Genomic DNA, 144,179 nt, shown 5'->3' with positions numbered 1-144,179 from the left:
TCACAAACTGTGTTTTCATGAACTTTTAGGGTCTGTTGGATAATCAATACCAGATTTGAGAGGCGTAGGTACAGAGTTTTTTAATCTCAACCTGTAGCTACTAATCTGCACTATGCACCTAAAAAAGTGTTAAATGTGTCTTAATCGAAGTTTCACAAATACATGAAAGGTTTCACAAATCACAAACTGTATTTTCATGAACTTCCAGGGTCTGTTCGATAATCTATACCAGATTTGAGAGGTGTAGGTTTGGCCCTTTAACTGCCGCACCTACCGTTTGGCACAGTAACTTTAGCATTTTCTAAATATTAATATTTTGCCTAGAAATGGACTTCAACTCATTCAACCTTCTGCTACACTCCATGTACATATGTTATGAACAAAAAGAACACATTGAGCTTATATTTATTTTCGGATTATGCACTTTAAGTACGGCTCCCAGCAAGATGCTATTTTTTGTAAAACCAATCCTTTGGCTAGCTTTTCAAAGGTTGGATTTTTTTTTTGTCATATTGTGGTGTTTTGATGACTACTTAACACAACCAACTTGTTGATATAACTTGTTGAGGAAAAAAAAATAATAATGGTAACAAATAATTTTTCAAAAATGACTGTGTCAAACGGATACAATGGCAGTTCTTAGGCATTTTGGCTTATTGCATGGCAATAACCCAATTGTTACAGGACCCAAATGTTCCATGATTTTGTAAACATTCTGTGCATGGTGAACTAGGTCAATTGTGCAATTTGCATTGAAAAGGTAGCTTTCCTATTCATAGGCTGGGTTTTCATGATTCAACGACTCAAACATCATGTGATTGTGCAGCCATTCAAATGCAAGCCTTTGACAAATTGATGGATGTTGAACCTAACTGACCACAGCCAAACTTACTCCATTTTTTGAGTAAGTTGTAGTTGCTGAGGAATTAGATATTAGATATTGCTAAGTTAGATATTACAGTTATATGTTACGAAATAATATTACTGTCCAACAATGTTGATTGCAATGGCAGACATTTCACTGGCATTTTAGGCTACAGACATTAGGGAATTGAAACAGTATAATTTTCCATCCTTATTATTTGATCACTACTAAACATAGCTTCATTCGTACAGGAATCCCTTTCAGTGATAGTCATTATAAGTAATGTGAAAAGTTTTACCAAAACAAATAATTTTGTATTCCACCCCTTGACATGTGTTTCAATGTCAGTGCAGCATTCATGCAAATCATCAAACATAAAGTCTTATTCTGGTGACAAAGTAACCCAAAGTAACTCCAAATTATTTGAAAAAGTAACTAATATTATTACTGTTTTTGACATTGGAACTAGTTACTTTACTAGTTACTGAGACAATTATATATATGTTATATTTTACAGTGTAATTACTAAGTAAATAATATTATTTCCACACACTGACTACTGACTACATGGGCATTTCCAAACGTTTTTGGTCACCTGCTGTTCAGTTTTCCCTCAGAGGTCAGCTTTACAATTGTTAGGTTTACGGTGTTTACATGCGCTGTGAGAACTAGCGTATGCTGTTTCCATGTGAAGTAGTGGTCATACTTTTTAGATTACATTATGGCTTCAGTGCGCGTGTGTTAGCGCCTAGGGTTAGTATTTGGCTTGTTCTAAATGGTTTTACTTTTGCTAGCAAGTTGGCTAACGTCTGCCAAACTTACCGGGGTCGTCGTCGACAACGTGGCCCCCCTCGAAGCCGACATCCACTCCGCTTGACTCCTCTGCTGCCAAGGTGAGCGGTCTATTCCCCAATAATTCATCCCTTATAGGTCGTAATGAACAAAACCTGCAGGATTCCAGCCGCTGGTGTTGTTCTTTTTTTTAGCCTTATAGTATGCCGTCTTGAGCGTCTTCCAACGATACTTAACCTGCTCGGTTGTCCGAACATATCATATTGCGCATTCTTCACACACTTTTTTATAAATGTCACCGTTCCTGTGCTTTCTTCCATCTATACGCACCATAATATAAGTTCTTTCAGAATGCTAAGGCAGACCGTAGTCTCCTCGTCACACCAGTAATGCTGACTTTTGCTCGCCATGCTGTTTGTTTGTATTTCTCCTTCTTTTTCATTCTCAAATCTCTCCTGCCCCGCTTTTGAAGTGTCTCTCGACGTAACACCGTAAACGTGATGACGTTCCGTCCGACGTCAGAGTAAATAGGTCTCGGGCGTATACATGCGTGATTAAACGGTTGTGGACAGGCGTACCCCAGCAGTCCAAAACGGTTCATCCGCACATAGGTTGGGGCCCGGAACGGTTGATTTCACGCGTTTACATGTGCAGTGCAAACCTTTTTCCCGATGAAAAACTGAACAACAGGGGACCAAAAACGTTTGGAAATGTGCATGTAACCAGGCTCACTGTTGATACTGTTGATTGCAATGGGCTATTCATAGGCTGAGTTTTCATGACTCAACGACTCAATCATCATGGGACTGTGCAGCTATTCAAACACAAACCTTGGAGCACACATCGATGAAGTATCTAGTCGTTGACATTATTGCCCATGTCATGTCATGTCATGTCAGGAGTCAATCAAATGCTACTTTAGGAGTGACCTCTGTTCAGTTGCTTGATATAAAGGCTAGATCAATCCCATATCTCCAACATATGCTCTGTGCCTTGAGAGATTCAACATGAATACCTACACATTCTACGGAAGGCGGCCGAGACCTGCTGTTGTTGCAGTAATTCCGGAAGATGCAGAGGAATCGGAAGCCAAGGGCCTATCTGACGGCGATGATGAGATCACTGACCCAGACTGTAGCGCCAGCCAGAATGAACTTTCTCTGGATGAGCTAGCTAGCTCTCCAGCGCCTCCTGCTAAAAGTAGGAGAGGAAAGAATACCCTCATTCCAGTTGACGGCGAGCTGGCTGGCCCAAGCTCATCTTCCACACCTCCTGCAGGAGGGAGAGGTAGAAGGAGAGGACGCTCAACCGCAACACCTCCTTCGAAGAGAAGGAGAGGAGCTACAGGCCAGTCTGAAATCGAGCATGATGAGATCACTGACCCAGACCGGAGTGCCGGCCAGAATGAACTTTCTCTGGATGAGCTAGCTAGCTCTCCAGCACCTCCTGCTAAAGGCAGTAGGAGATGAAAGGAAATAATTTCAGTTGATGAGGAGCTGGCTGGCCGAAGCTCATCTTCCACACCTCCTGCCAGAGGGAGAGGTAGAGGGAGAGGGAGAGGATGCTCAACCGCAACACCTCCTTCGAAGGGAAGGAGAGGAGCTACAAGCCAGCCTTTAATCGAGCCTAGGGTCTGGGAACAGACTTACATTGAGCCATTCTAAGTCCCAGAGGAAATATTTGACCTTCCTGAAGAAGTGAAAACACCTTTCACCTACTTCAAAGAGATCTTCACGGATGAGATGGTGAAACACATTGTCTACCACACCAATTTCTATTCTGCCCAAGCATTGGGAGCACAAATCAAGACCAATGTCGCAGAGATGGAGCAGTTCCTGGCTTTTTTTGGGGGGGGATTAGAGGGGATATCCAAAATGGCGCATGCTCTGCTGCGACAGCACTGACCGTACCCTGTGTCTAGTGTCTTATGTATGTTTTATGTCCGTGCTTTACGTGTAACTGTCACATTGTATGTAGGCAAAAGTCAGACAGATCAGCTATGACAAGTTACAAGGTGATCGCCGCCTTTCTCACAATCTTATCGCTGATTTGTGATAGCCTAGCACTACAGCCCGACACCAACGACCGGCTACTCACCTACAGCCGAGATGAACTCCTGCTACATCGAGCCCCGCTGTGGAGTAACAGCAAGTCAGCCGTGGTCCTACCTTCGGAGCTTCGGCCGAGGAAAAGGGGAAGGCGTGGAGGCATCCGGAGCTGGGTAAGAAGACGTCCCTTTAAACCTCCTCTGCCCACCATCATCATGTCCAACGTACGATCACTCCGTAACAAGATGGATCTACTACATGCAAGGTGCCGTTTTGAAAGGGCCTTCAGAGACATCTGTATCATCGCTCTCAGTGAGACCTGGCTGGACGAGTCGGTTCCCGACTCTGAGGTGAGCCTGGACAATTTCACCATCGTCAGGTCCGACAGGACAAAGCACTCGGGGGAAGACGCGAGACGGTGGGGTCTGCCTTTACATCAACGACAGGTGGTGTAACAACATCAAAGTGTAAACCGTAAAGTGTGCACACCCAACCTGGAGTTGTTGACCCTGTCCCTCCGTCCCTTCTATCTCCCCCAGGAATTCCCCACTGTTGTGGTCAGCTGTATTTATGTAGACTCCAGTGCTAACATCAACACAGCAGCGGAGCTGATAGCCGAGGATGCTAATGCTATATTAGCTAAGTATCCGGGTGCTCCGCTGCTTTATATGGGGGACTTTAGTGGATGCAGACTGGACAATGTTTTACCATCTTTCGAAGAGTATGTGGACATTCCAACAAGAAGGGGAAACATATTGGACTTATGCTACGGGAACATCACCGATGCCTTCCGTGCCCGTTCACACCCTCCGCTCGGAGCTGCTGATCACAACGCCATCTGTTTACTTCCGTCATACAAACAGAAACTAAAGCGCCACAAACCACACTGCAGCAGTGGACGGAGGACGCCACCACTCAACTCCAAGGCTCCCTAGCTTGTACTGACTGGGCCATTTTTTATGGTAGTCTGAATGACAGGGTCTCTGTCATTATAGACTACATCAAATTCTGCATCAGCTCCACAATACCAACCAACACAATAAATATATATCCCAACTCCAAACCATGGATTACCCCACAATTAAAAAAGAGCCTGAGGGAAAAACATAAATCCTTCAGGCAACAGGACTGGGCCAGCCTCAAGGCAAAAAATAGGAATTTAAAAAACGAGGTATTTAAAGCAAAACTGGAGTACAAAAACAAACTGGAAACCGAATTCAGCAACATGAACACCAAGCAGGCCTTTCAGAAGGTGAAAACCCTGACAGGATGCCAACCAAAAACATCATGCACTGTCAGTGACCCGGAAATCCTCTCTAAAGACCTGAACACATTTTTTTACCCGTTTTGATCATTTGGACTTCTCACCAGAGTGTCAGGACCTACTGAGAGCCCTCCCACCACTACCCACACAGCAGAAGACTGCTATACGGATCCGCCTTCAAGTCGCCCAACCCGCGTTACTGTCACATTCGTTTTGGCTCCGCCTAGAGGATACAGCTCCGCCTCTGAAAATTGTACGGTCAGACAGCTGATCCTGAGCAGACCCGTGTCTGATTCGCGTACGCGGACGCGCAAACTAACCCGTTTGAGTTATAGGCTCCGCCTACGCGCGCTGAGCCGACCAATGTCTGCACCCGCAGACGTGGACGCACCTACTAGCGTGTACGCGCATGAGCCAATCGATCATTTCTGGACTTTCTTTGCTGGAACACAAACGTAAGTATAGATTTATTGCTACATTCGCAGTAAAGATCGGCCTTTGTGTTTCCATCATCATTTATGTATGATTGTAATGACCTTGTTTGATATTAGGACTAGCAGTAAAACTTTATATTCTGTAAAAAAAGGCTATTTTATTTAAAATGGAATAGCAATTTCGGCAGAATATGTTATGGTAGTTAAGTAAAGTTTCTTTGCTGTGTATTTTTCTTGATGCGACGCAAGTTTCCATTCACTCCCAGCGCCGCCTCCCAGAATGCTTTGCATGGGGACGTGCGTCTGACGTCACGTATCCAGAAAATTCAAAATGGCTGCACGCGGGAGGTGAGGCGGGACCGAAGAAAAGTGGAAAAGAGTGTTATTCGTCAAAAAACCCACACAACGACGGTCATTTTTTCGCCGTGCTATTGTAAAATTGTCTTTTATCTGTGTTTTGTGTTCCGGGGGACCCCGACTCCAGAATTTGAAAGTTTCCAGTGTGAAGCCGGTGAGTAGTAGTAGTAGTAAATGAACGTTTCAAAAGTTCAATACAGTTAACTTAGGCTATCTTTTGTTAGACGCTGTGAATGTGTGTAAGTTACATGCTACCAGTGGCGTGCGGTGAGGTTAATGTCTGGTGAGGCACGACTGCATCATCACAGTCAGATTTACAAACATATGAACCTGCAGTGCAGGTGTACCTAATGTTGTGTCCCTGCGGTCGTTCGCGGCTCCTGCAGCGCGAGCATTGTTGTTTTTGCACTTTTTGGCTTCTTGTTAAGTGACTTTTTTTGGGTGGATTCGGTCTTGCACGTGGAGGGTTTGGGTGTGGGCTTTGGTTGGTGTGGCCGCGGCGCTCCCGTCGGGGGTGTATTCTGCGGCGGAGGTGCTTGGCACCAGGAGGCGGGGTTATGAGACGAGCCTCCACTTTTATGATCGCTCAGCACAAGAAATATGTTACACACATACAGATGTTGACAAAATACACTGTACATTATATACCTCAGCTAACTAAACTATGGAAATGTATAATATAATTAATATAGGAATACGGTCTCACTGCACAGCAGGCCAGCAGTTAGCCGAGTCATTGCGCACAATCCATGTTGAGGCACGACGCAGTGACGTGCCTCAACTGGCTGCTGATCACCGCACCGTCTCTTCTCAGTATTTGAACGGCAAATGTGAAAATAAAAATAATCTAAAACTGGTGAAGTTAAATGGAAAATAACTTCAGTATTATCACTGGATACATATAACAATTTAATTTTTTTTTTTTTCTTTTCACTTTTTTTTCTTTCCATCATGGCAGGTGAGGCCGTGCCTCCCCTGCCTCTAGTGACGGCACGCCACTGCATGCTAGGATATTCCACATATTTCCAACTAGTTGAAACGAAAGCGAATTACTTTATTGTCAGTGTTGTTTAGGCCCAGGTCGCTAACGTTACTGCGTTAGTCAACAACGTAACGTTAACGGAGTGGAAACAGCCGTTCTTTGCTATTAATATGAGTGTATATTATTTATTTCTTTATTCTTTAGTGGAGCTCGAGATCCTGTTTACTGTGGACTAGCTGTGTGTGACGCCCTGTTGTTTTTGTTTCCATTCAAAAAAAAAAAAAAAGGTATGTCTATTATGTGTTAATTGTAGAAAAAAATATAAAATGAGGTGATGTGGGTGGGAAAAATTGCTGCACATATTTAGGATCCTTTTTCTTGATCTATATTTTTGTTATTTGCTGATGTATATATTTTATATACTGTTTTTTATTTAAAAAATTTATTAGAGACTATTGTATGCTTTATTTACCTTTTTTATGATTATTATTTTATTTACTCTTATTATTATTATTTCCACATGTAAGCATAAATAATTGATCATATTAGTACATTGTTTGATTGCTTTGCTTAATCCATTCCATAATTTAATTCCACATACTGATATACTGAAGGTCTTAAGTGTTGTACGTGCGTACACATGTTTTAAAATACATTTCTCTCTAAGATTATATTTGTACTTTTTTTTTTTAGAAGAATTGTTGTATATTCTTGGGTAGCAGGTTATAGTTTGCTTTGTTTATAATTTTAGCTGTTTGAAAATTCACTGTCGTGGAATTTCAGTATCTTTGATCCAATAAATAAAGGATTTGTATGTTCTCTATATCCAACATTATATATTATTCTAACTGATCTTTTTTGTAACACTGTTAATGAATGAAGTGTACTTTTGTAATTATTTCCCCATATTTCTACACAATAACTCCGATATGTAACACTAGTGAGCAGTAGAGAATATGAAGTGATTTTTTGTCTAGAACATATTTTGCTTTATTCATTATTGACGTGTTTCTTGCTACTTTATGTTGTATATTTTTTACTTGAGATTTCCAGTTCAATTTATCATCAATCATTATACCTAGAAATTTGGTTTCATTTACTCTTTAAATTTCCGTCTATTTGTATTTGTGTTTGACTTTCTCTTCTACTGTTACCATATAGCATTATTTTAGTTTTACTGAGATTCAACGATAGTCTGTTTTTGTCAAACCATCTTTTTAATTTGTTAATTTCTTCTGTTATTATTTCTATTATCTTCTGTGTGTTCTCTCCTGAACAAAACGCTGTTGTATCATCCGCAAATAATACTAACTTTAAATCTTTTGTAACTTTACAAATGTCATTTATATAGACATTGAATAATTTAGGTCCTAATATTGATCCCTGACCCTGAGGTACACCACAGGATATATTTAGCGTTGTAGACGTGTGTTCGCCTAGCTTCACGTATTGTTTCCTGTTCGTTAGATAACTTCTTATCCAATTTAAGACTAACCCTCTGATGCCATATCGTTCTAGTTTTTAGATTAAAATATTATGATTAATTGTGTCAAATGCTTTAGTTGGATCCATAAAAACTGCTGTCGCACATTTTTTACTATCTATTGCATTGGTAATTTCTTCTGTAATTTCAATTAAAGCAAATGAAGCTGAAACATTAGCTCTGTATCCATATTGGTTCTCTTCGAGTATTCTATTTTTATTTATGAAACTCTCTAATCTGTTATTGAACAGTTTTTAAATGATTTTAGAAAATTGTGGAAGTAAAGAAACAGGTCTATAATTTGTAAATTGATGTTTGTCTCCAGTCTTATAAATTGGTGCAACTTTAGCTATTTTCATTTTGTTTGGAAATTTACCTATTTGAAATTATAGGTTACTAATATACATCAATGGTCCTGAGATCTCTTCAATAACCTTTTTTATCGTTTCCATATCAATTCCGTTACAATCAGTTGAAGTCTTAGATTTAAACATTTTTCACGATTGTAACTATTTCCTTCTGTGTCACATTACTGAGGAACATGGAGTTGGGATTTGCAATCTGAGGCAGAGAATGAGGAGCTGCCAGAAAAAAGGAACAGGAAGCCAGTGTAAGTGTGTTCAGTCTTGTTTTTGTCATGTTTCTACAGTAATAGGAAGGTTATTTCCGGTAGCATTCAAAAATAGACCAAATATGCTTGTACTATATGTATATTTGGCAATTTTGGGATTGCAATAATCCTAATGATATGGTTACCCAACAGCCATCGTCTCGGGCACTCGGATGATAGCGAAGAAGACCCGGGAAATGGTGACCTCGCATCTCTGGGGTTGGCAAGCCAATTGCACAGGCATTGTAAGGAATAATCTCTTAACATCGAAAAAAAACGAACCAACCATATTAATATTAAAGATATGGTTAACATTCTTAGTGCTAAAGATGTTCCCCTCTCCTTGTGTCCCTTCTCCCAGCTCCACCGTCTCGCCGAGTGCCAGCAAGAGTCATGAGTACTTGTCAACTCGACTCCTCAACTGGAGATAACTTTCTAGGTAAAGACTGATCTCTGAAATAATATCTCAGCATCCAGTAACCATGGTTAACAGATCACAACCATTTAATACCAATTTATCTCCCTTAGCACCTCACCATGGGGAAGGACGTATTCATATGCCTTCACCAGCACCTGCATTAAACATGCAGAGAGTTACACAAGGTAGGGAGTGATCTCTGTATACACTACACCCATAATTTCAAACCCTACTTTACGATTGAGCTGAAGTTCTGACTATTATGACCTGTACTTTTAACTTTTTTATAGTTCTTACCACCTTGGGGCACCATTCAGGTAAAATCTCAACTCATCTTACTTGCTTATTTGTATACACTAACACTTGTGCATGCTTTTGTCCACGTTGTTCCTTTGACGATGAATAAATACCCCTTTTCTTTCTTTCTACATTAAAGATGCCTTTTCATCTGATTAAATTTATAATGAACAGGGACATTGCGGTTGTCCCAAGTGGATGGTATGATGATGGGATGGTTTTCTGGCCCAGCTATAAAAACACCGACGGAATTAAAAGGGCCGCTTTAAATGAGGAGCAGCATTAGCCAAACTGGCCAAGATTTGACGTTTCTGTTGTCCGAACTTGTGGTATGCAAATCCATAAATTTCTTGTTTAAAAATAACGTCATAATTGCTTCTCTTTATGCTTGGAATAACCTATTGTGTCTGTTCTGACCAGGTCTCTTGTAAGAGAGAGACCTGATTTATTTTTTATTTATATTTAGTGCTAAAGATATTCCCCTCTCCTTGTATCCCTTCTCCCAGCTCCACCGTCTCGCCGAGTGCCAGCAAGAGTCATGAGTACTTGTCAACTCGACTCCTCAACTGGAGATGACTTTCTAGGTAAAGACTGATCTCCGAAATAATATCTCAGCATCCAGTAACCATGGTTAACAGATCACAACCATTTAATACCAATTTTACCTTCACCAGCACCTGCATTAAACATGCAGAGAGTTACACAAGGAAGGGACTGATCTCTGAAATATTACTGTATAGATAGGCCCCTTGGGTATTATCAGTCATGGTTAACTGATGACTCTCTCACAATGCCCACCTCACTAGGAACGGCAGTCCCTCCTCGACTCCCTCCAACCCCCTCACCAGCAGCCCTCAAAATGTGGCAGACAGAGGAGCCTGGATCCAGCCTGGCCTACAGGCCAACATGGCGAGGGGGAAGAATGGCCGACAACAATTCCTGCTCTGGTGAGCAATAACTGACAAATACCGGATGGTCATTCTGTGCCACAAATTTTGGAAAAAATTCAAATTCACAAGCAATCACATATTTTGTTCAAACTGTGTCAATAACTTTTGTCATTAACTAAGGTCAATAGCTAATGTCAGGATTATGAGTAATGAGGGTAAACACTGAAACATGTTAATTTTATACTGCTGTTTGTCAACAGCGCCTGAGGTAATCCAGATCATTAGCCTGCTGGAACATATGAAGCACAACCAAGACTAGCTGATTGCGAAGGTAAACTTCTTAAGCCTTGAATAGGTCAATAATTCATAATGACATTGATTTTGATTCATTATTATTTTTTAAAGAAAGAAACAGCCTACATGGCAGCTTTGTGTGATTAGAGTAAACATTGCTACATTTTCTTGTTACATTTCACCTGTTTGTGTCACGTGGAGGGGTCGCAGCTGGCTGCCGGGTTGTTCTTCCAATGCAAAAACGGCTCCGGACGACAGCTTGAAGGTGAGCTTGGATTTATTAAACATAAATCACTCACACTATCACAAACGCAAACAATAAACAAAAAAGGCAAGCGTGCCTAAAATACAAAAGAAGCTGCTAGTTAGCAGAAGCTAGGACATGGACTATGAAAACTTACTTGGTCAACAAGGGACATGAACCGGTGTGACAAAGACAATGAACGCAGAACGAGTGAACAGAAAGAAAGACTTAAATAACCCAGACATGATTAACAACAGGTGCGTGACTCAAAACGTGAAACAGGTGCGTGACATGACAGGTGAAAACTAATGGGTGACCATGGAAACCAAACAAAACAAAGTGCAACCAGGAACTAAAGAGAGTCCAAAAACCAAGCAAAACATGGCCAAACAAAAAAATGATTAACACATGACAGTTTGCTCTTTAAATACCACTTTTAATGTTTTTTATTTATTTCAATTGTATTTTTTAAAAATGTGCCCTGGGGCCGTTAAAAAATGACCTGCAGGCCGCAAATGGCCCCCGGGCCGCACTTTGGATACCCCTGGCCTACAAATATAATAAGAAAACAATGTCAACCTCCCAAAGTTGGGTTATGGATATTTATTTATGCCCCCCCAACCCCCCGCCGCCGTCATCCAACAGAGCCAAACAAGTACTCTGATCAAGGAACCAAATAACGATATTGTTTGAACATTTTGGATGTCTTGCACACCTATACCCTGATCACAAATTCATAGTTCACGCACCTTATTTTAACCACCTCCAGTAACTTTAAGTCATGTTTTTTTTTTCAAATGTAATCTCCTTAATACCTATCACATATTTTGTATTGTGTAAGCATACTTGGCTTTGGATGCTACATACCATAAACAAACGTATCTGTCTTGTAATCTTGTTTGATTACAGGTGCTGTGAGAAAAAATGTGTTGACAAGGTCAGCCACGGACGCTGAGGTTACCAAACACGCCATCAGGTGGTTCAACTTGGCGGGGGATCGGGCAACGAGGAGACGAGTCCCGCTTCCACCTCCTCAGGAGGAATAGAGATGTATATGTATAAATAAACAACCTTTTATTAGACTTCTTGTCATTCACCAGTTATTCATTTTCTGATATGTTAGCTGTGCATGGAGCAGCGTTTCCTTGAAGTTGTAGCCTAATAGATTAAATATGTATATTTACTTTTTATATATATATATTATATATTTACTTTATAGAGTGAATTGACCATTTTCTGTTTCTGCCTATTGACAATATTGTTAGTTTAAAAATACAAGGCAATGCATATGTAAGCCTATATTGCTGTAGTAGGGCCTAGTGAATTTTTTTGTTTCCTATTTTATCCTACAGCAAGAACAGAAGGGATTTTGAAAATAAGATAAAGGGGTCCAAAACGGCCAGATGAGCCAGGGTTTTTATGAGTCCGTTGCTGGCCCGCGGCGGGAGGTTAGGATTTGATCATGGGTGCGGAGTGGATACAGCGCGCCGCCACGGCGCACCCGCCGCAGAAATTAGGTTTTGATCACGGATGCGGAGCGGAAGCAGCGCGCCGCCACGGCGGATTCGCGACCCGCCTCCGTGGCGGATACGTTCCTGAGAGCAAGTGGACGCCGATACGGGTCCGTTTCGCGGTTCCGTTCCGGAAAGCGCGATACCTCCGCGGAGTGTTTTTGCTGTGTGGGTAGACCCTGAGGAACCGGCCCCATTCACAGAGGAGGAAGTACGGCGCCAGTTGAGCCGCTGCAAGCCAGGCAAGGCACCAGGGCCTGATGGCATTCCAACCAGGGTGATCAGGGACTGTGCCATAGAGCTCTCCCCTATCCTACACTCACTCTTCTGTCAATGCTACCGGACTGCAACAATACCTACACTGTGGAAAACTGCAACCATCATCCCAGTACCGAAGAAATCCAGACCCACAGAACTCAACCATTACCGCCCCATAGCCCTCACATCCATAATTATGAAGTGTCTGGAGAAACTGCTGCTCTACATCATCAATCAATCAATGTTTATTTATATAGCCCTAAATCACAAGTGTCTCAAAGGGCTGTACAAGCCACAACGACATCCTCGGTACAGAGCCCACATACGGGCAAGGAAAAACTCACCCCAGTGGGACGTCGGTGAATGACTATGAGAAACCTTGGAGAGGACCGCATATGTGGGTAACCCCCCCCCCCCTCTAGGGGAGACCGAAAGCAATGGATGTCGAGTGGGTCTGACATAACATTGTGAAAGTCCAGTCCACAGTGGATCCAACACATCAGCGGGAGTCCAGTCCACAGCGGGGCCAACAGGAAACCATCCCGAGCGGAGACGGGTCAGCAGCGCAGAGATGTCCCCAACCGATGCACAGGCTAGTGGTCCACCCGGGGTCCCGACTCTGGACAGCCAGCACTTCATCCATGGCCACCGGACCTATGCAACTCCCCCTCGCAAGGGACAGGGGAGAAGAGGAGAGAAGAAAAGAAACGGCAGATCAACTGGTCTAAAAAAGGGGGGTATATTTAAAGGCTAGATTATACAAATGAGTTTTAAGATGGGACTTAAATGCTTCTACTGAGGTAGCATCTCTAACTGTTACCGGGAGGGCATTCCAGAGTACTGGAGCCCGAATAGAAAACGCTCTATAGCCCGCAGACTTTTTTTTGGCTCTGGGAATCACTAATAAGCCGGAGTTCTTTGAACGCAGATTTCTTGTCAGGACATATGGTACAATACAATCGGCGAGATAGGCTGGAGCTAAACCGTGTAGTATTTTATACGTAAGTAGTAAAACCTTAAAGTCGCATCTTAAGTGCACAGGAAGCCAGTGCAGGTGAGCCAGTATAGGCGTAATATGATCAAACTTTCTTGTTTTTGTCAAAAGCCTTGCAGCCGCATTTTGTACCAACTGCAATCTTTTAATGCTAGACATAGGGAGACCCGAAAATAATACGTTACAGTAATCGAGACGAGAAGTAACGAACGCATGAATAATGATCTCAGCGTCGCTAGTGGACAAGATGGAACAAATTTTAGCGATATTACGGAGATGAAAGAAGGCCGTTTTAGTAACACTCTTAATGTGTGACTCAAACGAGAGAGTTGGGTCGAAGATAATACCCAGATTCTTTACCGAGTCGCCTTGTGTAATTGTTTGGTTGTCAAATGTTAAGGTGGTATTATTAAATAGATGTTGGTGTCTAGCAGGACCGATAATCAGCATTTCCGTTTTCTTAGCGTTGAGTTGCAAAAAGTTAGCGGACATCCATTGTTTAATTTCATTAAGACACGCCTCCAGCTGACTACAATCCGGCGTGTTGGTCAGCTTTAGGGGCATGTAGAGTTGAGTGTCATCAGCATAACAGTGAAAGCTAACACCGTACTTGCGTATGATGTCACCCAGCGGCAGCATGTAAATACTAAAGAGTGCAGGGCCAAGAACCGAACCCTGGGGAACTCCGCACGTTACCTTGACATAGTCCGAGGTCACATTGTTATGGGAGACGCACTGCATCCTGTCAGTAAGAATTGAGTTAAACCAAGACAAGGCTAAGTCTGACATACCAATACGTGTTTTGATACGCTCTAATAAAATATTATGATCGACGGTATCGAAAGCGGCGCTAAGATCAAGAAGCAGCAACATAGATGACGCATCAGAATCCATCGTTAGCAATAGATCATTTTTGCGAGGGCTGTCTCCGTAGAGTGATTTGCCCTGAAACCGGATTGAAAAGGTTCACAGAGATTGTTAGTCACTAAGTGTTCATTTAGCTGCTGTGCAACAATTTTTTCGAGAATTTTGGAAATAAACGGAAGGTGGGAGACCGGTCGGTAGTTTACCATGAGGTCAGGATCGAGGTTAGGTCTTTTGAGCAGAGGATGAATAACCGCTTTTTTGAATGCTAGGGGAACAGTGCCGGAGGAAAGTGATAAGTTTATAATATTTAACACTGATGGACCTAATAATACAAACAGTTCCTTGATAAGTTTCCCAGGAAGTGGGTCAAGTAAACATGTTGTTTGTTTTATCCCACTTACACGCTGTAATAATTCCTCTAATGTTATTTCATCAAAAATAGAGAGACTATTTTGGAGGGCAGTGTCCGTCGTATATACAGTCGTATTTGTGTTAATAGAACCCAGTTGTAGCTGGGATGCGTTGTCTTTAATCTCCTTTCTAATGAGTTCAATTTTCTTATTAAAGAAATTCATAAAATCATCTGCCGAGTGGGTGGAGCTACTGGGAGGAGTCCCTTGTTGGGTTAGCGATGCTACTGTACTAAACAGAAATTTAGGATCGTTTTTGTTGAGGCGGATGAGATTTGAGTAGTATTTAGCTTTAGCTAAGGTAAGCATGCGTTTATAAGTTATTAAACTATCACTCCATGCTTGATGGAAAACCTCAAGTTTAGTCGCGCGCCATTTGCGTTCCAGTTTTCTACATGATAATTTATGAGCTCTAATTTCTTCTGTAAACCATGGGGTGCGCCTTTTAGGGGCCCTTTTTTGCTTTAGCGGTGCTATACTATCAATAATTTCGCGCAAGGCATCGTCAAAGTTGTTAGTGAGGTTATCAATAGAGCCGACATAATTTGGGAATGGTGCCATTACCGAAGGCAGTAGGTCAGCAAGAGTCATCGTTGTGGCAGCATTAATGTTGCGGCCGCTATAGCAGTTATTATTATTATTAGGTTGTTGACAATGAGTCAAAACTTCAAATTTTATAAGGTAATGATCGGACATTACTTTAGTATATGGAAGTATCATAACTTTGGAGGTGGTGACACCCCTGACAAGCACTAGATCTATTGTATTACCGTTGCGATGCGTGGGTTCATGTATTATTTGTGTAAGACCACAGCTATCAGTTATGGTTTGGAGCGCCACGCACTGAGGGTCCGATGGGGTATTCATATGGATATTAAAGTCCCCCATTATGATTATATTGTCGGCGTGCGTCACTAGATCAGCAACGAACTCTGAGAATTCACTGATAAAGTCCGAATAGGGCCCAGGGGGGCGGTAGATAACAGCCAGGTCGAGAGGTAGCGGTGTGACAGACCTCATAGTAAGCACCTCAAACGATTTATATTTATTATTTAGGTTAGGGGTAAGGTTGAAATTTTCATTGTGTATTAGTGCGACACCCCCTCCCCTTTTAAGAGGACGGGCAATATGCGCATTCGTATAGTTAGGAGGAGATGCCTCATTGAGCGCAAAAAATTCGTCTGGTTTGAGCCAGGTTTCGCTAAGACCAATGACGTTAAGATTGTTGTCTCTAATGACCTCATTAACTAATAACGCCTTGGGAGACAATGATCTTATGTTTAAAAAGCCCATATTATAGGTATTGGGCTGTTTTGACGAGTTTTTGTTAAGATTATCCGTAGTGGCAATATTAACAATGTTGCGTTTATTATGGGTAGTGCACTTTAAATACTTTCGACCATATCTAGGAATTGATATGACGTTAATTTTCCGATTGTTTGCTTGGTGCTGCAATAGACTGGACATATCATAATTTGCCACCTCAGTAGAATGCATGTCCACCTCTGACACAGACACAACAGAAAAAACATTATGTGAATTGTGTATTATTCTAAGAGAATTGCTATGCGTACATGGATTATCCAGCCTGGCGCTGGCTAGTTCTAGCTTAATTGACTCCTCACCCGGACTAACAGACATTGTAATTGCCTGTGACCGGGCTTGCTCTAGTGTAGTCAGTCAAGTGAGACTTAAATAGTAGTCTATGTTTCTAGACAGGATGATGGCGCCTTCCTGGTTAGGGTGAAGGCCGTCTCTCATCAGCAAGCCTGGTTTGCCCCAGAAAGAGGGCCAGTTATCAATAAACGTTAGTCCCTGTTGCCTACAGTGGCTAGCCAGCCACTTGTTAAGCGAGACTAATCTGCTATATCTCTCATCATTGCCTCTCGCAGGCAGGGGGCCAGAGACAATTACTCGATGCCTGGACATCTTTCTGGCGAGATCACAAGTCCTGGCTATGTTTCTCTTTGTAATCTCTGACTGTCTCATTCTAGTGTCATTGGAGCCAACGTGTACAACTATATTCGCATAATTAGTGGTGCGATTAGCCTGTCGTACGTGTTTACTAGGCCTGTTGCGAGTTAGCTCCCTAAGATTAGCTTCAATGTCAGGTGCTCTGGCCCCGGGGATACACTTTACTGTGGCTGGTTTGCTAAGCTTTATGTTTCGGGTGATGGAGTCCCCTATGACTAAGGTGTGGTGCCCGGTAGACTGGGGTGTAGGACTAGCTAAGGAGCTAAATATATTATGCGTCTCAACCGGTACACCGTAGCTTGTAGGCCGCTTAGGACTGCTACAAGCTGGGCTAGTTAGCTCGCTACAGCTAACGCTAGCAGATGTGTCCGCAACATCTAAAGTTACGACATTACTCTGCTCTAACTGGCGGACACGGCCCTCTAGCAGAGCCAACCTCTCCGTGAGTATGGTGCAAGACGCGCAGGAAGCCATTACTCACAGTGTTTTCTGTCACCGAGTGAAGTTCCTGCTGTCCTCAGGGAAGTGGTCGCGGTCTGCGGGAGTAGCTTCCTACTTACCTTCTGACCGGCGCTGCCTTTCTCCGCGCTAGCTTAGCAGCTAGCTAGCTGAGGAAAGGATGGTGGGACAGAGATCGGGTGATTTGCTAGTTAAATAGTACCACTAAATATGTTTGAGAAGTGATAAAGAAAGCTGTAGAACAATTAAAAGCACACAGATAGAGCGATACTTAGCCTTTTTCGCAACAGCGAACAGACGGCGAGCAGTCACGCACGGTGAACCGGAACCGTCACTTGTCGCTGTGCACCTACATCATCCTTCCAGTTGTCACCCCACACCTGGACCCCCTCCAATTTGCCTACAGGGCCAGGAGGGGCACAGAGGATGCTGTAGCCTGCCTGCTGCATCTCCTTTTCCAGCATCTGGACTCCCCAGGCAACTTTGCCAGGATCCTCTTTGTGGACTTCAGCTCCGCCTTCAACTCGCTAGAGAAGCATCTACTGATCCGGAAACTACACCATCTCAACATCCCCCCTCAGCTGATCCACCTCACCCACAACTTCCTCACCGACCGACTGCAAGCAGTAAGGGTGGGCTCAAGCCCATCCCCGACCATCAACACCGGGGTCCCACAGGGATGTGTGTTGAGCCCTTTCCTGTACACACTCTACACCAGGGGTGGGCAATTAATTTTTACCGGGGGCCGCATGAGCAACCTGAGCACTGCTGGAGGGCCACATCGACAATATTTCAATTAAATTTTGCTCAATATTATTTTTGATATATACCGTAAAATAATTAATAATAATAATAATAATTAATAATAATAGTAATACTTCAACATAGTGTGTGTAACAGCATTCCATGACTAATATAAATAAATTAACATTAATAATAAATTACAGTAGAATAAGCACACGTATGACTGAGGAGTCATAGTGTAACTTTGTGTGGTGTTTGAGTTGTCCGACTTTTTGTGTGGCCATAAACGCACCAGTGGTTTAGTGGTATGCGTGTTGGTGACAGATGACAAGTTGGTTTTGGCCTGGTTTGTACGGCAGAAAATGACTAGTTTTTCGAGATAGAAGTGTTTTACTCATGTTTTTGGTGTGGTTATGTCCGAATATAAACAGTTTTGCTCAATAAAGTGATCGATATAATTCCTGTCCTCGAAGCATCTCGATAGACGTTACAATAATTGAACGGTGTTCAATTGAACGGTGTTGACGAAAACCTTTAGGGCCACTTGTTGTCACTGTCACTCAAAGTTGCATTGCAAAATTACATAGAATAAATATGTTTATTTTGTTTAGAATTCAGATGGGATTTGATTTGGTGCGCGGCATATATTTGCTGTGTGTGTGCAGCGGACGCTTGAGCAGTGCGCAATTGCGCAGGCGCGCACCTTAGAGGGAACGTTGCTTGGCAGTCCATGTCTTGTTGAAAACATGCCATTCGTCATCAACTTTTCTCTTTTTAGCGTCTCGGGTGTAAACTGTGCATCACTTGTCGCTGCATGTGCACCTTCACTCGCAGGTTACACACGGACATACGCCCATAAATAATACTTTTCAAAATAAAAGCAGCACAGTTGTATTGCGCGCACGACATAGATGTTTTTTCAACTTTATTTTGTAATTTGTGATTGCAGCTGTTCACATTCACTCACAATCACGCACACGCATACGTCCACACGGAAGTAATACAAATAACGATTTTCAAAACAAAATCAGCACCGTTGTATTGCACACTCGACATAGATACTTTTTAAAATGTATTTTGTAATTTATAATTGGCCTCACGCGGGCCGGGCAGGGACGCACAAAGGGCCGGATGCGGCCCACGGGCCGCAGAATGCCCAGGTCTGCTCTACACCAATGACTGCCGTAACATCTCACCCACCACAACATACTTAAAATACTCAGATGACACAGCCATTCTTGCACTCCTCTCCAACAGTCAATCCATCCTGGACTATCATAACACAGTCAAACATTTCACAGAGTCATGCACAGCCAGTTATCTGGAAATCAATGTAAATAAAACAGAAGAAATATGGTTCAACCCCCCCTCACCTCAGCACCCCATCATCATAAACACACAAACAGTTAAAACAGTTGACACTTTTAAATACCTGGGCGTAACCTTAGACAATAAACTCACCTTTGACCAGCACACCACAGACATTCAAAAAAGAAGTCAACAAAGACTGTCAACCATACGTAAACTTAAAGGACTATACGTTGCACCTCACCTGATGTTATTACTTTACCAGAGCATTGTTCAACCCATCCTTATGTACTGTTCCACATGTTTTTTCACTATGCTTTCTGTAACCAACCGGACCAAACTCACACGAATTACAAACATAGCAGCTAAAATCATCGGCCTACCCACACCCAACATTTCAGATACAAACCACAGGTCCATCATTCGACTGGCAAACACGATAGTCCAGGATATCAGTCACCCACTACACCAATACATCACCTCACTACCATCAGGGCGCACGTACAGAACCATAAAATTCTGGAGGGCCCGCCTCGGGAAAAGCCTTATCCCTGCAGCTATAGCCGCCCTAAACAGCAGGCCTGACCGACCTGTCTGACAAGCCTGTAAATGCGTTGGTCATGTATGATGTCTTTTTTTTTGGGGGGGTATTTTTGTTCGTGATGTGTAATGTCTATTGTTTAAATGTACGGCAGTGAAAATTAATTTTCCCAACGGGGACCAATAAATCTAAATCTAAATCTACATCTGTAAATTTCCTTCCCTTGACCACTACTGGGACATGGGACTATGTTTGCCATTGGTCGCAGATGTCATGTCACAAAATCGTTTTCGGCTGCTGCAGCGTTACATCCACTTCAATGACAACCAGAAAGTGGCATGGAAACCAGATCGTTTCTACAAGATCCGCCCACTATTTGACATGTTGCGTAAGCAGTGCGTCAAAATCCCATCTTCTGTTAAGCAGTCAGTGGATGAAGTGATGGTTCCGTACAAGGGCACTTCATTTGGAACAAACCTCATCGATTTGGCTTCAAGATCTACAGTCGGGCCAGTAGCTGTGGGATCATCCATGACATGCTCCTCTACCAAGGAGCCTCCACATTCTTCAATGTTGCTCTTAGTGAGGAAGAACAGGGTCTACTGCTGGGAGCTAAAGTGGTTAGGACCCTCTGCAAGACCCTCCCTCAGCCAAGGCTGTCTGTTGTCTGCTGTGACAACTTTTTCACCAGTTACAGCTTGCTCCAGGATCTGGAATCAAGTCTTGGCTTGCGATGCACCGGCACAGTTCGTGAAAACCGCAACGGTGGAGCTCCGTTGATGGACGACAAGTTGCTGACGAAGAAAGGTTGCGGTGCATTTGACAACAGATCTTCAGAAGGAATTGTCGCAGTCAAGTGGAACGACAATAAGCGTGTGACCCTGCTTAGCAACGCAGTGGCAGTTAAACCGACAACCACTGTGAAGCGATGGAACAAGGAGGCCAAAGTGCAGCTGGACGTCCCATGTCCAGCTGTGATTTCATCCTACAACAAGCACATGGGTGGTGTTGACGATTCAGACATGCTCGTACACCTCTACAAGACCCCCGCCAAGTCAAAAAGGTGGTACTGGCCACTCTTTGGCTATATCCTCGACCTCTCCATCTGAAACGCCTGGCTGGTGTACAAAAGAGACTGTAGTTTGCTGAAAGAGAAGCCAGCTAAACTGAAGGATTTCCGTACCCAGGTTGCGCATTGTTTGCTCCTGGTTGGACGACCTTCCCTTTCCCCAGCACCACTGAAGAGAAAAAGTCTCAATGCTGTTGTTCGCCCACAGATGGATGTCCGTTATGACAACATGGGCCATCTCCCACGCTACTCTGAGGCAAGGGGTCAGTGTGATTACTGTGGAAAGGGTCAGAGCAGGTGGAAGTGTAAGAAATGCAAGGTCTCCCTTTGCATGACGGCCAACAAGCCCTGCTTTGAAGCGTACCATGAGAAGGCCTGATGTTGCGCACCGAGGGGATGAAGAAATTATGGACACACATTGGTGCGCCAAACCGAATGACTTTCTCTGGACGAGAATAGCTCTCCAGCACCTTCTAGTATAGGAGCGGAAAGAACACCCTCATTTTAGTTGAGGAGCCGGGAATCTATGACACAGTGTTTATATATTTAATGACACATTTATTTTCCTCTTTATTGTGGCTGAACAATTGATCATGCTTGATGTGAAAATTTGTTTTGCAATTGCCAATAAATGGTCAAAAAACAAGATGCTACATGACTCTGATTTTTTTTAACCCGAAACACAGTTTGCCTAAGTCTTGCCAGTGATGCCGTTTGGCACAGTGTTCAATATGCCTTAAGACAGCCAGTGATGCCGTTTGACACAGTGTTTTAAAATTTACAAGTTGGGGTATTTTTTTTTTTTTAAATCAACTTTTTTTTTTTTCTTTTTTGTGTCCCTACTTACCAAGAAAGGCTAAAACAATTTTTTTTCGATGAGAATTCTTGGTGCGGCAGTCAAAGTAGTACTAATACTAATAATCTAGTAGTAATCTGCACTATGCGCCTAAAAAAGGGTTAAATGTGTCTTTATTACGTTTTCCTAAATAAATGAAATGTTTCACAACCCATACACTTTGTTATAATGACTCTTTAAACAACATTTATTTATACTTGTGTTTATTTGGTTGTTTGTTTTGTCGTTATCTTGCAGTCGTGACAAAAATATTCAACGATTGTGACATTTGAAGTAAAAAGTATCAATCTGGTATCGGCTATCAGAATTGCCCACCATTTCAATCGGAGGCTGGCAAATAGCAAGCCAACTTCATCTGATTGCATTTTATTTTTTAAACTATTAATGCACGGAATTGAAATCCACCAAAAATACTTTTATCACTGAAACAAAACTGCCGAAAAAAACATTTGGCAATGATATCGGCAAGAAACACGCGCTTCTATGGAGTGGAGGAAACATGCCTGCGGTGTGGATGAATTTAGGGCCCTATTATTTCCACGTTAGTAGAAACGTGGACATAATCCCGGAATTGGCCAATAATAACGGAATCTACTATTATTATCTACTATTGAGCCGAAATTGACGTACAGTAATGTGCATTAAGTTTTTGTTTACGTAGACCTGTGCACTTCCTTCACAAACTGCTGCCTCCATATATGAACTTTTGACTTCTCTCCACACTCAAAAAAATGACTCCTTGGATGAACTAAATTAAAATGAGGGCAGGATTTCCATCCAACAAATATATGTTGGCCCAACTCAAAATTAGTACATTCTCGGAATACAATAAAAATTAGTTAGTCCAACTAATTTTTAGCAAATAAAGCCAAAATGAAATTTTTGCAATAACCAGGGGCGTCACTAGCTTTTAAGGACGGGGGGCTTAGCCCCCAGGAGATGCACAGGATGCGAGCGAACGTAGTGCAAGAGCACAAAACTTCACAAACGGCTAACAAAGACTTAGAAATTATTCATTGTTATTATTATTATTTCAGTCGGTTTATTTTCAATCTGTGTTCAGTACAACAACAAACATGGGTTTGCACAGTGACATTTTGTTTACAGCATCAACAAGAAACAATTACTTGCACTATACTTCAAGATACCAACAGACCAAGCGTTTTGCGGCTTCAGATGTCGCAGAGGCAAAAACTCGGACATGGGAAGAGTTCGGGGAAGCCATGGAAAACGACTTCCGTACGGCTTCGAAGCGATTCTGGACCACCATCCGCCGCCTCAGGAAGGTGAAGCAGTGCACTGTCAACACCGTGTATGGTGCGGATGGTGTTCTGCTGACCTCGACTGCGGATGTTGTGGATCGGTGGAGGGAATACTTCGAAGACCTCCTCAATCCCACCAACACGTCTTCCTATGAGGAAGCAGTGCCTTGGGAATCTGTGGTGGGCTCTCCCATTTCTGGGGCTGAGGTTGCTGAGGTAGTTAAAAAGCTCCTCGGTGGCAAGGCCCCGGGGGTGGATGAGACCCGCTCGGAGTTCCTTAAGGCTCTGGATGCTGTGGGGCTGTCTTGGTTGACAAGACTCTGCAGCATCGCGTGGACATCGGGGGCGGTACCTCTGGATTGGCAGACCGGGGTGGTGGTTCCTCTCTTTAAGAAGGGAAACCGGAGGGTGTGTTCCAACTATCGTGGGATCACACTCCTCAGCCTTCCCGGTAAGGTATATTCAGGTGTACTGGAGAGGAGGCTACGCCGGATAGTCGAACCTCGGATTCAGGAGAAACAGTGTGGTTTTCACCCTGGTCGTGGAACTGTGGACCAGCTCTGTACTCTCGGCAGGGTCCTTGAGGGTGCATGGGAGTTTGCCCAAACAGTCTACATGTGCTATGTGGACTTGGAAAAGGCATTCGACCGTGTCCCTCGGGAAGTCCTGTGGAGAGTGCTCAGAGAGTATGTGGTATCGGACTGTCTGGTTGTGGCGGTCCGCTCCCTGTACGATCAGTGTCAGAGCTTGGTCCGCATTGCCGGCAGTAAGTCGGACACGTTTCCATTGAGGGTTGGACTCCGCCAAAGCTGCCCTTTGTCACCGATTCTGTTCATAACTTTATGGACAGAATTTCTAGGCGCAGTCAAGGCGTTGAGGGGATCCGGTTTGGTGGCTGCAGGATTAGGTCTCTGCTTTTTGCAGATGATGTGGTCCTGATGGCTTCATCTGGCCAGGATCTTCAGCTCTCACTGGATCGGTTCGCAGCCGAGTGTGAAGCGACTGGGATGAGAATCAGCACCTCCAAGTCAGAGTCCATGGTTCTCGCCCGGAAAAGGGTGGAATGCCATCTCCGGATTGGGGAGGAGACCTGCCCCAAGTGGAGGAGTTCAAGTACCTAGGAGTTCACGAGTGAGGGAAGAGTGGATCGTGAGATCGACAGGCGGATCGGTGCGGCGTCTTCAGTAATGCGGACGCTGTATCGATCCGTTGTGATGAAGAAGGAGCTGAGTCGGAAGGCAAAGCTATCAATTTACCGGTCGATCTACGTTCCCATCCTCACCTATGGTCATGAGCTTTGGGTTATGACCGAAAGGACAGGATCACGGGTACAAGCGGCCGAAATGAGTTTCCTCCGCCGGGTGGTGGGGTTCTCCCTTAAGGATAGGGTGAGAAGCTCTGCCATCCGGGGGGAGCTCAAATTAAAGCCGCTGCTCCTCCACATAGAGAGGAGCCAGATGAGGTGGTTCGGGCATCTGGTCAGAATGCCACCCGAACGCCTCCCTAGGGTGGTGTTTAGGGCACATCCAACTGGTAGGAGGCCACGGGGAATACCCAGGACACGTTGGGAAGACTATGTCTCCCAGCTGGCCTGGGAACGCCTCGGGATCCCCCGGGAGGAGCTGGACGATGTGGCTGGGGAGGGGAAAGTCTGGGCTTCCCTGCTTAGGCTGCTGCCCTCGCGACCCGACCTCGGATAAGCGGAAGAAGATGGATGGTGGATGGATATACTTCAAGATACCCTGAAACACAATGAAAGTCATGGCATTAGCCTCTATGTTATTAATTCACAACATAGAGGCGAATGCCACGACTTTCGCTCACAATACAATAATTGTTTGTTCCCAAATATTTTGAAGTTGCACAGATTACATTTTGGGCACATATGTGACTAAAATGGTTGTAAATTTAAGCCCTGGAAATGTTACTTAATTACTTGAATTAAAGTAATATCTAGATCGGGATAATCTGGCTTATATATAATATATTTATATATATATATGTATATTATGGCAAGCCGTTAAGGAAATTAAATATATATGGAAGTCTGAATAGAAATGAGAAACGTTTATATATACTGTAAATAAGAAAGATCTGCTGATCTGAAAAAGAGCCAAAGCTGTCAAAGAGCTGACGGACCATCTTCAAAGTGCAATGCTGAAACAAATAATGCAAACAATAAAATGTAACTTCCAGGGATTGAGATTAACGTAGTCCCGTCGTCCAGGGGACGGTAAATTAAATGCACGGGACGAAATGAAATGCTCCCCGGGACGATGGCTTTCAACCATTTTTTTTCTTTTTCTTTTTATGTATTTATTCATTTTACATTTTATATTAAATGTCTTGGTTTTTCCTCCCTCTGAAAATCCTATGAAATGTTTAACAAGCCATCCTACAATAATACAACATCTTATAATGTAACAATACAATAAAACAAATATATTTAATGATGTTTTTTTCATTATTTTAACAATAGGCTAATGTATATTACTTTATATAGATTCTATAAGAAACACAAAACTTAAAAACTAAATTATTTACAATTGCAGACACAAGGTTTCGTGCAGCTTCACTCATTGTAAAGGAAGACGGATGTTATGATCCGCTGCCCGGATCATATTTCTGTTTATGTTTTCTAGTCATTTGTGTTTTTCTGCTAGTCTTGGACTCCTTCTTAGTATCTGTTTAAGCTCTGAGTTTGGTTACCATAGTAACTAATTACGTTCACCTGCCGCTGGGGTTCCCGACACGCACCTGTTGGTCATCATTGACATTATTATTTAAAGCCTGCCTTCTCAGTCAGTCGTTCTGGCTTCTTTGTTTTGCATCCCGCGACTGCCATGTAGGTTTGTTCTAGTTTCCTAGCTCCTGCTAGTAGTCACAATCTGTGCTAAGTGTTAGCCTTAGCTTCCGGTGCGCTCGGCACCTCGTCCTGTCGGTTTGTTTTCTGTTTTGTACCAGTTTTGTGTTATTTGATAATTAAATCATGTCGTTACCTGCAAGTCCTGTCCGGTTTTCGTCCTTTGCATCTTGGGAGAACAAAAATCCTGCAGCACCATGCGTCCCGAACGTGACCGAAAAGAAGCCAGCAAGTCGTTCTCCCGCATTGGACAGCACAAAGTCTTCGCCTCGCCGTCAAGACGCGTCGCTCCCGAAGACTCCTCCTCCGGACAGCAGCACGCCAAAAGCAGCCCAGTCTTCCCATCTGATGTTTGTTAAACCCATTCATGTTGGTACCAAACAATTTTCCAACTGGGCTGGGAGCTAGAGGGAGACCCGCGCTGTTGACAGTACGCTGCTTACTTGCGATGACGTCATCCCGCCCACTAGTGATGACGTCATAGACCAAGATTTGTTTTTAGATTCTGTTTACTCCCTTTGTCAGCCACCCTCTAAAGATTTTTGTTCTAGAATTAATCCTTATGAGAAGATTTTTTCTAAATTTAGATTTTTTCAGTCCCAGCCTTCTGTTCTTCTGGCCCCGCCCCCCGTGACTATTGCTCCCACCCAGTCTAAAGTGTGGGGGGGGGGGGGGGTGAATAGACTTTTTGGACAATCGAGAGGGGAGGAGTCTACCCCCCTCCTGACCTCCCTCCACCCGCCCCTAAAGAAGATTCCAGAACACAGGGAGCGCGTCTGGTATCCGCTTCTTGAGGGGGGGGCTAGTGCTGGGAGCTGTGCTACGGAGGTAGCACAGCTGCGCCCTGCCAAGCCGCAACCCCCAGCCAGACAACAGGAGGAACGTTTTGGCGTTCTTAGGGCTGGCATCAACGCCATGGTGGAACGCCAAGACGCCCGCCTTGAGGCTTTGGAGAGACAGCTGGGAAGTATTCTCACCGCGCTGCAGGTGATGATTCCCCCTGCGGCCGACCCAGCAGTCCAGCTGAGACATCCTCTGCCCACGGCGACAGACGAGCCGCCTGCTCCGCCCACGCCGACAGACGAGCCGCCTGCTCCGCCTCTGGTTTACGCACCAGCACCTGACCCCAGACTGGTTCACGCACCAGCACCTGACCCCAGACTGGTTATATATATATATATATATATATATATATATATATATATATATATATATATATATATATATATATATATATATATATATATATATATATATATATATATATATATATATGTATATACATATATATATATATATATATATATATATATATATATATATATATATATATATATACATATTAAGTCTTTCATACATACATACATATATACATACATCTTTCATATATATATATATATATATATATATATATATATATATATATATATATATATATATATATATATATATATATATATGAAAGACTTAAAGGTATACTAGAGGATGTTGTGGATCATGTTGACTATTGGTCCTCCAAATTGTCAATCATTCTGGTGATGTTACGTAAAGACATATATATATATATATATATATATATATATATATATATATATATATATATATATATATATATATATATAAAATAAAACAAATGGCTTATCGATAAGCCATTTTTTATTTATTTATTTATTACAACGCCAAAATAGGCCTAACAACGCCAATGGTTGTAATTCTGTAGCACTTTGAGATTTGGAATCAAATGTAAAGTAGATTATAAATACAATCTATTATATAAATAATATATATATATATATATATATATATATATATATATATATATATATATATATATATATATATATATATATATATATATGTCCTTACGTATCATCACCAGAATGATTGACAATTAGGAGGACCAATAGTCAACATGATCCACCCATAAATAAATAAAACAAATGGCTTATTGATAAGTCATTTTCAAAAAAAAATTGGTTTTAATATTTATTTATATGTAACATTATTCTCCTACTCACCTTTCCAGTAGAGGCCTCTCCCCTCTCACTTTCTGTGCTCCTCTGCCCTGACTCCTACAGGTCAATAGGGGTTGTGGAGTTATTATTATTATTATCTACTGATGATAGTCATACGTGAATGAGCTCAGCTCTTGTTCTCCTCCATATGTAAAGTGAGAAACACAGCTGATGCTCCAGAAGGAAGTAACCCCAAAGATAGCAAATGGTAAAAAAGACTGCACATTTAACTTTATAGATAACCAGGACCTTCATGATGCATTTCAGGCTAACTAGCTAACTAAGTAGCAGCATTATTTTAGAACGGGAATGTAACTTTTTGTCAAACACAGACCTGGTGTAAAGTGGAGCTAATACATTTTACTACAATCAGTGATGAATACTTACTTTCTTGAAAAAGTTTCTTATGTCCATTTTGCATCCGTTCACATTCTTGTTTTGCAGTGCTGTGTGCTAATGTGCTTCATACACCTGCAGGACCGCAAGCAAGGTCGCAGAGAAAATGCGGACTGGATTTTGAGTGATGTGGGCATTTTCTATATGAACAAGTCCAAGGACCGCAAGCAAGGTCGCAGAGAAAATGCGGACTGGATTTTGAGTGATGTGGGCATTTTCTATAAGAACAAGTGGAATGGATTGGATACCAATGCCGTAAAGGGGCTCTCTACCTTACGCTATGAAGTGAGGGGAAACTGAGTGAATAATGACAGATTATATGATTATTTATTTAAACTCATATTCGGGCCACTTTATATTGAATATGTCGGCATGTATTTGTAAAAAAAATAAAATAAATAAATAATAACACCAAATTATTTAGGGGGGCTTAAGAATATTTTAAGGGGGCTTGAGCCCCCCTAAAATAGGCCTAACAATGCCAATGGCAATAACTAAGTGAAATTGATTTACATTTGTCAGACTAATTTTTAACAAATACAGCTAAAATGAAATTATTTTGGTTACTAAGCGAAATTGATTTATATGTGCCCAACTCAAAATTTATTGGAAATTAAGAAAGCTAAAAATCACCCTTGATCCCATAAAAACACATCAGACAAAACCTGGTTGGTATTTTTAATGTAAAATAATCCTTAATTCAACAATTTTGAATATAACACCAAAGGATGTCAAAATTACTTGCAAACACAAACCAAAATGTTATAAGTCAATTTTACATAAAGACCAAGATGTCAGATTTGCGTACCAACACAGACCAAGAAGTCTGTTTAGTTTTATATTAACAAAGATGTCAAATTGATGCAGTACTTGGTATCAATGTAGCTTGTGACTTTTACATCATCTCAATGTTACCCACACCAAGAACACAGACCACACCAAGTATTAATATGGACATGTTACAGAAGATCCTCCAACATCAACAAAAAGAACTGGACATGTGTGAGTATCAAGAGCACACCACAACAGAGACTGATATGGACATAGACCCTGATAATATTTTTTTCTCTGCGATTGTTAAAAACTGTAATTAGTTTACCCGTGAACAATATAAAAACAGTGTAAAATCAGAAGATAGTCTATCTATAATACATTTCAATAGTCGAAGCATGTACACAAACTTTGAGGCTATCAAGGATTACTTGAAATAATTTAGTCATCCATTTACCATTGTTGCAATCACTGAAACCTGGTTCAACAGTGATAAAGGTATTGATTTTAGTCTGAATGACTATGAATTAACATACATAAACAGAATAAATAAAATAGGAGGAGGGGTCGCATTGTACATTCATAAATCTGTTACATTTAAAGTTTTAACAAACATGACCATAGCAGTCGATGGATTATTTGAATGTTTAGCAGTGGAAATCCTAAATGACAAAAAGACAAATATCTTCATGAGCTGTGTATACCGGGCACCTGGTTCAAGCATAGAAACTTTCAATGAGTGGATGGGTAAACTATTTTCCTCTGTGAACCAAAAAACCATATTTATCTGTGGTGATTTTAACATTGATTTGTTAAATTTAACCAAGCAAAAACATGTTGATGACTTCATTGACACTATGTACAGCCTGTCTCTATATCCAACCATAACCAAACCAAGCAGAATAACAACACATAGTGCCACAATCATTGACAACATTTTTACAAACATTATGGGAAATCAAGTCACCAGTGGCCTATTTATATGTGATATCACTGACCATTTACCTGTTTTTACTTTATATGACTGTCATCTCAAGAAAACCAAAGACACTATGGCAAAAATCTCTAAACGAATAACAACTGAGGAAACAATCTGTGCCCTAAACAATAGTTTAGCAGTTCAGGATTGGACTTCAGTATACAAAGAACCTAATGTGGACAGTGCTTATTGTAATTTTTTAGACATCTTTACTTCCCTGCATAATAAACATTGCCCCGTAAAAGAATATTTTATAAAAGGAAAAAATAAAAATAGCCCTTGGATCACAAAAGTGATAATTAATGCCTGTAAAAAGAAAAACAATCTCTACAAACTTTTCATCAAAATAAAAACAAAAGAAGTCGAACAACGATACAAGAAGTACAAAAATAAATTAACTGATAGTATAAGAACAAGCAAACGGTTATATTATCAAAAAAAACTATATGAAAACAAAAATAATATAAAAGGAACTTGGGATGTTTTGAATAGTCTAATAAAACAAGGATATTCCAAGTTGACATATCCTGATTACTTTATTGATGAAAACGGTGAAGATTAGAATATGAGTAATGTAGTAAACAAGTTCAATAGTTTTTTTGTATATATTGGTCCTAAATTGGCTGTTGATATCCCAGACAATGGAGTTACAAAATCAACTATTGAACAGAATTCTTCGTCATTCTTCCTCTCAGCTACAAATGAGCTGGAAGTGACAAACATTGTGCGGAAGTGTAAAAGTAAGTGCTCCACTGACTGCCATGATATCAACATGATATTGGTTCAAAAGGTTATCCTGAATATTGTAAAACCATTAACTTATATATGTAATTTATCATTCCAGACTGGCTGCTTTCCAAGTCAAATGAAAATCGCTAAAGTAACTCCGCTCTTCAAAAGTGACAGCAAACACGCTTTCACCAATTACAGACCAATCTCTCTTTTGCCTCAGTTCTCAAAAATCTTAGAGAAACTATTTAACTCTCGACTTGAATCTTTTCTTGAGAAGCATCATATAATCAATGACGGTCAGTATGGCTTTAGGTCCAAAAGAACAACTTCAATGGCAATAACTGAAGCTATTGAGGAAATTACTAATGCACTGGAGCATAAAAGATATGCAGTTGGTATTTTTATTGACCTAAAGAAAGCATTTGATACCATTAATCATTCAATTCTACTAGATAAAATGGGAAGATATGGAATTAGGGGGTTGGCTGGTGACTGGTAAAAAAGTTATTTAACAGGGAGGGTACAGTTTGTTAAAATGGGTACATTTTTATCTGATACTCTTGGCATTGCTTGTGGTGTCCCCCAAGGGTCCGTGTTGGGGCCAAAACTGTTTAATGTATATATTAATGATATGTTTAATACATCCAAAATACTGAAATTTATACCTTTTGCAGACGACACAAATTTATTCTACAGTAGTGATGACTATAATGAGCTCATAAATACAGTAAACACAGAACTAAACATAGTAAAAAAAAATGGATGGACACAAATAAATTATCTTTGAATATAAATAAAACTAAGATAGTAATGTTTGGAAATCGCAACATAACGTCTGAACAGAAAATAAGTATTGATGGTACCCAAATTGAAATCGTAAATGAGAATACATTTTTGGGAGTAATAATTGATAGTAAACTATCATGGAAACCTCATGTCAGACACATTAAAACAAAAATCTCCAAAAGCCTCTCAATTATAAACAAAGCAAAACTATACCTCAATGAAAATGCACTCCGTACTCTATACTGCACCTTGGTACTGCCATACCTTACATACTGTGTTGAAGTATGGGGGAATACTTACCAAAACACAATTCATCCTCTGATCATATTACAGAAAAGAGCAGTGCGGATCATTCACAATGTTGGTTATTTAGAACATACTCATAATCTGTTTATGCAATCAAAGTTGGTCAAATTTGATGACCTTGTTAAATATAATACATTAATAATCTTATATAAAGCTTTTAACAAATTATTGCCACCTAATCTACAACGTTTTTTTATAAGACGAGTGCAAGCTCATAACTTGAGAGGCTTTGGATATTTCTTATTGCCGAGAGCTCAAACCACTCGTAAACGTTTTTGTGTGTCTGTATGCGGAGTAAAACTATGGAACCAACTGGACTTACAACACAAGCAATGCCAAACTATTAATCGATTTAAACTATTATACAAACATGGGGTCTGGTTCAAATATAGAGATGAGGGTCTTTAAGTTGACCTGCTGCTATACTCTGTCTCAAAGTGTTAACATGTGCTCAATGTTTCCTTACCATTATTGCTATGTTGTCTATTACCATTATTGCTATGATGTCCATTACCATTGTTGGTATATTTATTATTCCTACATTGTTGATACAAATGATTGTTACAGTGTAATAATTATTGTTACCTGTGGTAATGCCACTATGATACAACATCTGTATTATAATCCTTGAACAAAGTGAGAGTGAAACTCATGTGAATAATCACTGAATGGAGAACTGGGGGTGGGATTAAATAAGTTATCTTCTTCCCACTTCCTTTCAGGCAAAACTGGACAATAATGCACTATATTAATTTATATTATTATGTTTTGTCAACTTGTACGTCTTTGTCATTGCCTGAAATAAATAAATAAATGAAAATGAATGAAATGAAATGTACTTGATACAAAGCACAGAGAACTCAGTCTTAGTTATAAAACACCAAGAAACAGTTTTACCTTTTCTTTAATAACTCGAGGCAAACTTTTCGAGAAATGGTTCTCCAAAATAGCTTAAAGTGGTGTAAAATTAACACTCAGCGCAACAAAGGAAACTGCAAAAACACATTTGAGTCCTGCGCAAGTGTGCTAATGTAGCCATTACCTTTAATGTACTAGAGTTCCATCCATCCATTTTCTACCGCTTGTCCCTTTTGGGGTTGCGGGGGGTGCTGGAGCCTATCTCAGCTGCATTCGGTAAAGAAAAGAAAAGAAGGCAAATACAAAATTCCCATTGATCAAATGGGCAACAAAGAAAAATAAATAACAAAAACTTAACATTCACAATCCAGGAATCTGATATTAATGGAATGTTAGTAGCAAATAGCCTTGAATGTAAGTAAGTAAAAACAAAACATGAGACAGTACTAGCTATTCAAAAAATATACTGTATATATAAAAATCCAAAATCTTGAATCAAACTCAATCCATTTATCCTGATTTGAGTCATGAAACGGAGGAGAGAAATGGATGCGAGAAGTGTGGAGGGTAGTCACACTCAGAGATAAAATGGGGAGGTAAAGTGAGCAAACTGTTCATCCAGTCTAAACCCCCGTAATCTCTCTCCACTCCCCATGACTGCATTTCATATGTTGATTGTGTACTTGTGTACAGTTCAGTAAACAGCCTCTTCTTCCCTGTAACTTAGTCAATTCTGAGTCCAATTCTCAAGTTCAAAATGTTGTAAGTCATATTGTCTTAAGTGGGTGAAAATGAAGGCAAAAACAATACAACCAAAAATAAAGATCCGATGATGAACTTTGTCAACAAGTGTTCACCTCTCATGCAAGCAACTTGATTTTCAGTTGCTGTATCTTTGTGCCCATCCAGGTTCATTAGGATCTTCTGGAAAAACTCAAATGTGTACTTGGACGGCGTGGCGAAGTTGGTAGAGTGGCCGTGCCAGCAATCGGAGGGTTGCTGGTTACTGGGGTTCAATCCCCACCTTCTACCATCCTAGTCACGTCCGTTGTGTCCTTGGGCAAGACACTTCACCCTTGCTCCTGATGGCTGCTGGTTAGCGCCTTGCATGGCAGCTCCCGCCATCAGTGTGTGAATGTGTGTGTGAATGGGTGAATGTGGAAATACTGTCAAAGCGCTTTGAGTACCTTGAAGGTAGAAAAGCGCTATACAAGTATAACCCATTTATCATTTATCATTTACTTGAAGTTGTCTGGAAAGTTTAGATCAAGGGCATAAATGAGCCCAAATATCATTATGACCCCCATGATGACGTTGTCCACGTTGCTCAGGACCTTAAAGCCTTCGATAACAACTCCCACATCCTCTGGCTGCCTATCGCCATCTCCACAGATTATGTATATCCCATGACTGTGAGGGCAATGTCCCTTTCTGCATCCTCAATGGCGGAGGCCTGAACAACAACACAAAAACAGAACACTTGTGTTAGGTAAAATGCTGAACACCACTAGCAGAAATGAATTGTTTTGTGGCATGCATATGTAATGTGTTATATACGAATTTGCATTTTTTTTTAAAGTGCCCATTGCTTGTCAATTCAATCATTTGTGTATCATGAGTATGTAAATGTATCACGTGATTGGAAAGTTAACCATATATATATATATATATATATATATATATATATATATATATATATATATATATATATATATATATATATATATATATATATATATATATATATTGATGGAAGCAGATCAGAATCATATCCATATTTAAGTGTTACTTCTTTCTAAAACTCCTATAGTCATATTTACATCAGCTAATGTCTCGTGTGGTACAAAGTGCTTGGATTCGAGTGTCCTTGAGTAGACAGGCAGAGCGCTGTTGAGACTGCCATAACATTCCTTAGATAAGGAGCACAGGGCAGTGCTGAGCTTGGGGGGACAGGAGGTGGAGGGAAGACCGATCTGGACCGGGCTGGGGAACGCTGGTGTGCTGGATTGCCTCAGTTTGTCCTCTAAGCTTGGAGAATAAACCACAAAATACCAACTATTGCCTGGAGATTGAATATAAACATCAGCGTATTGCCATAAAAAGAATCTGGGAGAGACTAGCAATTTGAATTCCCCATTGGAGGAATGCTGGTCAACGCAACAATTTATATATATATATATATATATATATATATATATATATATATATATATATATATATATATCAATCAATCAATCAATCAATGTTTATTTATATAGCCCTAAATCACAAGTGTCTCAAAGGGCTGTACAAGCCACAACGACATCCTCGGTACAGAGCCCACATACGGGCAAGGAAAAACTCACCCCAGTGGGACGTCGGTGAATGACTATGAGAAACCTTGGAGAGGACCGCATATGTGGGTAAATATAACTTCAGCAAGCAGCCATGAGCATAATGCAATGGCTGCAACATTATCGTTTAGGTAACCACATCCCTATAGAGATTGATCTGTGGGACAGAAATAGCTGTTTTACTCCACAGGGCCTCCGCCCGTTTGCCACTACCAGGTTAGGAGACTCTGACTATGTCTTTTCTTGCACCTACCAGTGATTTCAAACAAAAATTAAAATTCAAAGAGCCCCATTGTTTACAAAATGCCAGTTATTAAAAAAGTTGTAATGTGTTGAGCTCAAAGGACCACAATATATGTAAATAAAAATGGGTAACACTATTTCATGCTACTGTGTAACACAAAATATTAATTTACCAGATATTCCTTGAAGAAAGTGTCTGGATTGTCATTGAGGTAGATAACAAGGCTTTTCAGGATGCACTCCCTCCTGATGTCAATGTCGTCACACTAAAGCAGGGTGAAAAATCAAAACAGAATTCAGCTAAATATTGGTGCAACAGTGGCACAGGGAGGGGGGCAAGTTGACTAGAGGGTGTAAAGAAAACTAGATAAACGAATACAGCTTCTGAAGACTAGAGTATAACATCTTTAACACATTTCTGAGCAGTATATATATATACTATATATATATATACTATATATATATATACTATATATATATATATATATATACTATATATATATATATATATATATATATATATATATATATATATATATATATATATATATATATATATATACATATATATATATATATATATATATATATATATATATATATATATATATATATACTGTATATATATATATATATATATATATATATATATATATATATATATATATATATATATATATATATATATATATATATATATATATACTGTATATATATATATATATATATATATATATATATATATATATATATATATTAAGGGTGTGGGGGAAAATCGATTCGAATTCGAATCGCGATTCTCACGTTGTGCGGTTCAGAATCGATTCTCATTTTTAAAAAATCTATTTAATTTTATTATTTTATGACTTTTTTTTTCTTTTTTTTTTTCTTTTTTTTAATCAATCCAACAAAACAATACACAGCAATACCATAACAATGCAATCCAATTCCAAACCCAACCCAGCAACACTCAGAACAGCAATAAACAGAGAAATTGAGAGGAGACACAAACACGACACAGAAAAAAACAAAAGTAGTGAAACAAAAATGAATATTATTAACAACAGTATCAATTTTCTTACAGTTAAATATCAATACATAAAAATACAAGTTAACTTCCTTCACTCTGCTGGAACAGGGCAGGCCACCGGTTTTTGAATCCCTCTATCTTGGGCCTCTGTTCAACGACCTCTCGTCGTCTGTGGGAGAAGGTTTTTTCCATTTTTGATTTTTTTCAGCACTTCATTGTCACGCTTTATTATTTCTGACAACAAAGCCATTCTCTCACTTTCCAACTTTCTGTGGTTTTGCCTTTTGGGTGCAGTGGTATGTAGTAAACTTCAGCCTTTGTCGTTTTCTTGAAGTTGGCTGCAGCTTTGCCTTGGCCTTATTCCACTGGTCATCTAGTGTGTACTCAACTGGCTCTAAAACAGAAAAGTGAGATGTATAGTACTGTTTACGTTTATATGCAGTAGCAAGGGGGCCGTCCTTTGCGATAGCTACGCCTAATTGATTAGATTGGCATAGGACAGTGGACAGCTCATCAGTTAGTGACTCTTGAACTTGTAGTTTATGATGCTGAAATACATCCGAAACTAAAACTTTTGTGACAGGCCATGATGTTGTACTTAATATGTAGTGAAATTCAAAAAAGACCTCATCAATAACTGACTTTAGAATATGAACAATATTTTATAACGTAACAATTTCCTGTTCAATAGATATTTGCAGGTTCAATTATGTTGCATCATCACAACTAACTGTTTCAAATTCATGATCTGTATCGACAGACTCTATTGGCCCAGCTTCAGATTTGTCTGACATTAGCTTTAAAATCTATGAATGAATGTTGGTTGTGTTTCCTGTTTTTGTGTGTATCAAATGTACTGTATACATTTGTTTTAAATGAGCAACCTAAAAATATACATGGAACCGTTTCATTACGCCTCAGATGTCGATTTATGTGTTAAAAATAATCTCTTTCTGTTGTTAGGTCTTTGCATGTGCATACATGACACTTGAATGTAGCTACTTCTGCGGTTTTGGGAGTTTGCTGTTTACCATTAACTTTGTATGTATGATTTAGTAGCTTACTCCATGTACTAAAACTGCATGGGCAATGTGTATATGGACATGGATAGCGATAACTGCCTCTTAAATGCCCATGAGTCTGCCTAAAATGCTGCAACAACAAATACCTGCTCGCTAGTTCCAAACTGCATTCTTTACACTGCCACAATCCTAATCCTGAAATAGAGAATAAAGAGAATTAGCATACATCACTTCAAAAGGATGACAATGATAGAAATCAGCTTGTACCAGCATTAAACACATAACCTATTACTTACAATCACTAGGCTGCCACAAGGAGCTTGGTAACGCTTAACATTAGGAGGCTGCCACATGAAGCTTGAAAAAAATGATCAATCTGCAAAAGATGATAACATATTAAGTTGTGAGTGTAAGTACCAGAATACCCAGTAATGCAGACAAGTTGAAATTGAATAAAAGCTCCGACCAATAAAACAAGATAACATTTGAACATTTAGAATAGACTACCAATGATTTGACAAACAAATACGTTTTAATAATTAAGTTAAAGACATGAAATTATTTAAAATTCTGCCATTTTATTAAAATATCAAAACACACAGGAACAATATTAACCTTCCTGCATGTATTCACTGACCATCTTGGTCAGTGAATCACTTACCATGAGTTGATTAATGTGGACCCTGACTTAAACAAGTTGAAAAACTTATTCGGGTGTTACCATTTAGTGGTCAATTGTACGGAATATGTACTGTACTGTGCTAAGTTTCAATCAATCAATCTGTAACCAGAATCTACATTTACTGCTTAATCGACAGCCTTACTGAAGGAGAGAGGGTTTAAGTGGCAGAGAAAGGCGGAGATGATGGAGTTCAACTAAGCAGGGCAAGCACAACAACAACCGGATCTGGTGATTGAACTTCAACCAGATCCGTGTGCATTGCGTGTCCGCTCCTGTCCGTCAAGACTCTGTGCACCTTCGACCGTCCTCAACCACTGGCTGCGGTCTCCCTCCGCATCACTGCGAGCACAGCCGGTCTGCTGGTGTGCTGAGACAAACGAATTCCCGCGATAATAAAATAGATTCACTCGCAATAGAGCGAGATAATACTCTGAATGAGGTATAAAACACTATATAATCCTTATAAACACATACTCAAACACACACACAGGCAGTTTCCGGACAGCCGGAGCTGACACGCAGTGCAGCGGTCGCAGTGGAAGCACACACCAGGCACGTGCACACATAGGGCCCTATGGGTGCTTGAGCCCCTGCCCTTTTTTTTCTCGTCTTAAAAAGTGCCCTCTGCCTGTGTGTGTGTTGTTTTTTTGTTTTGTTTTTTCTTTAAACAACATTAATAAATTCCTGTCAGGGATGTAAAAAACAAAACAAAACAAAAAAACAGCGGTACAAAAACTCCACGTTTTCTTGTAATACCGGGTTATTTGAGCCTGCCGTTTCCGCCAGAGAGAGAGAGAGAAGCCGAGTGAGTGAGTAAGTGAGAGGAGAGAGAGCTAACTGCGCCCCTGAGGAGACGTGACAGTGGAGCAACTTGAACCTGTGAGTTATGGTCTAGTCGCCGTCCACTTATTCAGCATCTAATATGGGTAATATTTCAGAAAAACACTGTATTATTCTATTATTCAATGTGTCAGCTTCTGTTTTTGCCGGACGTCGGAGCACGGCGCATCAATTGAGCACGGCACATCAATTCCGCACAGAGCAGAGCGGATCGTGCGGGACAGGAAGTAGTGTACAAAATACAAAATAAAACACCGGGTTAATTTTCAAAATAAAATGCACTGTGTTTACGGCGGATCACATTTCTCTCACAGTAGAGGTATAGATATCAAGTTTATTGTGACTTTGCTATTACTGTGTGGGTTAACAAAATAATAATAATAATAATGATAATAATGATAATAATGATAATAATAACAATAATAATAAGAAGAAGAATGATAATTATAATGATAATAATAATAATTATTATTATTGTTATTATTGATAATAATAATAATTTCAGCATTCTGGGGATATAAGATGTAGGTTATCTGTTAGGAATATTACCATCTGTATTTAAACTTGATTCATGTTGATTATGCCTGCAGCACAATGCCAAAAAAAGAAAGGATACAGAAAAGGAAGGAGAAGGAGCGCCAGGAAGTAGCTAAGGGTAGCAGACCTCTTAATGCATGGCTAAAACCAAGTACAAGCACCAGAATTCAAGAAAGACCACAGACCTCAGAAAGTGTCACACCTGAGAGAGAGGCAGAGACCTTAGAAGCAACAACTGAGAGAGAGGAGGAGGAGAGTGTAGAAGCAACACCTGAGAGAAAAGAGGATTTAGATGCAAATCCTGACACAGAGGAAGCCATAGAAATCCCGGTAAATGTTGGGGAGGAAGAATCCACAGGAAGGGAGGCAGATGATACTACTGCAGAGCAGAGGAAGCCATAGATGAGGTTTGGTTGTTATCATCAGTCATCAACAATTGAGAACAGAGAAATGGATATTGGAACAGTGTAGGTCTGACTTGGTAGGATATGAACAGCAAGTAGTGGACATAGAGAGAGAGAGATAGAGAGAGAAAGAGAGAGAGAGAGAGAGAGAGAGAGAGAGAGAGAGAGAGAGAGAGAGAGAGAGAGAGAGAGAGAGAGAGGGAGAGAGAGAGAGAGAGAGAGAGAGAAAGAGATCAGAAGGCATAAGAAAAAGTATCTGCATTTGATTGTTTACATTTGATTATTAACAATCCGGGGAGGGTGTTAGTTTAGGGTTGTAGCTGCCTGGAGGTGTACTTTTATGGCGTTTTTGAAGGAGGATAGAGATGCCCTTTATTTTATACCTGTTGGGAGCGCATTCCACATTGATGTGGCATAGAAAGAGAATGAGTTAAGACCTTTGTTAGATCGGAATCTGGGTTTAACGTGGTTAGTGGAGCTTCCCCTGGTGTTGTGGTTATGACGGTCATTTACGTTAAGGAAGTAGTTTGACATGTACTTCGGTATCAGGGAGGTGTAGCGGATTTTATAGACTAGGCTCAGTGCAAGTTGTTTTACTCTGTCCTCCACCCTGAGCCAGCCCACTTTGGAGAAGTGGGTAGGAGTGAGGTGTGATCTGGGGTGGAGGTCTAGAAGTAATCTGACTAGCTTGTTCTGGGATGTTTGGAGTTTACATTTGAGGGTTTTGGAGGTGATAGGGTACCAGGAGGTGCATGCATAATCGAAAAAGGGTTGAACAAGAGTTCCCGCCAGAATCCTCATGGTGCTTTTGCTGACCAGAGAAGAGATTCTATAGATAAATCTCGTTCGTTGGTTGATCTTTTTGATTACCTTGGTTGCCATTTTATCACAGGAAAGATTAGTCTCTAGAATGGAACCTAGGTAGGTGACCTCATCTTTCCTGGTGATAACAATGTCACCAAAGAGAAACTGGAAATTGTGATGTATCATGTTGTATGCTTGCATGTTCGAAATAAACTCAAACTCAACTCAACTCAACTCAACTCAACTCAACTCAACACTTTTATTGTGAAGTCATTGACTTTCTTAAGGTTGATGTGGGACCTAAACAGGATGAATTCCGTTTTACCCAAGTGTATGGATAGCTTGTTGTCAGTGAGCCAGGTGCAAATTCTACAGAGTTCAGCACTGAGGATTTTCTCCACTTGCGACTTGTCCCTGTCAGATACCAGCAAGGCCGAGTCATCCGCAAACAAGAACAATTCACAGTCGCATGCCGATGACAAGTCGTTTATGTATATTAGGAACAGTAAAGGCCCTACTATACTGCCTTGGGGGACTCCACAGCTTACTGAGAGGGGGGGGACACGGTGCCTTTCACCTCTACCACCTGTTTCCTCCCCTCCAAGTAAGATTGCATCCAGCTCGATGAGGTTTTGTTAAATTCGATTGCTCTGAGCTTATCCAACAGTATAGCGTGGTTAACGGTGTCAAAGGCCTTCTGAAGGTCCAGCATGACCATGCCGCAGTATTTTCCCGCGTCCACCTCATGTTTGATGTGGTCGGTCAGATAGAGAAGGCATGTGTCAGTGGAGTGGTTAGTTCTGAAGCCGGATTGGAATTTGTACATGAGTTTATTAGTGGCAAGGTAACTATCGACCTGTTTATAAACTATTTTTTCCATTACTTTCGAAATGGAACTGAGAATAGAAACAGGTCGGTAGTTGCCAGGTTCCAATTTGCTTCCTTTTTTAAAGGGTGGAGTTACTCTTGCTATCTTAAAATCTTTTGGTACTTGGCCTTGGGAAATTGAGAGGTTTATTATGTGCGTGATGATTGGGGCAATGATGGAGGCAGAGTCCCTGAGGAATCTGGAGGGAATACGTATTATCAAGGCCGGTGGCCTTGTTTGGGTGGAGCGTGCTCAATTTTTTAAGCACCTCATCAGCTGTGACCATTTCTAATTTGAAATCATTGTTGGATACTCCTAGCTTTCTGTAGAAGGCTTTAATGTGTTCTACACCAAAGCGACCAGAGTGGTGGGACAGCTTGTTGGCAAGAGTTGCGGCTATGCTGGTGAAAAAGGCGTTAAATCTGCTTGCTACTTCCATTTTGTCTGTAATGAGGGAGTCACCCTCCTTGATGCTGATGTTGGTGAGTCTGGTTTTAAGTTTTTGGCTGCAACCGGGAAGCTGGTTGTTGAGAATTTTCCAGAGTTCAGGTGGCTTATTTGTGTTTTCCTCTATTTTGTCGTTAATGTAATTTTTTTTAAGGATTTAGTCAGGTTGACCGGAGTACCTACAGAGAAGCGAAGTACCACTTCAACAGGGAAGTGGAGAAATCTAAATCTGTGTACTCTAACCGTCTACAGGAACAGTTCCGCTCCAATGATTCTGCGGCCATTTGGATAGGGCTAAGGGCCCTTACGAACTATAAGCCCAAAACCCCCCAGGCCCTGAATGACCAGACTCTCACTCAGGGCCTCAACACACATTACTGTCGTCATGAACGGCCTTCAGCTCATCAAAACCCTGCTCCCCCCACCATCACCCTCCCCACCAATGCCAGCACTTCATTAAAGGAGTTAAAGGACTCAAAGGACTGCAAGGACATCACAGGACTCCAAGAACATCATAGGACTGTAAAGGCCCTCTCCATCCGAGAAGAGAATGTATGCCGGCAGTTCTTGAAGCTGAATACGCGGAAGGCCCCCGGGCCGGATGGTGTCTCCCCCTCCACTCTTAGACACTGTGCGGATCAGCTGGCTCCTGTCTTCACTGACATTTTTAACACGTCTCTGGAGCTATGCCGAGTGTCGTCCTGCTTTAAGACCTCCACCATTGTCCCTGTCCCCAAGAAAGCACGGATCACAGGACTAAATGACTACAGGCCGGTTGCGCTGACGTCTGTGGTCATGAAGTCCTTTGAGTGCTTGGTCCTGCCCCACCTCAAGGACATCACCGCCCCCCTCCTGGACCCACTGCAGTTCGCCTACAGAGCCAACAGGTCTGTGGATGATGCAGTGAACCTGGCCCTCCACTTCATCCAGGAGCATCTGGACTCCCCAGGAACCTACGCTATGATCCTGTTTGTGGACTTCAGCTCTGCCTTCAACACCATCCTCCCTGGACTGCTACGAGACAAGCTCTTCCAGCTCAGCGTGCCCGACTCCCTCTGCAGTTGGATCAATGACTTCCTGACAGACCGAAGACAGCACGTGCGGCTGCGGAAGATTGTCTCGGACAGTCGAACCACGAACACTGGTACTCCTCAGGGCTGTGTACTCTCCCCCTGGCTCTTCTCCCTGTATACAAACTGCTGCACCTCCAGTCACCAGTCCGTAAAACTGCTGAAGTTTGCGGATGACACCACCCTCATCGGGCTCATCTCGGATGGCGATGGGTCCGCCTACAGGAGAGAGGTGGACCGGCTGGCGTGCTGGTGCAGCCTCAACAACCTGGAGCTGAACGCCCAGAAAACAGTGGAGATGATCATGGACTTCAGGAAAGTCACAGCCCCACCATCCCCCTCACCCTGTGTGACTCTCCCACCCCTGTCTCCATTGTGGACTCCTTCCGTTTTTTGGGCACCACCATCACCCAAGACCTCAAGTGGGAGCCGACCATCAGCTCCCTCATCAAGAAGGCCCAGCAGAGGATGTACTTCCTGCGACAGCTGAGGAAACTTAAGGTGCAGACCGAGATACTGGTGCAGTTTTACTCAGCCATCATCGAGTCCATCCTGACCTCCTCCATCACCGTGTGGTTCCCCGGCGCCACAGTCCTGGATAAGCATAGACTGCAGCGCATTGTACATGCTGCGGAGAAGGTGATTGGCTGCAAGCTCCCATCCCTCCAGGACTTGTTCTCCTCCAGGACCAGGAGGTGTGTGGGTCGGATCACAGCTGACTCTTCTCACCCTGGACACAAACTATTCTCCCCTCTCCCCTCAGGCAGGAGACTACGCTCCATCCGGACCCACACCTCACGCCACCTGAAAAGTTTTTTCCCCTCTGCCATCAGGCACATGAACAATAACTCCTAACAGTAGCTCCTTGAATTCCTTGAATTCCTTCTAAGTCTATAACAAGATCTGATAGCTCAGTTACAGCTCTTTTTACTACAAATATGTGTTATATGTGTTTATGTTGCACGATTGCACCAAGAAAAATTTTTAGTTTGTGAACCCGTTCTCAAACAATGGCAATAAAACTATTCTGATTCTGATTCTGATTCTGATTCTGATTCTGATTCTGATATTACGGACCGTAGATGGTGAAATCCCTAAATTCCTTGCAATAGCTGGTTGAGAAAGGTTTTTCTTAAACTGTTCAACAATTTCTTCACGCATTTGTTGACAAAGTGGTGACCCTCGCCCCATCCTTGTTTGTGAATGACTGAGCATTTCATGGAATCTTCTTTTATACCCAATCATGGCACCCACCTGTTCCCAATTTGCCTGTTCACCTGTGGGATGTTCCAAATAAGTGTTTGATGAGCATTCCTCAACTTTATCAGTATTTATTGCCACCTTTCCCAACTTCTTTGTCACGTGTTGCTGGCATCAAATTCTAAAGTTAATGATTATTTGCAACAAAAAAAAAGTTTATCAGTTTGAACATCAAATATGTTGTCTTTGTAGCATATTCAACTGAATATGGTTTTGAAAATGATTTGCAAATCATTGTATTCCGTTTATATTTACATCTAACACAATTTCCCAACTCATATGGAAACGGGGTTTGTATATTAAAAAGGCTTATCGGCAGAAAAAGGAAAAAGGAGACACACATGCGAAAAGTGGGTAGGCAACCTCTCACTTCGCTTGCTCAATGAAACAGAAAATAATGTACTCGGTCGCAGACTAAACTTTGCAATCACGCTAAACAAAGTGCCAAAAGAAGATTTCATTTCAACTGCAGAATTAGCGTGTCAGAAAATAACCAAGCCGGGGCGAAAGGCGGACCTACACAATGCAGTGGCAGGGATATTAAAAACGGAAAAATTCCCACGAAGCAACATCACTAAAAAGGACAAGCTATCATTACACTCAAAAAGACAAAAAAGACAAAACCATCACCAGCAGACAAAGGAAGAACTACAGTAATAATGTACACATATGCATGTGAAAAACAAATGGAAGCAATGCTAAAAAATAACAATATTAAAAAAGACCTCACAGAAGAAAATTTAAAAAATGGCCAAAACTCGGTTACAACCTGTTTCATCAGGTCATTCTTTGTTTATGGGCGATTTTCTGGTGTGTTTGTCTTCATTTCATGCTTTGCGCTCTTATTTTGGTTCCACTTTCCGTTTTGTCCGTATACTATTTGCCGTAGCTTTACTCTTTGTCTGAGCGCTTCCCTCCTCATCTGTGGCTTGTTTGTTTGGATTATCTCATCTGGTGTTAGAGGGCTAATTAAACTAGTCTTCTTTCGTTGTTAGTTGTGGGATCATTGTAAAAGTTTGGTGCTTGTTTGGCGGAGGAACTGTCACAGTTAGTAGCATTTTTGACTTCATGTTTCTGCATTTCTTTGTGGTTAGCTCTCTTTACCTAATTTTCATGCACAGTTTCCCTGTGCTTATTTTGTGCATATCCCTGTTACACTCTACCTTGGATTTTGGTTCTTTTGGACATTAAACACTCCTAAACCTGCAAGCTCCCTGCTGTCTTCTGCCTTTTTGAGGTCACGACCTCTACTAAAGAGAGTGCTACTGACAAACTTTCCCTAAACCATTCGCCGAAAGCGAGAAAATAACACGAGATCAATATGATTGTTTAATACCCGCAGCAAATATCACCCCAAGAATTTACGGCACCCCCAAAATTCACAAAGAAGACACCCCACTACACCAAATAGAAAGTATAGGTTCAGTTACATATAATTTATCAAAAGCTCTCGTTGAAATAATAAAATACCTCCTTGGCCTAACAAAATACACTGCAGAAATTCAAAACAACTCGCAAGGGATCTTGACACAATAAAATTTGAACCAGATGAAATGTTATTTCACGTGTCATTTCATTGTTTACCAAAACCACAATAGATGCAACCCTGCACATCGACAATAAACGCATCACAAAAGACAGAACTCTAAAAGGAAGAACAAACCTCACACCAGAAGACATACTTGGATTACTCAATTTTATTGCAAAATCCACATACATTTAATAAACTGAACACAATATAAATGCAACACTTTTGTTTTTGCTTCCATTTTTCATGAGTTGAACTCAAACATCTAAAACTTTAACTATATACACAAAATACCTATTCCTCTCAAATATTGTTCACAAATATGTCTAAATTTGTGTTAGTGAGCATTTCTTCTTTGCCAAGATAATCCATCCCACCTCATAGGTGTGACATATCAAAATCCTGATTAAACAGCATGATTATTGCACAGCTGTGCCTTAGGCTGCCCACAATAAAAGGCCACTCTGAAATGTGCAGTTTTGCTTTATTGGGGTCTGCGGAGGTCAGAAAAGCAGTCAGTATCTGGTATGACCACTATTTGCCTCACGCAATGCAACACATCTCCTTCGCAGTTGTTGATCGTGGCCTGTGGAATGTTTGTCCACTCCTCTTGCTGGATATTGGCAGGGACTGGAACACGCTGTCGAATTGGCCAATCCACAGCATCCCAAACATGCTTAATGGGTGACATGTCCGGTGAGTATGCTGACCAAGCAAGAACTGGGATGTTTTCAGCTTCCAGAAATTGTGCACAGATCCTTGCAACATGGGGCCGTGCATTGTCATGCTGCAACACGAGGTGGTGGTCTCCGGTGAATGGCACAACAATGGGCCTCAGGATCTTGTCACTGTATCATTGTGCATTCAAAATGCCATCAATAAAATGCACATGCGTTCATTGTCAATGACATACGCCTGCCCATACTATAATCCCACCCCCACCATGGGCCACTTGGTTCACGTTGACATCTGCAAACCGCTCTATCACACGCCACACACACTGTCTGCCATCTGTCCTGAACAGTTAAAACCGGGATTCATCCGTGAAGAGAACACATCTCCAACGTGCCATACGCCATCAAAAGTGAGCATTTGCCCACTCAAGTCAGTTTAGACGACAAACTGCAGTCAGGTTGAGACCCCGATGAGGACGACGAGCATACAGATGAGCTTCCCTGAGACGCTTTCTCACAGTTTGTGCAGAAATTATTTGGTTATGCAAACAAACATTTGCAGCGTCTGTCTGGGTGTCTGGTCTCAGACGATCATGGAGGTGGACCTGCTGGATGTGGAGGTCCGCTGTCACTTCTATCCTTCACGTTTTTTGTGGCTTAAAGTTGTGTTGTGTTATATTATTGTGTTGTGGCGTTTGTATTTGTTGTAACTTCTCTCTGCTATTTAGCTGTTTGTCAAAATGAGAGTGGTAGCAGGTCAAATCACTGCTCATTTAACCTTAAAATATTTGGTTCCACCAAATGGTATTATTTCTATGTCAAACAACAACAGTAAAAGTAGCAGATAAAGCTACTGTTAATTCAACCTGAAGAGATGTTTGTTGCACTTTATTTTTGATGTTATTGTTGTATTATTTTATGTTGAAAAACAAAAACAGAAGTAGCAGGTAAACATACTGTTAAAATGTTGGTTACTGTAAGTTTTTATTGAACATTTCTTGAAAATTTAAAATGAGGGCAGACATTGTTTTCTCTTGTTAATTCAACCTAAAGTCAAATAAAACGTGAATGTATTGGACAGTAACTTGTTACGGCTCAGACCCCTGCCATCCATGCGCACCTTGGGACAAGCCCACGGCCGCGCAAACCCAGGGACGCGCCGCGCGCGTCTTCGCCCTGCAGCAGCCGCCAGCTGCAAACACTCACCGGTTATCTGCGCACCTGATACTGATGAGGGCGTGCCGGATAAAGGCAGGGTGGACCCACGGGTCGGCGCGGGAACTTAGTTTTCTCATGGTGTACCGTAAGCGTCAAGCTTTATGCTCTCTCGTCTTGTTTTCCTCTCCGTGGCTTACTTGCCCCTTGTTTCTCCCGTGTCCCCCGCAGAATTCCCTCCGTCGCCTTGGAAGTGAGCTGTGCGCCTCACTTCTCTGGACCCCTCTGGATTCCGACTGCCTCCCTTGATCCTCGACCCCCCCACTTTGGACTCTGATTTCTTGACGCCCCTCTCAGCCCCACGGACCCCCGCTTGTATCCCGGATCACCTGTCTGCCCCCTGGACTTCCTCGTATCTCGTTCAACACTTTGGTAAAACACATTCCAGTTAAATACTACACACATAGTCTTACACCACACACTCTTGTATTCCGGTTCACACTCCATTTCCTTAGTTTAGTTGTATTGTTTATTATTATATATATATATATATATATATATATATATATATATATATATATATATATATATATATATATATATATATATATATATATATATATATATCTATATTGTCTATATATATAATACATATTTGTATATACTGCCCCCTGGTGTCTGAGCCGTCACCTCCCCTTAGTGATACATAACATAACTGTTGTTTACTTGCTTGTTTGTATCCATAATTCATTAATGCCTAATTCACCTGCAAGAAATAACATGAATATATGAAACTCCACCTGCAGTCTCCAGTATCCACTATTTATTTTACAGTCACACTGGTTGATTTATTTGTATTTTTTTTGTGTGCTAAAAAGTTACTAAATCGATTTCAACTCACTGAAACGTTGTGCATCGTATCGTTTGAAAAAAATAACATAATTCCTTAATTGTATCGGCAACCACAAAAGAATCGAATCGAATCGTTGTTAAAACTAATCATCACACCCTACATATTACTGCTTGTATTTAATCTGAAATTAATTCAGTTGTTATTAAAGTGTCACATCTGTATTACGGCTGCTGCACAGACAGCACATCACTGTTCTGAACCAAATTTTCTGATTTGTCATTCTTCAGAACACAATAGAGGACATTTGGCAGGGGACATTGATGTTAGCGTGAGCGTTTTGTGGATTACATCAGTGGGAACAAGCGAAAGTTCCTCACAATGACCATCATGTTCCCTTTTTTTTCGAAACAAGCTGGACAGTAAACTCTGAGTGACCTGCCTGTGCATGTCGCTCGTCAAAAGTAGCTGGAGCGAGCCGTGTTTCCTTTTGACCAGACACGGAGGTCACACGCTCAAATACGCTGCCACGCACTTAAGCTTTTTCAGACGCACACACACAGCTACCTCCGATCACGCCTCCGCCATGGCTTCACTTTATGATGACCCCTCTGTGAGCATTGTCACAGAATCTGCCTTTCACACGGGCGGGCGGCCAAAGCAAATAAACCAGCGACGTGCCAGCTAACGAGGGCACCAACAGGGTCAGAGGGGGGTCCTGCCAGGAGGTGCCAGGAGTGACAGAGCTGAGGGACATGGTCACGCAAAGAAAACAAGCCCAGCAAGAGTGAGTCGGCCTTCTCACGCAGGGGCCCAGACATGTCTTGTCATGCAGCAGCGGCCCCATCACGCCAAATTAGGGCTGACGGAGGTATATAAAGCACGGGAGAAGATGGGAAGATGAGCAGTGGCCTCAAAGTGAGCAGCCTTGCTCAGCTTTTAACAAAAACAACTGTGCTCACCTCCAGTGGCAGGATGAAGAGCAGAGCCATTTTCTTCACGTAAATCTTCAGCTAACTTTAAAATTTATAACACAGTCAGAGCGAGCAACATGCATATTTAACTCTACAGAGGTCAATTATTAAGCATATGATAACATACTCCCATAAGAAATGTTCCAATGTCAGCATGTTAATGTCAAAAGATAACAATGAGTCCACAATCTACGTATGACTCCATTATTACTGAAAAGAGCCTCCCAGATGAGAAAAATGGCAGCAAACACAGGTGGTCCGGACCACATGTTAAGTATAGGGTTCCCCTGAGAGAAAGCATATGGGATACATTGTGCATGAACAACTGCTCTTTTGTTTTTTAGCTTTAAGGACTTTTTACTCCCATCATATTATTTAGAAAATGTATCACATTGAGAGGAGGGTGTGACAAGAGGGGCTAGTAGACCAGTGTGTCGAGGGGTCAAACAGTGGGGGTGTCCGGATTCAATATTAATATTGGATATCGGTGCGATATCAACCAAAAAGCAAGTATCGTTTGAATCTTAAATGTCAGATATAAGCTCTGATACAAGCAGTCCTGCAGCGTGTTTACATATGAAAGTTGGACAGCCAGTTAACATCTATGTCCTCCAATTAACGCATAAGGTTGGTCTGTTCTTGTATTTTAGTCAAGTGATGTAAACACTGTAGGTTCCTAGGAGCTAGCAACTACACAACAGTTAAGCACACAAGCTACACATGTGTAATGAGTGTCCCCTAATTGAACAATATTGCAGTCTAAAACAGGGCTATTCAACTACATAAGGAAGGGGGCCGTGGTTTCAAGAGCCGAAAGGCTCAGGGACTGAACATCGAAATGTGGATGTTTTATCAGAAAGTGCATCCACAGGTTATATTTATTTGAGACTGTGTTTACTTAATTGAAAAGTCAACACATCGGCTTTCACACTGCACTGTTAATAAGTTCATTATTTTGCCCTCGCTACTCGTTCCCAGAAGCTGTAGTTTTTGTTGAGGGTTGATGTTCCCTCTTTTCAATTATTTCCTTCCTCAGTTTTAATTCTTTACACGTCTTCCTTCATTTAGGTTTGTAAGACTGAAAACTTAAACATAAAATAAACATAAAAGTATAATGTCCATTGTGTATTTTACATAAATAAAATAGGTTTAGTGTCAATACATTCACACAATAAAGAACAAATGTTTACACGTATAGAAATTACACAACATTCACACACCAAACATTGTATGTAACTTATCACTACTAGCGCTGTCGCCCTCTACTGGTCAAATTTAGCCCTATATGTATACTGTGTACTATATGTCAACGAGGTACCGTCACTCTCAGACAAAAAACACAACCACGAATACTAAAGACGTCACAATGTCAGCAATTTCAATACCAAACTAACTAAATATCTTCATGCACAAATGATATCTACTTACAAATGTTTGACCAAGTTTAATGATGAAGCTTTCACGCTGGGATTTCTACCATTGTTGCTGCTTGTCTGGATCAATGTGTCGTCCCTTAAAATCATACTTGCCAACCCTCCCGTTTTTAGCGGGAGAATCCCGATATTCAGCGCCTCTCCCGACAACCTCCCGGCAGAGATTTTCTCCCGACAAACTCCCGGTATTCAGCCGGAGCTGGAAGCCACGCCCCCTCCAGCTCAATGCGGACCTGAGACTGAGTGGGGACAGCCTGTTCTCACGTCCGCTTTCCCACAAAATAAACAGCTTGCCTGCCCAAAGACGTCATAAAATCTAGGGCTTTTATAGAGTGCACAACTGCGCACACAACAAGGAGACGAAGCAGAAGAACGAGGAAATTACAGACATGGCGGCCGAAATGATATACTTATCATGAACGGAGAAGTTAAACAGGACAATACTGCCATCTAATGGATAGCCACTGGAACACTGAAATTCAAGTATTTATTTATTTTTTCTATGTAAATAAAATAAAAATATATATATATATATACATATATATATATATATATATATATATATATATATATATATATATATATATATATATATATATATATATATATATATATATATATATATAGCTAGAATTCACTGAAAGTCAAGTATTTCATATATATATATATATATATATATATATATATATATATATATATATATATATATATATACATATAGCTAGAATTCACTGAAAGTCAAGTATTTCATACATATATATATATATATATATATATATATATATATATATATATATATATATATATAAACGGCCCACGCCCCCAAACAACCCCCCCCCCCCCCCCCCCCACCCCCTTGTTTTCTTTTCTGCTTAATTTCCTGCCAGTTTTCTGTTTTCTGTTGGTTAATAAAGTCTATTTAGTTTCACCCGTTGCGTCTTGCCAGCGCTGGATTATCACCTTTTGTAAGTGTGCATGTGCGCTGCTGCTGCTGCTGCTGCTACGTGCCTCGTACTAGCCCTTTGTTGTTGCTGTTTTTACCCTCTAAGTAAAGAAATACATTCTTTGACCTGCACGCTGCTTTCTGTCTCTGTATTTTGGGGTTACCACAAGCTCAACCATGCGCGGTTAATAACAGTAAATAACAAATACACAGTGTGTAAACAGAAAAGGGGGAACGGACGCGTTTTGGCTTTAAAACTAACAATAAAGGTGAAGTTATAACACTGAAACTAACATCCACTGTAATGATACTAACTACAGGAGCGTATCTAGTCGATACTACTATGATTATGTCGATATTTTTTGGCATCACAACATCTTTTTTAATTTTTTTTGTATTTATAGTATGTTTATAAACTCAGGAAATATGTCCCTGGACACATGAGGACTTTGAGTATGATCCTGTAACGACTTGGTATCGGATTGATACCCAAATTTGTGGTGTCATCCAAAACTAATGTAAAGTATCCAAACAACAGAAGAATAAATGGTTATTACATTTTAACAGAAGTGTAGATTTAACATGTTTAAAGAGAAAGTAAGCAGATATTAACAGTAAATGAACAAGTAGATTAATAATTCATTTTCTACCACCTGTCCTTTATAATTTTGACAAAATAATAGAATGGAAAATGACACAATATGTTACTGCATATGTCAGCAGACTAAATTAGGAGCCTTTGTTTGCTTACCTAATACTAAAAGACAAGTTGTCTTGTATGTTCACTATTTTAATTAAAGACAAACTTGCAATAAGAAACATATGTTTAATGTACTGTAAGATTATTTGTTAAAATAAAGCTAATAATGCTATTTTTTGTGGTCCCCTTTATTTAGAAAAGTATTAAAAGTACCGAAAAGTATCTAAATAATTTTGGTACCGGTACCAAAATATTGGTATCGGGACAACACTAATTCCTACTGATAACTTATCAAATCAATATCGGTATCGGCAAATACGTAAGGCTCCAATATTGGTGTTGTATAGGAAGTAAAAAAGTTGTATTGGGACATCCCTATCAAACAGTTCTGTGTTGGGATCTGCCACCATGGGCTGGGTAACAGAACTATGTATGGTAATGGGACTGACACCAACACAATGGTAGTAATTAGACTAGAGGATAAGTGGATATTGGTGCCTATAAATTCAGTTGGACTGAAATTACGCAAAAATTAGGTATAGTGACCAACTGCTGGATGTTACTTTTTCAACTGCACAGACAACCGTGAGCATCTTGCTAAAACGCTTGAAAGTTTAGTTGAACTTTACCCTAAAAAATGCAGACTTAGCAATTTGCAAAAAGTGCTCAAAGGTGGGGCAGCACGGTGGCAGAGGGGTTAGTGTATCTGCCTCACAATACGAAGGTCCTGAGTAGTCTTGGGTTCAATCCCGGGCTCGGGATTCTTCTGTGTGGAGTTTGCATGTTCTCCCCGTGACTGCGTGGGTTTCCTCCGGGTACTCCGGCTTCCTCCCACTTCCAAAGACATGCACCTGGGGATAGGTTGATTGGCAACACTAAATTGGCCCTAGTGTGTGAAGGTGAGTGTGAATGTTGTCTGTCTATCTGTGTTGGCCCTGCGATGAGGTGGCGACTTGTTCATGGTGTACCCCGCCTTCCGCCCGATTGTAGCTGAGATAGGCTCCAGCGCCCCCCGCGACCCCAAAAGGGAATAAGCGGTAGAAAATGGATGGATGGATGGATGCTCGAAGGTGATATTGTGCACGTAACATTGTAGCTACCATGAATTGATTTACGTGGACCACGACTTAAACAAGTTGAAAAACTTATTCGGGTGTTACCATTTAGTGGTCAATTGTAGGGAATATATACTGTATTGTGCAATCTACTTATAAAGGTTTCAATCAATCAATCGATTAACCAAAGCTGCTGACAGAAGCAACATGTACGTATATTTGTTATATTATTTCAGAGTTGAATAAATAAATACAATGCATAAGTATATGTTCATATTGTACACATAATGTGATTTAAAAGTTATTTCCTGGGGTTAATTCATGCAAGTTTATGTTAACTTTATTTTTGTTACAAACCAATGGAAATTGGAGGGGAATATATGTTTTGTTCTGGTTTGGCCACATTGTTGGGGGGACAATTAATATGTGACGGAATTAAGGAAGCAGCATGAAACAACATGCATTTGATGGAGAAGACGTTAATGGAGTCTCGGATTGAAAATAAACGTTATTCCCTTGGAGTTTATGAGGCCAATGAGGTATGATTCTTTCTGATATGTTTGTGAAATCAATGGGTTTTATTTTATTGGATGTCAGACTAATTGTAAGTTCTGTTTGCTTATTTTATTAGTTCTGACGGCATTATATTTGGCATCGTTGGTAACGTGAAGAAGGCGTGGCTGAAATGAATGTCTGTGAGCAAAACGAACGACTTGAGCCTTGATTAAGACCTCGGAGGGAGTAACAAACATCTTGTACTGGAAGTAACAATGTTGCTAGATGGGAAATGACAAATTATACTAGAAGCTTAAATGTTCTGAATTTGAGGAAAAGTTTTATAAATGCCCTAAACTGACTTTTCTCAAGACCATCTTCTACAGCAAAACATGACCAGACCTACACAGATTGTATAACTTGTACTGCAGTTTTACCTTTAATTGAGCTGAGATAGGCTCCAGCACCCCCGCCACCCTGAAAGGGACAAGCGGTAGAAAATGGATGGATGGATGGCAGCTCCCTCCATCAGTGTGTGAATGGGTGAATGTGGAAATACTGTCAAAGCGCTTTGAGTACCTTGAAGGTAGAAAAGCGCTATACAAGTATAACCCATTTATTTATTTATATGAACTAACCACTGTTGAAAGAACGCTGCAACTGGCAGAATAGCGCCCTCACCTGGATGCACGGACGCACTTGCAGTAACGCAGGACATCAGGAGCAGTGCACATTTATCTTGTATGTTTGTTTGAAATGTTTGGGTGCAGCAGAGACATGATTGTATGGCTTTTTGAAAGGAGCTGGATCTTCAGGAGCCGTCGTCTTCTCAAAGCGCCATTCAAAAAACTAGGTTGTTGTTATATTTCTTCATTTTTTGAGAGTAACTCGTTTTTATCCAATAAACAATCACTGGTATGATTGGCAACACTAAATTGGCCCTAGTGTGTGAATGTGAGTGTGAATGTTGTCTATCTGTGTTGGCCCTTTGATGAGGGGCGACTTGTCCAGGGTGTAACCCGCCTTCCGCCCGAATGCAGCTAAGATAGGCGCCAGCACCCGAACGGGACTAGCGGTAGAAACTGGATGGATGGATGGATGGTAGCATTCATAAAATGAGATTTGGATCACAGAATAATTCCAATTAATACATTCCTTTGATATACGCTCTATTTGGTGGGAATGATTCACAAATATTGATTCTAACTTTATTTGGATTGTGTTTTCAAAATCAGAAGTACTGTAATCCCCGAGGGGAAATTAAGATGTTCAGCACAATCCCCTTCAAGATCAGACAAACATTATAGGGAGACAGAACAGGATCGCTGACGGGTCTGCCAACTTCCGGCGACCCTTACAAAAAAGGTGAGAAACAGGCAAACGCTGGAGAGGCGGGGGTAGGTGGGAAAAAAGAATTCAGTCTAAGCCTGGGCCATGGAAGAAAAAAAATCCTCATAGCCATAGCACACACAAACATGTGCGTAAGAGGGAAACAACAAAGGACATTAAAGACAATAAAAGAGCAGAGCTGATGCAACCAGCTGCCACTCCAGCAGTGCCACTTCTACACACAGCCACAAAAGAAAAACAACAACAACAACAACAACAAATCAACCAATAATACACATTGCACACACACGATGGCACCATGCATAGACAAGCAACCAAACAAAAACATAATTTCAACACCCACACACACACTGGTGTTTTCATTGTAAACATTCCTTAAGGAGGTATTATATCCCCATGCTTTTAGACAGTGAGATCACTATTTTGAAATTTTCCTCAACAAAACAATGGCCAAATAAAATGACAAAGGCTACAAATAACCTCCATTAAAAAATAACTTTACTGTAAATTTACCACTAAAGATGCATTCTAATGATGCAGAAAAAATAGAGCCAACAAAAAACAAAATAAGAATATAATGTATAAATTTACCACTAAGGAATTTGAACTGATGTGACTGCGTGGGTTTCCTCCGGGTACTCCGGCTTCCTCCCACCTCCAAAGACATGCACCTGGGGATAGGTTGATTGGCAACACTAAATTGTCCCTAGTGTGTGAATGTGAGTGTGAATGTTGTCTGTCTATCTGTGTTGGCCCTGTGATGAGGTGGCGACTTGTCCAGGGTGTACCCCGCCTACCGCCCGAATGCAGCTGAGATAGGCTCCAGCACCACAAAAGGGACAAGCAGTAGAAAATGGATGGAAGGATGTATAAATTTAAATAACTTTTTAAAAAAAGGATATGATATAAATGCAAATTAAGAATTGTACTCCCCTAACTGATGTGCGTACACTTGAACTACTTTGCAAATCCACATCAGAACAAAAAAAAGATTCGGATGAAGAAAACACAGCAGCTTCAGGCTCATTTTGCTTAAGTTTTTTTTCAATCATGGCTCCAGTCCAGTGGGCTGGCGGCAGTGTGGGCAATTTGCACATGAAAACATCGCGCAAACGAAGGGCTCCCAACTGATTGTTCACTTAAAGGGGTCATATTATGTTTTTTTTTCTAAATTTATATTACATTTACAATGGTGGTTCTTTGGTCACAATGTTGCATAGATTTAGTTTTACAGAGCGTCTTCAAGCCACTTTCTGACCGTCTCTTCAGGATGCGCTATTTTGTGGGCAGTCTTATTTAGGTGCCTCCACTTTGACTAGGTCTTCTCCCTGTCAGCCATGTTTTAGTTTTTAGTGCTTCCATATGGAGTCTACTGACAGATACAAGTTCGAACTACATGCTACTTTGTATTAGAAATGGCAACAGTCGATCCTAGCAGGCACGCAACATTGATGCAACGTTGATTATACATACATGCCCTTTTAAACAATGTTGCAAAAAAGTTGTATATGTAAAATGAGACAACATTGATGTCCAACGTTGGATGCATGTTGTTGGTTGGGAAATGACCAAATTTCAATGGTCAAATCAACGTCACAACCTGACATTGAATGAACATCGTCAAAGAGCATGTTGTTTCAACAGTGTATTTATGTTGTAGAATATTGGTTGGGAAATGACATCAGGACATGACATTGATTAAACTTAGTCAAAAACCATATTGTTTCAACGTTATATTTGAGTTGCTCAACGTCAGGGCCTAATTCAACAAGTTCTCAACGATGTTTTAATGTCTTGTGCCTGCTGGGATGCATGTGCATGTACGAGCCAGTCTGCCCCACAACAATAGGATAGAGAAAAAGAAGGAACTTATTGACTACAGTGTCAGACTACAATGGCGGACTTACGCAAAGCTCTTCAGGTAATTCTCTACCATATATGGAGATATCCGCTGACATCACAACTGGCAAATTCCAAATGGCTCATTTGGAGGAAGGCAATCTTGTTTTATAAAAATATTTGCAATGTTTACATGGTTTGATTTGAAATTGATGGTACTTATTAGGGCTGTGAATCTTTGGGTGTCCCAAGATTCGATTCAATATCAATTCTTGGGGTCACGATTCGATTCAAAATCGATTTTTTTTTTTTCAATTCAACACGATTCTCGATTCAAAAACGATTTTTTTTCCCGATTCAAAACGATTCTCTATTCATTCAATATATAGGATTTCAGCAGGATCTACCCCAGTCTGTTGACATGCAAGCAGAGTATTAGATGTTTGTAAAAATATTTTATAATTGTAAAGGACAATGTTTTATCATTGATTGCAATCATGTAAATGTGTTTTAACTATTAAATTAACCAAAAATATGACTTATTTTATCTTTGTGAAAATATTGGACACAGTGTGTTGTCAAGCGTATGAGATGCGATGCAAGTGTAAGCCACTGTGACACTATTGTTCTTTTTCTTTAATTTTTATAAATGTCTAATGATAATGTCAATTTTTAATGACTGCTATGTTGAAATTGTAACTAATAATGATACTGTTGTTGATGATATTCATTTTTGTTTCACTACTTTTGGTTTGTTCTGTGTCTGACTCGTGTTTGTGTCTCCTCTCAATTGCTCTGTTTATTGCAGTTCTGAGTGTTGCTGGGTCGGGTTTGGTTTTGGAATTGTATTGCATTGTTATGGTATTGCTGTGTATTGTTTTGTTGGATTGATTAATTAAAAAATAATAATAATACTTTTTTTTAAAAATAGATTTTTTAAAAATGAGAATCGATTCTGAATCGCACAACGTGAGAATCGCGATTCGAATTGGAATCGATTTTTTCCCACACCCCTAGTACTTTTGCAGATCTCAAATACACAAAAAAAGGTACCAATAGGTAAGAAAAATCAGTCCTCTTTAAAAGAGATGTTTAAAAGACCATACTCATTTGCAAACTTCACATTGCTATCATACAACGATGGTCCATCCATCCATTCCTCACTAGGGTCGCGAGTAAACTGGAGCCTATCCTAGTTAACTTGGGGCAAGAGGTGGGATACACCCAAGAATGGTCGCCATATGGACAAACATCCATTCACTCACATTCATACCTTTCAATCAATTTAGAGTCTTCATATAACTAAACATGCATATTTTTGCAATCCAGGAGGAAGCCGCAGTATTCGGAGAAAACCCACACACGCACGTGAAGAACATGCAAACTCCACAGAGAGATGTCCACACGCAGATGTGAACCCAGATTTCCCCAAACTCCTGATTTTGTAGACAACATGCTAACCACTAGTCCACTTTGCGGACGCCTGGCAATGCATGTAAGTAACTGAATTTTGCTCAATTAATACATGATTCTTACATGTGGAGTTAACTAGCAAACACCGTAATAACATTGTTACAATTTTGTGTAAGTGATCAGTTTCTGCTCAAATTGTGCCTTTTGTAAACTAGCAGAACGTATGCAATAGAGTACTGTAAAGTCTTAGACTTTTTTATGCACAGAGCTTGCTTGTTCTTTTGCTATGATAATTACAACAATTAGTTTAGAATTTTGATGTCATACTGGTAAATGTATTACTTAGTCATAATTGTAATTATAGTATTGAAGTATTCATTGTATCTTTCTGTTCACTGTATGTCACAAAATTCCATTAAAAAAAAAGAAAAAGTTTTTTGGACAAAATATGTATGTTTTGCCTTTTATTAATGACAGATTTGTGCACCAATTAGGGATCGGCACCGTTTTATAAGTACTAATTTCACATCGGTATTGGATCATATGTAAACGATACCCAATTCTTGGTGGGACTCATGGTTCAGATCATTTCTTCAATGACCTTATATTGATGTACCGTACTGACGTATGCTCTCCCATGCCACATCTCTTTCCCAACATAGTTTTTAACTTTCAATGCTAAAAACATATGGAAGGATGGAAAAGGGAAAATTTGTCTTTTGGTCTTGACAGTAGGATGATCCCTACGAGCCCCACATGGAGACCATTTGGAGCTCTTGTAAAATAAACTATTTACTAATACTTAAGGATCAGAATATAATTGGCACATAGGGATGGGTAGCAAATTCAGTTCTTTTATAGGAACCGACCGAATTCCGTCTGTACTACCAGGTACCATATTTCGATACCTTTATTGCACGCGGCTCAAACACTTGGCAGGGAAACAAGCACTCAAGTAGCACTCAGCTGGACTGCCTCCAGGTAATGTTGCAATTTTCCATGCCAACAAAGCAAGTATGCCTGATAGAAAACACTTGAACATAAAGTAAGGCTCCACTTTTCAAAATGCGCGAGCTCAATGCTAATTTACATTGGCTGTGTCATTAACATACTATTGATTAGTATTAGCGATTTCACATGGCGATTTCAACACGTCCAAATTTGGTAGCGAAAACTACATCAAAGATAAAAGCTACAATCAAACAGCTGGTGTGTAATAAGTACAATACTTATAGTATAAACACGTTTTAGGGTGCAACAAAATACTAGATTCAGCTTCATGGCGAAGACTACTTCCTGCCTAAGCAATACATTGTATTCTATACACTACTGCTATCTCATGTCTGCTATATAATACTTGCAAATGAGACCCAGAAGTGTAAAAATTAGGATATAACAACTGGACAGCACAGTTGTCCTAATCAGCTCACTGTTAAGTGTTACATTGAAAACAATATTTTATTAGTAAACAAATCAACGTTTATTAACACATGAACACACACGTATCAAACATTTTTACCGTTGAGTATCTGTATCGTATCCCAGGCAGCAGGAATAGGTACAATTGGTTCAAATATGAAAGGTGTCCATCCCAATTGCCACACCTAGACACCTAAGAAGGACTTAAAAGTCTTCTGCTATCCAAAATAACTGTTTAATGTTGATAGTGTTATAATTATGTGACACTATAGCAGGGGTCTCCAAACTTTTTTTTTTTTTTTCTATTTTTTTTTTTAAAATCTGTCCTTTCTAATTTATTTTCTACCCCTTGTTACTCTTGGTGTCTCTTAGCCGTTCAGGAAAATCATATGGTCTAAAAATGCATTTTTCCACTGATAACATGACATCAAGGGCGCACTCTTTCAGTCAATCAATGCGTGAGGTATATATATATATATATATATATATATATATATATATATATATATATATATACATATATATATATATATATATATATATATATATATATATATCGTCAAGGTTTCTGTGGTTTATCCGTTATACAGGGAAACCTGCGAAACAGGCTTGTAGGGATGATATAGCCTCTGTGTTTTTTCTGAACTAATGTGTATATATATATATATATATATATATATATATATATATATATATATATATATATATATATATATATATATATATATATATATATATATATATATATATATATATATTAGGGGCTGGGAATCTTTGGGTGTCCCACGATTCGATTTACAATCAATTCTTGGGGTCACGATTCGATTCAAAATCTTTTCTTTTTTTTTCAATTCAACACGATTCTCGATTCAAAAACGATTTTTTTTTTTTTTTTTTTTTTTTTAATGAAAACAATACACAACAATACCATAATAATACAATACAATTTCAAAACCAAACCCAATTTTGGAGTTCTGAACTTGTGATTTCTTGCAGTGTTAAGTCAAGTGGTAATATTTCACATTTGTCCCAATTGACTTTATACCCTGATAAACAGCCATATTCAGTGATGACATTATTGATATAGTGAAGAGAGGAGTTAACATGTGACAGGTAGAGAATTATGTCGTCACAATACATCGATAGCTTATTATACTGAGAGCCAATTTTTATAACATGAATATTATTTTCACTTCTTATTTTTGCAGCTAAGGGTTCAATAACCAAATTAAATAATAATCCAGATGCAGGACATCCCTGTTTTACTCCTCTTTTTAACGAAAAAGGTTCTGAAATATGATTATTGGTTTTGACTGATGCCATGGGCCTTGTATAAAGCATCTTAATCCATTGTATAAAATGATCTCCAAATCCAAATTTACGTAATGTGCAAAACATAAATGACCAGTTTATGCGGTCGAATGCCTTCTCCGCATCAACAGTATATACTGCTGTGGGATAAGGGAGACTTCTAGCATAGTAAATAACATTAAACTATTTCCTTGTATTGTCTGAAGATTGTGGAACTTCCATTGAAGCCAGTTTTGTCAGTATGAATTAATTTTCCTATTACATTTGATAATCGTGTGGCTAAGATTTTTTTGGATTGCATTGTTATGGTATTGCTGTGTATTTTTTTGTTGGATTGATTAATTAAAAAATATATATATATATATAAAAAAATTAAAAAAAATCGATTTTTAAAAAATGAGAATCGATTCTGAATCGCACAACGTGAGAATCGCGATTCGAATTCGAATCGATTTTTTCCCACACCCCTAATATATATATATATATATATATATATATATATATATATATATATATATATATATATATATATATATATATATATATATATATATATATATATATATATATATATACACTGGTTTGCTCCCCTTTTGAGAGACGAGGCGCTCAAATGCTCACTTTGTTGTCGTGAACTAAATGGACATAATACCGCCTCTGAGCTGCCCCTAGCTACAGTAGATGAGCAGCACCCACCATAAGCAGGCTTCACTACACATCTTAAAATAAGGCTTGGAACTCTGGCAACTATGCTTCAGTGGGAGTGGGAGCTCTTTTTTTTTTACCTTTTTGTTTTTTTTCAGCAAATAGGCTAACCTACAATGATAGCACTATTAGGATAGTCTTGCTAATGTTTGTGTCCTCCACTCCTTAAAGGCCTACTGAAATGAGATTTTCATATTTAAACGGGGATAGCAGATCCATTCTATGTGTCATACTTGATCATTTCGCGATATTGCCATATTTTTGCTGAAACGATTTAGTAGAGAACATCGACGATAAAGTTCGCAACTTTTGGTCGCTGATAAAAAAAGCCTTGCCTGTACTGGAAGTAGCGTGACGTCACAGGTTGAAGAGCGCCTCACATCTGCACATTGTTTACACCAGCAGCGAGAGCGATTCGGACCGAGAAAGCGACGATTACCCCATTAATTTAAGCCAGGATGAAAGATTTGTGGATGAGGAAAGTGAGAGTGAAGGATTAAAGTGCAGTGCAGGACGCCAGGGTGTATCTTTTTTCGCTTGACCGTAACTTTGGTACAAGGGCTCATTGGATTCCACACTTTCTCCTTTTTCTATCGTGGATCACGGATTTGTATTTTAAAACACCTCGGATACTATATCCTCTTGAAAATGAGAGTCGAGAACGCGAAATGGACATTCACAGTGACTTGTATCTCCACGACAATACATCGGTAAAGCACTTTAGCTTCGGAGCTAACGTGATAGCCTCGTGCTTAACTGCGGATAGAAACAGAAGAAACATGCCCCTGACTGGAAGGATAGACAGAAGATCAACAATATTATTATTACTTCTACTATCAGGAGACACCGAACCAAACCCTGGACCTGTAACCACACGGTTAATGCTGTCCAGCCTGGCGAAGCCTAGCAATGCTGTTGCTAACGACGCCATTGAAGCTAACTTAGCTACGGGACCTCGACAGAGCTATGCTAAAAACATTAGCTCTCCACCTACGCCAGCCCTCATCTGCTCATCACCACCCGTGTTCACCTGCGTTCCAGCGATCGACGGCGCGACGAAGGACTTCACCCGATCATCGGTGCGGTCGGCGGCTAGCGTCGGATAGCGCGTCTGCTATCCAACTCAAAGTCCTCCTGGTTGTGTTGCTGTAGCCAGCCGCTAATACACCGATCCCACCTACAGCTTTCTTCTTTGCTGTCTCCATTGTTCATTAAACAAATTGCAAAAGATTCACCAACACAGATGTCCAGAATACTGTGGAATTTTGCGATGAAAACAGACGACCTAAGCTGGCCACCGTGCTATTCCAAAATGTCTGCTTCAACCTGTGACGTCACGCGCAAACGTTATCATACCGAGACGTTTTCAGCCGGATATTTCCCGGGAAATTTAAAATTGCACTTTATAAGTTAACCCGGCCATATTGGCATGTGTTGCAATGTTAAGATTTCATCATCGATATATAAACTATCAGACTGCGTGGTCGGTAGTAGTGGGTTTCAGTAGGCCTTTAATGTTATGTTATGTTATGTTATTCTATGTGATGTATGGCTGCTATTACATTAGACAAGTACAGAGTTTACAGCCTGTATGTGTTTTTTAGAGGCATACACACTGTCAGGCGTGCACAAACACAGCTCATTAGCTCATTTGCGACTGGTATTGTATAATGAGAGCGTTTATGATACGTGCGGCGAAGCAGGCCATCGCTCTTAGCAAAATAACCTAATGTGATTGTTTTATTGGTGCTGGACTGTAGATATAATCTATGTGGCTGCTTAATAGCCAAAGATAGTATGAGAAAGATGAGAACTTTCCCTCAGACTACAATTAAGGAATGCATGATGTTTGACCGGCAGCACAATCTATTACAATAGATCTATATTTACAATACCTACAATGTGTGGTTAGAGTGGTATCAGTATGTAGAACAAACATGTTGAGTTGTCCTGTGCTTAAAGAGAGCACAAGGCTGCCTGCAAATGTATTTTTCCTCTCTCTCTTCAATTCTTGGCTGAACATAGTGACTCTGACTATGTGTGAAATGGAAAGTATGAACTTCAGTCATGCAAGCAGACGTAAAGTTAGACAAATATTATGTGTGCGTGTGGCTTATGGCTCGAAAGCATCTTCATGCCAGTGGTGGACATGGTGGTCAAACATGCACCAAGGAAAGTTAAAACACTTGTGGTGGTGATAATGCTACATTGTAAGCATGACAGCTTTTGTTAGATCATAATATTAGTTCTTTGGACCAAAAAGATTGACACGCTTAAAAATATAAATACTAAAAATGCAATGACTCAGGGAATGTATCTGATCTCTTAAATGTTTTGTTAATATCACAATTAACATTAATCTTTGGTCAAAGTCAAGGGAGCATCCTGCCACACAGTAGTCTCTAAAAGCAGGGGGCTGCAAACCTTTTTGAACTTGGGGCCCAACTTTTCCACTGCAAAGAATACCTGGGGCCCACTCATACTGTATATTAACACTGAATAGTCATTTTACTTTTGGTTTTAATCATATTCACTAATGGTATCTATCTAACCTTATATCTAACCTACTTACAGATTAACAGGATAAACATTGTCAAATGATATGAAACCATGTGTTAATCACAAAGATCTTTATTGTGACGACTGGGTCGCATGATGATGCGTGGTTGTTCTCCCAGGAATGCAGACGGCTTCGGACACAACGTGCAGGTAGGAAAAGGATTTATTTGAGAAACAAATCATACAGGAACAAACAAAAACGTGCTCCTAACACATAAGACAAAAACAAAGGGGCTAGCGTGGGAGCTAGCAAGAAAAATAGCCTAGCGTGTAAAGTAGCAGGAATAGAAATAGTCGTCAACTGTTGCATCAAGCAAATTAGGAAGCCAGGCCGACTCACTGGCAAGGCAGGTTTAAATAATGTCATTGATGACTAACAGGTGCGCGTCCGGAAACACACGCGGCAGGTGAAAACAATAAGCAGCCTTGGCAACAAACTCAGGTGCACAAAACAGGCACTCAAGGAGTCCAAAACTAACAGAAAACACAAGTGCCTCGAAAACGTAAACAGAAATATGATCCGGGCAGCGGATCATAACATTTATCAAGGCTTAGGTCAGGCTGATTACAAATATAAATAATAATCAAACATACTGCAAAAGAAGGGGCTCAAAAAACTGATGAAAAATAAAATTATTTAAATGTATATACAATAACTGCAAAAAAATCTATCTTAATTAAAATTAAATATTGATAATATATGTTTATAAAATAAACTGTCAATAAAACTAAAGTGCAAATGAAAATACAGCTTCATAATGTTTGCGCTTAAGAAACTTCCCTGTGACTTTAGCTCCAGACTTCTTGGTAAATGGTAAATGGGTTATACTTGTATAGCACTTTTCTACCTTCAAGGCACTCAAAGCGCTTTGACACTATTTCCACATCCACCCATTCACACACACATTCACACACTGATGGCGGGAGCCGCCATGCAACGCGCTAACCACGACCCATCAGGAGCAAGGGTGAAGTGTCTTGCTCTAGGACACAACGGATGTGACCACGTTGGTAGAAGCTGGGGATCGAACCAGGAACAACTGCGCCACGCCATCTTCCCTCTGTTTGTGATTGCCGTTACTGCCACAAGTGGTGGAAAAGTGTATTACAACTGAGTACCATACAGACCACAGCAGCAAAACAGATATTTTTCGGTAGCTCTCTAGGGGGCGCTCGCGGCCAAACAATGGGCCCAGCCCCATGGTTAAGAAACACTGCCTTAAAGTAGACAAAAATGTGAGACAATGAGGACAAAAGCAGCGATCTAGGTGGATAAAAACAGTCTTTGGCTAGCGGAGGTCATGGCAAGCAATAGTGCCAAGGAGAATCTGGAGCTCCGTCATTAAAGTCTCCTGTTTTCGAACACTTTGTAAAAGGACAAATAATACAAATGGATTAGAATTATAAAGCATTTTTTCCGGTGACTCAAAGGGTGTTTCACTGGGAACCCATTATTCATTCATTCACCATTCATACATTGCCGGAAGCTCGTTTTTGCCAGAAATCTGGAAGGCCGCTCTACCATGTAAGTCATGTCGCCCTGAATATACTAGTGGATTTGACGGAATCAATGTGTCAGCATTTATCAGTATATATCGGGAACGAGCTGGATCTACTAACGCTGCACTTCAGGCAATAAGGAACTTTAAAAATACTCATAAAATAATAACATCGCTGGGTGTGACGTGCTACAGGTTTGAGTAATTCAGGGTAGTTAACGTAAACACGCACTGTGTGACATCAAGACCAATATGTGGTGCTGCTTATAAGCACTGACATGTACACAGCCCAAAGACTGTATGAAGCGTAAATGAAGAACACATGTTGAATGGCCAACAATGGCTTTCTTAGGTTAGCTTGGCACCTGAAGTCCAGATTGTTTCAATAGTGAGAGCGTTTTGTGCTCATTGACCAGAGTGTTGGTAGAAAAGGTGGGCTTCAGCAAAGTACACTTGCTCACGCACAAACACAACCATCACCTACTGTATAATTAATGCAATCATTGCTTCTGCCAGTTATAAGTAAAAAATGCCACCTTGTTCAATAATAGGAAGTAGAAAAGCACTCGGAGAGCGCAGACCTCCGGTAGGCCCTATACCCCAATAGTAAAGAATCCTTAAAAAAAATCCTGAATCCAGACAATGATTCGGATCACCCTCAAAATCAGACCACTTGTGTCTTATCCCATTTTTAAGATTTCCTGAAATTGAAATCAAAATCTGCCCATTACTTTTTTAGCTTTGTTGATAACTAACACGCAGGCAAACAAACAAAGTTTTGCTCGTTAGTCGCTTCCAGACTGCAAAATAATTAACTCGTTGTATATGTCCCAGCAGCTGGCCGTGTTAGTTCTATAGTGGAATGAAATAAATAGAGTGAATCGTCTTGTTAGTCAATCACTCTCTTTGTCTCTGTGGGTGGAGGTGGGGTCGATAGCATACACATAGAGAAAGCATACGTACACACACAGACAAGTTCAGCCTCAAAATTATGTAACCCACCCCAAAGGTCTAATCACTTGTTCCTTGTCCCTTTTCAGACATTCACTGAAGGTTTCATCAGACTCAAAACAAACACACTAACAAACAAACAAACAGGCAAACCCTTGCAAATCCGTCATATCTTTGTGGAGATGATAACCTGAATAAACAACAGGGTGAGGCAAGACAATAATGCAATGCAAAAACTAAAATCAAAGTAAGATTACTATTTTAAATCAAAGCACAAGATATATTTTTTTACTATGTCAGACTATTTACTTTTATTGGGAAAACTGTTAGGAAAAGATTGCTTAATAGTCAAGAATAAGCATTTCTTTAAAGTGCAGATGTTTAACACTTGGATTTCAGTTTTTGCAGTGTGGCGATGCAGTGTTGTATCATGAAGGGATGGTGCACATAAACATGTTAAAGCATGGTATGATATGGCCACAATTTGGGTGTAAAATGCTCACTGCAGGGTATTTTTTTTTAATACATACAGTATGTAGGCAAAAGTATACAAGAACTAGAAGTCAGAAAATGCAGACATTTGGCAGGCCGTAGCTCTTGCTAGGGGAATATGTTCCACCTTAAAGCAGAGTAGAATGTTAAAGGCCTACTGAAATGATTTTTTTTATTCAAACGGGAATAGCAGATCCATTCTATGTGTCATACTTGATCATTTCGCGATATTGCCATACTTTTGCTGAAAGGATTTAGTAGAGAAAATCGACGATAAAGTTCGCAACTTTTGCTCGCTGATAAAAAAAAGCCTTGCCTGTACCGGAAGTAGCGTGACGTCACAGGAGCTAGTATTCCTCACAATTCCCCATTGTTTACAATGGAGCGAGAGAGATTCGGACCGAGAAAGTGACGATTACCCCATTAATTTGAGCGAGGATGAAAGATTCGTAGATGGGGAACGTTACAGTGAAGGACTTGAGAGGCAGTGATGGACGTATCTTTTTTCGCTCTGACCGTGACTTAGGTACAAGCTGGCTCATTGGATTCCACACTCTCCTTTTTCTATTGTAGATCACAGATTGGTATTTTAAACCACCTCAGATACTATATCCTCTTGAAAATGAGAGTCGAGCACGCGAAATGGACATTTAAAGTGACTTTTATCTCCAAGACAATACATCGGTGACACACTTAGCTACTGAGCTAACGTGCTAGCATCGTTCTCAAATGAAGATAGAAACAAAATAAATAAACCCCTGACTGGAAGGATAGACAGAAGAGCAAAAATACTATTAAACCATGTACATGTAACTACACGGTTAAAAATTCTCAGCCTGGTAAGGCTTAACAATGCTGTTGCTAACGACACTAAGGCTAATTTAGCAACTTAGCAGCTGGACCTCACAGAACTATGATAAAACATTAGCGCTCCACCTACGCCAGCCAGCCCTCATCTTCCCATCAACAGCCGTGCTCACCTGCGTTCCAGCGATCAACGGCGCGACGAAGGACTTCATCCGTGGGTTTGGCGGCAAGCATCGGCTAGGCGTCTTCTATCAGGGTAAGTAGTCCTTGTTGTGTTGCTGTAAGTATTGTACTTAGCCGCTAAGACACCGATCGATCCCACCTACAACGTTCTTCTTTGCAGCCTCCATTGTTCATTAAACAAATTGCAAAAGATTCACCAACACAGATGTCCAGAATACTGTGGAATTTTGTCGAAGAAAACAGAGCTTTGTGTATTGTGTCCAATAGGGCCCAAACACTTCCGTGCATTTTATGACGTCACGCGCATGAATCATATCCAAAGGAGATTTTCAACCGGAAGTGTGGCGGGAATTTTAAAATTGCACTTTATAAGTTAACCCGGCCGTATTGGCATGTGTTTCAATGTTAAGATTTCATCATTGATATATAAACTATCAGACTGCATGGTCGGTAGTAGTGGGTTTCAGTAGGCCTTTAAGGGAGTCGCACTCTCTGTTCAAGGACAAAACACAATAAGTACACACTGTGTTTTTATCTTTGCAAATACACACACACACACACACACACAGTATCTCATTTGGTTTCGATGGTGAGAAGAAGTGCCAGGAACAAGACAAAGCCTGAGTGGACAAATGTGTGTCTGTCCAAAAGACACACTTAGGTTAACTTTTGGTTACATTGGACCAAACCCAAACAACTTAGCCAAGGAGGGGCAGCAAGGAGGACAAAGCTACGTGAGCAGAGGGACAATTTAGAGAAAATGCACCTGACTTAGTAGGGCACGGTCTTTTCTCTAGCGCTTGCATTGCTTCTGATTATTCTACAAAAGGAGTAAGTACAAATTGTTAATCTTCAATTCTAGTACCCTCGCCTTATTCAGACAAGCCATTAGAACAAAAGAACCTGGGAGGGCTAAAAAAGGAGATCTGAACACTCCCAATAGTAAAAAAAAAAAAAGTATTGAATTTAAATGGTGACTTTCTGAGCTATTTAAAGCGGATGAAAGACATTGAGTGAACCCACTTGTCAGTTATCAATTCTCTTTGTCTCTGTGGGTGGAGGCAGGATCACGAGCATGCACACAGGGCACACACAGAAATTGAACTTTGTAACTTTACATTAAGAAACAAAGAAAAAAAATATCCAGATCAGGCCTAAAATCAAATTAGTTGTTCCTCATCCCATTTTGGACATTTCCTAAAACTTTCATCAACATCCGCAAATAACATTTTGATTTATGTTGCTTACTAACAGACTAACAAACAAACAAACCCCAGCAATTGCGTGACATTGTGGTGCAAGTAATAACATCATCATGGGATTTATGCTGTGCTGAGTCTTTGCAGCCTGAAACGTCCACTGGTAACAAGGAGGCCTAAAAGCTTCAAATGCTCAAAAGGCCCACATCAGTCAACTAGAAGCAAACATGACACCTCTCACTGGTGAAGTGACCAGAGGAAAAGAGGCAGTTGGAGATGTGTCATCACCAAGGATCTCACTGTTTTTATTCTTCAGCCTGCTGCGATGCTCTCCAGTCTTCAGCTCTCTCCGTAAAGACCGCAGCAGCCTGTTTCAGACTTATCTGACAGTAGAAATATAAATACTAGACTGAAACTTAAACTATTAACTGAGTTGATCAAAGGCCATGAAAAGTTTTCTTTACTGAATATATTCCAGTTGAAAATGAGCAAATACTACCAGATGGTTACAGTGGAGTTGTTTACATTCTGAACATTTCGAATCATTAAATCATCTATTTGGAAAACGGCAGTAGCTCAAAGAAGTCTTAACATGCATACGGTATGCAAGAAACAGGGCCTGCACATTGTGCACATTCAGCACTCACAACTGTGCATGCTAAACGCTTGTCTGCTGTAGGGATGATTTATTCTCGCCATCGTTAATCCCATTCTCATTAAGAAGCTGCACACCCCTTTTCTTTTTCCTCCTTTGTCTTGGCGCTTGGCCAAACACAACAAACAGATGACTTAGTATTCTTGCCTACTGAGGGTTCTTCTAAGAAGGGAAGGTGCAAGCTATGCTTGCAAACACTTTGAATAAATCTTCATTATATTAGATTTGGATTAAAACCCCTCCCTGTGTTTCTTCTTTTGCATTATTCGCCAGCGACTGAGGATGTTAACAAACTCAATGCATAGGAACACAAACCAGGTTTAAGGCCTAAATATTCTTCACACAGGTATTAAATGCATGTTAAATCATGAAATGTATCGGTACTGTACTCACCACAAATGAATGATAATGAAAGATGAATCAGAGTCACGGTTTCGACCGGTGATTCTGAAACTGTGGTACGTGTACCCTAGTGGAACACAGGCTCCATCTAGTGGTATGCCAAATAATCACTTTAATAAATATTCAAACACAGTGTTACTATTTAAACCAGGGGTGTCAAAGTCAAGGCCCCCAAGGAATTAATTATCTATGGATGATATTTGATTAGTATTAGAACCGGCCTGCAGGCCACAGCCGCCTGCTGCTGTTTTGCACGCACCAATACTCCATCAGTGTTGGCGCTAGGAATTCTCAAAATGGAGTCCCAGGGACCTCATCAAGTCATAAAAATGGGGTCCCACAATAAATTTTTGGGTTCCCACTTTTTTGTAACCGTTTTGAAAACAAATGATAAGTGTATGCATTATCCTGTTATATCTCACATTCAATATTGTGTTTTGGAAAAAGGTTATCATAAACGTTACTTAATTGATTAAAAAGATAATACAAAAGAAAACATATTGTTATACATATGTAAATGTATTCAGTTATAAACGTTCATTCACTTTCTTCTTTCCTTCATGGATCTAAAATTTACCGTTGCCGGTATTTTTTTCTATATTTTTATTGTAATATTTTCAGAATGTGTTTGTTCTATTTTTGGCCAAAGTAAAACAAAGAAAACAATCTGAAGTTGTCTTTATTTTTTTGTTTTAATGCCATGATTTTAATAGTCCGGCCCACATGTGCACAGATTTTCCTCCATGCGGCCCCTAAACTAAAAGGAGTTTGACATTCCTGGTTTAAACTGTGTGTAAATTAACCGGCCAAAAATATTAAATATACTACATATATAGTATAACCTCTGCCTTGTTTGAAATGTCTACATAGGCCTATTATGGTATTGTATTTTAATGTTGGTCATTATGGTGGTACTCGGAGAGCCAAGTAATCTATGAGGTGGTACTTCATGAACAGAGTTTTAGAACCACTGGTCGACACTTTAGCATGGTTGTCAGGCTGGGCTGAGACAATTCAGCCACCTGCAGAGCAGCAATGCTATCTATATCTGTCTGAGAAGGTGTTTCTTCAAGCCGTGTCTAACTCATCCACCTTGCTTGTCTGTTGCAATTCCAGTAACGACTCACGATAATATATTAACTTGTGTGTTGTGTATTCATTTGTGTTCAACTCGCAAATGTTGAGGTCAAATTTTAAGAAAGTTGACTGTAAAAGCCGTAATCTTGCACTGTAGACATCATACAGTCCAAGAAAACATTTTGTTTTATCATCACAAATTTATGAATAAATACACATTTAAAAACATAACAATAAAAATAAAAGTATTAATTTGCAAATGTGCCAGGTCTCGAATGTTGATATAGGAATATGTGAGGAGCTACTGTAATACAGTCTGATTAGTGTAGATAGAAGCATGAACACAACACAATCTGGCAGGCAATGGTTGACAAAACTTCTCCTTTTACAAGCCAGTTTAAAGATGAATTAGCAATAAGTAATATTAGAAAATATTTGTTTTCACCAATATCGGCAAAAACATTCAGTGATAAGGTAAAAGTTGCAGACGGCATCTTTGTTCTGAAGCACTAAGGGGCATGAATGAATGTTCCACTCAGTGTACTGCCCCACTCTTGTGCCAATACCATCCACTCATCTACAGAATTGGAGCAATGGAGGTGGGGGTTGGGGGGGGGGGGGGATAACGTGACCGCACACTGACCCGGCTTCGTTTTCAGGATACTAAAATGCACCGAGCTGCTCATGCAGAACACATGGAGGTGCTAAAGAGAGGGAATCACGGAACTTCATCCGCCCAATTACACAATGAGGAGAACAACCTGCTGCTAGTATCCATACTGCACGGAACACTCAGTGAGCCTGAGACTGAGCCGCTGGCCTCAGCCTCCCCACCTGCAGGGCCTTGCACAGACAGAGACAAAGGAACTCATCAAATATGCCAATCAGTAAAGAAAAAGCGATTAAAAAAAAACCCAGCAATGTCCTGTCTGTTAACAAAGACGATGATCTAGTTCATCACAACAAACCGCAGCAACACAAACAAATAGGAGCAAAACAACATTAGCGTGCACGGTTTAAAAAACAGTCTAGTCAACTCATTAGGTGCATTGTCACAGTTTGCATGTTGCATGAAAACACTGTCTGGTTCAAACTGTGTTGATTAATTTAGCCCATTCAGAGCAATTGAAATGTGTGTAAAACATTCAAATATGGTCACATAAAAGAAATTACCCAAAATGTCCTTTGGAAACATGCCTGAATATGACCTCATCGAACTATCAGTATCCTGCTGGGATTAGTGCTATTCTAATTTTAATATTTATGATTTCGTTATTTACTCAGGAATGTTTAAAACAAGTATTTTTGACACCATCAAGTGCAACAGCACTACCATAATTAAAAGAAAAGTGTTAAACATACTCACGCTACTGATAGAAAAGACAAGTGTATAGGACACAACCCCAGGCAGAGACCTGATTGGCTGACACAGAATCAGTGAGGCGGGGCAAAGAGACACAAAACACTTTTAAAACAGAACAATTTAACCTCCAAAAAGAAAGGGAAAAAAAGACCAAACACACACAGTGGTCCTTATTGCCTCCCCAAAAATTCCTGAAGCAAATTTGTAAGAATTTTAAGCCAAGCAACAGAACTGCTGCATCATCTACAAAGACAAGATAACATGTTTTCCCTTTTCTGTGTATTCTAAATAGTGTAAAACTGCCAGTAAGAGGCAGGTAATTGGGATATAATAATAATAATAATAATAATAATAATAATAATGCATTAGATTTTATATCACGCTTTTCTATTATTATGATCTATTCCACCTATAAAGCCCTCTAAAAACTACCTAAAAACCTCCAACACTGATTTATATGCATGCTGTAAGTATACATGTAACATAGTAACAGCCACATTCACGATCATATGTAATATTAACCGTATTTCAGTCATTTTAAGCATTACTGAAACATCTTCCTTAGCAGCATTGATTTCCTAGAGCACATAGCAACAAACGCTACCATTGCCATGCACTAAACCAGGTGTCGCCAAACTTTTTGACTCGGGGGCCGCATTGGGTTAAAAAAATTTGGCCGGGGGCCAGGCTGTATGTATATATATATGTATATATATATATATATATATATATATATATATATATATATATATATATATCCATCCATCCATTTTTTGTACCGCTTATTCCCTTCGGGGTGGCGGGGGGCAGTGGAGCCTATCTCAGCTACAATCGGGCGGAAGGCGGGGTACACCATATATACATATATATATATATATATATATATATATGTATGTATATATATATATATATATATATATATATATATATATATATATATATATATATATATATATATATATATATATATATATATATATATATATATATATATATATATATATATATATATATATGTATATATATACATATACTGTATACATTGTCTTTATAATCCGTTTTGTCATTTAACATCAATTAACATTGATGTTCATCAACATTTAACATTGTCACGTTATCGATGGGAACATTCATTTTTAGACAAAATGATTTGCCTGAGTGGCTAGGAGACACCAAGAGTAACAAGCGGTAGAAAATGGATTAGAAAGGAAAGATTAAAAATAAAAAATTAAAACAATTACAATAAAAAATAAAAAACATTTTAACTTGGGACTTCCTGTGGGCCGGATTTTGGATGCTGGGGGGCCGGATCCGGCCCGTGGGCCGTAGTTTGGGGACCCCTGCACTAAACGTTTCAAATAATAACATAAAACAGTGACTTTCAATGTCCGTTCACACTGGGATGCCAACTGATGGGATGGTTGTATCTTTGAGCACTTGTGCTCTCCTTGAGCTGGTACATTCTCACTAATACCCACTCTTCAGATAAAACATGTTTCCTTGCGAGGTTGCTGGGATGGTTTTATGCCGCGTTCCATCTGTTGAGAGCCATATAGTATCAAGTTTGTGGATTTTCAAAGTCGACCAACTTGGCTCGATGCCACAACCTTCTGCTGTACAGGTGAGATGCAAGACGGATAAAAAAGCATAATTTTTAACTAACTCAAAGGCAATACAGCAGCAGCAGAGGCAGCTTACTTCTTTATCTTATTGCGGGTCACAACCAACATTGTTAGCAGCTCAAGCTACCTCCTGGCTAGTAGCCGGCTACTAGCTCGTGGTCTGAGGAGCAGTGTGAGCAAAGTAGTTTGGTAGTGTTAGCTTTTACAATAATATTGTTGCTATAGTTTGGTTATTATTCAGGTCAGGGTAAGTTTTGGCAGTTTTTGGATGTTTTTTTAGAGCGCTTTATAGTCATAGTGGATGAATTTTGCGCTGTCAGCCGCCTTGTACAATCAGTTTTTCACTATTTGGAATGCACAGAAAAGGGGAAAAATGTGTGTCCTTGTCTCACAGAAGGATTGTGGGTGAAAAAAGTGCAGTTCCCCTTTAAAGCAAAAGCTATTGCGTTTGAAGAAAATAGTCTTCAACACACTTGTCACACCATCTTTTTAAATTCAAACACTCTCAATAGTGCCTCATCAAGACTTACCATCATTTTTAATTTTGTGATTGTGATCAATCCTGTTTTTGGTTGTATTATTGATTTTCCCTCGGCTTCCCATTGCTTATTGCCATGGTGACATTTAATTTGTGTTTTTCAACGGTGAGATCTTAACCAAGTGTCCCGCAAAACTCGGGGTCAACTGGAAGCCATTTCTCCCTGCACTCTCTCCCTTGTCTCATTTTAATCTCTCTGTGCAGCTCCACACCCCCTCCTCCGCCCAAGCCCCCACCGCCCCGCTCCCCGCTCCCCTGGGTAGCCGGAGTTCAGTGGCCGAGGTACGTGCACGCCAGGCCGGTGTGGCACGCGAGCTCATCCCCGCTCGGCTCCCCAAGCACGCAAAAACTCAAGGGGATTAGAAAGAAATATCTGTATACTGTACATAATACATGGCTGCTGTGCTGGGTGCCACGCAGTGAACTTCCATCACGCAGCCTGCACACACTGGAAACAGCAGGAGAAGATTTGAATTCAATTATTGCATTTAACTACTTAACAATAAAAACAGAACGTGCTGTGTTTCTGGGGAGTCTATTACTGTAGTGTACGATAAAGCACTGTTCTTTTTTTGTTTATGCAAGGATGAAAAAATGGGACCTTTAATAATCTCCATCTACATAACTTCACTACACAAGTTTAAAGTTAAGTACCTATGCGGTCAGTGCACCTCTTAAGAGAGCTCAGTTCAGCGAGCCTTGATTGAAATTAATCCTTTGCTTTTCTTTGGATTTTTATTACGCTTTGGCAAAATACATTCTAGTTTTTTCTAATCAGAGGAGATTTCGGTAGAATAGATCTTGTATACCAAAATCTTGTCTGAATAGAAGAAACTGGTATATTTAACAAGAATTAATATAATGAACTTTTTCCAGTTTTGGCAACACTTCTTCAAAACAGATTCAATTGAACAGACTTGTTCTGAAGGATGTTTGAATACAATTGGAATTCAATAATTGCATTTATTTACCTAACAAAAAAACAGAACTTTCCCGGGAAGTCTGTCACCATCATTGGTCCAGTCCACTGAATTTGCTTCTTTGAAAATTAACGTATATTTCAGTCGTTTTAAAACTGTAAACCTGATAATACAAGTACAAATAGGTTGTCACCCATTTCAGGCAACTTTATTTCATTTTTCATAAGGTTCCTAAACCAAAGTTGAACCATTTTATTAACAGGATTGAAGTATGCACATTATGTTCCACATTACAGTACAGTAGTACCTCAACTCAGGAGCGTAATTGGCTCTATGACTAAGCTTCTAACTCAAAACACTTGAATCTTAAGTCAACATCTCCCATTAAAACGAATTGAAATCAATTTAATCTGTGCTCCCCCAGCCCCAAAACTGCAAGATGTTAACATGTAACAGGCAAAATTGTAGATAAGAAATGCATGAAAAACAATGCAATAAAATGAATGTACTACAAACAACTACAGTAGTTTTATGAAGTAATGTATACAGTATATACAGTGCCATAGAACAGGGATTCTTAATCTTTTCGACCTTGGGCCCCAATGTTTGTCACTACAAAGGGAGCCGGGGGCCAACTCAAATATTACCACTGAATTAGTAATCTAATTCTTGATTTTATTCGTATTCAATAATTACCGATATATCTAACCTACTTACAGTTTAACAGGACAAATCTTGTCAAATGTTATAAAACCATGTGTTGACCACAAAGTTTCTTTAATAAACAGTCAATAAAATTAAAGTGCAAATGAAAATACAGCTTCACCACTTTAGTCACATTTTTTGTGCTAAACAAACTTCTCTATGACTTTAGCTCCAGACTTTTTCTGTTTGTTTGATGGTGATATTGCTGTCACAAGTGGTGGAAAAGTGTATTACAACTGAGTACTGCTGCGACCCAAACTGACCACAGCTGACAAACAGATCATTTTTGGCGGCCCTCTAGGGGGTGCATGCGTTGCACCATACACTTGATATTAAAATATTTTGTCCTTACTTTGTACTCTGAAGAGTGATAAACTTCTTCTTAAACTTGCTTCACAAATTTAAGAATGGGGAATGTGTTTCTGCAGCACATCTACTATATCTTCTTCACGTCTTTGTTATATGTAATCAATTTTAAAACTGACTGTTTTATTTCCTAATAATAATAACGTTTAGCTGAACAATGTTAAAATATGAATTGCCTGTAAAAATCAGGGTTTATGGAAGCCCCAGTATTGTAAAAATAAAATGATTGTTGTCAAAATCAAATATGTGTAATGAGTGCATTATAGTAATATTCTGCGGTACCTTGAAAAACTGTCTTGTTTATTGTATGGCCAATCATCGCACCTCACAAACTAGTCCATTTGCCTGAGTATCATTCAGTAGAATAAGAGAATCTCACACGTTGGTGTCTCAGTTTTGTTGCGTTATCAATACACTGTGTGAGCCTAACTGTGTACAAAGCATGTCTTGGCGCTACAAAGAACGTTGCAAGTGCCAGCACTTTGATAAAGAAGGTGAAAACGCTGTTGAATTCCAGAGAGAAGTCAAAATAAAGAACAAAGGCACCGTCTGTCTCCTTTGGGGGCGGCGTGGCGAAGTTGGGAGAGTGGCCGTGCCAGCAATCTGAGGGTTACTGGTTCAATCCCCACCTTCTACCATCCTAGTCACGTCCGTTGTGTCCTTGAGCAAGACACTTCACCCTTGCTCCTGATGGGCCTGGTTAGCGCCGTGCATGGCAGCTCCCGCCATCAGTGTGTGAATGTGTGTGTGTGAATGGGTGAATGTGGGAATAGTGTCAAAGCGCTTTGAGTTCCTTAAAAAAAGGTAGAAAAGCGCTATACAAGTACAACCCATTTACCATTTGCCCCTGTCCCTTGCTGCTCAGCACTGTGTTTATCAAAAAAGAGTCTTCAATAAAGGTAAAAGTGGCGATAAATGTTTATTTATATATTTCGTTCGTCATGCATTTGGATTTTGCATGAATTTCTGCATGTAAAACTAATTCTCTCAATTAATTAGATTGACATCATTTCCTATTGGAGAAGTTTATGAAATGCGTGAAATTGAGGTAATATAAATGTTATCTATTGGGTGCAAAACTTCCTCTAGGGTCTTTTTTATGTGTTAAACCCAAATGTGGCATTGTGGTGTGTTTCTCATGATGTAGACTAGGGCATAAGTGGGGGTTACGCCATGTAATCATAGCCTGCTATGTATGTTTGTACATATGTTACAGCTATATTTAGCTACAAAACCTAAACAAATAGACTTTTGGAAGCACTCTGCAGATCTTGAAGAATTCCTAAAAATGTCCAAAATGCTCACTCTCTTAGTAACGGTTGATTTTTTTTTTTCTTCATCTGACACAAGTGAAAGCAATATTTCACAATAACCAGATTCACAGTTTTTTTTATTTATTCCAAATTAACACAGGACCCAGAGGCCTCCGTGACATTCTAATTGAGCCAATCTTATATCAGGTTGCATGTACGGCTGCACGCGAACGATCTCGGGTGCTTTGTCAAATTACTCCAGTTGGGAACAAACCATGGTGCTCCTATTTCAAATTATGAATTTTATTTCAAGCACAGCAGCCTAGGAAAATAAATGGAAAGTAACATTCCTACAGTCGTAGAGTACACATTGACATTTTTAGAGCAAAATATCAAACATTTGCGCCAAACCATCAGCCTTGATATGTCACTTAAATAGAGTGGTGTTGCTCCTTTTTGCAGCATGTCACAACATACTTCTTACTTGTACCATTTTGAAACACTTGAAATGTTTGTTTTTTCAAACAATCGCAGGACAGGACAATGTTGTCCGGTTAACGTTCCCTCGGAGCATTGTGGTCTGGCATAAAAGGCATATGCATGTTTGAGCACAAATGCCCAGTGGTTACCTCCTGGTTGTTTGAGGTGGCGTTTGTCCGCAGGTTGTTTTTGTTGGTGCCCTTACTGTCTCTGTTGATTTTTGAATGCTGCTTTTTCTCAGTGCCCCCACCTAAAAAAAGCCCCTGTGTTCAGTCTACATTTCTTTTTCCTCAGTCCCGCCAGCTCCCCAACTGCCTGTTGGCCCCCTGGTTTTGCTCTCACTGCTGCAAACCCCCCAACGCGATCCAAAATCCAACCCTCTTTCCCTCTTGCTTCCTCCCCGTCGGTGCTGTGCGTGACAGTAGCTCACTGAGAAGTGGAAATGAGACTAGTAAACAATGATTAGCTCCAGAGCCAGAGCAGCCTGGTCTGCCATTGGTCCTGCCCCCACCCACTAGCACATGCAGTGTATATAATAACCCCCCTTTACACACACACACACACACTGGTCTCATCTAGAGTCAACGCCAGGTCAGGGGCAGCCTCTCACTGCCAGGTTACAAGAGGTAATCACAGGCAAACACAGCAGCCACACGCTAAATGCACACATGACACTTCCCCCCCCCACCCCCATGGACTCCCCAACACCCTACCACCCTCTTCCCCAGCCACAAACCTGGCTCTAATTAGTGTGATGGGGATGCAAGTGGCCACATGTGTGCAAGGAGCAGACTCAGGCAACGAGGGAGGAGGAGGAGGAGAAGGAGGGGATGGTTTCCCCCCATAGGAATATAGACGAAGCAGTCATCCCCACTGCAGGGTATTCAAAGACATTGCTATGGCTCTGGTTAACCCAGGAATCATTGTGGAGGATTTGGGTCTTAGCCACGCCACATTTCAAAAGACAAATGCCTTCCGGGCTCGGAAATAGCAGAACTTGATATCTGTAAATGCCTTTTTGTAGGACAATTAACGTGAAAGAATGACACATTTCCTGTTTGTTTACATCATTTAGGCATGATGTATACAACACAGTTAATTAAAAGCAAAAGTTCTGCAGAAGTCGTATTTATGTGTACATCTAAAGAGTTGGTAAAAGTGGGCCAACTAAACTTCTCTGTGCTATGATGTGATCTCCTCTCTCATGCAACACTGCAGAATGTACAGTATGTGCAGCATAAAATATGATGTTGCCGCAAAGTCAGATATTAATATTTGATGTCTTGTCTGCCCCGAATTATGGTGCCTGTTTATTGTACCAGCCCTAAATGATTGTGTGGGATATTTTAAACATATTGGTGTGCTTATATCCAGCATGTTTCATTTGTTTTCTATTATTTACAAATTATTTACTTAAGTGGCATTATGGTTTTGTTGGCATCACAACTGATGATTAAAAGTGCATTGATAGAAATGCAATTTTAGCTCAGTTATTCAAACTACTGAATATTTTAAAGATTATTGTCGTGTGGAATTATACTAACCCCCCTTTAGAGCCCATTATTAGACAGCTGCATTCATTTAATCCAAGCAACTTTTGGATATCCACTCGCTCAAGTCCACTCAGATCCAAACAAATTATCATTGCATTAAATCAATCGTCTACAGAGCACAAATTAACTACAACTAGGAAACTCTACCAAGAGTTACACCAACCGTTTTAAATTATTTTTTCTGGCGCCTAATGAGTCTTCCACAGGAGAAAAGTAGAAAAAAAGTTGCACATGGACAAATGAAAGCGCCGCCAGTCCTCCAATTAGTAAGACAAATTGGCGCGACACGTTTCCTTCTGCATCGGTCACCAGTTGCTGTGTCTCTGACACAGACATTGCTGACTCTCCTCTCCAGCGGCGCTCGTTCCTGCTGCCTGCACGCTCCCGTTGAGTCTGCTCGCGGACGCGCGCCTCCCCCTCCAAGAACGCTAGGCGGCAGGGAGATAATGTAGTGGGGGTCTGCAGGACTTCCACAATGGGAGGAGTATGAAATTTATCCGGAGCCCTGCCCACTAAAAGCAAAACATATAAGAAGGTGGTGGAAGCTCAAGGCAGACACTCAAACCTTAAATCATCTGCAAAAAAAACTTCAACCAAACTCTTTTTATTGATTTTTTTTCTCTCTCTCTCTGGGTCTTTATTATAATAAATTCCTAGACTTGGTAAACTTTTCTGACATTTTCATCCTACCCGATTAGGGAAAACAGATTTATTTTTACTCTCTAAACCTAAAAACTACATTTTGAGCACATTTTGAGCCCATAAATTTAAGGTTTCTTTTTTTTTCTATTTGGAAGAATATTTGTCCTGATGGCAGTGGACACTGACTTTGGCATGAAGAGCAGCAGCATTATGCGAGAATGGAGCGGACAGGTCCAGCCTGCTCTGGTTGCATCTTTTATCTTCTTCTTCTGCTTGGAAGCCTGCCTGTGGTTCAGGAACCTGAGGCTCAAGAGAAGGCTGCCGGGACCCTTCGCCTGGCCTGTAGTGGGCAACGCCATGCAGCTGGGTCAGATGCCTCACATCACCTTCGCCAGACTAGCCAAGAAATATGGTAACGTGTACCAGATACGGCTAGGTTGCAGTGACATTGTGGTGCTGAACGGAGACAGGGCGATACGTCAGGCTCTCATACAGCACAGCAAGGAGTTTGCAGGCAGGCCAAACTTTCTTTCCTTCCAGATGATCTCTGGAGGCAGGAGCCTAACATTTACTAATTACAGCAAACAGTGGAGGGCACACAGGAAAATTGCACAGTCCAGCCTGAGAGCCTTTTCCTCCGCAAACAGTCAAACCAGGAAAGCCTTTGAGCAGCACGTTATGGCAGAGGCTTTGGAACTGGTGCGGGCCTTCTTGCATCACAGCGCGGATGGACGGTATTTTGACCCTTCTCATGAGTTCACAGTAGCCGCCGCTAACGTCCTGTGCGCGCTTTGCTTCGGGAGGCGATACGGCCACGACGACCTGGAGTTCAGGACAATGTTGACAAGGTTGGCCAAATTTGGTGAGACCGTCGGCGCAGGCAGCTTGGTAGATGTCATGCCCTGGCTGCAGTCCTTCCCCAACCCGGTCCGCAGCATCTACGAAAACTTTAAAAGTCTCAACGAGGAGTTTTTTGCATATGTGACAGATAAAGTGATAGAGCACAGAGAGTCCTTCAGTCCAGATGTGACCCGAGACATGAGTGACGCCATCATCAACGTGATCGAGCACGGAAAAGAGAGCGGCCTGACAAAAGACTTTGTAGAAGCGACAGTGACAGATCTAATCGGGGCAGGCCAAGACACAATATCCACCATCATGCAGTGGATCATCCTGGTCCTGGTCAAATATCCAGAGGAGCAAGCTAAGCTACATGACCTCATAGACAAAGTGGTGGGTCCAGACAGACTTCCCTCAACAGAAGATCGCATCCGCTTGGCATACCTGGATGCCTTCATCTACGAGACCATGCGTTTTACCAGCTTCGTCCCGCTCACCATCCCCCATTCCACTACCTGCGATGTCACCATCGAGGGTCTCAACATCCCCAAAGACACAGTGGTCTTCATCAACCAGTGGTCCGTCAACCATGACCCTCTGAAATGGAAGGATCCGCATATATTTGAGCCCTCGCGCTTCCTGAGTGAAAACGGGGCCCTCGATAAAGACATCACCAACAGTGTTATGATTTTCTCAACAGGTAAGCGGCGCTGTATTGGTGACCAGATCGCCAAGGTGGAAGTGTTTTTATTCACGGCGGTCTTGCTGCACCAGTGTAGCTTAGCGAGCGACCCCTCCCAACCCGTCACTCAGGACTGTTCCTACGGGCTCTCACTGAAGCCCCTCAGGTACTGTGTCAGCGCCAAGCTCAGAGGAAAGTTACTTGACTTGTTTTCCCCAGTGTGAGTGGTATGCACTAAAACTGGGAATTAAAACCAGCAGAGACTTCCCCACACTACCCCACCAGTGACATTTAACAGTGAATATCAGCAAACCTGCACTGAGTTCTGTTGAAAATGTTACTATTTAATATATTTAAACATGCATTGCTGTTGAGAGTACAGTGTGGAAGCTGTAATGTTAATGAGTAGGAATTCAGGTTAATAGTTTTAATGCAAGAAGTTTTCCATTTTGTACATGTTTATTAAGAGGTAAATGCTAGTTTTGTATGAGCATGTATGTGTAAGATGTGCACAGGAGCCTAGCCACATCCCACAAATGTCCATTTAAACTAACATTATAACGTAAGCGAATGTTAGTCACTTGTTCTCAATCTTTGACTATATTTAACCTTTGTCACGTCATGCTTTTTCACTGATTTTTTACAAGTTTTGAGCATGACAATACAGTAACAAGTATAAATAAAGTGTAAAGTATAAATGTTATCTATCACACTATCTACTGTAATCAAAAGTATGTGAACGCATGAAATGAAATGTGATGATGGAAGGGAAAAGAAAACTTGGAAAGTGAAGAGGAAGTCTTTCATCAAGGAGCATCCATCAGAAAAAATATGCAGACACTTTTTTTTTGTGCGCCAAGTGTTTCCCCGAGCGCCGCACGCCAAACCTCATTCCCAGCAGTACACACATTGCAGATGTTTTTTTTCTTCCAAGAGGCATTATCATCACCATGTTTGTTTACAAGGTTTTCAAAGCTACACGGATGTTCCTGCGCCCTCTTTATTCCTGCACGCTCAGTGCATGTTTTTTTTGTTTTGCAACCAACTCCTCAGCTGGGCTTCGTGTGTTGGCCTTATATGATGAAATAAGCTATATCTGAAAAAAGTATTAACAATAAAAACTGTCAACAATGTGTTGTTTTCTGAGTCTGGACTTGATTTTATGCTATTCTTTGTGATTAGATTAAGGCCCACAAAACTAGCGCATCTCTGACTTCCACATCAAGTGAGGTTTTATGTCGGCCATACTATCACACATGTGGCAGCAATATGAAGCCACCATTGTTTGTCATTACTTGTTGTTTTTGGGCGAAACAAACCTTGATTTGAGGCTGCATATCACCAAACCACAAGCTAATGAGTTTTTAAGTTGCACAAGCACTCACATCCACACATGCTTGAGTCCTGTGTTCTCAAATCGGTTTGCTCTATACAGACAGAATTGAAACAGATGCATCACTTGGGAAACATTTGTTGTTTATTTTAGCATGAACGGGCATACAGCAATATATGATCATATATTGTACCTTTATATATCCTGCATAATTGATTAATTAGGGGTAATAAACATGATCATTAATGATACATATTATCAAACCTAATTTACAGGACATCTTTTAAAAGAAAAACACCTTCCATTCTACGTGTTTATCTTGCACACAGACCATAAATATCTAGATCTTGGCAACATGGCCTATGAAGTATCTCCTCTGCTACGTATTCTACAAGGGATGCTCGTGGAAGGAGGCCTAAGTAGGACTAAGGTCTGCAAACTGTGGTCAAAATGGGAGGGGAGAAACCATATTGAAAAAAACCTGAGTTGCGGACCCCTCCCACCGTAGAGACGCATATAAGGGAAGGTTTGAATCTGCTTTCTTCTAAAGTGGTCATCTGAAGATGAGCCGAACCACAGCTAACAGCTCAGCCTAATCAAGATATCGTCATTAGCCTGCTTTGGAGGGGCTGCCAAACTAGGAGTTCTGCTTGAAGTCCTTTATTTTTATCAATCGTGATAAATGAACACATACCAGAAAGACCTTGGATGGGACTATATTAACTCAAGCTGAACTTCTCGGAATTATTTAAAGCTTTGAGTTGATCAAATTTTTTGGAACAAACAAATAAGGGATAACACTATGGCTCAAGTTGACGCTGAGTTTGCTGTGAAGAGCAGCGGCATTACCAGAGAATGGAGTGGCCAGCTCCAGCCTGCTCTGGTTGCATCTTTTATTTTTCTTATGTGTCTGGAGGCCAGTCTGTGGATGAGGAACCTCCGGCGCAAGACAAAGCTGCCGGGACCCTTCGCATGGCCCGTTGTGGGGAATGCTATGCAGCTGGGTCCGATGCCTCACATCACCTTCGCCAAACTAGCGAAGAAATATGGTAACGTATACCAGATACGGCTAGGTTGCAGTGACATTGTTGTGCTGAACGGAAACAGGGTGATACGTCAGGCCCTGATACAGCACAGCAAGGAGTTTGCCGGCAGACCGGACTTTGTGTCTTTTCAGTGCGTGTCAGGAGGGAAAAGCATGACTTTTACTAATTACAGCAAAGAGTGGAAGATGCACAGAAAAGTTGCTCAGTCAACAATCAGAGCGTTCTCATCTGCCAACAGCCAAACCAAAAAAGCATTTGAGCAGCAAATTGTGGCCGAAGCTAAGGAATTGGTTGAGATTTTCTTCAAACTCGGCTCTCATGCCCAGTATTTCAACCCCACTCATGAGCTGACAGTAGCTGCAGCTAATGTGATTTGTGCCTTGTGCTTCGGAAAACGTTACGGACACGATGATGCCGAGTTCCGAGCCTTGTTACAGAGGGTACATAAGTTTGGAGAGACTGTTGGAGCTGGCAGCTTGGTGGATGTGATGCCGTGGCTTCAGTCTTTCCCCAATCCTGTCCGCAGTGTTTTCAAGAACTTCAAAAACATTAACAAGGAGTTTTTTGGGTTTGTCCAGAATAAAGTGGAAGAGCACAGAAATACGTTTGATCCAGAGGTAACCCGGGATATGAGTGATGCCATCATCAGTGTCATTGACAAGACTGAGAGCGAGAACGGTCTCACTAAAGGCTACACTGAAGGGACGGTGTCCGATCTCATCGGTGCAGGTCTGGATACTGTTTCCACTGCTCTAGAATGGATCCTGCTACTCCTGGTGAAACACCCTAAAATTCAAACAGAGCTTCATCAGCTCATTGACACGGTGGTGGGGCCAAACAGGCTGCCCTCTGTGGATGACAGAGGTCCCCTGGCGTACCTGGATGCCTTCATCTATGAAACAATGCGATTCACCAGTTTCGTGCCGCTTACAATCCCCCACTCAACAACCTCAGACGTCACCATTGAGGGTCATCACATTCCAAAAGACACGGTGGTCTTCATCAATCAATGGTCCATCAATCATGACCCCCTGAAGTGGGAGGACCCGCACATCTTTGACCCCTCACGCTTCATTGATGAAAACGGCTCCCTAGACAAGGATCTCACTAACAATGTTATGATCTTCTCTGCGGGGAAAAGAAGATGCATTGGAGACCAAATTGCCAAGGTGGAGATCTTCTTGTTCTCTGCGATCCTTCTTCAGCAATGTCACTTTGAAAAATGCCCTGATAAAGACGTGTCCCTCAATTGTTCTTACGGTTTAACACTAAAGCCTTTAGATTTTAACATAACTGCCAAACGCAGGAGAGAGACACTTCTTGCTCAATAAAACAGAACTATCATAAGTACTATTTGTACTATTATTTTATTATTTGTCCCAAAGCTGATTTGTATGCATGTATGTATTATTTTACTTTTATTTTAAAATGCTCTTCCACATTTGAAAAATCAGAGCAAATAAACATTATGTTATATAATATATACACGAGCTATGTGAATGTACATGTACATGTATGTACTTGCGGGTCTTTATATACCTTAATACCGCAGAGTACAGAGTTTTTGAAGTAATCTGCGCCTGGCAGATCATATGAAATTATTTTTGTTCAAAACAGCATGCAGTGTGTGGTGCATCACATTCTAAATGTACATATTCAAGTAATATCTATAGAGGTGTGATTATGTTTGTAAAAAAAAAAAAAGAAGGAATCTCATTGAATTGTGAAGGTGTACTCGTTTATCATATTGTGGTCTAAACTATTTCAGACAGGTTAGTTAAAGTCATCACTCAATACCACATTACCTGAGAAGAGAGCTGAAATTACCATATATAAACCCTATTTTTTTATAATAAACTTGACAAATATGTACTGTGGTGTGGGACTAAAACCTCACAAGTAAAATAAAGAATTACACAAACTTACAGGTGAACGTGTGGTGTGTCAGCGGGAGCGGCGAGTATAAAAAAAGGCCAGTGAGGTCAAAGAGCTATTAATAGCACTCAAAGTCTGGTCTCAGTGCTGCTGTAAAAGATTAATATGGGCTACTGGCCCGTGTCGCTCTTGCCCTGAACCCTTACCAAGCAGGCCGTGACTCACTACAGCAGCCAGTCATTAATGTTTAACACAGGTCTTTGTGTACTTTCAACAGCAATGATTGTTTTGGGTTTAGTAAATAATCAAACAAATTGACAGGCTACTGTCAGGCCTCATTTAATGATTAAGTGAATGTTTTATTCTTGGAAAGTACTAGTTGAAATATTGCAAAGATTGCTGAATAAATATATAACACAATTACAATAGTGGTCCAGTCCCAACATGTTTCAAATCCACTAAATCATCTAAAGTTGTGTGACAAATCGCTACTCCATCCTTGATTGGCTTCCGGAAGTTATCCCAACTAATGATTACAATCATTTGATAAAACTGTACGATTACTCTTAGCCGACTTTTGAAGCTTTATTACATTCCACCGTAATTCGTTGTTGTTGTAGAGTGTAACATAAACTGACAGCCATCTTATTAAATTGTGCATGTTTACCTAATGTTGCTACATTCATGTCCATGGATATTGTCATTCATCCATTTTATTATATTCTCAGGACATTGAATCGGTCGCAACTAGACTGTTCAGGTTAAGGCTGTCTGTTGAATAGTCAAAAATTTCAATCGCAGGAGATTTGATTCTGAATTACCTGAATATTATATTATTATATATATTATATATTATATTATATACATATTATTATATCACGCTAAGATACATGCTACCACATTGATCAGAATACAAGACTTTCTTTTTTTACTACAAAAATGTCTGAAAAAGATGGGTTGTCTTATGCAAGGGGTGTCCTAACCTTTTGACTAGGGCACCATGTTCAATCAATCAATCAATCAATTTTTATTTATATAGCCCTAAATCACAAAAGTCTCAAAGGGCTGCACAAGCCACAACGACATCCTCGGTACAGAGCCTACATAAGGGACGTCGATGTGAATGACTATGAGAAACCTTGGAGAGGACCGCATATGTGGGTAACCCCCCCTTTAAGTACAGTCCTTAGTGGATCTAACACAGGGGTCACCAACGCGGTGCCCGCGGGCACCAGGTCGCCCGTAAGGACCAGATGAGTCGCCCGCGGGCCTGTTCTAAAAAAATATATATATTTTTTTTTTTTTTTTAATTTTTTTTTTTTTTTTTTTTTTTTATTTATTTAAGAAAAAAAAAAAAAATCTACATACAAAAAACACAAGATACACTTTCAATCAGTGCATCAACCCAAACAACCTCCCCCATGCACACTCATCCACACCCACTCACACAAAAGGGGTTATTTCTTTCTGCTACCAATATTCTGGTTCCCACAACATAGACAACACATCTGCAAGGGACACAGTCCCTGAAGCACACATGATTGCATAGGCTGCTGGTCCACTAACATTTTCATTAATTACTATTTTTTATGTAATTATTTTTATATTGTTTTACTTTCTTTTTTATCCAAGAAAATGTTTTTTATTTATTTATCTTATTTTATTTTATTTTTTAAAAAAGGGCCTTATCTTCAACAGACCAGGTTGTCAATGAAATTAGATTTGTTTAAAGGGTTTTTTAAACCAGGCCCAGTCCAGATAATGTCCAAGTCGGACTCAGCAACACACACCTTCATTCATGTACACAGAAAAAAATTAGGGAACACAACAGATTGCATATAATTTATAAACAAAATTACATTTTCAAAATAAGCATTTGTGTACAGTCCAGATTATGTCCAGGTCACTCAAATTAGGGAACACAACAACAGATATTATATAATCTATAAACATAATTATACTTTCAAAATAAGCCTTTGAGGACTTCTCATCTTTTTTTTTATGTTTTTTGGCATCATTATCATTTTCAACCATGTAACTTTCTAAAGTTAGAAAATACTGAATAAATGTTTTAAAGAAAGTAATACTAAGTGAATATCTGTTTTTGGCCTTAAAAATAAACATTTTACCGAGTACTATAATTAAATTGACTAAATCATGATTGTCAATGAACTCTCCTAAAATAACAGAAACCACATTAAGCTTCATAAACAAACCAATCCTTAAACACATTTTTTCAACTTCCACCCAAAACAAAGACACAATATGACAATACCAAAACAAATGCAGGGTGGATTCAGGCTCCTGACAACAAAATTGGCAATCATCTGACTCTGTCATATTCCATAATTTTAACATTTTCCCTGTGGGTAAGAAATTATAAATAATTTTAATTTGAAAATAACGATTTTGCACATCGATAGTGGTTTTATAGATTAGTTTGAATATGGCATCCCATGGCAACAGGCAGTCAAAAAAGTCCTCCCATTTTCCATTTGTGTTGTATGAGGCAGCCTTCAAAGATTTCTTTATTAAATAAAAATTATATATTTTGCTATTTATTTTAGTTCCTTTTTGCCAACTAGAATTTCTTATTAGAGGTTTACAAACTAATAATTTAGTAGTTCCATAATTAATTATTTGTTTCCATCTTTTCCCAATTACTCCAGTTAGTTGATAAAATGAAAAGCTTGAGCAAGCATCACCATACATAGCTCTAAATTCATCATACTTCATAATTTTACCATTCTCATTGATAATATCATTGACAAAAATGATTCCTCTTTCAAAAATATTTTTCCAAAAGAAAGGCTTTCCATCTATTACAATATTAGAGTTCATCCATATTAATTGCTGCAAAATATCGTCTCTTTTTTCTGGCACATAAAATTGAAAACACCACTATGAGTGGATTGTTTCCTTTATGAACCCCGCCATGTTTCCCAGCAGACTCTCTGGGAGGGGATCACTTGTAAAAAAGGATACAATTTATTTTGATACAGTACATGTTTTTTGTCCAACAGGACATTTGTGTACAACTCAATGTTTAAATACATATTTGGAACAATTGATGCTTTTAAAGACAGACACATAGCTTCAAGGTTGAGAAGTTCCGGCCCCCATATTCATACTCTTTGTACAAAACCTTTCTTTTAATCTTTTCTGGTTTGCCGTTCCAGACAAAATCGAAGACCCTCCGCTCATAAATCTTAAAAAAGTTTTGTGATGGAGCTGGTAATGACAAAAACAAATAAATAAATTGAGGAATAATTAACGAGTTGGCAATAGACATTTTACCATACAAGGTTAGGGATTTCCCTTTCCATAATTGCATAATTTTGTCCAGCTTTCTTAGTCGATTATCATAATTTACTGAGCCTAGATCTTCCAGATTTTCTGGGACAACAACACCAAGTATGTTAACTGGTCCATCTGTCCACAAAACAGGCACTTTGCATTTCATTCGAAAGGACGTTCCCTTTAGATTTCCGATCCTTAACATTTTACATTCATCATAATTAAGCTTAAGGCCAGATTGCTGTGAAATTATGTCCAAAAGATTAAGAAGGTTCCGCAAACAATGAGGAAAAATCTTATCTTTGTGAATCAGCCTTTTCTGACATGAACTTCATCAAGAACAAACACAGAACACGCCTCACTGATGCACATCTGCAAGACTCACTCAGAGTTGCAGTGTCAAGTTACACACCAGAGTACAACACACTAGTTAACAGCATGCAATGTCAGGCTTCCCACTAACTGACAAAGAAACAGATAACATATTTGGTGTCCAGTTCAAAGTGTGACATGATTTAAAAATTTGAGAGTTTACTTTTGTATTTTACATGAGTTATTATTTGTACAAACATGGTGCAAAGTAATTCATGATTTGTTTAAAAAATGTTAGTGGCTAGCTAGTTAAAATGGGATATTGTGATTTCACAAGACTGTCTTAGAAGTGATCATTTGAAAATGTTCAATTTGAAAAATGTGCACTTAGAGAAAATATAAAAATAAAGTGTTGCATATTGATATTTATCTGTTTCTATATATATTTATTGTGAGAAATCATTAAGATGATCAGTGTTTCCACAAAGATAAATATCATTAATTATTAATAATAACAGAGTTAAAGGTAAATTGAGGAAAATTGGCTACTTCTGGCAATTTATTTAAGTGTGTATCTAACTGGTAGCCCTTCGCAGTAATCAGTACCCAAGAAGTAGCCCTTGGTTTCAAAAAGGTTGGTGACCCCTGATCTAACATAATAGTGAGAGTCCAGTCCATAGTGGGGCCAGCAGGAGACCATCCCGAGCGGAGACGGGTCAGCAGCGCAGAGATGTCCCCAACCGATGCACAGGCGAGTGGTCCACCCCGGGTCCCAACTCTGGACAGCCAGCACTTCATCCATGGTCACCGGAACCGGAATAACCCGGCGAGGGGGCAGAGGAGAAAAGAAAACGGCAGATCAACTGGTTTAAAAAAGGGGGGTCTATTTAAAGGCTAGAGTATACAAATTAGTTTTAAGATGGGACTTAAATGCTTCTACTGAGGTAGCATCTCTAACTGTTACCGGGAGGGCATTCCATAGTACTGGAGCCCGAATAGAAAACGCTCTGTAGCCCGCATACTTTTTTTGGGCTCTGGGAATCACTAATAAGCCGGAGTTCTTTGAACGCAGATTTCTTGCCGGGACATATGGTACAATACAGTCAGCAAGATAGGATGTAGCTAGACCGTGTAGTATTTTATACGTAAGTAGTAAAACCTTAAAGTCACATCTTAAGTGCACAGGAAGCCAGTGCAGGTGAGCCAGTATAGGCATAGTATGATCAAACTTTCTTGTTGTTGTCAAGAGTCTAGCAGCCGCATTTTGTACCAACTATAATCTTTTAATGCTAGACATAGGGAGACCCGAAAATAATACATTACAGTAATCGAGACGAGACGTAACGAACGCATGAATAATGTTCTCAGCGTCGCTAGTGGACAAAATGGAACGAATTTTAGCGATATTATGGAGATGAAAGAAGGCCGTTTTAGTAACACTCTTAATGTGTGACTCAAACGAGAGAGTTGGGTCGAAGATAATACCCAGATTCTTTACCAAGTCGTCTTGTGTAATTGTTTGGTTGTCAAATGTTAAGGTGGTATTATTAAATAGGTGTCGGTTGTTGGGTGTTGGGCAAGAAAAATGTGTCAGTGTGTTTCCACACGTGATCGCCGAGCGCAATGACATAATTCAGCATATTGGTTTAAAACCAAATTGAAGAATGAAGTTTTCCAAAAGAAAATAAACATGCAAAAATACAGTACAACCTGCATCTGATCGTGACGGCACTAGAATACGAAGTAAAAACGATAAAACATTGTATATTAAGAGAATATGAAAGTCAGACTCCTACCCTGTTAACTTGCAATTACCTACTATGCTTTGTAGTAGCATTAGATGGGTGTAATTATGAGATGTTTATGGTGCTTTTATAATGTCCACATGGTTCAGTGGACATGTTACTTGGTGTGGCACAGTTATGTTGACTTGTGTTGTTTTTGAGTATATGTGTTGGGAGTTTTTTATTTGCACTACAGATGACAAAGTTTATCTGCAATACTGTATACAAGTCAATTCTCCAGCATTCTTCATGTAGCACAGATAGTCAAAGATTAACTCAATTAACATATGGACAATCGAGCAAATGTATATTGAAATGTAATCTTACATCAAGTTAATCAAAAGTATTTATAGACATCAAGTGTGCCAGATTGAAGATGCTACATACATATATACTATCATTTAGATCAGGGGTGCCAAACTCATTTTAGATCGGGGGCCACATGGAGAAAAATCTACTCCCAAGTGGGCCAGACTGGTAAAATCACGGCCCGATAACTTAAAAATAAAGACATCTTCAGATTGTTTTCTTTGTTTAAAAATAGAACAAGCACATTCTGAAAATGTACAAATCATAATGTTGTTGGGGTTTGTTTTACACTTACATCTTGTGGTTAATAGTATTCTATCTTTATTTGTTGTTATTTATATTTTCTGAATAAATTATGTGATAATGTTTTTCAGTCAACTCATTGGTGTTCATTTTTAATCTATCAAGATATCAAAATCTAATTATTTATTGCTTGGTACTTGACACATGCTAACCATTTTAGATAATTTTACAGCCGTAAAAGTATTTATTAATTATTAGTTATTTATGTAGTTTACTCGTTTTCCTCGACTGATGTACTAACATCATGTGGTTTATTTTGTACATATGTTGCATCATCTACAAAGATACAAAGAATTGCTATTGCAACATCCAGTGGACACATTTAAAACAGCTGTTTCTTTCATTCAAAAATGTCCGGTTAATTGGTATACTTATTACTTATTTCAGGTTAAATGTTATACTTGGCAAACTCATCCCGCTGGCCGGATAAAACCTGTTCGCGGGCCTGATCCGGCCCTTGGGCCGTACTTTTGACACCCCTGATTTAGATATTTCCATATTTCAACTTTCCAATAAACACAAATACACGAGCAGCACAGCAGTCCGCAAGGGGAATAGTGCAGTGCGGCAGGCAGTAGGGGGACAAGCAATTTCCCTTATTTTCAAATGCAAAACTTGACGGATATGTCTCATATTCAGCCTCATATATATTTTCTATACGTGCATACCATGAGGTGGCGCCACACAAGTCCTCCCTAAGCGAGTCAGAGAGCTTTTCATCCTGTCACTCACACAAAGCTTAAACCTGCAGAGGTGTAGCCCCGACACACAGATTCAGTTGGGAAATGTGTCTCAAAGGTTGGGCAAGTTAGCAAATTACAGAAGACAAGTTACGATGCCAATTTTAAGATAAGAAACTACTGTCGGGCAGCTAAGAAATGTGGTATTCTTTTTTTTATGGCAATCCACAGGTTGTCATTTTACTGACATGATTTGAAAAAGATTATGAAAAAATATTTTTGTCTCTAATTGTGTCTTAAAAGATTGTGTCAGTGCCATGTTTATTGTAGTCTTTATTGAGTTCTAATATTCCACAAACTGACCATGCGTTTCTTGGTAACTTTAGATTGAGGTACTTCAAAATGAAAATGAGTGATGACTCACGATTGCAACATGTTACAGCAGCTAATGTTACACTTGCCCCAACGTTTGTCAGATTTCCAATAACATTTCAACATTGTAGTCATGCAAGTCCACAAAATAGTTTTCTCTTGATTGACTGAGGTGCTAATAGCTTCCATCCCCCTTTTTTTAGTCTAAGAAACCTCAAAGCATCAACTACTCCAAATGTGTCCTGACTCCAAGTTTAGTAGATCAATATTAGTCCAAATGTGGGATCGTGGTTTATCATCCTCATCATAACTTGGGCTCTTTTATCTCCACATGGAGGCTTGTTTTGACTGGGTTCCTACACACTAAGCTGGCTGAAGACATTCTGTGCACTCCATCACTGTCTCTCTCTTTGCTCTGACACCGCAAGGACCTCAGAGGGTGGAACGGGCAAGCCAACCTTCCCCGGTTCCAACTTCCCCAAACATCCATGAAATCTGTCCGGCTGAAAGACTCTCTTTCACCTTCTGAGTTTTGCTCCACAGACTCCCCCAGAGCTTTTGACCTGCTGAATGTGAGAAAAACAAAATATGTACAGGCTGAAAGTTTTGATCACGGGGTTTATTCACATGCTGCACGTATACACAAAGCCGCAGAGAAAAATCCCACACGCTTTCGTCCGCTGACACCAATGCAGCTACGCTGTCAGAGCTCTGCCAATTTTTTTTTTACCATGCAAGCTGGAGACATTTCTAGATGACACACAGTGGGGTAGAGTTATTTCTTCTTCTTCTACTGGAACACATGCGGAAAATTGCGTCTGCGTATTGGCTGGTGTCAGTCTTTCCAACAAGGCTGCCCTCAACACCAACTTACTCACCGCAACTTTACTTTTTATCCAAATTGTTGCAGACAAAAAATACCGCTGTCATTCTGTGTGTTCCAACCCACAAAAGCATAAACATCAAAACAGAATGAATCACTTTTTTTTGCAAAGAAAAAAAGGCCTCAGTAAATATTTTCCTTAGAATAACAGGAATAAATAGTCTCACAATTTAAAAAGTAAAAATGAAGTCATACAATCATCAATGCATCACACTGTATTATTGCAATAATTGTCCAAATGCTCCTTGCTCACTTTAGTCATGTCCCTGGGGTTTCACTCCTATTACTCTAATCCAGGGGTCACCAACGCGGTGCCCGCGGGCACCAGGTCACCCGTAAAGACCAGATGAGTCGCCCGCGGGCCTGTTCTAAAAAAAAAAAAAAAAATTATTTTATTTTATTATTATTTTTATTTTATTTTTTTTTAAAATTAAATCTACATAGAAAAAACACAAGATACACTTTCAATCAGTGCATCAACCCAAACAACCTCCCCCATGCACACTCATCCACACCCACTCACACAAAAGGGGTTATTTCTTTCTGCTACCAATATTCTGGTTCCCACAACATAGACAACACATCTGCAAGGGACACAGTCCCTGAAGCACACATGATTGTATAGGCTGCTGGTCCACTAACATTTTCATTAATTACTATTTTTTATGTAATTATTTTTATATTGTTTTACTTTCTTTTTTATCCAAGAAAATGTTTTTTATTTGTTTATCTTATTTTATTTTATTTTTTAAAAAAGGGCCTTATCTTCAACAGACCAGGTTGTCAATGAAATTAGATTTGTTTAAAGGGTTTTTTAAACCAGGCCCAGTCCAGATAATGTCCAAGTCGGACTCAGCAACACACATAAGCATTTATGTCCAGGTCACTCAAATTAGGGAACACAACAACAGATATCATATAATCTATAAACATAATTATACTTTCAAAATAAGCCTTTGAGGACTTCTCATCTTTTTTTTAATGTTTTTTGGGATCATTTTCGTTTTCAACCATGTAACTTTCTAAAGTTAGAAAATACTGAATAAATGTTTTAAAGAAAGTAATACTAAGTGAATATCTGTTTTTGGCCTTAAAAATAAACCTTTTACAGAGTACTATAATTAAATTGACTAAATCATGATTGTCAATGAACTCTCCTAAAATAACAGAAACCACATTAAGCTTCATAAACAAACCAATCCTTAAACACATTTTTTCAACTTCCACCCAAAACAAAGACACAATATGACAATACCAAAACAAATGCAGGGTGGATTCAGGCTCCTCACAACAAAATCGTCAATCATCTGACTCTGTCATATTCCATAATTTTAACATTTTCCCTGTGGGTAAGAAGTTATAAATAATTTTAATTTGAAAATAACGATTTTGCACATCGATAGTGGTTTTATAGATTAGTTTGAATATGGCATCCCATGGCAATGGGCAGTCAAAAAAGTCCTCCCATTTTCCATTTGTGTTGTATGAGGCAGCCTTCAAAGATTTCTTTATTAAATAAAAATTATATATTTTTCTATTTATTTTAGTTCCTTTTTGCCAACTAGAATTTCTTATTAGAGGTTTACAAACTAATAATTTAGTAGTTCCATAATTAATTATTTGTTTCCATCTTTTCCCAATTACTCCAGTTAGTTGATAAAATGAAAAGCTTGAGCAAGCATCACCATACATAGCTCTAAATTCATCATACTTCATAATTTTACCATTCTCATTGATAATATCATTGACAAAAATGATTCCTCTTTCAAACATATTTTTCCAAAAGAAAGGCTTTCCATCTATTACAATATTAGAGTTCATCCATATTAACTGCTGCAAAATATCGTCTCTTTTTTCTGGCACATAAAATTGAAAACACCACTATGAGTGGATTGTTTCCTTTATGAACCCCGCCATGTTTCCCAGCAGACTCTCTGGGAGGGGATCACTTGTAAAAAACGATACAATTTCTTTTGATACAGTACATGTTTTTTGTCCACCAGGACATTTGTGTACCACTCAATGTTTAAATACATCTTTGGAACAATTGATGCTTTTAAAGACAGACACATAGCTTCAAGGTTGAGAAGTTTCAGGCCCCCATATTCATACTCTTTGTACAAAACCTTTCTTTTAATCTTTTCTGGTTTGCCGTTCCAGACAAAATCGAAGACCCTCCGCTCATAAATCTTAAAAAAGTTTTGTGATGGAGCTGGTAATGACAAAAACAAATAAATAAATTGAGGAATAATTAACAAGTTGGCAATAGACATTTTACCATACAAGGTTAGGGATTTCCCTTTCCATAATTGCATAATTTTGTCCAGCTTTCTTAGTCGATTATCATAATTTACTGAGCCTAGATCTTCCAGATTTTCTGGGACAACAACACCAAGTATGTTAACTGGTCCATCTGTCCACAAAACAGGCACTTTGCATTCCATTCGAAAGGACGTTCCCTTTAGATTTCCGATCCTTAACATTTTACATTTATCATAATTAAGCTTAAGGCCAGATTGCTGTGAAAATATGTCCAAAAGATTAAGAAGGTTCCGCAAACAATGAGGAAAAATCTTATCTTTGTGAATCAGCCTTTTCTGACATGAACTTCATCAAGAACAAACACAGAACACGCCTCACTGATGCACATCTGCAAGACTCACTCAGAGTTGCAGTGTCAAGTTACACACCAGAGTACAACACACTAGTTAACAGCATGCAATGCCAGGCTTCCCACTAACTGACAAAGAAACAGATAACAGATTTGGTGTCCAGTTCAAAGTGTGACATGATTTAAAAATTTGAGAGTTTACTTTTGTATTTTACATGAGTTATTATTTGTACAAACATGGTGCAAAGTAATTCATGATTTGTTAAAAAATGTTAGTGGCTAGCTAGTTAAAATGGGATATTGTGATTTCACAAGACTGTCTTAGAAGTGATCATTTGAAAATGTTCAATTTGAAAAATGTGCACTTAGAGAAAATATATAAATAAAGTGTTGCATATTGATATTTATCTGTTTCTATATATATTTATTGTGAGAAATCATTAAGATGATCAGTGTTTCCACAAAGATAAATATCATTAATTATTAATAATAACAGAGTTAAAGGTAAATTGAGCAAATTGGCTACTTCTGGCAATTTATTTAAGTGTGTATCTAACTGGTAGCCCTTCGCATTAATCAGTACCCAAGAAGTAGCCCTTGGTTTCAAAAAGGTTGGTGACCCCTGCTCTAATCTATATTAACTAGGGGTGTAAAAAATAATCAGTACAAACCAATAACCGATAACTTTAGAAGTATGAATTCATCGTTAGGCGAGCCTCTGGATCGATCTATATATATTATGGATCTGTCGATGTCGGGTTGGAAAGTCATTAATCAGTTGATTGGAGATCTGATACAAAATATGGCCGCAAGATCCGTTCTTGTTTGCGACTGACGACAGCACCAAAATAGTTTACAAACAATGCACTCCCGAATATTACATCTAAAGTGTGGTTATCGTTTAGATTATTAGAAAAAAAAAGAATGTTTAGTTGGAAAAAGTATATCCATTTGTTTGGAAAGCAGTAATAAAGTAGCGGCAGCACGACTAATCTGAGCACTCACCTGTTGTGACACTCAAGCCGGCGATGAAGGAGCTAAGGATGCTAATGGTAGCAGACCGACCAACTGGCAAGACAAGAGGACACTGATCTGAAAGACTTCCAGCTCCAACTTAGCCACAACTCTGCGAGGTAATCACAGCATCTACGACAATGTTCATTGTGCTAAAGACCTAGCTTAGAGCTGCCAAGCCTGAGAGTCACGCAATTTAATCTTTTCTCACGCCACACTTGACATTTCCCACACTTATATTTCCCTCTTTATTTGTTTTTTTATAGTAATAAACGTGTTTCCTCGCGGCCTGCCGTAGTTTAAGTAATTCTGATTGACTTACCAGAAAAAACGATCACAGACCAATCCTTGAATTATTGTACCTAAATCTAGCCGACCACGGAAGGCACCACACAGTGTAAACCAATCAGAAGCAAAGTAAGGCGGGTTTTGGCGTATTTATTTTTCATACACACACACTTCTGCGCAGTGTTGTCAATGTGGCGACTTTCTCACTAAATCTAGAATCTTCCCGACTCATCTTACTGACTTTCTTTTTCAAAAGCCACTAGTGACAAATCTAGCATTTTTGGGGGATGTTTGGCGACATGAAAGCAGGTAACACTCTAATGTCCTCAACGTACAAGCGGTGCTGCTGTGAGCCTTTCCTCACAGACGGTCCTCTGTCTACTGAATGTCTGCTCTTAGACAGCTTGTACTGAAAACACATTTCGTTGTACATTTAAGTGCAATGACAATAAAGTTCCATCCCATTCTGGTCAGAGAATAGAGGAGACCCACACCCACTCTGTGCAAAGCTGCTGCTGTGTCTGCCTTGTTTGAGATGTAAATGTTTCATCACTGTCACACTTCAAATAAAACAAACCCATCGTTCATGTCAATGAGCCAGTCAATAGGTTTAGTTCGTTTTTAAGTCTTTTGTTTAAAGGCCTACTGAAACCCACTACTACCGGCGTGGCGAAGTTGGTAGAGTGGCTGTGCCAGCAATCGGAGTGTTGCTGGTTACTGGGGTTCAATTCCCACCTTCTACCTTCCTAGTCACGTCCGTTGTGTCCTTGGGCAAGACACTTCACCCTTTGCCTCTGATGGCTGCTGGTTAGCGCCTTGCATGGCAGCTCCCGCCATCAGTGTGTGAATGTGTGTGTGAATGGGTAAATGTGGAAATACTGTCAAAGCGCTTTGAGTACCTTGAAGGTAGAAAAGCGCTATACAAGTATAACCCATTTATTATTATTTATTTACTACCGACCACGCAGTCTGATAGTTTATATATCAATGATGAAATCTTAACATTGCAACACATGCCAATACGGCCGGGTTAGATTAGTAAAGTGCAATTTTGCTGCTGAAAACGTCTCGGTATGATGACGTTTGCGCGTGACGTCACGGATTGTAGCGGACCTATTGGGACACCATTGTGGCCAGCTATTAAGTCGTCTGTTTTCATCGCAAAATTCCACAGTATTCTGGACATCTGTGTTGGTGAATCTTTTGCAATTTGTTTAATGAACAATGAAGACAGCAAAGAAGAAAGCTGTAGGTGGGAAGCGGTGTATTAGCGGTCGGCTGCAGCAACACAACCAGGAGGACTTTGAGTTGGATAGCAGACGCGCTACAGTGAGTACGCAGCTTTGGCTTCCAAACATTTGATCGCTTGCCCGTACGTGCGTGCCGCTATGTGCATGTCACGTACGTAACTTTGGGGAAATATATGTGCTGTATGAACTTTACGGAGGCGAACGGTACTTTGGGCTGTGGGATTGAGTGTGTTGTGCGGGTGTTTGAGTAGTATTGGTGGGTTATATGGACGGGAGGGGGGAGGTGTTTGTTATGCGGATTAATTTGTGGCATATTAAATATAAACCTGGTTGTGTTGTGGCTAATAGAGTATATATATGTCTTGTGTTTATTTACTGTTTTAGTCATTCCCAGCTGAATATCAGGTCCCACCCGCCTCTCACAGCATCTTCCCTATCTGAATCGCTTCCACTGCCCTCTAGTCCTTCACTCTCACTTTCCTCATCCACAAATCTTTCATCCTCGCTCAAATTAATGGGGTAATTGTCGGTTTCTCGGTCCGAATCGCTCTCACTGCTGGTGGCCATGATTGTAAACAATGTGCAGATGTGAGGCGATCCACAACCTGTGACGTCACGCTACTTCCGGTACAGGCAAGGCTTTTTTATCAGCGACCAAAAGTTGCAAACTTTATCGTCGATGTTCTCTACTAAATCCTTTCAGCAAAAATATGGCAATACCGGGAAATGATCAAGTATGACACATAGAATGGACCTGCTATCCCTGTTTAAATAAGAACATTTCATTTCAGTAGGCCTTTAAATGTAATACTCTAACATTGAACAATGTTTAACAAAAAAAATACAACTAAACTATGAATCAACAGCAGAAAATTAATTTGCAGTTCTAATCATAATTAGCATTTTTTAACTCACACATATTTTCTTCTTTATGGATTGCAATGCCTTGAAGTTGATACTACCATTTGCTTATAATACAGGAACCACCTATTTGTGGTTCCTGTATTATTCAATCAATCAATCAATGTTTATTTATATAGCCCTAAATCACAAGTGTCTCAAAGGTATTGAACATGAAGTTGTTCTGACATGATACATGATACGTTCAATTTTATTTTTACCATGTAAAGCTTACATCTCCATCGAATCGTAATGTTTTAAAAAGCATTGTTAGTGAATTGTATCGTAACCCATCTATTAAGATTTATATGGGGTCGCCATTTAAGGTAGAAATGCACACCCCTAATACTAACTCGTCTCAAAACGCCATGATCCTACATGACAGTTTTGGAATGTATCGTTGTTTTCCTGTGTTTTGTGTTTGTTTCTTTTTTGGTGCTCCTTCCTCCACTTCATGCTGGAGTGCTGATTCGACACACCCGTCCCTGGTTGCCAATCAAAATGCTTTACATGCCAGCCCTGTCCGCAGGATGATTTTTGCATTGCTTTACCTCAGCTGGTTATTGCTTTGGCATGTATTGCTTTTCTTCTCCTGCCAACTGCAAAACGTTTGAATTTTTTAGCCTGTGGGGGACTGCTCTTTATTTTATGGTACCTAATTAAATTATTTTCTGATCTGCATGTTTTTCTACCGTCTCTGCTGCCTGAGGTCACGCCAACAACCACAATGTGCCAAAGTGACACAACAAAGTGGTATATTCACCTTGTCACATGGTCCACAGGGATTTCTATCATTCAGATCATCTGCAAGCCACAAGAACGCCAAATCTAAGTTCCCTAATTAATTTTTCAGATTTTTCTGCGATGTGGCTCTATTTCATGTACTTAGAGGGGGGGGGGGGGGGGTTACCCACATATGCGGTCCTCTCCAAGGTTTCTCATAGTCATTCACATTGACGTCCCACTGGGGTGAGTTTTTCCTTGCCCGTATGTGGGCTCTGTACCGAGGATGTCGCTGTGGCTTGTGCAGCCCTTTGAGACACTTGTGATTTAGGGCTATATAAATCAACATTGATTGATTGATTGAGTATTTCATAATTCTGTACTAAAAATTATCTCTCATTACTTTCAGTCCTGTTTCACAAATGAGTCATCTTTGGAATTAGGAACCTTGTTCAAAATTCAAATAAGGTAGCGTGAGATGGGTCAGTCCACATTTTAAGTAGTTCGACGTATTTACAGTGCATTCGGAAAGTATTCACAGCGCATCACTATTTCCAGATTTTGTTATGTTACAGCCTTATTCCAAAATTAAATAAATACATTTTTGTCCTCAAAATTCTACACACAATACTCCATAATGACAATGTGAAGTTGTTTTTAGAAATATTAAAAAACTAATAAATCACCTGTACATAAGTATTCCCAGTCTTTGCTCAATATTTAGTTAGCAGCAATTACAGCCTCAATGTGACAATCTGTCACTTCACTTCTGTTTGTTTCCTTGTTTGGTGTTTGTTTCCTGTCGGCGCTCTTAATTTTGTTCCATTTCCTGCATGTCTCCCTGAGCGATCGTTTCCCTCACCTGTCCCTGATTGGCAGCCCGGCACACAAGGTTGCAGTTGCCAATCAGGCTGCTATTTATGCCTGCCTTGCCTGTTCCTCAAGGCTCGAGGATTGTGATTATGTTGAGAGCCTTTACATGTATGACTTCTTCCTCCTATTTTGAGAGTAATAAAGTCTCTTACCTGAACATTGATCTCCTGGTTCCTGCATCTTGGGGTCACAACAACCGCAGCCATGCGAATTCCAGGCACTCGAGTCTTTTTGAATACGATGCCACAAGCTTGGCACACCTATCGTCGGGCAGTTATGTCTATTCCGCTTTGCAACACCTCTCAAGCGCCATCAGGTTGGATGGGAAGCGTCGGTGCACAGCCATTTTCAGATCTCTCCAGAGATCCATCCATCCATTTTCTACCGCTTGCCCCGTCCGGGGTCGCAGGGGTGCTGGAGAATCAAATTCAAGTCTGGGCTCTGGCTCAAGGACATTTACAGAGTTGTTCTGAAGCCATTCCTTTGATTTCTTGGCTGTGTACTTAGGGTCGTTGTCCTGCTGAAAGATGAACCGTCGCTCCAGTCTTCAAGAGCACTCTGAAGCAGGATTTCATCCAGGATGTCTCTGTACATTGCTGCAATCATCTTTTCCTCTATCCTGACTAGTCTGCCAGTTCCTGCAGCTAAAAAACATCCCCACAGCATGATGCTGCCACCACAATGCTTCACTGTAGGAATGGTATTGATGAGGAGCAGTGCCTGGTTTCCTCCAAATATGATGCTTGGCATCAGTGTTGGGACTAACGCGTGTTACGGTAACGCCGTTACTATCGGCGGTAAATAGTAATCTAACGCGTTATTTTTTATATTCAGTAACTCAGTTACCGTTACTACATGATTTTTTATGTAGTATCGGCTAGAAACTGAGAAGATCTGAGTGTGTTTTATTGCATCGCTGCGGAAGAGGCGACAAGGAAGAGGCGGCGCGCCTCTTCCTTGTCGCCTCTTCCGCAGCGCGCTGTCTGTGTGTATGTGTGTGTGTGTGGGAGGGGGCGTGTCTGTGTTTACTAAGAAGACATCATGGCGAAGCCCGAAGCCGAGTTTCTTAAAATGGAGATATTTTCAGTATTTCTTTTGTCGACCACAAAGAAAATAACATTTTAGTTGAATGTAAGTTGTGTCTTGGATCAAAGATCCTATCCTAGCAATTCAAATATGCTGAAACCGCTACAAAAACAACATGCTTCGACGAAGCTAGTAAAGAGACACACTTCACCTCCACCTCCAACAGCGGCTGGATTTTAACGAGGCACTGCACACTGAAGGTACACACGCTCTGTCAATTCTCTTATATACTCTTTCATTCTAGACTTCTAGAGTGTTTGATTATCACATCACTCTAAATGTTTAGACTATAAAGTTCACAAACATAAAGAGGGATGCTAGTGGGCCAGGCCAATCTTTCCTTTTCTCTAAATTAAGTGGGGAAATGTGTAGAGCAGACCTGGGCATTGTGCGGCCCGCGGGCCGCATCCGGCCCTTTGTACGTCCCTGTCCGGCCCGCGTGAGGCCAATTATAAATTACAAAATAAATTTTAAAAAGCATCTATTTCGAGTGTGCAATACAACGGTGCTGCTTTTGTTTTGAAAAGCGTTATTTGTATTACTTCCGTGTGGACGTATGCTCGTGCGCGCAGCGGCAATCTCAAATTACAAAATAAATTTAAAAAAACATCTTTGTCGTGCATGCAATACAACTGTGCTGCTTTTATTTTGAAAAGTGTTATATGTGCGTATGTCCTGTGAGGGAAGGCGCACAGCGACAAGTGATGCCCGGTTATCCCCGAGACGCTAAAAAGAGAAAAGTTGATGACGAATGGCGTGTTTTCAAAAAGACATGGACTGCCAAGTAAAGGTAAAGCCGTGTGCTTATTTGTGGTACACACGTTGCTGTGTTTAAAGAATATAGTGTAACGACCTGCTGAAGTAGATGTTGTCTTCTTGAGTTGCGTAAATGAGGAGTGAGGAGACGTGCGTGTGAAAGGAACGAGATATGTTGAGCTGTGTTAGTATAGCTTGCTCAATAAAAGTTTAAAAAGAGCGTCAGACTTGATGTGCACTTCTTGTGGATGCTACAATTGGTGGCAGAAGTAAAACTTTGCGCATACTGCACTGTTTGTGTGCTACGTCATCGGGAGGTACGTGCCACGTGAGGAGCTCGCCGCAAAGAGAGACAGAGAGAGAGACAGAGAGAGAGAGAGAGAGAGAGAGAGAGACAGCTTTTACAGGGGCAGCCACGCTGCTTGCCATGGGGGGAATTCCGCCCTCAATGAAGACTCCCAGGTTTGATGGCAAGGCGAACTGCGAGGCATTTCATCCCACTTCTGACATCAATTGTAGCGTCCAGAAGAAGTGCACACCAAGTCTGATGCACTTTTTAAACTTTTATTGAGCATGCTATACTAACACAGCTCAACTTATCTCGTTCTTTCCAAAAGGAAAACCAATCCTCACTCCTCATTTCCGCAACAGCAACGCTTCCTCCTTCTTCGCCAATCATCTTACAGGCGTGCTACGTTCACAACGTTTTCTTATCTGGTTAAATAAAGGTTCTACAACAAAGAGGATGCAGGATAAAGTGACAGAAATTGAAATTTTTGTATTGTAATATACATCAGGAAGTGTTGTGTAAGAAAGTGTTGAAAATAAAACCATCAAAAGCCATTTGCTTTTGTATAAAGATAAGTTAGGTTAAATGAAAATATTATTATTATTATTATTATCTATCTTACGGTATATCAAAAATAATTTGAGCAAAATTTAATTGAAATATTGTCGGTGTGGCCCTCCAGCAGTGCTCGGGTTGCTCATGCGGCCCCCGGTAAAAATGAATTGCCCACCCCTGGTGTAGAGTGTTCTGGGCTTCAGTACAGTGTTGATCTCATGAAGACATGATTTTATTTCAGAATTCCTTGAGATAAAAAAAAACGCCTGGTTAGGCTTTATGTATGTAGTGTGTGCCTTCCTTGGTTTACAGCTATGTTGTTATTATGCTGTTTGTTACTTATGTATGTTTTGTTGCAGCTATTCAAAATAGTTTTGTCAATTTGTTCTGGCCTGAAACAAATTGGCCCTTTGAAACATATCTTTGTGTTTGTGTGTTGTATGTAGACCACATTGCTTAGCAGAGTTCAGTGATGCAAATGCATGTCAAGTTGATCAACAGATTGTATTATTCTCCAGTGCAATAACAGTACTGATATGAAGGCTACAAGGGCATTAAATTTAATTTAAATTTATATAATTAACTAAATAGTTACTTTTCACAGTAACGCATTACTTTTTGGTTTAAGTAACTGAGTTACTTTTGAAATAAAGTAACTAGTAACTGTAACTAGTTACTGGTTTTGTCATGACTGGGTTCTTGGGTTTTGCTTCTCCGGAAGGCAAAGGAAAATTGGCCCGTGCGAGGCGTGAATTTAAATACATGTTTATTTAACAATAAAAAAAGGAATAAACAAAAGGCGCTCACAGTGGAGGTAGAAAACTTGACTATACAAAACAAAAGACTTGCACGAGGGCGGAAATACAAAACTTGGGTAGAAACACAAAACTTGCACAAAGGCAGAAACTATGAACAATAAAACAAAAACACTAACTGTGGCATAAATGAACAAAACTTACTTGGCAAAGAACTGTGACATGACATGAAGTGGAGGGATCAAAAAGTGCGAGGACGCCAGGACGAACAACAGAAACAGACAGATATAAATAGTGACGTGATCAGTGAAAACAGTAGCGTGACAAGACAGGTGAACAGGTGCGTGACAAGACAGGTGAACAGGTGCGTGACATGACAGGTGAAAACTAATGGGTGACCATGGAAACCAAACCAAACAAGGAAGTGCAACCAGGAACTAAAAAGAGCCCAAAACCCAAGCAAAACAAAAACATGATTAACACAGACATGACAGAGCCCCCCCCCCCTTACGGACAGATCCCAGATGTCCCAACACAAAAAAATGAACAAGAGTCATGGGGGGGCGGGAGGGGGACATGGCGGTGGGTCGCCAGGCCAAGTGGCCCCGAATCCACCGAGGTATAGTCATGTGGCGGCGGCGAGTGGAACGCCGCCACCACCGGCGAGGTGGGCGACCCGGGAAGGGCCACATGCGTGGCCGACGAAGAGGTGGGCGCACTTGGCGTGGCGGACGACCAGGCAGTGGCCACCTTCGTGGCAGACGAGGAGGCAGGCGCGTCGTCATCATGGCAGGCGGCGAAGCTTGGCGTGGCGCGTCAGGCGGCGAAGCTTGGCGTGGCGCGTCAGGCGGCGAAGCTTGGCGTGGCGGGTCTTGGTCTTGGCGGGGGTCTTGGTCTTGGCGGGGGTCTTGGTCTTGGTCTTGGCGAGGGTCTGGGTCTTGGTCTTGGTCTTGGCATGGTTGGTCTTGGACTTGGTCTTGGTCTTGGCATGGTTGGTCTTGGACTTGGTCTTGGTGTTGGCATGGTTGGTCTTGGACTTGGCGTGGTTGGTCTTGGTCTTGGACTTGGCGTGGTTGGTCTTGGACTTGGCGTGGTTGGTCTTGGACTTGGGGTGGTTGGTCTTGGCGTGGTTGGTCTTGGCGTGGCGGTGCTTGGACTTGGTCTTGGCGTGAAGGTGCTTGGACTTGGTCTTGGCGTGGCGGTGCTTGGACTTGGTCTTGGTGTGGCGGCACTGGGCGTCGTGGAGCTGCGACTGGCGGCACTGGGCGTCGTGAAGCTGCGACTGGCGGCACTTGGCGTCGTGAAGCTGCGACTGGCGGCACTTGGCGTCGTGAAGCTGCGACTGGCGGCACTTGGCGTCGTGAAGCTGCGACTGGCGGCACTTGGCGTCGTGAAGCTGCGACTGGTGGCACTTGGCGTCGTGAAGCTGCGACTGGCGGCACTTGGCGTCGTGAAGCTGCGACTGGCGGCACTTGGCGTCGTGAAGCTGCGACTGGCGGCACTTGGCGTCGTGAAGCTGCGACTGGCGGCACTTGGCGTGGAGCAGGTACTGGCGGCGCTTGGCGTGGAGCAGGTACTGGTGGCGCTTGGCGTGGAGCAGGTACTGGTGGCGCTTGGCGTGGTGGGGCTTGGCGTGGAGCTGGGCGTGGAGCTGGGCGTGGAGCAGGTGGATCTTGGAATGGTCGAAAAACTGGTGGTGGTGGCCGTGCTGGTGGCTGTGGTTTGGCAGGTCGAAAGACAGGTGGTGGTGGCCGAGCTGGAGGCTGTGGCTTGGCGTGACGATGCTGAGCCACCCCACCTGAACATTTCCCAGCCCTAGCCCCCCCCTCAAGGAGTGGATCCCAGACGCGCTCCCCGCGGTCTGGAACCGTCTTTTGGGGTGGGTGGAGGGAGGTCAGGAGGGGGGCTAAATCCTCCCCTCTAAATTGTCCAAAAAGTCTTTCTTCTTGTACCTGGGATCTTGTGGGTGAAAAAAAAAGGTGTGACTTGGGCGTGGCTTGAGTCCTGGGGGGCGGGGCATGAAAACTGGGTGACTGTGACTGACAGGATCTAATTTGTAAAAACATGTCCTGATAATGTCTTATAATGTTTTTACAGTCTTTTGCTGGAGGTGAGTGATCAAAAGAAAAAGTCTTGAAAAAAAAATCCTGGTCTGTGATATCATCAGGGCGAAGCCGGGCTGGCTGCTGCTTGCTTCCGCCCGAAGGGGGAGGGGCTTGTGGGAGCGGCGTGTCCTGCCGGCTCGCGGAAGTCTTCCCTCGTCCTTGGCGACGCTTCCGGGACGGGAACGACGCGCCGATCGGCACCAGCTTGCCTCCATTCCCCCACATCATCCCCCTGCGCTCCCTGGGGGAAAAGCACAGCGTCTCAGTCTCCATCGCGCGCAGCACCTCCCAAGAAGCCTCGTCAATAACGTCCAATTTTCTTGCGGAGAAACTCTTCTGCTGGCGTCCTACTGTCATGACTGGGTTCTTGGGTTTTGCTTCTCCGGAAGGCAAAGGAAAATTGGCCCGTGCGAGGCGTGAATTTAAATACATGTTTATTTAACAATAAAAAAAGGAATAAACAAAAGGCGCTCACAGTGGAGGTAGAAAACTTGACTATACAAAACAAAAGACTTGCACGAGGGCGGAAATACAAAACTTGGGTAGAAACACAAAACTTGCACAAAGGCAGAAACTATGAACAATAAAACAAAAACACTAACTGTGGCATAAATGAACAAAACTTACTTGGCAAAGAACTGTGACATGACATGAAGTGGAGGGATCAAAAAGTGCGAGGACGCCAGGACGAACAACAGAAACAGACAGATATAAATAGTGACGTGATCAGTGAAAACAGGTGCGTGACAAGACAGGTGAACAGGTGCGTGACAAGACAGGTGAACAGGTGCGTGACATGACAGGTGAAAACTAATGGGTGACCATGGAAACCAAACCAAACAAGGAAGTGCAACCAGGAACTAAAAAGAGCCCAAAACCCAAGCAAAACAAAAACATGATTAACACAGACATGACAGGTTTTCAGTAACTAACCCAACACTGCTTGGCATACACACCAAAAGTAAATCTTTATCTCATCAGACCAGATAATTTTGTTTCTCATGCGACCCCAAAAGGGACAAAAGGTAGAAAATGGATGGATGGATGGTCTGAAAGTATTTCAGGTGCATTTTGGCTAACAAATTGCTTCCGTCTGGCCACTACACCATACAGGCCTGATAGGTGGATTGCTGCAGAGATGGTTGTCCTTCAACAAGATTTTCCTCTCTCCAAAAAGGAATGCTGTAGCTCTGACGGAGTGACCATCGGGTTCTTGGTCACCTCCCTGACTAGGGAAGTGACCAAGAACTCCCCCAATTTCTCAGTTTAGACGACAGGCCAGTTTTAGGAAGAGTTCTAGTGGTTCCAAACATCTTCCTTTTACAGATGATAGAGGCCACTGTGTTAATTGGGAGCTTCAAGCCAGGAGATATTTTTCTGTACATTTGTCACGGCGCGGGCTCGAGCACGCTTTTCCCCGGCAGCTGGCCCTGCCAGCACCTCCGCTGGCAGCGCGCCGAGACACGCCCCTGCTTGCGCTGACCGCATCACGCCTACATGCCGGCAAGGCGTGGGTGATCAGCAATCAACACACCTAGGACTGATGAGGGCGAGCGGTATTTAGACCAGTAGACCCAAGGATCCTCGCCGGAACTTAGTCTTTTGTACCGTAAGCCGATAACCCAGCTTTATGCTCTCTCTCTGTCTCTCTCTGCGTTTTCCCCTCCGTGTTTCATTGTTCTTCCTTGTCGTCCTCCCCAGCAATCTGCCTTTGTCCCCGTGTGATCGAGCTGTGCGCCTCAACTTCCCTTTTGGACTTTGGACTGCCACCCTCGATCCTCGACCCCTCGCATGGACACAGACTCTGACGCCTCTCTCTCGCCCTGGATCATCTGCCTGCCCCACAGTCCGGACTGCCTTCCTGCCTTGTTCCTCCTCGCCCAACACATCACGGTAATACACAACAATTAGTTACACACATAGTCAAACACACATACACCCGTCGTGGATTAGTCACACTCCATTCTCTTGTTTAGTTTATATTATTATTGTTTGATTATTATATATATATTGTTTATATATATAATAAATCATAGAGCTATACTTCCCCCTTGTGTCTGTGCCATCAACTCCCTTCAACCATAACACCACTTCCCCAGATTTGTGCCTCAAGACAATCCTGTCTGGGAGGTCAACAGACAATTCCTTCGACTTCATTCTTGGTTTGTGCTCTGAAGAATGGGACTTTGCATAAAGACATCTGTGTGCCTTTTCAAATCATGTCCAACCAACTGAATTTACTACAGGTAGACTCCCAACTAAGTTGTAGGAACATCTCAAGGATGATCAGTTGAAACAGCATGCACCTAATCTCACTTTTGAGCTTAATATTAATACTACTTATGTACATCTGATTTCTTATTTCAATAATTTTGCAAAACTGTCTAAAACAATATTTTTACATTGTCATTATGGTGTATTGTGTGTAGTATTTTGAGGACAAATATGAATGTATTCCATTTTGGAATAAGGCTTTATCATAACAAAATGTGGAAAAAGTGATGTGATGTGAACAACAAGCAAATGTAAATATGTGTATAACTTACTTCTTAATTATACTTCTTAATTGTCCCACATATGCACCGTACTGTAAATATTCCTATATTTGCACTTTAGGTTAGATGTTCTTTGCACAATGACAATAAAGTGGACTCCAATCGCTCCTAATCTCTACTGGGGTTTATTCTTACTATTTTGCTACAGTCCCATAACTACACGAGGAAAACAAAACATTTCCCTCACTATGCAATTAATTCTGCAACCACTATAATAAATATGAACATTTAAACATACAATTAATTAGTAGTCTCACGGTTCAAAATTGGACAATGAAAAGACGACCATTCTGCTCTCATAAAATTAACTGTTACACAAACAAAAACATTATTTGCAATGTGACTTTACTATATTATATTCCATTGTTTTTGTGAGCTGTTCCATTAATTACCCTCCAAAACAGCATTTCCTCTGTTTCCCTCTGAGGGATTATGTCATAGACACAAACACTGAGTGAAAACCTTTCATATTGTTCCAGTTGACATCATAATCACTTTGCGCCACCAATGTCTGCTTTAATCTGTAGTCTGGCCCGGGTCAAACGAGCAGTAAGCCTTCAAATAGTTCCCGTTTTGGAGGACAACCAGTCGTAAAGATGTGAAGTGACCCGTTTCAATAAACAGTCAGCCAGCTTTTGGGGCGTGAGACATTCACACATTGGGCGGTTCGTTCTTTCATATCCATACACCAAAATATTGTTTTCAAGAGGCGTGGAAGGAATTGGTCCATGTTGGACAGTGTGGTCAAATGCGAAAATGTGCTCTGCACATTAGTGGTGCTTTTTGTTTGGGATTGGAAACTGAACAAAACAGAATGTCGGCATTAAGTTCTTGCAAGAAAGTTATTTGACTGTGAAAACAGAAGTGTGATGCTCATCGAATGCTGGGAAATAAATATTCGGAGAGATCCATGAAGTATTCATAGACATGAGACCAAAAATAATGTTCACAGAAACACAAGACTTAAAAATGCATATTTTTCTGATGGTTTGAAAACCCTGGCCGGAGTGGAGACTTTCAAAAACTCTTACTTTGCGTGTGGAAACTGAGCTTTTTTGTTTGTCATAAGAAATGTCTGACATAATATAACGTTTTTAAAACCACATTTAACAACCTGAAGTTATTTACTTACCAGTGTTGTTTCACTTCATGCAACGGCAGACCGCCTATACCTGTTATAATGGGCCTGCATGCACAATAAAAAAAAAAAAACAGTCATCATGTTTTCTAGGCCTATGTTAGTGTTCAAGAAAAGTGGACGGTGAAAACTGGACTGAATAATTTGCATGTATTCTCCCTCCAACAAGCACAAGACCCATGTGTTTAATATGCCAGGAGACTATTGCTGTTGTGAAAATGTCCAATTTAAAACGGCATTACGAAACAAAGTACAGAAACTTTGAAGAGATATTTACTCAACATTCATAGGTGAGAATATCAAAATTCATTGCACTGAAATCGGAATATGAAGCTGCAAGCAGGAATCTTGCCACATCGATGACACAACAACAAAAGGCCAAAGAGTGCTCACTGAGAATGGCATGGCTTTTGGGAAAGCACAAGAAACCATTCTCAGATGCAGACATGATAAAAGAATGCATTAAATTTAAGCAAAACTCGCTCTTGGATCACACAGCAACCACAGGGAAGTTTTGAATATTACATTATTAGTGCTTATAACCAATGTTCCCTCTAATTTTTCATGTGTGTGAGCAAACGCAACAACTCCCTGAGCATTCAGTGGAGCCCATGTGAGCAACATCAGATGTGCACACTGTGACTACACCAGCAGCACACCTGTCCCAAACCTGACTAAATAACAAGTTCAATCTCCATCCATCCATCCATTTTCTACCGCTTGTCCCTTTCGGGGTCGCTGGAGGTGCTGGAGCCTATCTCAGCTGCATTCGGGCAGAAGGCGGGGTACACCCTGGACAAGTCCCCACCTCATCACAGGGCCAACACAGATAGACAGACAACATTCTCTTATTATTATAATCAAATGACAGCAGTCATTTCCATGAGATTAGTTTCTAATATAAGTGTTTAGGCCCACTTACAATGACAATAACAAAAAATATTGTTTTTCATGAACTGTGTACTTGTAGTCTGGGTGGAGGTCCTGCTTTGGAAATAATTTGTACCCCTTTCAGACATTGCATTTAGTTCCCATTAAAACATTCACATGTTGCACAATGAGATGTAAGCAGGGGATCATGTGTACATTCCTGCAACTTCCTGTTTGTAAAAAATATATTTTTATTAGTATTTATTTAATATACTAACAACATTTCATGATTAATATTTATAAATAAATGACACTAGAATAAGCACACATTTGATTGGTAAATCATAGTTTAACGACCTGGAATTACACTTTATGTGTGGTGTTGGAGTTGTCCGACTTTTTGTGTGGCTGTAAACGCATCACTGGCTAAGTGCCATATGTGCAGTTGGCACAAGTGAGAAAGAGCGAGCGGCTGCTGTTGATATAACAAAGTTGGTTTTGGTCTGGTTTGTACTGCAGAAAATTTTTGCTAGATATCCTTTTTTTTACTAATGTTTTGGTGATGTGTTTATGGCCGACAATAAAGAGTTTTGCTCAGTAAAGTGATCGATGGAATTCATGTCCTCAAAGCGTCTCGACAGACGTTACAATATTTGAACAATGATGACGAAAACTGTTGTCTCTGTCTTGTCTGTCGTGTCGAAAATTGTTATGCGCTTATTTTTTTATTTGATTTTGTGCGTGGCATAGATTTGCCGTGCGCAGAGGACGCTTGAGCAGTGCGCAATTGCACAGGCGCACACCTTAGAGGGAACATTGCTTATAACCTAAATTGACCTCATTGAAAAAGTTATTTGTGCACCACATTAAAAAATATATATTTTTGGGCCTCCAAAATTTGATTACCCGTGGCCTAATGCCATGAAAAAAATCGAATACATTGCCACTAATAAATCAACAATTACGCAAAGATTTGTTGTTAAATATATGTATAATGTTTTAAATAGCCTTTTTTGTTTGAAAACATTTATAAACTCCCCACACCCCAGTCATCAGATTACACTAAAATAAATTCTGGCCCTTGGACAAATTTAATTGAGAACCCCTGATGGAGAGGGCTTTGATTACTCGCTAAATTGGTAACACTAATGTTCCCTCATGCTTCTTGTTCTTATTCTCTGGAAGGCCAGCTGCGTTATAATGTGTTTATGAGCGAGGGCAAACAAGCAGAGCCAAATCTATTTGTGGCAGTCCACTACTTTATCCGCACCAGGCAACCACAAATACATGATGGTATGGGAAATGCTTTGTTTACTGTCATGTTATCCATACATACATCCATCCATCCATTAGAGAGTGCCAGTGAAACATACATTTACATGTACATGAAAAAATTATAATGAAGCTTTTGTTTTGGCTCTGCTTATATTGTACAAGTGTTATAATGTACAAGTGTGAACAAGTAATTGAAGAATCTATTTTGAATATTTATTAATTGGTTTTAAAATGTAAATACTCCAAGATGAACATTCTGAGGTTAGAGGGTGAGTAAATCTTCTCGCCCACTCACAAATAACTGACTTTTTTGCTTATCCATGGAATAAATCAGCCTTTCTTGTGGTGTTTTAAAGTGTGAGTACCTGGTGGTCCAGCTATTTCTACTGGCAGTCAATCTTGTGCTGTGTCAGAGATGGAAGGAGTCCACGCAGACGATGACGAATTGCTGGAAACTCGTTGCGGATTCTGTGCATGAAACACAGCAGGTATCTTTTTCAAATTCAAAACTTTGGAATGAAATTAAATTTGTAGCTTTCAAGCTTGACTCTATTTTGACAGCGCTAATGCCCAGCAGAAAAATAAACACCTTCGTTTTTGAAAAAACCTTTGGAGTGTGATTACCTTAAAGTGTATGTTGATACTGATTGTTTTGTTTTTCTTTGATACTTTTCCCACATTTCTGGTAGTTGATTATCCGCTTTACTTTTTAACTAAAACTGTTGACACATGTCAAACCAGGATAGTAAAAGTTAGAAAAGTAAAGTTGTTTGTCTCATTAGTCTTGTCCATACACTGTGTGTACATGTGACTAAATACTAGAGTTTATAATAGGAAAGTGGTTAAATATTGATATATTTATAGGTGTCAATACCTCTCCACAGTTTTGTTACACTAACATTAGAAACTATTTTACTATTTTTCAACTATTTTAATAAGTCTCAGAGGTGTCACAATAGAGTAATAAAATGTGTGGTATATTGCACTTTAGCAGCTTTTTACAGACAGAATACTGTAACTGTGCTCTTGTCAAATGTCATAAATTCCATATCGCTACTTCAACTGAGGAGCTTCAATTGTTCAGAGACTGAGCTCTTAACTCAAAACACTTGTATCGCAAATCAACGTCTCCTTTTGAAATGAATTAAAATTAAAATTGGTGCATGGTCGCCCTAAAACAGCACAGTTTTAGCATGCAACATGCCTTTTAAAAAGAAACACAAATTTAGATAAGAAATATTGGATAAAAACAGCATTTACTTCCATATTAGAGTGGACTTCTACAGTATCTACTTTGAGCGGCTTCTACGTCAAACACACCATCAGCAGCTTCTCCATGTTTTCATGGATAAATGTTTGACGTTCAATATCATTTCAACATTCTTGGCTGGCGTTAGACTTCTTCGGCTTCAATATGGTACAGACAAGCAGTGATACCATTCAACTGCTTCACTAATTTGGTTACACTCTCCATCATGTTAGTGATGATTTATTTATTTTATTTAATGAATTGTGTTCACTTCTTCTTAACACTGACCTTAACACTCACTTTCTTCCTTCCCTTGGTTGAAAAACTTTTTCATGTCAAGTAGAGATCTCCGATAATATCGGACTGGCGATATCATCGGCTATCGGCTTTAAAATGTAATATCGGAAATGATCGGTATCAGTTTCAAAATGATCGGTATCGGTTTCAAAAAGTAAAATGTATTACTTTTTAAAACGCCGCTGTGTACACGGACGTAGGGGGGAGTACAGAGCGCCAATAAACCTTAAAGGCACTGCCTTTGCGTGCCGGCCAAGTCACATAATATCTACGGCTTTTCACACACACAAGTAAATGCAAGGCATACTTGGTCAACAGCCATACAGGTCACAATGAGGGTTGCCGTATAAACAACTTTAACACTGTTACAAATATGCGCCACACTGGGAACCCACACCAAACAAGAATGACAAACATTTCGGGAGAACATCCGCACCGTAACACAACATAAACACAACAGAACAAATACCCAGAACCCCTTGCAGTACTAACTCTTCCGGGACGCTACAATATACACCCCCCGCTACCCCCTACCCCCCACCCCACCACCTCAACCCCGCCCACCTCAACCTCCTCATGCTCTTTCAGGGAGAGCATGTCCCAAATTCCAAGCTGCTGTTTTGAGGCATGTTAAAAAAAATAATGCACTTTGTGACTTTAATAATAAATATGGCAGTGCCATGTTGGCATTTTTTTCCATAACTGGAGTTTATTTATTTTGGAAAACCTTCTTACATTGTTTAATGCATCCAGCGGGGCATCACAATTCCACGACTGTATATATCTGTATCGGTTGATATCGGAATCGGTAATTAAGAGTTGGACAATATCGGAATATCGGATATCGGCAAAAAAGCCATTATCGGACATCTCTAATGTCAAGCTCTAGTTATATTCTAACGCTCGCGAGTAACATCAGATGTTTTTGGGCGGATCTGACAGGGTACAGATTACAGTTACAAGCATCGCCGCCCACTAATGGGGGCGGCGATGCTTGTAACTTAGATTTTTGTTTGCAACTTAAAATATAACAATTAGCTGAGAGACAGCACTTATCTCAAAACACTCTTAATTTGGGGCCCTCTTACGTTGAGGTACTACTGTATCACATAAAACGTAACATTAAGGAGTGTGTGATGGTACAAATGTTAGCAACACTAGCATAGCTACAGTGCTAACAGTAAAGGCTTTATTTTAAGATTTGTAGTGAAGCCTGCTTTTTTTCTTCATCTGTCAAATAGTGGACATATATAGGACACACGGCGGGCTCATCTATGTAGTGGTGGGTCTAAAGTAATATCACGCCCAGCGTCTGTTCTCTCTAAAAAAGAAGGGAGATGATTCTAGCGACACATATTACATTATTTAAAAACATTTATTTTGCATAACAGGGAACCTTTTAGGAAGAATTTGGCACTGTAATGTTAGTGTTGTTTTGTTGTGCTTTGCTAGTAATTATGCTTTTGTTCAGTACTGTTTGATAGATGTATTGATCAATTGTCAATTGATCAATTGTCTATAATTGCGTAATTGGCTGTATGGCGATGGTATCATTGTCAAAATATCGCAATAATATTGCACAGAAAGTTACTCAACAGCTGTCACCACTCGTGGATAACAAAATAAATAGGTCAACTCGATCAGTGCAGTTGGAATCCATGCTGTTGTCTTTTGTATGGCAGAGGAAAGCATCTCAGTACAGTAATTCATTTCCACGAGCAAGAAAGAGAGCAACGCAATATGATGAATGTGTCATGTCATCACGATCAACATATGCTTCAGTTTCATGGTGTTCTCACACATGTACAGCAAATAGTCACACACTTCCTCATCAAACAAGCTGGCCATAATTTATGTCTGCTGCTTTCTCCCGTCTTTCACTTTCACGCAACCCTTCTCCAAGCTACTTCTCAGCAGTGCAGCTTGCCAGACCAAAACAATTTAGCAATAAGCTATTCGCATCTGTGGGGTTTTGTTTTCGGTTGTTTTTTTGCATTCTCCTTTTGTAGTGGGCTCCGATCGCCTGACAGAATATCCGCCGCTTGCTGAGGGAATACCGGCTGACCACTCTGCTGAAAATATGTCGCTCTGTTAAGACTCCAAACATGCAGGCATTTTGTCGACAGTGTGAGTGGTTTTCTTTGTGAATGACAATGTCATACAGCCACACTTTGCCTATTTTGATGGATATAATGTTACGTTTGTACAGGGGAAGAAGACGGCACAGACAACAGGGAAAGTCATTTTAGCTCTAGGTTTATTTATATATGTAAACAATATATATAAATACAAAATAAAGTGTGTAAATAATTCAAAATGTGTGTGTGTGTGTGACTGTATGTAGGAATTAACTGCTGAGTGTTACCGGGAGTGTTGAGCGAGAGGCGGAAGTCCAAGAGGGGCAAGCCAAGCTCGGAGGTCCAGAGAACAGGCAGGAAGTCGGGGGCAATAGAGAGGCGTCGAAGGTCCGTGTCCAGGCGGGAGGTCGAGATCCAAGAAGCAGCCAGAGAACCAGAGGGAATACGGGGAGACGAGACACACAGCTCGTGACGCGGGAACGGAGGAATGCTGCTGGAAGACGACAAGGAAAACACGAGACGAGTGAACGCGGCGGGGGAGAAAACACAGAGAGAGCATAGAGCGAGATACAATTTGCTTACTGTACGTGAACAAGTGTTTACGTTCTGGCCCAGAATAGCAGGTTGCGCTGGCTTAAGAAGGCAGCTCTTCTCATCAGTGACAGGTGTGTTGATTGCTGATGATTGAATGCAGCTGCTTGCTGCAGCCGGCGTGGCGCAGCGCACTGATGAATGTGCACTGGTGTGCACCCGGCCCGTTACATATAAGATAGAAAAATATATACATTATAATTTTAAAAAAGTACAACGCTAATTTCCCCCCCCTTGCTTTTCAGAAGATTTGTTTTCCACGGTAATGTTCACCAAAAGTTTTGCCCGTTTTTTGTTTACTATCTGAAATATCGTATGGCCAAACATTGCTCCTAACAATCGAGTCCATTTGCCCGTGTATTATTCCACCTAATGCCATAACAAAGAATGCCACGCACTCCTGTCACGTTATTAATACCCTGCGTGAAAAAAATGTGCCTGTGTGAGCCTGCTCTCAACTTCCCACCCAGAAGTCATTCTCCTCCAGCTCTGTCGCCCTTCTATGACAGGGGTTCTTGACCTTTTTGACCTCGGAGCCCAACTTTTCTACTACAGAGGGGCCCGAGGCCCACTCAAATGTTAACACTGAATTAGTAATCTTACTTTTGATTTTAATTGTGTCTGTCTATCTGTGTTGGCCCTGCGATGAGGTGGCGACTTGTCCAGGGTGTACCCCGCCTTCCGCCTGTGTGCAGCTGGGATAGGCTCCAGCACCCCCGCGACCCCACAAGGAACAAGCGGTAGAAAATGGATGGATAGGATGTATTCAACCAATATAACTGACCCACTTACAGTTTAACAGGATAAATCTTGTCAAATGATATGAGAGCATGTGTTGATCACATAGATCATCATTATCAAGGCTTAGGTCAGGGTAATTACAAATAAAAAATAATAATCAAATATACTGCAAAAGAAGGGACACATAAAAACTAAAAAAGATTACATACAAATAATTAGAGCTAAAATAAATTAATACTAACTAAATTAATAATAAAGAACAATAGTAATAATATGAATGTTTCTTAACTAAATGTCAATAAAATTAAAGTCCAAATGAAAATAGTTTCACCACTTTAGTCATAATTTTTGCACTTAAGAAACTTCTCTATCACTTTTGCTTCAGACTTCTTCTGTTTTTTTATATTGCCATTACTGCCTCAAGTGGTGGTATAATGTATTACAACTAAATGTGCCACTGCAGCCAATACAAACCACAGCTGAGAAACTGATATTTGTTGGCGGCCCAGTAGGGGGCGGTTGCTGCCCAACAATGGGCCCCCCAATGGTTAAGAAACACTGCTCGACAGCATCATCACTCATTGACTCTGTGTTTGTTTGCTAACAAATACTGTTCCTTTGTTTGCTTTCAATACAATACCGATACTAATCTACTTTGATATATGCACAAATATAGTATATACTTTTATGTATATGTGGAATGTTAGAAAAGGTTTGATCAAGTGAAATTATGTCTGCCCCGCAGGATGGATTTTGAGGATCAGTCATAGACAATTTAGAGTGAAAAGCAAATTTTATTTTCACTCGTAAACAAAACATTCTAACTTGTGTTGTTTCCCTGGCTTCGAGACTCTCCCTTAGGGATGATGGACGGATGGGCAGCGCCTGAAGAGCTGCAGCCTGCCACCGTGGGCCCCACTCCCTCCCCTCTGTTGCTAGTCTCGAGATGTATGTTGTAATATGTATATGTGCTTTGCTATGAAGGGGTTTTCCCTTTCCAGACTGGGCCCCTTTGGGAGCCCTGTCTAGATTGTATTTTTTTATCCATCCTTCCCCAGCGTTTACCTTTTTCCCATCGTTTGCGGGGCACCTTGTGGCGACCCATCAGCGTTCCTGTTCTGTAACCCTGTACACTGTTTTTTTGTCTAATCTTGAACGGGAATTTGCTTATAAACAAAGTTTTGTTGTACATGTGCAATGACAATAAATACCTACCTACCTACCTACAATAAATTACTCAGATAACCATGGTAGGTATGAAAAGCACTAACCCTTATGACAGAGTTAGGCTCAATTCGAATACCCCTCTTCCGCCCTTGTTGCCCTTCCTCCTTGATTTTGGTGTTCACGTCAATAGGCGTTTGAATTATCCGCCATGTAGGGAGGAAGGGCGAAGTAGCTCCCTCGAAGTGAAGTGAGCTTGCAGACCTCCCTACACTATCGAGTGCGAGAAGAAAGATGGCAGACCAGAAACCCAAAGAACTGTACAAATGTAAGTAATAAACTTAATTAATGATTTTCATTTAGTCAGACTTCAAACCTTTGCTACTGCATGTAAATATTGTCTTCAAACACATATACACAATGAAACACATTTTACATACCTCAAGCTGATGCTGATGATAAACAGTCTTCTTCTGGCAGGCAGAAGAAAATAAGAAGAGCACAAGCAAAGCGTGTGACGGCATCTTGAAGTAAACAAAAATGCGTAGCTTTTCTTTATTGAGTACGACTGCAAAATAACCCACGTGGGACAAACAAAGTCGCAATGCCAGCACTTTGATAAAGAAGGTGAGAAACTTTTTAATTCAAAAAATAACTTATAGCAGTGATTTTTAAACTGTGGTACGTGTACCACTAATGGGACACGGGCTACATCTAGTGGTATGCCAAATAATCACTTAGTTAAATATTCAAACACAGTGTTACTGTTGAAGCTGTGTTTAAGGTAAAGTGGCCAAAATATTAAATATACTTGTTAAATAACACCTAACAGTCTTTTTCTTTAATGAATATTTAGGCGCAACTGAATTTCAATGTTGGTCATTATGGGGGTATTTGGAGAGTCAAGTGTTTTCTGAGGCGGTACTTGGTAAAAAAAAGTTTGAGAACCACTGACTTATAGCAAAGTATAAAGGTACCTCTCCTGTTCTCCCTCTTTGCTTATTGACATCTTCGGTGTTCAATAGTCTTGAATAAAAGTAAAAGCAATGCTCGTGTTAATATTCTCGCCGTCTTGAATGGATTTGCATTAGATGTCCATACGGACAAATTGTATTTATTCTGATCATAATTCGGATGAGAATGTTCCTGTGTACATGGACCCTGAAAACAATTATTAGATTATGACGTGCATTTTCATGCAACACACCTTAAATCGGAATACTTTGCATTGACATGCAGGGGCACCGAAAAGGGGGGTTTGAGGAGACGGATTCTAGGGGCCCATGATGGAGGGGGGCCCAGAGAGGCCCCTAATGATGATGAAATTATAATGTTGCCGCTGTGTTGGGGGCCCTGTAAAGATTCTTTTTATGGGGCCCAAAATCCCTAGCCGCGCCCCTGTTGACATGCGCAGCACATACCGTGATGGGAGAAGTGTGTTATTGTTTGTGTCTTTTGGACGAGTTCTCTCACTGCAAGTGCTGAAAAAGCAATGACTTCCACTGGTTCTGCGTTTTATCCCTCTAAATGTGTACACGTGCACATAGCTACTGTTTCGGTTTCTGCACGATTCCGTCCTCATCTGACCTTTTGACGGATGGTACACTAACAAAAACCGAGGTACCACTGTATTATCAAAGCCACATAACCTCATACCTACACAACATAATTAGGCAATTGTATATTATTCCCACAAAGTCTCTGGCAAAGTCAACAGTAGCTTTTCCTGTTCAGGATTATGCCCCAAAACCTGTGTTATTTTGAACTTGAAGTGCCATCCCATGGAATTGTCCAAAATGTTTTGGTATCCTGGAGCATTCAAAGTTCCTTTCACTGGAACAATGGGGCCAAGCCCAACTCCTGAATCACAACCCCACACCAAAATTCCTCCTCCACCAAATTTCACACTCGGCACAATGCAGTCCAAAATGTACCGTTCTCCTGGCAACCTCCGAACCCAGACTCGTCCATCAGATCGCCAGATGGAAAAGCGTGATTCATCACTCCAGAGAAGACGTCTCCACTGCTCTAGAGTCCAGTGGGGACGTGCTTTACACCACTGCATCCGACGCTTTGAATTGGACTTGGTGATGTATGGCTTAGATTCTGCTGCTCGGCCATGGAAACCCATTCCATGAAGCTCTCTGCGTACTGTACGTGGGCTAATTGGAAGGTCACATGAAGTTTGGAGCTCTGTAGCAACTGACTGTGCAGAAAGTCTTTGCACTATGCTCTTCAGCATCTGCTGACCCCTCTCTGTCAGTTTATGTGGCCTACCACTTGGTGGCTGACTTGCTGTTGTTCTCAAACTCTTCATTTTTCTTAAAATAAAGTTGACTTTGGAAGATTTAGGAGTGAGGAAATTTCACGACTGGATTTGTTGCACAGGTAGCATCGTATGACAGTTCCACGCTGGAAATCACTGAGAGCGGCCCATTCTTTCACATGCCTAAGTGCTTGATTTTATACACCGGGCCAAGTGATTAGAGCACCTGATTCTCATCATTTGGATGGGTGGCCAAATACTTTTGGCAATATAGTGTACTTTCTTCTCCCTAGGGATGAACCTAAAGCACTGAACATGCTGAGACATAATGTGCCCTGATGCTTTATTCGACACACCGTGGCCTGCAATGAACTGGACTTAACAGACACAATCTAATGACATCCAATACATAAACTGTATTACAATTCTGTCAAATTTGTGAGTGTTTATGCGTGCACTCAGCTGACAGTCTGAAGGAACCTTGTGCTCCGCAAGCAGGCATGTGAGACGGAGCAAGGAGGGGGCCTTTCAGGACAGACAGAATGAGTCTGGGAAGACTACTTGAGCTGGAGCGGAGGTGTGGATCATAAAGAATAACACCGTGAGGATGAAGAGTGCTTATGGGGATGATGGTGCGTGGTAACGTGAAGTTTTGGAGACACCGCTTACTCAGCCTGCCAGTATTACAGGGCTTGGCTGGCCTCTCCTCTCCTCCAGTGTGAGGAGCCCAGATCTAATCCTGTGAGGGAAAAACTGAGAGGACACCAAGTCTGATCATGCTCAGACTATTTTGTGTCCACCAAGTAAACCAAAGGAAAAATATGACATGTCAAAAAAAACAGTTGCCAATATGTGTCGTATGCAAGAGGAGTAATTATATTATAGTTATTTATTGCAAGCAGAACGTCAATGTCAACCACTTGGCCACTTGGATTAAGCCGTTGAATAAACAGTAAAGCTATGAATGTCAAGGAATACACATTACAACATTCAACCTGTGGTGGGTGACTTCATTGCATTATGTAACGGAGCTGGGCCGGCGCCAACCCCTCAGACAGGAAGACCGGGGAGACGTTTGGGTGCATGTTACACTGCACGCAGCCCTCTCCTTCACCTGCCATATTTAGAAACAATAGCTTGGATTGGTCCAACTTGATAACCGCAGCAAAAACCTGCTTTGTTCTTGTTTACATAAAAACACAAAAGTGTTGATGTTGCTCTTTAGACACAACATGACATCAGAAAGATGTCACACTGGACCAATCTTCTACCTTAACCTCCTGGTGTGGCTCGATTGCTAGAGCAACTTGAGGGTTCCGGGTTCGAACCCCGTTTACGCCAACCGAGTAACTGCCATTGTGTCCTTGGGCAAGATACTTTACCCACACTGGTTTACATGTAGCTTAAAGGTGTAGACAATGGGTTTCACTATGTAAAGCACTTTGAGTCTCTACAGAAAAGTGCTATATAAATATAATTCACTTAACTTCACTTACAACTACAACAGAATGTATCTTTTTAAACTGTCCCAGGCTAAAATAACTTAATTACTTGGTGGACAAGAATCCAAAAGGCCACAATATTAAACACTTAATACAAAATGCAGTTTAGTATGTTGACCTGAACATAAGATTACCATACTTTGCCAACACTCGTCATGCTTGCTTCCGTTAAAAACATTTGCTCCGCTAGTGCAGTTTGTCTGCTGAAGTGTGAACGCTATCTACTAAACTTTGGTGCACACCAAACAGATCAAATATGAACACTCCACAGACCAAAGACACTGACAACACAGATGGCGCACAGGCGCATGGCATTGGTTTGCTGGTTTGCATGTATAAACCGCCAGACCCGAACTTAAAAAAAACTGCAAACAGAACTCTAGGGGTACATTAAGCCTATTCATAAAAACAACATTAAACACTGTAATAATTTTATTGCACAATCTTTCATTAGGAACTGTGCAAGCCTGTTTCTGTTTGTCAGCATGTTACCAATATACAGTAGGGAGGGTATTTCTATGGCCCTATTCGTCACGGTTTACCTGACACATGAAACGTGACAAACTGGGGCTTGCACTATCCACTTAAGCCGCCAGACAGCAGTAAAGTGTTGAATATCCTAAAATTCGTTTTGTGGCAATTTCAACTTTGACCACAGCATCAGTTGCTATGTACGGAGGCACTTTCCATCTTTTTTTTTTTTTTTTTACAAACTGCATTGCAAAATGATGAACCCCTCACCTTTTTCTTACATGAGATCCACCCAGGAATGGGGCCATATGAATCCCTTTCCTACTGTAATGTATGCAGAAACATGTATTATACATCATGACTTTCTACAGTCTACTGTATAAAATGTATTTAATGTTAATGTGACATTATTTGTGGCACACAGTAGGGCTGGGTGATAAACAATGTCGATAGATTTTTTTTTTTAAATCCCGATAGTATTCATTTGTTCACATTCTATAAGTTGTAAGAGTAGCCTGCTAAAGACAACTTCAGCAACATCAACACACAAAGATCATATGTAGCCAAGGTGAAAAATAGGTCTCACTCTGTCATGAGACTTGGCAAAGGGAAGTGTGTGATGTTGCTTTTAAATAGTGGGGGTAGGACAAATTATTTCCAACAAAAGGTGTAAAATGTTCAAAATAAACTTAAAGACAGTCAGAAGTCAGAAATGAGATTAGGGTTTGTATAATTATGAATGTTGTCTTGTTTTTGGCAAATGACAATGCTCCTTTTTGGGGGGAGGGATATCGTCAGCTATCTGTTACACGATCTATGAAGGAATGGATGTGTTTTGCCCAATATACAAACCCTGTTTCCATATGAGTTGGGAAATTGTGTTAGATGTAAATATAAACGGAATACAATGATTTGCAAATCATTTTCAACCCATATTCAGTTGAATATGCTACAAAGACAACATATTTGATGTTCAAACTGATAAACGTTTTGTTTTTTTTGCAAATAATCATTAACTTTAGAATTTGATGCCAGCAACACGTGACAAAGAAGTTGGGAAAGGTGGCAATAAATACTGATAAAGTTGAGGAATGCTCATCAAACACTTATTTGGAACATCCCACAGGTGTGCAGGCTAATTGGGAACAGGTTGGTGCCATGATTGGGTATAAAAATAGATTCCATGAAATGCTCAGTCATTCACAAACAAGGATGGGACGAGGGTCACCACTTTGTCAACATAAGCGTGAGCAAATTGTTGAACAGTTTAAGAAAAAACTTTCTCAACCAGCTATTGCAAGGAATTTAGGGATTTCACCATCTACGGTCCGTAATATCATCAAAGGGTTCAGAGAATCTGGAGAAATCACTGCACGTAAGCAGCTAAGCCCGTGACCTTCGATCCCTCAGGCTGTACTGCATCAACAAGCGACATCAGTGTGTAAAGGATATCACCACATGGGCTCAGAAACACTTCAGAAACCCACTGTCAGTAACTACAGTTGGTCGCTACATCTGTAAGTGCAAGTTAAAACTCTCCTATGCAAGGCGAAAACTGTTTATCAACAACACCCAGAAACGCCGTCGGCTTCGCTGGGCCTGAGCTCATCTAAGATGGACTGATACAATGTGGATAAGTGTTCTGTGGTCTGACGAGTCCACATTTTAAATTATTTTTGGAAACTGTGGATGTGGTGTCCTCCGGACCAAAGAGGAAAAGAACCATCCGGATTGTTATAGGCGCAAAGTTGAAAAGCCAGCATCTGTGATGGTATGGGGGTGTATTAGTGCCCAAGACATGGGTAACTTACACATCTGTGAAGGCGCCATTAATGCTGAAAGGTACATACAGCTTTTGGAGCAACATATGTTGCCATCCAAGCAACGTTACCATGGACGCCCCTGCTTATTTCAGCAAAACAATGCCAAGCTACGTGTTACATCAACATGGCTTCATAGTAAAAGAGTGCGGGTACTATACTGGCCTGCCTGTAGTCCAGACCTGTCTCCCATTGAAAATGTGTGGCGCATTATGAAGCCTAAAATACCACAACGGAGACCCCCGGACTGTTGAACAACTCAAGCTGTACATCAAGCAAGAATGGGAAAGAATTCCACCTGAGAAGCTTAAAAAATGTGTCTCCTCAGTTCCCAAACGTTTACTGAGTGTTGTTAAAAGGAAAGGCCATGTAACACAGTGGTGAACATGCCCTTTCCCAACTACTTTGGCACGTGTTGCAGCCATGAAATTCTAAGTTAATTATTATTTGCAAAAAAAAAATAAAGTTTATGAGTTTGAACATCAAATATCTTGTCTTTGTAGTGCATTCAATTGAATATGGGTTGAAAAGGATTTGCAAATCATTGTATTCCGTTTATATTTACATCTAACACAATTTCCCAACTCATATGGAAACAGGGTTTGTATATCATCTGTGCATCAATATAGTGATATATTACTTGTACAATGATCACATTAAAATCAGAGCACACTTACATGGAGAATAATGTTTTAATCACCCCTGCATGTCATTAAGTGACACACACACATGTGTGCTGCTGAACCAAAAAAAAAAAAGAAGCTTTTAAATAGGTAACTTCATGTTTTTTCTCAGGCTGTCAAACGATTAAAATATATAATGGCGATTAATCGCATTGTTCATAGTTAACCAAATTAATTGTGATGATCACAGATAGATATAATTTGTCATGTACCCTGTACAGATCATTTTCAAGTTTATGACTAGACAAGTAATTTGCTTTAATGAAATGTGTTTTAAACATTATGCTTTTTTAAACACCTTAAAACAGAATTTGTATTCCTGCTTGCACTTGCATTCAGAGCAGGAAAGACACCATGTTTAGACACCAGTTCCTCACATTAATAACACAAAATGTGGATTGTTACGCTCATGCTTTGATTGTCAAAGATGTTTGCTAATATCATCTGAAAAATGTTTCTGATACTCCGCACAATACATTTTTCAGCCAGCTAGAAAACTCCCCCCTTTTTACTGAGAAGAAAAGTCTAACTTAAATAAACTAAGGCGAACTCGTACAGCAAAGTGACAGATTGGCATGGACTTTGGATACAAATAGAGGTTAGAGCACAAATGGTTTCCCGTTTTCTAATAAAACAACAATTAAATGAGATCAAGAAATAGTTGAAAACATTTCTTTTTTTTAGATAAAATGAATGATTCTTTTACTTTTTTTGTTGTCTTTTCAAATGAGCAACCTGCGCTACAGTGATAAGAGCATAATAATTTAAAATCTAAAAAATAAGTCAGTATACCTCACCAGCCATAAACCTCACTGCACGTCAGGACAGTAGTGAAGTGAAGTGAATTATATTTATATAGCGCTTTTCTCTAGTGACTCAAAGCGCTTTACATAGTGAAACCCAATATCTAAGTTACATTTGAACCAGTGTGGGTGGCACTGGGAGCAGGTGGGTAAAGTGTCTTGCCCAAGGACACAACGGCAGTGACTAGGATGGCGAAAGCGGGAATCGAACCTGGAACCCTCAAGTTGCTGGCACGGCCACTCTACCAACCGAGCTATGCCCCCCACCCCAGTAGTTGAAAAAAAACAAAAAAACAAAAATATAATAATAATAATCTTATGATTATTTGACTAATACTGCTGGAGAAGTGTTATAGGCCAGTGGTCCCCAACCTTTTTGTAGCTGCGGACCGGTCAACGCTTGAAAATGTGTCCCACGGACCGGGGGTGGGGGGTGGGCGTGGGTAATAGTTTTTTTTTTTGTTTGTTTGTTTGTTTTTCATAAAGAAATACAATCATGTGTTCTTACGGACTGTATCCCTGCAGACTGTATTGATCTATATTGATATATAATGTATATATTGTGTTTTTTATGTTGATTTAATAAAAATAAAAAAAATAATAATTATTTTATTTTTTTTTTAATTTCTTGTGCGGCCCGGTACCAATCGGTCCGCGGACCGGTCCGCGGACCGTTGGTTGGGCACCACTGTTATAGGCAACAAAGCTGAGGTGCATTACCACAAGCAGTCTGTGTCCGTGCTTACACTAAGCCCTAAATATGCAGGCTAATGTTCTCTATTGATTGATTGATCTTTACTATCAACACGACCGTTTTTGTAAAAAGAGTAAAAAATCCGAATGGCCGTACACAAACAAATGGAATCTGTACACTTCATTACTCAAGTATAGCTTTTTTGACAGCAGTGACTCTGTTTATTGCACTTGAACACAGCCATATTTTGCTGTTAACCAGAGCCTGTGGTGAAAGTAGAGGCATCCACAAACTCCCCATCAACAACCCTAAAAAAACAACAACAACAAAAAAACAGCGCCATCCAGAGCACACAGTCTCAGTAAGCAGAGTACTGCAGACAGGAGTCGGGGTGTCTGCTCCAATTCTCCAAACCGGCATCACATTGCAGAGGAGAACCCATTAAGTCAGTGCTGGACTTTGGCTGACTCTCCGGTAGCACAGGCGTCGCAGCATACCACCGCAACCCTCCCTCTTCTTTTCCTTGTACTCCTCCCACGCACACTCCCACCCCCTGCCGTGCTGTCTGCCAGGAACTGGGATGTACAAACTCCGTTTCCATATGAGTTGGGAAATTGTGTTAGATGTAAATATAAACGGAATACAATGATTTGCAAATCATTTTCAACCCATATTCAGTTGAATATGCTACAAAGACAAGATATTTGATGTTCAAACTGATAAACTTTTTTTTTTTTGCAAATAATCATTAACTTTAGAATTTGATGCCAGCAACACGTGACAAAGAAGTTGGGAAAGGTGGCAATAAATACTGATACAGTTGAGGAATGCTCATCAAACACTTATTTGGAACATCCCACAGGTGAACAGGCAAATTGGGAACAGGTGGGTGCCATGATTGGGTATAAAAGTAGATTCCTTGAAATGCTCAGTCATTCACAAACAAGGATGGGGTGAGGGTCACCACTTTGTCAACAAATGCATGAGCAAATTGTTGAACAGTTTAAGAAAAACCTTTCTCAACCAGCTATTGCAAGGAATTTAGGGATTTCACCATCTACGGTCTGTAATATCATCAAAGGGTTCAGAGAATCTGGAGAAATCACTGCATGTAAGCAGCTAAGCCCGTGACCTTCGATCCCTCAGGCTGTACTGCATCAACAAGCGACATCAGTGTGTAAAGGATATCACCACATGGGCTCAGGAACACTTCAGAAACCCACTGTCAGTAACTACAGTTGGTCGCTACATCTGTAAGTGCAAGTTAAAACTCTCCTATGCAAGGCGAAAACCGTTTATCAACAACACCCAGAAACGCCGTCGGCTTCGCTGGGCCTGAGCTCATCTAAGATGGACTGATACAAAGTGGATAAGTGTTCTGTGGTCTGACGAGTCCACATTTCAAATTGTTTTTGGAAACTGTGGACGTCGTGTCCTCCGGACCAAAGAGGAAAAGAACCATCCGGATTGTTATAGGCGCAAAGTTGAAAAGCCAGCATCTGTGATGGTATGGGGGTGTATTAGTGCCCAAGACATGGGTAACTTACACATCTGTGAAGGCGCCATTAATGCTGAAAGGTACATACAGGTTTTGGAGCAACATATGTTGCCATCCAAGCAACGTTACCATGGACGCCCCTGCTTATTTCAGCAAGACAATGTCAAGCCACGTGTTACATCAACGTGGCTTCATAGTAAAAGAGTGCGAGTACTAGACTGGCCTGCCTGTAGTCCAGACCTGTCTCCCATTGAAAATGTGTGGCGCATTATGAAGCCTAAAATACCACAACGGAGACCCTCAGACTGTTGAACAACTTAAGCTGTACATCAAGCAAGAATGGGAAAGAATTCCACCTGAGAAGCTTAAAAAATGTGTCTCCTCAGTTCCCAAACGTTTACTGAGTGTTGTTAAAAGGAAAGGCCATGTAACACAGTGGTGAACATGCCCTTTCCCAACTACTTTGGCACGTGTTGCAGCCATGAAATTCTAAGTTAATTATTATTTGCAAAAAAAAAATAAAGTTTATGAGTTTGAACATTAAATATCTTGTCTTTGTAGTGCATTCAACTGAATATGGGTTGAAAAGGATTTGCAAATCATTGTATTCCGTTTATATTTACATCTAACACAATTTCCCAACTCATATGGAAACGGGGTTTGTATATATGAGCCTCTGATGTGGCCTCCTCTCCGCTGCCAGCAAAAACGAGACATTCTGCCTATTCTTCCTCTCCATCTTGCTTCTCAGCATCACAATGGTCAAAAATCTGCCAGACGCTGCAGCCAACAAATCCACTACGCTTTGCCCCAATTCCCCTTTTGGTTTCATGGACACAGCCCAGGACAATTTATATAGAAAGAGGCCAAGTAGCGTGTACACACTGAAACACTTGTTGCCTGTATTGTTGTTAGCTTGGAAATGGGGGAATTGCATGGCCACTAGGGCAGTGTTTTTCAACGTTTTTTGAGCCAAGGCACATTTTTTGCGTTCTGGAGGCACATCACCAGCAGAAATCATTAAAAAACGAAACTGAGTTGACAGTAAAAAGTCGTTGTCGCAATTGTTGGATATGACTTTAAACCATAACCAAGCATGCATCACTAGTCAGGGACACTAAACTTTATGATAGTAAAACTACACTTTATGATAGTAAAATTACACTTTATAATAGTCACACTAGATTTAATGATAGTCACACTCTACTTTATGATAGTACAACTACACTTCATAACGGTGACACTAAACTATATGATAGTAAAACTACACTTTATGACAGTAAAACTACACTATAATAGTGACACTACACTTTATAATAGTCACACTAGATTTAATGATAGTCACACTCTACTTTATGATAGTACAACTACACTTCATAACGGTGACACTAAACTATATGATAGTAAAACTCCACTTTATGATAGTAAAACTACACTTCATAATTGTGACAATTGTGACACTATACTTTATAATAGTGACACTACACTTAATGATAGTCACACTACACTTTATAATGGTGACACTAAACTTTATGATAGTAAAACTACATTTTATGATGGTAAAACTAAGATTTATAATAGTGACACTACACTTTAGGATAGTCACACTCCACTTTATGATAGTAAGACTATACTTTATAATGGTGACACTACACTTTATGATAGTAAGACTATACTTTATAATGGTGACACTACACTTTATGATGGTAAAACTACACTTTATGACAGTAAAATTACACTTTATAATAGTGACACTACAATTTATGATAGTCACACTCCACTTTATGATAGTAAAACTACACTTTATAATGGTGACACTACACTTTATGATAATAAAACTACACTTTATAATAGTGACACTACACTTAAAGGCCTACTGAAACCCACTACTACCGACCACGCAGTCTGATAGTTTATATATCAATGATGAAATCTTAACATTGCAACACATGCCAATACGGCCGGGTTAACTTATAAAGTGCAATTTTAAATTTCCCGCTAAACTTCCGGTTGAAAACGCCTTTGGATGATGACGTATGCGTGTGACGTAGCCAGTGAAACAGAAGTATCGGTACCCCATTGAAGCCAATACAAAATAGCTCTGTTTTCATTTCATAATTCCACAGTATTCTGGACATCTGTGTTGGTGAATCTGTTGCAATTTGTTCATTGCATTATGGAGAAAGAAGCTGAGCAAGCAAAGAAGAAAGTTGTCGGTGCGAAGCGGAGTATTTTGCGAGGGAAGTCAGCAACACAACACAGCCGGTGTTTCATTGTTTACATTCCCGAAAGATGCAGTCAAGGTCGAAGAACTCGGACAACAGAGACTCTTACCAGGAGGACTTTGACTTCGATACACAGACGCCTGTAGAGAACTGGGACAACACAGACTCTTACCAGGGTTACTTTGATTTGGATACACAGACGCAGACGTGGTACCGTGAGTACGCAGCTGCGCTTCCAAACATTTGATCGCTTGCCCGTACGTGCGTGTCACGTACGTAACTTTGGGTAAATATATAAGCTTTATGAACCTTGGGTTAGGTCATTGGTTCTCAACCTTTTTCAAGTGATGTACCCCCTGTTAACATTTTTTTAATTCAAGTACCCCCTAATCAGAGAAAAGCATTTTTGGTTGAAAAAAAGAGATAACGAAGTAAAATACAGCACTATGTCATCAGTTTCTGATTTATTAAATTGTATAACAGTGCAAAATATTGCTCATTTGTTGTGGTCTTTTTTGAACTATTTGGAAAAAAAGATATAAAAATAACTAAACTTGCTGAAAAATAAACAAGTGATTCAATTATAAATAAAGATTTCTACACATAGAAGTAATCATCAACTTAAAGTGCCCTCTTTGGGGATTGTAATAGAGATCCATCTGGATTCATCAACTTAATTCTAAACATTTCTTTACAAAAAAAAGAAATCTTTAACATCAATATTTATGGAACATGTCCACAATAAATCTAGCTGTCAACACTGAATATTGCATTGTTGCATTTCTTTTCACAGTTATTTTTGACAGACATTTCAAAAAAATCTCACGTACCCCTTGGCATACCTTCAAGTACCCCCAGGGGTACACGTACCCCCATTTGAGAACCACTGGGTTAGGTGAACGGTCCTTTGGGCTGAGTGATTGTGTGTATTGTGCAGGTGTTTGAATTGTATTGGCGGGTTATATGGACGGGAGCTAGGAGCTAGCATAACAAACACCTAGGTGTTTGTTATGCGGGATTAATTTGTGGCATATTAAATATAAGCCTGGTTGTGTTGTGGCTAATAGAGTATATATATGTCTTGTGTTTATTTACTGTTGTAGTCATTCCCAGCTGAATATCAGGTCCCACCCGCCTCTCACAGCATCTTCCCTATCTGAATCGCTTCCACTCCCCACTAGTCCTTCACTTGCACTTTCCTCATCCACAAATCTTTCATCCTCGCTCAAATTAATGGGGAAATCGTCGCTTTCTCGGTCCGAATCGCTCTCACTTCTGGCCGCCATCACTGTAAACAATAGGGAACTTTGCGGAAATGTTCAACTGACTACGTCACGCTACTTCCGGTAGGGGCAAGGCTTTTTTTTGTCAGATACCAAAAGTTGCAATTTTTATCGTCGTTGTTCTCTACTAAATCCTTTCAGCAAAAATATGGCAATATCGCAAAATGATCAAGTATGACACATAGAATAGATCTGCTATCCCCGTTTAAATAAAAACATTTAATTTCAGTAGGCCTTTAGGATATTCACACTCCACTTTATGATAGTAAAACTATACTTTATAATGGTGACACTAAACTTTATGATAGTAAAACTACACTTTATGATGGTAAAACTAAGACTTATAATAGTGACACTACACTTTAGGATAGTCACACTCCACTTTATGATAGTAAAACTACACTTTATAATGGTGACACTACACTTTATGATAATAAAACTACACTTTATAATAGTGACACTACACTTTAGGATAGTCACACTCCACTTTATGATAATAAAACTACACTTTATAATGGTGACACTACACTTTATGATAATAAATCTACACTTTATAATAGTGACACTACACTTTAGGCTAGTCACACTACAGGGGCCCAACAGTTAACTGGTGATACAGTAAATCAGTGTTTTTCAACCTTTTTTGAGCCAAGGCACATTTTTTGCGTTGAAAAAATCCGGAAGCACACCACCGGCAGAAATCATTAAAAAATGAAACTCAGTTGACAGTAAAAAGTCGTCGCAATTGTTGGATATGACTTTAAACCATAACAACCATGCATCAATATAACTCTTGTCTCAAAGTAGGTGTACTGTCACGACCTGTCACATCACGACTTGACTTATTTGGAGTGTTTTGCTGTTTTCCTGTGTGTAGTGTTTTAGTTTTTGTCTTGCGCTCCTAATTTGGTGGCTTTTTCTCTTTTTTTGGAATTTTCCTGTAGCAGTTTCATGTCTGCCTTTGAGCGATATTTCCCGCATCTACTTTGTTTTAGCAATCAAGATTATTTCAACTGTTTTTATCCTTCTTTGTGGGGACATTGTTGATTGTCATGTCATGTTCGGATGTACTTTGTGGACGCCGTCTGCTCCACGCGCCGTAAGTCTTTGCTGTCGTCCAGCATTCTGTTTTTGTTTACTTTGCAGCAAGTTCAGTTTTAGTTTCGTTTTGCATAGCCTTCCCTAAGCTTCAATGCCTTTTCTTAGCGGCACTCGCCTTTTGTTTATTTTTGGTTTAAGCGTTAGGTACCTTTTTAGCTGCACGCCGCCCCCCGCATATTGTGATCACGACAAACCATGTTCCCGACATCTACAAAGCAATTTTAGTGTGCCACCTACTGATATGGAAGAGTATCACACGGTTACTCTGCCGAGCTCTAGACAGCACAGACACTCAACAACAACACATCATTTGCAGACTATAATTACTGGTTTGCAAAAAATATTTTTAACCCAATTAGGTGAAATTACATAATCTCCCACGGCACCCCAGGCTGTATATCACGGTACACTAGTGTGCCGCGGCACAGTGGTTGAAAAACACTGCACTAGGGTATCTGGCTTGTTTGGCAGAATGAGTCCAAAGTCCCTTAAAACACGGAATCATTCCGCTTTTAAAGACAAAAGTGCACGTTCCATATTGAGCTGTCAAAGGACGCACTTTGTCCCGTGTTTCTATGACCTTAAAAAGAAAAAAATGTCCATAAAATATCAATAGATTCCATCAAATACAGCTTTGATGACAGTTTGCTGCAGGCTAAGGCTAAACCAATGGATGCCAGCGTGTCTGATGGCTCACCTGTCTAACCCATTGCAGTTCCACATTTCTGGCACTTGTTAGTCTTGCCTGAGCTACTGTTACTCTGCCTCAGCGTGGCAGCAGCTAACTCCAATGATCTGCCAAGCTTCTGGCAATCGGACCACAAAAGTGACATTTTACCACAATTACATTTTTCTGTTAAAAAAAAAGAAGCAAATTGGGGAAACCGGACATTGTTTTTTTTCTGAGTTACATGTGGCTATCGCACCTACGAGGTACGTGCTAACTTAGTAGTATAGCTAGCTAGCTCTTTTAAGGGTGTTGTTTAGCAACTCTGCTCTTTGGTTGTCGTTGTTATAATGTCTTGTCCTCAAAACATTAGTGAGGTATCCAAGTTGTTAAACATAAACATAATGTGTCCAGCTTTATGATAATGACACTACACTTTATGATAGTCACACTACACTTTATGATAGTCACACTACACTTTGTGATAGTCACAGTACACTTTATGATAATGACGCTACACATTGTGATAGTCACACTACACTTCATAATAGTCACACTACACTTTATAATAATGACACTACACGTTATGCTAGTCACATTACACTTCATGATAATGACGCTACACTTTATGATAGTCACACTACACTTTTTGATATTTTCACAGTGACATTTTCCAAAGCAAAACATATAACAAGAACACCACTGGCTAACTTATGTTACCATTAGTGATTTAACACAACACATTTGTTTGACAGTTGTCTTATGTTTTTCACAATTACAAAGTTCATAACATAAAAACTTTTACCAGAGGAGAATAAAATGATTGGTGTTTACAGCGGTCACTCAGCCGATTTCGTAAACACGTACGCGTGCACACATACAAAAGCAGTCTAAGTGCCTCGGGACACGCCCACGGGCACTCATCTCCTGCACGCGTCACTCCGGCGGCAGCAAGCAGCTGCTTTCCATCAGCACTCAACGCACCTGGCGCTAATGAGAGGTCCTGCCTTCATAAGCCTGCTCAACCTGTTATCCGGAGCCAGAATGTAATCATCTGTCCCTGTACAGTAAGCCATGTCTAACTATACGCACTCTTTGCTCTCTGTTATTGATTGTCTCATGTCCTCTTTGTCGCTCCAACTGCAGACCTCCGTTCCCGTGTTGACGAGCTGTGTCTCGTCATTCCTTGTTCCTCTGCTTCCCGGATTGCCTCTTGGATCTCAACCTCCCGCTTGGACACGGACCTCCTACGCCGGCTATAGCCCCCGACTTCCTGCTTGTCTCATGGACATTTGAGCTTGCCTTTCCCCTCTCCACACATAGTCTCACAAACACACACTCTTGGATTTTTGTCACACTCCATTCCCTTTTTTAATTTATATTTTTGTTTGTTATGATATATATATATATTGTATGTATATAATAAATCATAGAGCTAAACTACGCCCCCTTGTTGTCTGTGCCGTTTACTCCTCCCGTGCACAACACCAAGAGAAGCAACAAACAATTTGCATGTTTATGTCGTTGTTATGGTAGAATATACATTCAATGACAGCTAACACTTGCTATCTAAATTGCTATTATTAGCAAATAACACTTAACGCTATTGCGCGTGAATGTCTTACGTCACACATGTTATTACGTCATTACGTACTAGAAGCCGTAATAGGGCGGAAATACTGTGTACAATACATTGGAAATTTGGCGCCCTCATGGCATCTGTGTAAATGTTGCAAACAGCTCCTTTAAGCAGGGATCATTTCTACTTAGGAAAATGTTTTCATTTTGTTAATGTTCATTTGTTATTTTGCACAAAAACAATATTATTGAACAATTAATTTCCATATTTTTGTATTCGTCCAAAACCTGTGCATCTAATTCAATTATTGTTGACATCAAATAGTATAAATATATGCTTGTGTTGATTGTCAGACTTCATCAGGTTATACAGTCTAAAAAGGTTTAATGGATGCAAATGTACTCTTCTGAATTGGAGTCAAGTTGCCTTCATTCATCCTTTCACACAAATTTTAAAAATAAGTCCCAAAAGTGTCCTTTTTTTTTTCAGGGAGTTAGCAACCCTAGTCCAAAGCAACGCTTAAAAAAAAACTAACACATGTGAGATATCGAATAAGAAAACAAAAATGCAGTATTGGCATGCAGAAACATGTCTCAGAAATGTATAACAAATAAATATAACTCCCCTGCCTCCCCTGACCACGTGCCACTGCTGCATTGTTGCTGTCATTGTTTCTTATCACAATGTTTCCTATACCCCATGACTTTCTACAGCCTGCCCAGCAGGCACAAGGCATTACAACAACGTTGAGAACTTGTTGAATTAGGTCCTGAAACATAATGTTGAAACAACATGTTTTTGACGACGTTTAATCAATGTAGGGTTCTGACGTTATTTGACAATAGGAATTTTGGTCATTTTACAACCAATTTTTTACAACACAAATACGACGTTGGAACGACATTTTTTCTGACAATGTTTATTTAATGTCAGGTTGTGACGATGATTTGACCTTTGAAATTTGGTCATTTTCTAACCAACAATGTGGATTTAACGTTATACATCAACGTTGTCTCAATTTACAAAAGCAACTATTTTGTAGCGTTTTTCAAAGTCAGTTTCAAAGGATATGTATGTATAATCAACATTGTATCAATGTACAGTGCCTGCTGGGTGTGTAATATCTTTAATGCACTCGCGGTTGTAGCTTTAATGGTGCCCTGGACGGAACCCCCTCTCTTCACCCATTTTAGTTACCGTTATCTCCTGCTTGCTGATAATGGAAAAACCCATAAATGGGCTAACAAAATTAGCATTGCGATCGTGGTCATTGTAACTTTTTACAGGCATTTAACAAAATATATTTTACCAGAACAGGCTTGACACCAAACATCATTTGCATAAGTACTTTCAGGCATTTACTGTATATTGATTGATACTGTATATTACTGTATATATTATAGCCTTTTCCCCCATTGCTGAGAGAGACCGATGCCACTGGAGCTTCCGTATATTCTTTCTCGTTTCATGACTCCCGCTGCCTGCTCTATAAAATAAATACTGCCATGTTTATTTCTCCACGACATTTGAGCCACTACGAAATTGGATTAGTCAACATTAGTCAACATTAGTGACATTGGGACATTACGACTTGGTTTGAGGAAAACCAAAATGAGGTAGAATAAAGTATTATTATTGTCATGCACATAATAACACTAACGTACGACATGCATTGACATGAATGCCGCTAAAAGATGTCTGATATTTATTTAACAGTGTACAAAAGATACATTCTGCTACTTTTGGAGAGTGCATGGACAATTTCAATCGCAATCTGGGAATGCCTCAGCAAACTCAAAAAACAGGTTATAAAAGTGACTGTGGAGTAAAATTCAACCAAACCAAAAATTCACACCAAAGCATACCCATTACATATTATTTGGACAACAAGTGTTAAATGTGGATTCAAATTGTTATGGGTGCCATTTAAACTTAAATTCACACACAAATAAGCAACATTAGCTGGATCATGATTTCCATGAGGGGGCAGCACATTTTTCACCAAGCATTGACAAAACACAAAAAAAAATGTATGCACATTTTTTTTTTTACTTTGACAAAACCCCTAGACAATTCTGCCCTAGGAAATAGCCCATGTGGACCATAACCAGTACCGCCACTGCCTGAATGTCAGTGTGCGACATCAGTATTCTTGCTGAACGGACACTAAACTGCTGAGACAAGTCATAAATGGGAGGCAGCCAGTAGCTACTCTGCCGCACCCTGAAGGGAGCATACCCGTAAATCCGACTATCAAGGAGTCAGTGCCTCACCAGCCCTGAATGTCACCGCACTTCAACCCTAACTACAACCGGAACCTAATCATAACTTTCTTCCAAACTCTTAATCCCTAAGCAGCCACTTTTAAAAAAAAATGACAAGAGTTTCTAATTTTGGACCAAATTTGTTATTCTTGAGACATGTGATCATTCCAATGATTGCAGAGAAAGGAAAAAACAACACAGAAATGTTGTTATGGCTCAACTGGGAAATGAAAGTTTTCCCCTCACAAAGCCTAAAGAAATAACTTCAGCATAAGATCTTCCAAAAGCAGCATTAAATGATTATGTTATACACACCCTATTTTACATCTGTTTTAGTAGTTTGGGAAACAAATAAAACACATCACAGGTTCATAGTACTTTCAAGATTACAGCACAATATTTTTGCTAAACAATTCACTTAGGATGTCCACACTGGAGACTACAGATCCAATGAGAGCCATATTGAATCACTTTACTAACAAAATAATGGTTAGTTTTAATTGACACTCTCTGAAGGGTGTTACATTTAACAGTGTTTATTATTCTAGTTGTAGTTTGCATTGGCGCAGAAGTGTATTGCATCATACTGAGAGCTGTTTCAAACTAAGCTAAGTAAAGTAACCACAATATTAGAAGCACCTCACAGTATGATGTGGTGCAGTTCTCAACAAAAATCCATGAATCTATTTACATGAGCTGCATAGAAGTGTATTGAGGAGAGGAAGTGTCATTATATTGATCCCTGGTGGATACATCCATGCAGCAGGCTCACTGTGGACATAAACATTTACGAGCCTGCTTGTGTCCTCTTGAACGGAGCAGCTGAGAAAATAACGCTCCCTTTGCAACCCGGCAAGAGAAAAACTGTGAAAACAATAGAATTCCAGCGCTCACATCCCATAGTGCTCATTAGGTTTGTCCCTACACGGTCATCACACTGACTCCTCATTCCATAAAGCAGTGCACCGAAAGACTTTAACATGCGGTCCATCACTGATTTACGACCGAGCATAAAAAGTAGGAGAGATGGTGGTGTAGCATGTCACTTCTTTGTCGATTTCACGCAGAACAAATATACTCAAGGCTGCAGTCGAGCCATATCTACTTCCTAAAGCCAAATGTAGTGGGTTCTCAACCGCCGGGTTGAGTATTTACGATATGTACTGTGTATCCAGAGGATTTTTTTAGTTCAGACTGGCCCACTACAATCTGCGAACAGATAGGGTGCCATTGATGTTCATAGAAACACACAAGCCGTCTTCTGTAAACAAAGGGTCATTGGACCAGGTAATCTTGACAGACAAGCCTCTGACGGCCAATCAATTATCACCTCTGTTGTGTTGTGTCTTTGTGCCGGCCTGGGAGAGTTGCAGTAGTTACCATGTCGGCATACTTGCCAACCTTGAGACCTCCGAATTCGGGAGATGGGGGTGGGGTTGGGGGGTGTTGGGGGGGGGGGGGGTGCAGGCAGCATACCCCTTCCCCTTCGAGCTTTTCTGGATGAAATGAAATTCTTTTTTCCAATCATTTTGGAACTTGCAAGCGTATTTCTTCTTCTTACTCGTCTTTGTCATGTTTCTTCTTCGTTCTTCTGCTTCGTCTCCTTCTTGTTGTGTGTGCAGTTGTGCACTGAGCTCCAAAAGCCGTAGATGTTATTGTAGCGTCCCGGAAGAGTTAGTGCTGCAAAGGATTCTGGGTATTTGTTCTGTTGTGTTTATGTTGTGTTACGGTGCGGATGTGCTCCCGAAACGTGTTTGTCATTCTTGTTTGGTGTGGGTTGACAGTGTGGCGCATATTTGTAACAGTGTTAAAGTTGTTTATATACGGCCACCGTCAGTGTGACATGTATGGCTGTTGATCAAGTATGCCTTGCGTTGTCATTAAACCAGTTAGAAGATCATACAACGTGTCAGCATTTCTTGACATCTTCGAGTAAAGACCATTATTAAACCCGTCCAACGCTACATTATCATGTGACTGGACCGGCACACTGTTTTTATGGAGGAAAAGCGGACGCCTGGACAGCATGCGGCTGTTAAGGGGTGAAGGTTTCAGGTGAGAGAGAGGACGTTAAAGGCAGTATCTTTAAGGCACGCCCCCAATTTTGTTGTCCGGGTGGAAATCGGGAGAAATTCGGGAGAATGGTTGCCCCGGGAGATTTTCAGGAGGGGCACTGAAATTCGGGAGTCTCCCGGGAAAATCTGGAGGGTTGGCAAGTATGCATGTCGGCAGTAGGTGTGACCCCAGGATGACCCCAGCCCACATGCACCCCCGTGAGATACAGTATATGCCAGATATTGCTGTCAATTTTTTTTTCATAAAAGGGCTTTTCAAAGTGTGAAACAGTGAGCTTCCTGTCAGAGATTAGAATAAATGTTGCACCTCAACCTCCTCGTAACAGATTTTCAGAAGCATTGTATGATAGACTTTTAAATCAAAATGTTAATGTTTGTTTTTGTTTCTAGTTAATGTAAAGGCACATGTTTTGACTTGAATTAATCTTATGCGCTAAAGCAGGGGTCCCCAAACTTTTTGACCCGGGGGCCGCATTGGGTTAAAACAATTTGACCGGGGGCCGGGCACGGGCTGTGTATATACGTATATATACATACATATATATATATATATATATATATATATATATATATATATATATATTTATATATATATATATATATATATATATATATATATATATATATATATATATATATATATATATATATATATATATATATATATATATATATATATATATATATATATATATATATATATATATATATATATATATATATATATATATATATATATATATAAATACATACTCCTCGTGCACTGAAAAGAGCACACTCGCCTGACACTGATGTCCCGTTATCGAGAAAATGCATTTTTAGACAATATGATTTGCCTGAGCGGCTAAGAGACACCGAGAGTAACAAGCGGTAGAAAATGGATTAGAAAGGACAGATTTTAAAAAATAATAACTAAAAAAATATATATATATATATTTTTTTTAACTCCGGACTTACCGCGTGCCGGATTTTGGACGCTGGCGGGCCGTTTCCGGCAAGCGGCCCGTAGTTTGGGAACCCCTGTGCTAAAGGTTTGCACAAAATGAGTTGGACGGAGTCACACCCTCTGCACCAAACCAACATTAAAGCTGTGTTGACTCAACTACCCTCTTACTTTGCGTCATTGATCAGCCTTTAAACTTCACTTTTACTTCACACTCACTGTCCTCATCATCTGCCTCATTCCCTGCCCTTTACCTTGCCAACAACAACCCTGCAACCAAGATGATAATAAGCAATAAATTACGACAAATCCAGCCTCAAAGCAGCCAAACAAAATCACAATTGATAGTGCTTTGTACGTCAAAATACATTCTTATGACTTTTAGTTTGGAATCCAAGCATTGATTTATTATGTAGCTAACCAATATGGGTAATCATGTACAGTACGTGAAAAGGGAAATTAGCTTTCATCGGGTCTGTTATATTCCACTACACATTTGCAAGTGGTTATTTCATTAAAAGCTTAAACATAGAAGCCAGCAAGAATGTATCTGCTTTATTGACCCATTAAAATGATTTGCTGAATTGGCGTTACTGTACGATACAGCCATAGAGCAGCTAAGGTACACTGTTTTCTGCACTGAGGCTGAATATTGTGCACAATTTTGCAAACTATGCATTCCTGATAATATAATATCCATCCATCCATCCATTTTCTGCCGCTTGTCCCTTTTGGGGTCACAGGGGGCCTATCTCAGCTGCATTCAGGCGGAAGGCGGGGTACACCCTGGACAAGTCGCCACCTCATCGCAGGGCCAGCACAGAGAGACAGACAACATTCACACTCACATTCACACACTAGGGCCAATTTAGTGTTGCCAATCAACCTATCCCCAGGTGAATATATTGCTTTAAAAACAAATATTTTTAAGTATATTATTATATATGATAGTATATATCTGTATCATGAATCAATTTAAGTGGACCCCGACTTAAACAAGTTGAAAAACGTATTCGGGTGTTACCATTTAGTGGTCAATTGTACGGAATATGTACTTCACTGTGCAACCTACTAATAAAAGTCTCAATCAATCAAACCCCAATTTAATACAGTTTCTACAAATTACTGATGTATTCGTACAAAATTTTACAAAATGTATAAACAGTACAAACAACACATACAACGCAAGCTTAACAAATACTGGATGTAAACCAAATTGGCCTGAACATAGAAAAGTATAATAAACTGATCTGCAACATTAAAGGAAAGGGGGAAATAACATTGATTGCAGCCTATTTCAAACATTAAAAATGGTTCACAGGTCAGTTTTTATTGTGTTGCCGAGAGCCGCCCCACCCTGACTGCCGCGGTCCGAGGTGAGCCGCGCTTTGCGTGAACAAGCGCGTGTAAAATATATAATTTATTAAAGATAAAGTGCTTCAAATCAAAATTTTACCAAACATATTTCTATAGCTAATTCCTGCTTTGTCACTTATAACATGTTTTCCCGTGAATTTGTTTTAGTATAAAACATGCATCAAATTAAAATCAAATTTTAAGATCGTTAACACAGCGCAATTGCAGTGTTATGGACAACAAAAGCATTTGACACAAATAACCTATCCATCCATACGTTTTCTACCGCTTGTCCCTTTCGGGGTAGCAGGGTGTTTCTGGAGCCTTTCTCAGCTGCATTCGGGCGAAAGGCGGGGTACACCCTGGACAAGTCGCCACCTCATCGCAGGGCCAACACAGATAGACAGACAACATTCACACTCACATTCACACACTAGGGACAATTTAGTGTTGCCAATCAACCTATCCCCAGGTGCATGTCTT

The 144,179-nt window shown here is 40.3% G+C and overlaps 2 protein-coding genes and 4 long non-coding RNA genes across 6 annotated transcripts; 5 read left to right on the top strand and 1 right to left on the bottom strand.

Annotated features, from left to right (window-relative positions):
- The first annotated feature begins 8,439 nt into the window (after positions 1-8,439).
- Positions 8,440-10,771, top strand: LOC133645696 (uncharacterized). The gene is made up of 6 exons (XR_009825183.1): positions 8,440-8,835; positions 8,989-9,080; positions 9,197-9,274; positions 9,364-9,438; positions 10,357-10,497; positions 10,701-10,771. It is a non-coding gene; the product is annotated as an uncharacterized LOC133645696 (long non-coding RNA).
- Positions 9,570-10,263, top strand: LOC133645697 (uncharacterized). Its single transcript, XR_009825184.1, has 3 exons — positions 9,570-9,879; positions 10,057-10,134; positions 10,225-10,263. It is a non-coding gene; the product is annotated as an uncharacterized LOC133645697 (long non-coding RNA).
- Positions 10,772-36,814: 26,043 nt separating the features above from the next.
- LOC133645695 (uncharacterized) lies at positions 36,815-103,861 on the bottom strand. Its single transcript, XR_009825182.1, has 4 exons — positions 103,115-103,861; positions 37,862-37,941; positions 37,712-37,760; positions 36,815-36,937 (listed from the first exon to the last, which is right to left on the bottom strand). It is a non-coding gene; the product is annotated as an uncharacterized LOC133645695 (long non-coding RNA).
- On the top strand, positions 81,522-84,232 carry LOC133646542 (cytochrome P450 1B1-like). The gene has a single exon (XM_062042010.1). It carries the CDS (start codon positions 81,756-81,758, stop codon positions 83,331-83,333), a length of 1,578 nt encoding a protein of 525 aa, XP_061897994.1. The 5' UTR covers positions 81,522-81,755; the 3' UTR covers positions 83,334-84,232.
- Positions 85,006-87,394, top strand: LOC133645694 (cytochrome P450 1B1-like). Its single transcript, XM_062040555.1, has one exon. It carries the CDS (start codon positions 85,245-85,247, stop codon positions 86,817-86,819), a length of 1,575 nt encoding a protein of 524 aa, XP_061896539.1. The 5' UTR covers positions 85,006-85,244; the 3' UTR covers positions 86,820-87,394.
- Positions 103,862-103,979: 118 nt separating the features above from the next.
- Positions 103,980-120,486, top strand: LOC133645693 (uncharacterized). Its single transcript, XR_009825181.1, has 4 exons — positions 103,980-104,248; positions 110,210-110,401; positions 114,703-114,834; positions 118,237-120,486. It is a non-coding gene; the product is annotated as an uncharacterized LOC133645693 (long non-coding RNA).
- The last annotated feature ends 23,693 nt before the right edge of the window (positions 120,487-144,179 follow it).

The sequence above is a fragment of the Entelurus aequoreus genome, linkage group LG03 (assembly GCF_033978785.1).
Source record: "Entelurus aequoreus isolate RoL-2023_Sb linkage group LG03, RoL_Eaeq_v1.1, whole genome shotgun sequence".
Taxonomy (NCBI): domain Eukaryota; kingdom Metazoa; phylum Chordata; class Actinopteri; order Syngnathiformes; family Syngnathidae; genus Entelurus; species Entelurus aequoreus.
The sequence above is the reverse complement of the archived record's forward strand: the minus strand, read 5'-3'. Positions and strand labels throughout refer to the sequence as shown.

What these genes read in the sequence shown, in the direction of transcription:
- LOC133646542 (XM_062042010.1), top strand. Translation starts at nt 81,756, where the DNA reads ATGGCAGTGGACACTGACTTTGGCATGAAGAGCAGCAGCATTATGCGA.
- LOC133645694 (XM_062040555.1), top strand. Translation starts at nt 85,245, where the DNA reads ATGGCTCAAGTTGACGCTGAGTTTGCTGTGAAGAGCAGCGGCATTACC.